We start from the raw sequence: 144,179 nt of genomic DNA, 5'->3' as shown, positions 1-144,179 counted from the left end.
GGCACATTGATGGCACAGAGGTAAAGAACATCATTGCAGTGGTCAGGTGTTGGCTAGGCTAGTTGCAGAGATACTGGAGGAGCCAGGGGGAGCCTCAGAGGTGTTTGTGGATGGAGCTGGATGGGCACAGACTGTGTCCACACCTTACCGAGCTCCCAGGAGATTAAAATCAAATGTGGCCACACGGCGAGCCCTCATCCACAGGACGGAGATGTGTGTGCAGACTCAGCTGCAGGCAGCTGGGGGGGCACAAGTTGCCTTCTACAAGCCAAAAGTGAAGTCCTCAGAAGAAATCAACACAGCCAACACCTCGACTTTGGTCTTCTGGGCTTGGAGAAGGGAGAAGACACACTTGAATGTTTTAGCTCCATGTGTGGCACTCTGCCACGTGGCCACGGAGAACTGTGTTCTGCTCTGTGCCTGCCTGTCTTTCAGTAGAAGCCCAGGGCCATCTTTGGCTATCCCTGCGTCTGATTTACGGCCTCTGTCTTTGGTATCTAGAGCAGCTACTTCCCAGCATTCTTTGCTGCTGTGAGTTTTGCCATTTTCCGCTAACTGCTGGACAAGTGAGCTGGGACGCCCCTTCCTCTCAGCCCTGCTGGGACTTCCTGGGAGCCAGCTGGCATTATTTATGGCCTGACCTTCTCTGTGTGGCTCTCAGGCCTCTGGTGTGCCTGTGAATGCGAGTGATCTACCGCCCCATCGCATAGGGTGTGAAGTTTTTACAGGGCTGTGTGGATTCCTCTCTGCAGCTTTGGACCCAGTGAGGGGTCTGGATTTGATAGGTGTGCAATCATTTTATTTTTGAAATAACGATGCGTGCTTATGAGGGAAAGGAGACTGACTCCCAAGAGAATTCTGTGTGCCACCCCAGCCTCGGGGACTTAGCAAGTTTGTCTTTTTCTTGAACATGGCAGGCACTCCAAAGTTTGTTCAATAAACATAAATAAGAGAAAACCTATCTTACTTAAGCAAAATAACGAGTTTCTAGTAATTGCCATCCACCACGTGGATCACTTGGTTGGGCAGTCTCAACTCCAGCACCCAGGGAATAGCGCAGTGGTGCTCAGGGCTAGCTCTCCTCTGCCAACAGGGCGGGGGCCGCCCCCTCTTTCTCATGTTGGAACTCTGTTTCCCTCTGGTGGCCAATCCCTGAACTGCAATGGACATTTCTGAGGCGCCAACAAACAGGTTGGATAGGGACATTTTAAAGCAGGAGGGATCTTAAGAGGCCTGTGATTATTTTTCCAGCTGACTACTGTAATAAATTTGGGAGAATCTGAATATTGTTTGAGGTTTGGTGGCCATCTAATAAACATAAGCAGATTGTGGACTGTGAAGGTGGCCAATTGCTAATCACAGATGAGACTCCGCGGTTCTGTTCACACATCTGTGTTTGTGTTCACAGCTACAGTGGTGCTAATTACTACAATTGAATCTCAGGAGACTCAGTAAAGTGGGGGTGTCCTGTACCGACAGGAGCCTGTGTTTGGAAGCCGCGCACAGCACTTCTGGGGTTAAGTGTGCCCTGTGTCGCATTAGACAGTGAGAGAGGATGGTTCCAGAGGCAGCCCCGCGCCCGCATATTAGTTTTGCCAACTGAATTCTGGTGACAGTGGTACAGAAGTGACCCCACCCAGAGGGATGCCAAGGCACCCCTCCACCCCATGTGCCTGAAGTCTCAGGCAGTCCCAACCCTATATATGTTAGGCTATTCTGATTCATATACATGTATGGTAAGATTAGTTCATAAACTAGACAGGTTAAGAGACTAACAACAATAAGCAATAATAAAATACAATAGTTTTAGTGATGTGCTGTGATAAAATGTATGTGACCATGGTCTCCCTCAAATACCCTGGTTCCCTGTTGTGCTTTAGGAATCCCTCCTTACTTCCCTCTCTCCCTCTCTCCTCCCTCCCTCTCCCCTCCCCTTCCCTTCCTCCCTCCCTCCCTTCTTCTCTTTCTTTACTTTTGAGACAGTGGCTTCACTTTGGCCCAGATTAATCTGGATTACACTATCTAGCCCAAGTTAGCCTCAAACTTGTAGCAATCCCCCCGCCTCATCCTCTCAAGTGTTTAATGACAAGCATGCGCTACCATGCCTGGATAACTTTTTAAAGACAGGATCTCAGGTGTTGCAGGCTGGCCTTGAACTTGCTTTATGGAAAATGGTGAGTTGGAATTTCTGATCTTTCTGCCTCCACCTCCATGGTGGTGGGATTGCAGGTATATCCCTCCATGCTTGCTTTACATTGCTGGGGATTGAACATGGGACGCTGTGCATCCTAGGCCAGCATTCTGCCAACTGAGCTACATCCCCAGCGCTATAATAATGTTTTGGTTCGCAAATATTACTATAGCTGGGTCTTCAGAGAAGGGCATCTTCTGCATTTCCTTGTGTTCTATAAGCCTACATTGTTTAACATTTATTTATATTATGTATTAAATTTTTCTAGAATTATATGGGTGTTTTATCTGTATGTATGTGTATCATGTGTGTGCCTGGTGCCCAATGAGGGCCTCTGATCCCCTGGAACTGGAATTATGGATAGTTGTGATTTCCCATGTGGGTGCTAGGAATCGACCCAGGTCCTCTGCTAAAACAAGTGCCCTTAATCCCTGAGCCAGCTCTTCAGCCCAATTGTATATTTTTAAGATTCGCTTATTTTTCTTTTTCTTTTTTTTTTATTTTACGCTCACAAGCAGCTTGCCTGTGTGTTAAGTACACTGCGGTTGCAGTGCCTGGGGTGGCCAGAAGATGGCACCAGTCGGGCACCTGGGAACTGGAGTTACAGATGATCACGAGCAGCCACGTGGCTAATGGGAACTGGATCCTCTGCAAGAGCAACACATGCTCTTAATCTCCAAGCCACCTCTCCAGTCCTTAATTATGCCTTATGTGTATTAGAGTAAAAATGAAATAATCCAGCATGTCAGTTCAAGTCCAACACCACTTTTCTCAACAGCATAAAACGGATAATGAGATCATGCCCGAGAAGAGCATATAATTACAAGTTAGGCCTTGCAAATGTTCTCATGCACGGAGCGGCAGCTAACAGTGAGCGTGGAAGGGGACTTCCCCCTCCCCTTTGAAGCTTTGGTAATTGAATTTGTCAAAATAAACTGACACTAGGCATGGGCGGAAAACAGACAAGTATATTAACATGCAGGTGCATGGCGGTCACACAAAGTAAGAAAACCCCAGGAAGGTTCAGATAGCCAGAGCCTAGGGATCCCCTTCCTAGGGGAGAAGGAGGCAAGGACTCCAACTGGAGAAGAAAGGGGAATGATTTTAGGGCTGGTGAACGGGCCTGTTAGCATGGAGAGGGCAGGTTCCCTGGGTGTGGGGATGCCATCATCCTGGTCATCTTCCCCAGAGCTGATGTTCTGAAGGACCGGTCTTTAGGTAGGAGGGGACACCTTAGGGGAGTCCTCCAGCGCAACGGTGCAGAAGTAGGAGCGCCATCTAGTGGCTGGAGGTAGAGAGACCCCAGGCGGATTATGTAGTTCAGCATGTCAAGACATCTATCACACACAGGGGGGTCTTTTCTTGAGCCCCAGGGACAGTGTGGCGTGGCAAGGCAAGGCACCAGACGATCTATATAGAGTGTCACCTTTTGTCACCATTTTTGTTGTATTCCAGAGTCCTGCAGGGAGACAAGCAGTTCCCAGTCTCTAGATTTGGGTCTACCCAGCTGTGGGCAGTGCCCCTGTCTTCCAGAAGTGGCCTGGCTGTTCTTCAAGTGAGTCTCAGGAGGAGGACATCTCATAAACACTCTGCCTAAGGACCCCAAGAAAACCTGTGCAGCCCAGTTTGCCCCTCTGAGTCTGCTTCCACAGTACCCGGCCAGGGTGCTCTGCCCTCACCAACAGGGCTTTCGAAGCCTGTACCTGCTCAGTCATGCCTGCAAGTGTGCACAGGTGTGTGCACACATGCACATGGGAGGCCCGTGCAGGGCAGTGGGGCAGCTTTGTGTCTAGTATGGGTTTTTCAGATCATGAGCAATACTTACCTGGGCTCTGTGGACAGGACTGGGTATTCCCGGCTCTGTTTGGACACTGAGACTTTAGGTGTCTCCTGCCCCACCTCCAAATGCAGGCCTCCGGTGTCTCTTAACTCGGGCTGGTCTATTCTGAATCTGGAGAGTGTCCTTTTGAAGTCAAATCTGGGCCTACAGAGGTAGACTTAAAGGGCTGATGACCTAAAAGCCCCAGGTGAGCTGAGAAATTTGGGACAGGAAAGTTGACGTGTTGATAACATCTTCTGCAGGCAGTTCGCATGAGCAGCTCCTGAGATCAACATACCAACCTCCGTTGGAATTTACAACTTTGAGGCTGCAGGGGACTGATCTGCAGATGGAATCCTTCACCCCCCAAAGTTCCATTTTCTGCCCTATAAAACCTTCACACACACACACACACACACACACACACACACACACACACACACACACACACCTCGGTGCACAGTCTCCACCCCCAAGAGAGATGGCTGCCTATACTGTTCTGATTAAAGGGCGCCTTGCATCTCTAGAGGTCTGTCTTCTCTTTCTTTTATTTTCATGTTGCCTCCATTAATCTTGACCTAACAGAGCCTACCTCTACGGCAAAAAGGAAATGCATGTGCAAAGACCACAGAGCCTCTGCTCCTGCACTGAAACCATGCACTTTCCCAGTCTGCGCCATCCGCTGATTCTCCCCATACCCCTAGGCACTGGGTTGCTGGTCTTGTCTCTGGTTCAGGATGGCTCCTCTAACTGTGTCCAGTGTTGTCTGGTGTCTGCTGGGGCACACGACCTGTTCTCTGGTACCCACCTGGGCTCCGTTACACTGCTTGAGCCCGGCTGCCTCAGCTACCATCTTTGCTGCGTCCCACTGGACCAGATACACAGGACCAAACCTGGTTTTGCAGTGACGGAAGGGGCTGGAGCTGGTGCCAAGTCACAGTGCAAAATGGCCAGGGTGAAGGATGTAGGGAGACCCTGAGAACCTGCTGTGAGTCCTAGAAAAGGTTAGGACATTGCTCCCTCTCACAGGACTCAGAGTCAGAGCTGGAGGCCAAGTGAGGATTAACAGTTCCCATGACCCAGTGTTGGAGCTGTCAACCCTCAGTGGGCCCTATTAGATGGCAAAGAATCCCAGACTGGGAGGTTCAGGGAAGATGGTTCCAAAGTCCCACCATAGAGGGAGTAGAGGGGGCACAGAGCAGGTGAGGTCTGTGGAGTGGAGGGAGGGGCCAGAATGCCGCCTGTGAACCTAGACCACCGCCACCACAGTGACTGTTGTTTATTGTTGTCTCACCTCCCCCCCAGGTCTCCTTCACTGTGGCCTCTCTCTTCTCGTCTCTTCTCCCATCTCCAGCCTCTCCTCCTCATTACTCCCCTCTTCTCTTCCTTTCTCCTCCTTCCTCTCTCTTTCCTGCTTCTCTCTCTTTTTCTTTCTTCCTTCTTTCCTCTCTCTTTTTCTCTCTTGCTCTCTCTCCCTCCCTCCCCTTCCTTCCTTCCTTCCTTCCTTCCTTCCTTCCTTCCTTCCTTCCTTCCTTCCTTCCTTCCTTCCTTCCTTTCTGTCTTCTCCCCTCCCCTCCCCTCCCCCCTTCCCTCCCCTCCTCTCCCCTCCCTCTCTTTTTGGCATGTATTACTGCCATTCCGGAGTGGAATGGAAAGTATGTGGTTGAATTTGGATCCCAAGTCTGAGGGTGATTTATTTATTTTATCCCTTTTCAATTTCAGACATATGTTGCTGTTTCCCTGGGAGATCCCCTGCACCATCCAAATTAGGTGGTCGCAGGGAAAAGTCCTTTGTAGCTGAGAGGACGGCTATTTTGGCTTTTCTGATTAAATTTGGCCCAAGGATTGCAGAAGTGTGAGGAGCTGCAAATTGTTGGCGATGTATTTATCGTGGCCTGCAGCCACTGCAGCAGAAATGGAATTTGGTTTGAGGCTGTAAAGAAACGGAAGAGGCCTGAGGACTTGTGGAAGCAGAATTTGGTGGATATCTCTGTAAAGGGTATTGAATATAATCCAGGTGAGGTGAGGCGGAGGTGGGCAGGACGTGGTCCTTGTAAGCCGGCCACCTCCCTCCCTACCCACCTCTGCCGGTCTACTGCCACCTCCCTCCCCACCCACCTCTGCCGGTCTACTGCCACCTCCCTCCCTACCCACCTCTGCCAGTCTACTGCCACCTCCCTCCCTACCCACCTCTGCCGGTCTACTGCCACCTCCCTCCCCACCCACCTCTGCCGGTCTACTGCCACCTCCCTCCCTACCCACCTCTGCCAGTCTACTGCCACCTCCCTCCCCACCCACCTCTGCCAGTCTACTGCCACCTCCCTCCCCACCCACCTCTGCCGGTCTCTTCTGCTTTCACCCCAAGCCTCAGTCTCTCCTTCAATTCCTTTTTCTCCTTTTCCCTTTCCTACCTTCCTTATTCTCCCTTCCTCCCCCTCCCTCCCCTTCCCTCCCCTTCCCTCCCTTCCTCCTTCCCCCCTCCTCCTCCCTCTCCCTCTCCCCCTGTTTGGCTGAGTTTTGCTATGTACCCCTGGCAAGTGCAGAACTTGTTGCAGCCCAGGCAGGTCTTCAATACAGGGTGATCCTAATGTTGCCACCTTCCAAGTGCTGGGATTTCAGACACATGGGACCGCAGCCAGTGCTTTTTCCTTTTCCTGGTTTCCCCCTGCCGTGTGGCGTTGGGGCTGGATCACTGCCACTGAGTTACAACCTCGGTCTCTTCTCTTTTACAAAGAGGAAGTGGCCAAGGTGTGCCCTATCCCAAATCCTGGTTATAACTTCTGAGTAGGATGGAGACATGACCTGCCTTGGGGCTCAGTGGGCATAGGGAAGATTACAGGATACTTTTCCACAGGGCCAGACACAAGTTTTCCTCGGGAGATGAGGAAAAATACAAGAATGTAGTTTAGAAACTGGAGAGTTATTTATTTACTCATTTTTAAGTCTATTATTATTTCCTTTTTGCAGAATCCTGTTTGTCTGGGGGCAAAGGGATGGGGAAGAAGTGGAATGTAAGTATAGGCAGTTTTTTTTTTTCAGAGAGAGAGAGAGAAAAGGATGAAGATGTCTTAGTGTTCTATTGCTGTGAAGAGATGCCATGACCAATGGCAAGTCTTATAAAAGAAAGCATTTAATTGAGGCTGGCCCACAGTTTCAGAGGTTTAGTCCATTATTGTTATGGCATGGCGGCATGCAGGCAGACATAGGGCTGGAGAAGAGCTGAGAGTTCTCCATCTGGATCGGCAGGCAGCAGGAAGAGACAGTGAGCCAGTAGGCCTGGCTTGAGCTTCTGAAACCTCAAAGCCCACCCCCAGTGACACACTTCCTCCAACAAGGCCACACCTACACCAACAAGGCGACACCTCCTAATAGTGCCACTCCCTGGTGACCAAGCATTCAAACCTATGAGTCTGTGGGGGCATTCCTATTTCACTGACTGGTTTTGTGTGTCGACTGGACACAAGCCAGAGTCGTCAGAGAGGAAAGGGCCTCAGTTGAGGAAATGTGTCCATGAGATCCAGCTGTAAGGCATTTTCTCTATTGGAGATCAATGGAGGAGGGCCCAGCCTGTGGCGGGTGGTGCCATTCCAGGGCTGGTGATCCTGGGTTCTATAAGAAAGCAGGCTGAGCACGCCAGTAAGCAATACTCCTCTATGGCCTCTGCATCAGCTCCTGCCTCCAGGATCCTGACATGTTTGAGTTCCTGTCCTGACTTCCTTCAGTGATGAACAGGAATGTGGAAGGGTAAGCCGAATAAACCCTTTCCTCCCCAGCTAGCTTTTTGGTCATGGTATTTCATCGAAGCAATGGAAACCCCGACTAAGACAAATTGGTGCCAGTGTGGTGGGGGTATTGCTGCAACAGACCTGACCGTATTTTGGGGAACATGGTGGAAGGACTTTGGAACTTTGGGCTAGAAGAGCCATTGAGTGTTGAGTGCTCAGTGGGATGTTCCTTAGGAGCCTGGGAGATAAGAATGTTGAGAGCAGTGCGGAGGATGGAGGCCTGGCTTGTGAAGTTTCAGAAGGGAGATTAATGACTCTGTTAGAGCCGCGTGTTACTTTGAATTAAGATTCTGTGGTTCTGGTTAGCTGGGGCTGCAGAATCAACTGTGATTAACAAGATGCCAGAACTACTAAAAGTAAAACTTTGCTTTGCTGGGACAATTGATGTTGGTTGGCTGGAGCTGAGAAATTAGTGGTGATTCTGAAGAGACCAGCATCGTTGAGGTAAAATCTTCTGGAAAGTGTTTCCTGAGAGCACAGAGAAGTTAAGTTCCAGAGGTGGCCAAGGTTGGACCTCATCCTGGCAGCCAGACTTGGTAATGTGTAAGTGTCACCCAGGGGGTACTGGTTTTGAAGACATGAAGGGGTTATGGAGAGCCGCTGAGGCTTGGCACTGTGAGAGGTCAGGAGAGGCCATTGGTGAAGGGGCAGCCTCAGTGGCAGTTGAAGGCCCAGTACTGAAAGGGTCATGCAAACAAGTTGAGGCTTGGCACCATGAAGAGAGCCTGTGAGAGGCTATTGGTGAAAGTGCAGCCTAGTTGCAGCAGAAGACACCAGAGTTTTGGAGATGCCAGAGCCATGGGATGACCACCATGAACAGCAGCAGTGATGGAGTGGAGCCAGCCGGAGCCTAGAGGACAAGCTGTGTGTGCTGCAGAGGACGGAGCCGGAGAAGGGACCCAAGGCCCTCGGAGGAGTCCAGAAGATGGTGAGTGGATCCCAGATAACTGGCCTTTGAGTTATTTATGCTGTTGGAGTTTGGTTTTGCTTGGTTCAGACTGTAACAGTGCCCTGGTTCTCCCTTTTGAAGAAGGTATTTAATTTAATTTTGATTTTTAAAGAAGAACACAGCTGAAAGACTTGAACTTTTGAAATTAAGAGATTGGATATTTTAAAGAGACTGAGATGTTAATGTGTTTGAATTTGTAGGGACTGTGAGACTTTTAAAATCATTTATGATTTTAATGTGAGATCTTGGGGGTGAATAAGGAAGGAAGAGTCACAACTTAATATAGTGATGTGTGTGTGTGTCAAGTTGACAAGGGTCAGTTGTCCTGGCTGGTTGTGTGTGTCAACCTGACACAAGCTAGAGCCATCAGAGACGAAGGAGCCTCCGTTGAGGAAATGCCTCCATGAGATCCAGCTGTAAGGCTTTTTCTCAGTTAGTGATCAATGGAGGAAGGCCTAGCCCATGGTGGGCGGTGGTCCTGGTCCTGGGTTCTATAAGAAGGCAGGCTGAGCAAGGCAGTAAGTAGCTCCCCTTTATGGCCTCTGCATCAGCTCCTGTCTCCAGGACCCTGCCCTGTTTGAGTTCCTGTCCTGACTTCCTTCAGTGAGGAACAGTGCCGTGGAAGTGTAAGCTGAACAAACCCCTTTCCTCCCCGACCTGCTTTTTGGTCCTGGTGTTTCATCGCAGTGATAGAAACCCTAACTAAGACCCATTCAATCCTCACTAAGACACTATTCAAGCCACCACAGAAGACAGAGGGGGCAAAAATCTTGCATTCCAGCCTGGCTCCCATGTGGAGCTTGGACTGTCCAATCTGGGCGTAAGATTAGCAAAGTAGCTACTCAACTAAGCACACAAAGGAGCTGGTACGAGGCTGGTCTTGCAGCCCCTTGTGTGGTGATGAAGGATTGGAAGTGTCCTAGGTAGTCAGCAAGAAGAGCAGTTGCCTTATTTTCTGTTGCTGTGAAGAGACACCACGACAAAGGCAATTTATAAAAGGAAGCATTTAATTCAAGTCTTGCTTACAGTTTCGAGGTTAGACCATGACTATCACGGCAGGGAGCATGGCAGCAGGCAGGCTGGCTGGCATGGTGCCGGGCCGTAGCTGAGAGCTTACATCTTATCCACAATGTAGAGGAAGGGAGAAGATGGAGGGGAGGGAGGGAACTGGGGAGAGGGACTGAGAGACTGGGCCTGGTGTGGGCTTTTGAAAAACCCACCCCAATGACACACCTCCTCCTCCTCCTCCTCCTCCTCCTCCTCCTCCTCCTCTTCCTCTTCCTCCTCTTCCTCCTCCTCTTCCTCCTCCTCCTCATCTTCCTCCTCCTCCTCCTCCTCCTCTTCCTCCTCCTCCTCTTCCTCCTCTTCCTCCTCTTCCTCCTCCTCCAAGGCCACGCCTCCTCCAACATGGCCACACCCCCTCCTCCAGCAAGGCCACACCCAATCCTCAATCAGCGCACCACCTGGTAATTAAACATTTGAACGCATGAGCCTATGGGGGCCGTTCTCATTCAAACCACCACGGCTTTTCTTCCAAAGGGACAGAAAATAACCTAAAATGGCAAGTAGAACAGGTAGTTGTCGATACTAAAACTCACTCACATCTGCTTTTTAGTTTAGCAAATCGGACACAATTCAGTCTCACCTGAAAAGAGACTCTTCAGTGAGGAGTTAACGTCTGTAGGGACTGTCTTGACTGTCAGTTGTTAGAAGGAGACCCAGCCCACTGTGGGTGGCATCATTCCTTTGGCAAGGGCTCCTGAACTGTGTAAGAACAGAGGAAGCTAGCCGAGAGCGAGTGGGTGAGTGTGTGTATTTCTTCCTCTCTGCTCTTGACTGGAGGTGTGAAGTGAGTTCCTGCCTTGACCTCCCTGTAATAACGGACTGCAACCTGGAAATGTGAGCTGTGGTGGGCCCCTTCTGCCCAAGTTGCTCTTTGTCAGGACTTTTTTTTTCTTTCCTTTTTATCACAGCAACACAATGAAACAGGACAAGGATCTTGCACAGCTTCACAGAACAGCACATTCAGTATGCACCCCTTTGGGTAGACACCAGGGATGGCTACGACCCATGCATGGATCAAGTCAGAAGTGATACACACTGATCATTAACTGTGATGGATTTTCCTGAATGATGGAAAATTGGAGGTCGCTTCTGATATCCTTTATACATTTCTTTCTCTGTGGGTGTTCTTAAAAACATCAGGGTTTACTTTTTGGAGCAGACGGAGGCTCACAGTAAAATAGAAATTGAGGATATGGAAATTTTGATCTCCTTCCTATACCTCAGACACAACCTCCGCTGTGGCCCACACCAAAGTGAGCAGCGCATTAACACAGGATGCGAAATTATCTAAGTGTGGCATGGCCACCCAGAGCCCATGGTTTGCGTCCAGGGTTACTCCTGGAGCTGCTGTGTTCGAGGAGTTTGGACAGATGGACATGTGGGTGGACCCATCACGGCAATATTGCCCTGAGTATCTTCATTACTCCAAAACCCTGTCCCTCGTCTGTTTTCCTAAGTCAATTTTTTCTAACAACTTTTGCTTAAACTTCAGCATGTTCGGGCATCCCCTGGGAGCTTTTGAAAATGTAGACTTCTGGGCCACACATCCCTTTTCTGATTCAGTCTGTCGGAGCAAGTCCTGAAAACTTGCATTTCTGACATGTGGCTGGGTGAGTCAGAGGCCGCTGCTCTGGAGCCTCGCTCAGCATGCTGAGAATCATAAAGGGCATTTCACACCAGAAATAATGATCTTTTTTTCCTGGCTTGTCTAGAAGCAGTGTTCCATTTATTTATTCATTTGTTTATTTATTTAATATGCAGTGTTCTAGCTGCACGCCAGAAGAAGGCATCGGATCTCATTATAGATGGTTGTAAGCCACCATGTGGTCGGGACCTCTGAAAGAAGAGGCAGTGCTCTTAACCTCTGAGCCATCTCTCCAACCCCTGCAGTGTTCCTTTTAAAACACACAAAACAATGGGAAAGAATTCCTAAATGTATGTCCATGTGTTCGTGTGTTTGTGTGTTCGTGTGTGTGTGTGTTCGTGTGTGTGTGTGTGTGTGTGTGTGTGTGTGTGTGTGTGTGTGTGTGTGTGTGTAGGTCGGAGATCCACACTGGGCGTCTACCTCTGTCCCTCTTATTTTGAGACGGGCTCTTCTATTGAACCTGGAGCCTGGAGATTGGCTACATTGATCTGCCAGCAAGTTCTGGTTTTCTATGTGGGTGTTAGGGATCTGAACTCAGGTCCCTGTGGTTATACTGCAGGCATGGTAACACCAAATGCAGGCATGGTTACACCAAACCACTGGGTTATACTGCAGGCATGGTTACATCAAACCGTCTCCCGGCCTCAAGCTCTTTATGAGATCCTTTCCCCCCTTAAAGTAGGTGACACACAGACAAGAATAAACATAAAATCCACAGGAGACTCCCGAACACCTATAAATTGAATTTCAGCTAAAATCCCTTCTCTTCCCCAAGTCCTGGTATGTGACAGCTGATGTTTGTGTCTACCCACAGTCACTCCTTACGCTGTGTGATGTTTTTACGTTTGATCCGTTCTTGGCCCGAAGCCATTGCTCATAAAGTCACACCATGATTGACATCACACCTTGAAGAATGTCAGTGAACCGGAAAATGTGCACACCTTGTTTGAAGTCTGTAGCAGCTTTCTTCTCTGAGCTCTGGTCTGCACGCATAGCCTCCATCCCCAACCCCCAGCCTTTGACTGCAAGCCCCTCCCTGCCTGCTTCAGAGTTTTTACACTTCATCTGCCCAGGCTGGTGGAGGGTGCTGGGCACACTTGTCAATGCCCAGGCTCTGCTTGGTGCCCCTGGGAACTCCTTCCCCCATTTCTTTATGACAAGGCTGCCCTCAGGGTGTGGGAGCAGCCTGTGGCCCAGATCCCCTGAGACAGCCGTGGGAACATCCTGTGGGGCACCCAGGGAATTCATAGACCCCACAGGGCTCCGTGGGTTTTTCAGGCTGGGTGCCTCTGTAGGGCTTTTCCTTGAGATTGACCTTGGCCTAGCCTGCTCTCTCTTTGCTTCCTTCCTGTTCATTCCAGGGAGTGCCATTCTCATAGCAATAATTTGCCTCCGCACAAATCTTCATTGTAGGATATGTTTCTGTGGAGTGTAATTTAAGATACAGTGAAACTATGGGGCATAGCATTCTGTGTATTCTGTGTGGGATTATTCCCAGCAATACCAAGATCCTGGAGAGGTCGACAGTGGTAAGTCACGGCCTTGCCTGGAAGATGTCAAAAACGGAGATGAAGCTGAATGTCACAGAGAACAGGACATTTTTTAAAGTCTATTAGTTCCTCTTTTCAACTCAGTTTTTCCTCCTGCCCTTTGCCCCAAACATTGTTCCAGCAGGCAGTAGGCGAGTTCTGAGCCTAGTACACCTGTAGGGCACTAAAACTACCAAATGGGCCCTGTGTCCTTGGGTTTGGCACAGAACTCATGGAAGACGCTGTCAAGTAGAAGGATGCTGTAGTTCACGAACATGGGGGACTTGGGAACAGAGGACATGAGGGCTACAAGTCCTCACCACTGTCTAGGTGTCCTAGAACTTAGAAATGCCTCCACGAGGCCAGGCAGTGGTGGCACACACCTTTAATCCCAGCATTCAGGAGGGGAGGCAGAGCCAGGCAGATCTCTGTGAGTTCAAGGCCAGCCTGGTCTACAGAGGGAGATCCAGGACAGGTACCAAAACTGCACAGAGAAACCCTGTCTCGAAAAACAAAACAACAAAAAACATGAAAAGAAATGTGTCCATGGTAAGGAGTGCGAGTGTGCCTCCCTCATCCTGTTAGGATGGAGTATCAAAACAGAAAACTAAGAGAGGTTCAGAAAATAAAGCTTTACTTTAGAGCTGCAACACCTGCCCCTAGATGCCCAGGACACATGGAAATAGTAATGCACCCTGTGGTGGGTGTCATAGAAAAGTTTATGGTTCAGGAAGGTGCCAGTGTGCATGTGTATTCTTGTATGAAAATCCTAATATCTTGGACCCTTAGGGAAGTTTAAAAAAAAAAAGAGTTGGTTAAGCCAATAAATAAGAAAAATCCTGTGCAAAAATCACACCCTCTTTCTGTGCTTTGGTTTGGCTTGCTTTACTTTAAGCTTGCCCTGAGGCCCCGTAATCCCCAACCCAAGGCTGGTTAGAGCTAATCAGAGCGGTTTCCTTAACAAAGCCAAGGCAGGTCAGTGGTTCAGAAGCGAAAGACTCAGGAGTCTATTTTTTATGAACACGAATGTGTCATATTTACAGAGTCCCCGATCTGTTCCCGACACTGAGGGGTCTCTTGAGCCCTGTGAGGACAAATAAGGGCAGCGGGCTTGGTTCCTAGCCAGTTGCTCCTTGTCTAACTCTCAGAATGAAGGATGGGTGTGCCAACCCTGGCTCCTTAGGGATTCCTGTTTTACTTCCTTATTTGTAGCTTGGGAAGGATTTCTCTACTAGTCATGAAAGCAAGGGAAAAGGGAAAACCATCTCACAGTGAGCCTGGCCTCAGACAGAGCTACAGAAGCATCGATTGATGTTGATAAAGATGTTGTCAATGTCAATGTTGGTAAGTGCCTACATCAGCCAGGATCCAGCAAAGCAGAATCACTGGGGAAATGATCTATCCTCTCTCTCTCTACTTATTATCTGTTTATCATCCATCTATATATTACCTATTAATCACCTACCTATCAGTTATCTATCCTCTGCCTATCAATCATGTTTATGTATATCTATCAATTATCTATCTATCTATCTTGCTATTGATCTACATATAGATTATCTATCTACCAATTACCAATTATCTAGCTATTATCATTTAACTGTATCTACCCACTATCTATCATTTATCTATCTTTACCTTATAATTATCTATAGATATCATAGGTATGGTAATATTTTATTTGTGCTGAAATGTAATTTTATTTGTATGCTAATAAAGTTGCCTGGGGATCAGAGCTAAGAGCAAGCCATTAAGCAGAAGTCTGGTAGTGGTAGCACGCGCCCTTAATCCAATCACATGGCAGGCAGAGTCTCTGTGTGTTCAAGGACACAGCCAAGCGGTGACACAAACCTTTAATCTCAGTACCAAACATAGAGACCTGGAGGTCTATATAGACAGGCAGTGTTGAGGAAGTCATGTGGTTGGGTTTACAGCCAATGAGAAGGCAGAACAGAAAGGCAATAAAAAGATACACAGGAAGCAGGTCTCTTTCTCAGGGGTAAGTGGTAAGATAAGGTGGTCTTAGCTCTTGGCTACTGCTCGATCTCTGGGCTTTTAACTCTTTATTTGACTCCGTATTTCTTATTTAATAAGACCGTTTAGAATTACATCTACACATAGATACAGTGACACACATACACACAAGTACTAAGGACTTGGTCGCAGAGATTTGAGGCTGCACAGTTTTGGGAGCTGGGCAAGGTGTGCCAATGGCAACCTGTAATGCTAACTCAGGCAGCCTGGTAGTCTACGCTCTTGCCCTGCGAAGGTCAACTTGCTTCTGCTTTAAAGCTGATTGTTTCTAGCTGATTGTTTCTAGGCTGCTACAGATACGCCATAGGGGCCAAAATAAAGACCCCAGCATAACTCCAACTCCGTAAGAATATTTTGCAGCTAGACTACAGTACTACATCTCTCCACAAAATCTTCATGGTTATCAATTCTTGAGATACTTTTAGTCTCCGAAGGCCCCTGAAGTCTATTATGATTAGATTGACTCAATTTATTGGCAGTTGAAAATGACAGCATTAAAATGGACGGTGTCAGCGTCCCAGCCTCCTCACCTAAACAATGGAAATCATGATGGAACCTCACAGAATTATCATGAAGAGTTAACACAGCAATGTGTTAACAGCTAGAGTAACTGCACAACCAGTTATTACCAGTTTCTGGTAGACAGTGGTCCTAACTAATGGCATGTCTAAAGTTAATATCTCCCCACAAATATCTCGTAGAACTTTAAAACGCCCCTCCCGTGCTAATTGGTGGTGTTAGAAGAGTGTTGGGTAGTTAACCACATCCACTCAGGTACCTGGGGAAAACGGGAACAGTAGATAATAGAGTCAGTTTAAAAGACACAAGACACCCAGTTAGGAAAGACAAATGGGCTGTAAAAGTTGGGGTTGAACTAGAAAAGCAGAAAAAAACAAGCCAGTGGAAGCACACATCTGATCAGCTGAAGGACATTTGTGAGCAGTGTATGACATTTGTGAGCGGTGTATGACATTTGCAAGGGGTGTATGACATTTGTGAGGGGTGATGTAGGACGTCAAATCTTATCCTAAAGTACAGAACGGCTGGAAGGTGAGAGGGGAGTTGGTGAGAAAGTGCTTGCCCCTGCCTAGGGATGATGGAGAGTCTGCTGAGGTGGGATTGAGAGGACTACAAAGAAAGATTCTGCCAGGGCTGAGTGGGCCGAGTGGAGGGTTGGCTAAGGAGGGCAAGATCGTGCCCAAGGTTCTGGGTCTGAGAGCCTTCTAGAGTGGAGACCACTGACAGAAGTAGGTAGAGTTAATGGTTGTAGGCAGGGTTTGGGAGATGACAGGAAATTATATAGGGTACCTTTCATTTGATGTTGATACTATAACAATATTCAAGTGGAAATATCCAGGAGGAAGTCAGGGAGGGGAGCGCTGTGCTAAGAGGCTGGGACACTCGCCCGTCTTTGCAAGGGCTGAAGAAGGAGGAGGATTCCCAGGAACTTGCCTTTAGTGTAAGTTTGTAGACACACCAGGCTAGGCCGGCCATCTTTTCTCTGATTGCACACTGTCAACCAGTGAAGCGCAGCAAACTCGCATTTTCCACGGTAATTACGACCAGTGAGTTTGCTGTGAACACTGCATGAGCAGGTCCTGAGGGGATTCTCCTGGGAGGAAACACGGGTTAGGTTCCCGTGAGTGTCGAGTCACGGCATTTTCATCAGCCCATCAATACGTGTGATGGTTCTTTCTCCTCTCTCGGGATAGTAGTGTGCAGTGTGTGTGTGTGTGTGTGTGTGTGTGTGTGTACATATGTACGTGGTCACGTATGTGTGTGTGTACATATGTATGTGGTCACGTATGTGTGTGTGTACATATGTACATGGTCGTGTGTGTGTGTGTGTGTACATATGTACGTGTTCACATATGTGTGTGTGTAGCTGAAGCTGATGACTAGGAGACTTCCACTATTGCCCTTCATCTTATCTTTTGAGACAGGGTCTTTCACTGAACCCAGAGCTCAGCAGTTGGCTAGCACTAGGCTTACAGAGACACAAGACTGTGCCCAGCTTTTACAGCGTGCTGGGGAACCAATTCTTACACAGCACACTTTATCAGTTGATAAAGTTACCTCCCTAGCCCTGAATGGTTTGCTTTACGTTGGGTGTTTCTGTTTAAAGACACTTTATTTAACATAGATTGTCCACTTACCACTATCGAGTTCGTGATGACCCACAGCATATCCTCTCTCTGCATGAACCATCTCTAACACATTTAGGAGAGTTGGCCTTCAGCACTATACCTGGGGACCATTAGAGACCTCATCAATGAGGGGCAGAGAAATGCGGACAGTGGTACATGTTTATCGAATGAGTGCTGGGGCAAAAAGGCTGATAGTTGATTTGTTGGCTCTCTACAGGAGCAGGCTAGGTGGGGGATTCAAAGTTTTCTCCACTCTACATGTCCACCCCCTGAGTGCTCCGAGCACTCAGACATTATAAGTAAGTGTCAGGAAATAGGTGGATCAGAAAAGTGGAATGGGGATAATGGGATCATTGTACTTGCCCGAGAACATGAGGTGAACATCAGCGGGCACTGTTTGCCTCTTAGTTCCAAAAGCCCAAGGCTTTGGAGCCCATCTGCAGATCAGCTTGTAAATATTTGTCATTGGGAAGTAAACTTGGACATGAACTGCCACAGAGCTGTTGGGTTAAGCTCCGCTGGAGCCCTCTCTTCTACATTGCTTCCCACGTAAGCAGAGTTGTGTCAGCCATGGTAGCTGCCCACTAGCTGTCCGGGTAAGTTGCTTGTCTCGTTGCTATGACCAAAAACCAGATCATAAGGAACTTTAGGGTGAATGGTTCACACTGGCTCACAGTTGGAGGGTATAGTCCAATGGCAGGGACCCGAGGCTGCTGCTCATGTGTGTACGGTTGGGAAGTAGGTGCTGGTGCTCAGCTCATGGTCCCCTTTCTATCCAGTCTAGTACCCCACCCCATGGGATGGTGCTGCCCACACTGAAGGGGTACCTTCCTTCCTCAGTTAAATCTCCCTGGAAACGCACCCACAGGTGTGTCTCCTAGATGATCTAGATACAGTCAAGTTGCCGATGGTGATTCGCCATCACACCACTTCAACAACCCCAGGATTTTAGCGACTCACTATACATAATAAGGTGCACTTCTCGTTCATAGCAGTGTGGGAAGCAGTCAGGTCAACAGTCATTTGGGGACTCGGGGTCCTTTCACCCATTGACTCAGCTGTTGGAAGGGCCCCGACTCTTCTTCTGGGCTTTCTACAGGTTGACCACCAGAGGGCGAGAAAGGCGTGGATGTTTTAGGGACCAGGGCTTGCCGATGGCACAGTACTTCGCTGGGCACTTTACTGGCCAGAATGCAGTCACTCTTCTCCTTACCTAGAGGGGACTGGAGAAATGCTGGAGACAGCACAGAGTGTGTGCTTACTCTTGGTGTTCCAAAAAGACCACACTCATTTATTGTCCAGACGCTCTGCGGGTCAGAGTCCAAACCGACTCTGATGGATCTTAATTCTAATTGGATGTCTACGTGGAGGAAATTCCTGGAGAAACAGCAGCGTGTCAACAGTCACCTGGAAAACAAAACCAGAAACATCTGGCCAACATTGTGTGAGGTGCTGTGAATCGTTTCCATCACAAGCTCTTCAAAGATGGGGTTTTATGATAGGGAGTCCAGCTTATGTCATTCCTGTGGGGCAGGAGCTCCCCCTCTGGGTCCCTCCCTCTGTCTCTTTGACCTTGACCCTGAAAGGTCAGAAACCATCGTGCTGGAAATGTCTATGGAAGAGAGGCTTCAACAGTTGAGCGCACCCCAGGGTGTTCTCTGTTGAGCGCACCCCAGAGTGTTTGTTCCCTGTTGAGCACACCCCAGAGTGTTCTCTGTTGAGTGCACCCCAGAGTGTTTGTTCCCTGTTGAGCGCACCCCAGGGTGTTCCCTGCGTGGTGCACCCCAGGGTGTTCCCTGTTGAGTGCACCCCAGGGTGTTCCTGCAAGGTGCACCCCTTTCCAACAGGTCACCTAGTAGTGTTAGGGGTCTTGGTGTCTCAGCTGGCTGTGTGTTCGTGGTCTCACTGCGACTTGACACACTGCTGTTGTTCACCAGCTCAGGATTCTGTAGCGGAGACGAACAACTTTTCTCCTCACTGATGGGCTACGGGCCACCTTGTCCATCAACTTTGTGACATGGATGAATGGTGTTCTCGATCTGAGAGTGAACAGAAATTGTTTGATCTCTGCCTCCCTGTTCCCCTCCTTCTGATAGCGGCATCCCCCTCCCCCAGTGGAGCTATAATAAGGAAGTCCTGCTGTCCTTGTTTTCTGCTCCTCTTAAACTATGACTATTGCTCCTGTTTCAGTCAGGGTTTCTATTGCTGTGATGAAACACCATGACTAAAGCAACTCGGGGAGGAAAGGGTTTATTTGTCTTACACTTCCACAGCACAGTTCATCATCAAAGGAAGTCAGGACAGGAACTCAAACAGGGCAGGAACCTGGAGGCAGGAGCTGATAAAGAGGCCATGGAATGGGTGCTGCTTACTGGCTTGCTCTCCATGGCTTGCTCAGCCTGCTTTCTTACAGAACCCAGGACCACCAGCCCAGTGATGGCACCCCCAGTAAAGGGCTGGGCCCTCCCCCATCAATCACTAAGAAAATGCCCTACAGGCTTGTCTACAGCCTAACCTTATGGAGGCATTTTCTGCATTTGAGCCTCCTTCCTCTTTGATGACTCTAGCTTATGTCAAATTGACATAAAACTAGCCAACACCCTCCACCCTATCCCTCATCCCTCTGAGGAAGAACGTTCTGCTTCCCACACTCTTGTGGAGCAAGGGAGTCATGTGATCCAATTATGCCTGTCATATATTCCTTCCTGGGAACATGAATTATGGAAAAGCTAATAGAAAAATGGGAAATGATTGGAGACGGTGTGCCCCAAAACAAGAGTCTAAGAGAAGCTGGCAGAGAACCTGCCCTAGGGCTTTCCTGAGTCCTGTTCCCAACCTGTGTGATTTAGCTTTTTTATTAACCCACTGGGTGATTTCTTATTCTTCTAACACTCTTTGAAAGCTTAGTTAATTTCTCAATTCTTGGCTAACAACATTAAGAGTTAATTTGTTAAGAATAATTAAGTTCATTTACTATTCCAACAAACCCTTATTGCCCCCCATTCTGAGGTAGTATGGAAACTTCTAGCAACAACTGGAAGAACCTGAGTTTTGTTTATTTTTATCTACTTTTTAACAATTCTATGGTGTTATAGAGAATCTTCTCTTACTCAGTTTTCCTACATAATACGACTATTATTTTCTTAATTATCTATTTTTACTTATGTGTATATGTGTGTGTTGTCTGGGAACATGTGTGTGAATGCCCAGAGGAGGCCCAGAGAGGGCATCACATCCCCTGGAGCTGGAGTTACAGGTGGTTATGAGCTGCCCAAGGTGAGTGCTGGGAAGTGAACTCAGGTGCAGAGCAACCGTTCTTAACCATGGGGCCATCTCTCCCGCCCCCTCCCTGATTTTGATTCCTTGAGAGTTGTTTTATCTTTTAGTACAATGATTATGGCTTTGGACTGGCCAACAAATAACTCATTTGTTGCCGCCACAGTACAACTGGTTTGAATTAACTTGCAAGAGGCACCATTGATGAAATGATCTAGTGTCCAATTAATTTTGCTGTTAGGTGGGGCGATTCTCGAGGATGTTAAGCCACAAAACTGGACACAGCATTCTTACACAATCACCTTAGAGACTATAAACAATGATATAATTCACAAATGCTGGCAAAAGGATAACCTAGCATGATATTAAGAATCTCTTCAATTAACATATTTGCCATTACTATATCCTTACTTTAAGTATATATCAGAAAAAAAAAACAGCATAAGAAAACAGTTCAGACTCACCAACAGGGCCAGACACATCATTACATTTATAGTTACATGCATGTAGAGTTTCCTGTGTTAGGTAAAGAAAAATTTCCAGGTGACTTACACAAAAAGTGAGTTCTACATAAAGATGAACCACAGTGGAGACTGAATCACTAAGAACTATGTGTCCTGGGAAGAGTGTGAAGAAATGAATCCATGCCCACAAACCCCTCAAAATATTTCATAAGAGGAGACATATGCCCGTTTTCCTAATTCTGCTTACTTTTGCCCAGACTTTAAACACAGTGGAAACTATCCAGAGGAGAGGGGTTCACAGAGCTGGAACCGGGGCATTGTCACGCTTCTCCTAAGAGCATTCACAAAATTTGAGACCCATCCTAATCATGTAAATGAACGCATCAAAGGAGATGAAATCAATACACAGCACGTGCTTTAGAGGATCCCCTGCAAGGAAGATTACTTAAGCAAATAGAGTCATGTTGTTCTGTTGCTAGGACATGTGGAAAGATTGGCTTTCGTGGGCCAAACCATGCAGCTGACTTCAGGAGAAACTTCCAAGTGCCTGGGAGAGATAATGGATTCTGTGCCAAAGCCTCTGGCGTAGCTCAGATAGGACTGATGAGCATGAACATCCCATACTTCCTGTGTTTCTTAATTAAGGACGGCTCGCAGGAAAGTCCTGGTTGAGACTATCCATCAGTCTATGGATCTCCCTTGGGTCCTAAGTTTAGTAAGAGTCATTTCACTTTTTTTTTTCAGCACAAGATGTGGAATCTTATCAAATACTTTTGAGTCAAAAGACCATTCTCCTAAAGGTGGTAAATTACATTTACTCTAATGTTAAATGTCCCCTGAGTTCCTAGGACAGAGGGAATTTGGATATGTTTTCGTTTTCTTAGTATTAACCTGGGTTTGATTTGTTAATTTTTAAAATGGTAGTTGTATCAAAGCTCATCAGCTAATCTTTAATTTCCTATGGTATCATCTTTGTCTAGTTTTGCTATCAAGTCTGATTATAGGATCATTTGGGACTTCCTTTTTCTGGGGTCGAATTTAGAAAATATCATTATTCTAGGAACTTTTTGTGTATATTGAGTGCCAGGGCCTGGTGAACTCTGGGTAAATGATCTCCATCAAGTCGCATCCCCAGCCATTGGTTTTTCCATATAGGATCTTGCTATGTAGCTTGGGCTGGTTTTGATATTCAGGCCTCAACCTACTGGGTGCCAGGATTGCAGACGTGCACCAGCAGACCCAGCTCAGGAGTTTTCTTGTTTTAAATAATGTTTCAAATTTACCAACATATTTGATGAAGTAATTTTAATCAGATAAAATGTCATGACAATTCAGAATTATTCTTTTTAGCATCTACTGCTTTAGTTGTTTGTTTTTAAAATCCTATTAGTCTTTACCTGTGTGTTCTCTAGATTTTTCTTGTTTCTTACATATTTAAATATAAGAATTTAAAGTTGCATATTTCTCTCATATTCAAACATTGAAGCTATACATTTTCTACTTTTTAAATTCCTGTATGCACATATGACATGATCTTCATGTCTATACTTTCAAAATCTTACAAGCTACCATGTACACAAAGTTTATTATTGTTCATTTATTTTAGCATCAATTGGTTCTATTATGACATTGTCTAATTTCTAAAAAATTATTTAAAATTTCAATTTTGACTTCCAATTTGCTCCTGTCTGATCCGATTTAAGGTCATATTTCCTAAAAAAGATCCTGTGTGTACTTGAGAACAATGTGCTTTGTGTATATGTCGGGCTTCTCAGTGCATGGTTCACGGTTTCCACCATGTTGGTATTTCATCTAGTTCACCCACTCACAGTGGAGGAGGGGACAGTGGAAGCCACTCACTCCTCTTGGTTTCGAAGTTGAATGTTTTATAAAAATCTAGTTCTCACCAGCTTTCCTCCTGAACAAAGCCAGTTCATTTGAACGCCTTTGCTCATGCTCACAAGGACTCCACTCTTTCCGGTGTGGGGCCAGAATTCCCACGATCTTTTTCTAGGTTCCTGATCAGATGTCCTTACGACATCCTACATTTGGTGTCTGACTGGATGCACCTGCACATTTTAAAATTTTTTTGTTCCCCCTTTCCTCCTGGCACCCTGGACCTTCCTTCCAAGTCTGCCTTTTCTTCCTGAAGCACCTTTAGAAGTTCCTCTAGGGAAAGGTCTGCAGGCAGTAATTTATTTCAAAGTTTATTTTTCCTAGTCCTTGAAAGACAGTTCTACCAAGCATACAGACCTGGGTTTGCAGTTACTTTTCTCCAAGTCTGAAGATATTGTTGCTCTGGCTTGCTGTTGAGAGCTCTGCTGCTGAGCGGTGCCTTTCCCAGGCATCCTGTACTGCTTTCTGGATGTTCTTCATCATCGGTTGAACCCTGATGTGTGCCGATGTGGGTTTTGCCAGACTCCTCTGGCTTTCTGTGTCTGTGGGTCCATCTCTTTCATCATTGCTCAGCCCCAATTCCACTGAGGGTTGCTGCTTCTCTTCCGGTCAGCCCTTGTCTTCCTGGACTTTGTCTGGAAAACACGCTAGACCTCCAAACGCCTTTCATCCTTTTACTTCTTTACATTCTCTATTTTCTTGTGTCTTTGTGCTGCAGTGTTGGTGATTTCTTTTCCGTTGTTGGTTTTGCTTTTGAGACAGGGTCTCTCTACATAGCCCTTGCTGTTCTTGAACTCCCGACATAGACCAAACTGGCATTGAACTCACAGAGCTCTGCCTGCCTCTGCCTCCAGTGTGCTGGAATTGAAATCATGTGCCACCATGCCTGGCAGCCATTTCTCGAGGAGCCTTTCACTTTCTTAATTTTCTCTTTTGCCATGTCTAGTCTATTATTTAGAATGTATTATACATAGTAATGCTTTTTAATGTTATGTTTGGCCATGCTTAAATCATCATTTATTTCATTCTATTTTTTATTTCCACAAGCACATAACATTATGTGTATTTTGAATTTCATAGTTTTAATATAGGAAGCACGTAGAAGCCTTGTCTTGCTTCTGTTGGGTCTCTCGTGGTATTTGTTTCTTTAAGGGTTCTATGTTGACTCGTTTGACTGATCTTAAATTGTGGAAGTCCCGAGGGCCTAATTTGGGATGTTTTACTCTGAAGAAGCTCTGTGTTTGTAAGAGGAGTCTCTGACCTAGGACACTCAAGTGTTTAGACTGATGGCGAGGTCGGAAGCTGCCAGAACCACACTCGGCCTGTGATTAGCCTGGACATTAATCACGGCGTCCCTTTAAGCCTCTTGACACACATATGTGATGTTCAGCCAGACTTTCCCTCACAGATGTTGTCTAGGGATTTGTTTCTCTGCTGATGTCCTCATCCGGGCCCTTACGATGTCTGACCTGAATTATTTTAATACTTTCCCAACTTCCTCGATCTCTTTCTTCTCTGCGCCCCCCTCCCCCGCCCCGCCCTGCCCCATCTCCAGCCAGCTGCCTCGTATTTCTAAACCATGACTCTGAAGTCTTTAGGTTCACATTGCTTGTTACCTTTTTGAAGGACTCCCCTGGGCTGTGTCCCCTACATCTACAACTGAGCATGAAGTTGAGAGGGGGTGCATCTGGGAGAAGTTTCGGGAGAGTAGGGGTGAATGTGATCAATACTGTGGGCATGTATGAAATTCTTAAAGAATTAATAGATTATATTAAAATAATGACTCTTCTAAGATGCCCTGGTGAGTGAATCCTGTTCCATCTCCCCTGTTTTCAGCTGTGTTCTGCACGCGCGTGTGCATGCGTGTGCGTGTGTGTGTGCGTGTGTGTGTGTGTGTGTGTGTACATACATGTACAGATGTCTTTGTCTTAGAAAGTAACATCATGTTCCTTTCTTCCTTTTTGTCCCCCCCCCACCCAACCCTCTCTTTCTTCCCGCAGTCTTGCCTTTGAAGTCAGGTTCTACTTCACCTTTGCAAACCAGTTTTCTCTTCTGTTCATTCCTGCCCCATCTTTAGTGATTTTGATCAGGAAGACAAATGCTTTTATGACATCCTAAATGTTTGTCTGGAGCACAGGCAGATGTGATGGAGAAAACCACAGTGTGCACAACTACTTGATTCCACCCAAGGCTCCCCAAGACTCTCTGGATGGAGCAGGGGATGTACAGGGATGTATTTAGAGGATGGTTTAGGGGCCAAATTGTTCTATCAGAAGTCAGGAACACCCCCACCCCGTGACTAGAAGAATTCCCATGAGACCGCATCTCTGAAAATTCTTACCAGCTCTCAACATTGGGCCACAGAAAAAACAAACTCCAACACAGGAATCCTCCAGCAACAAGCCACATCCACAACATAGCTGTCCTGAGATCCAAGATACCTTGTCTGCATACTCCAGGGTCATTCATAGCCAACTACTGACAGAAGGAAGCGAATAGGGTGAGCTGTTGGGCCCTGGCCCCCCGTTTTTGGGGAGCTGTTGCCTTGCTTGCTGACCTTGATCAGAAGTCCTCCTGATGCTGATTCCCTGTCGGTTTCCTTCCTCCTAAACAGCTTACTGGAGGTTCCTTGTTTGTGCATCCTGCATAACAGCTAGGATGCAAGAATGTAAAACATCAGTAGCGAACTTCTGCCCTCCAGGTTCTCCCACTGTGCTGTAAGCCTGTATGTAAGGCCTCTTCCCTCCTTCAATAAAGGGCATTCTACTGAGACGAATGACCCGCTGTCTTGTCTCTGTCTTTAATCCTCAGCCCTTTGCTTGGACATGGTGAACGGGTAGTAGCGTGGGCACTACAGTGAGTGTCACCATTGATGAAAAAAATTGAATCTGATGAATAAGCACCTGCCACTTGTACCCCCCACATTGGAAATAAATAAATAGCCTCTTGTAACTGGCTAGATGCATTGCAGTAGTGAATGAAAAAACTGAGTATTTCTAAGATGCAATTGCTGTACTGCCCCTCTGCCCCAAGTCCCCTATCTACAGGGTCACAGAATCATGCAAGGTGTTCACCATAGCCAGAGGATGGGATGGGGGTGGAATGACCAAATTACACTGACTTCTTGCAGAGGGCCAGTCTACCAAGTCTGCACCACCGAATAAAGAATGTGCCTACGTGAACCCACAAGCCTTTCCATGTATTTGCTATAAGGCAGGGCTTGCACCAGGTCCTAAGGTGTAAGATGTGTAATTGGATTGAAATGTCCCTTGAAAGTCTTTGTGCTAAAGCTTGGTCCCCACTTGGCACTGTTGGGAGGTGGTAGAACTTTGAGAGGTGGGGTCTAGTCGGGGGTGGGTGTCTTGAAGTCATTGGGTAGATGTCCTGGAAGCGGATGGTGGTACCCTGACCCTTTCCTTTTTCTCCAAACAAGAAGTTTCCTGTCGATGAGGTGAATGATTCGGATTTCCATGAGTTTCCACTGCGATGTGCTTTCCTGCTACAGGCCCATAGCAGTGGAGTCAAACGACCCTTTCCTCTAAACGAGCTGATTATCTCAACTGTTTGTTATAGTGAGGAAAAGCTGGCAGACATGGCACGTGTTCTCATGGAGTTTGTAGTCAAGCCAGAGTGGGAGACAAGGGTTAACCTCAAAGACAAGCATAATTCCTCAGCCAGGAGAGTGACTACAGAAGAGAGTTATGTGGCATAGAGAGTGGGGACAGGCAGATTTCCCTGACCAAGGGAGGTTTGTGGGTGCCTCTGGGGACAGCTGGACTTGAAAGTCTAAGAGAAGGCAGAAAGGGTCAGGGGTCAGTGCCAAGCCGTGAGGAGATCCAATGGCTGTGGCTTGAGCAGACAGGGTGTGGATGGGTCTCTTGTGGAGGGCAGAGAGGGCACAGGAAAAGGGCTTAGACTGCAGAGGGGATGCAGGAGTGACTGGGTTGTGTGTGAAGAGGAGCTGGCAGAGGTAGATGCTTCCAGACAAAGAAGATGCCTTGGGGATGAATGTGCTGAGGACTCATTAAGTCCAGACTGTTGTGCAATATTACTTTAACTAGGCAAAGATGTGTTATATTTGTTTACGCTGAATTTGTTTAACAACGTAAAGATGTGTTACATTTGTTTACGCTGCATTTAATTATGTGAAGATGTGTTGCTGTTTCACCTTGCCTGCCTAAGGCACCTGATTGGTCTAATAAAAAGCCGAATGGCCAATAGCTAGGCAGGAGAGGGATAGGAGGGGCTGGTGGGCGGAGAGAATAAGTAGGAGGAGGAATCTAGGCTTGAGAGAGAAGAGAAGGAGAGAACGAGAGAGAAAGAAAGGGAGACTCCAAGGACCAGCCAGCCAGCTGCCAGCCAGCTAGACCCCTCAGGTAAAACATAGATGAAGAGTAACAGGTTAAATTATAAGAGCTAGCAATAAATGAGCATAAGATAAGGCCGAGCAGTCATAGCTAATAATAAGTCTCCATAAAGAATAATAAGTCATGATTTGGGAGCTGGTTGGTGGCCCCAAAGGAAGCCTGTTACACATAATTGAAGAAAAGGCAGAGCCAACAGGTCCTTCACTGATGGAGGAGACCAGAGAGGAGCTCACGTGCCCCTTTCCTTCCCCAGAGCATCGTGTAAATAAGAACGAGGAATCTCCTGTGAGCTGCGTTAGAGAAGTGCCTTAATTCGGATGACACAAAAAACCACAGAATGGTGCTGATGAGACACCTCGGTGATAAACTGCTTGCTACCCAGGCATGAAGGTCTGAGTCAAGTCCTTAGCATCCATGTGAAACCTGGGCATGGCAGAGCATGTCTGTAATTCCAGTGCTGTGGAAGAGAGGATGCCTGGGGCTTGCTGACCAGCCAGTCTAGCTAATCACTGAGCTTCAGGTTTAGTGAGAGGCCCTGTCTCAAAAATAGTGTGGAGAACAGTAGAGGAAGGCAGCCTCCATGGCTAAGTGGGCTGGTTAAAACTCAGACGTGGAAAATGGCCCCTTTTCTGAGGTTAGACATTCCTTAAGGAGAAATAAAAGAGGCCTGGACCTGATGCCTCCCAGCCGACATTCTGTTCCTGTTAATGTCATGTTGGAGAATCTTTCTTTCAGTTCTGAGTCGGTGCGAAGACCACCAAGCTTGTCCACAGGAGATCAGGTTGACTCTCCTGGCTGTGCTGTTTGCTTGACTGAATAAACATGAGTGGGATACAAACCCTTCACTTCTACCTCTGCAAAATGTCTCCCCTGACAGTCCGTGAGCATGTTGGAGTGGGTGCTTCATGAGCTGCTAAGTACCACGTATGTATAGAGAACACTTGAAGGCTTCCTAGCCACTCACAACTCAGGCAGAAAAAGGGTGAGATTTTGGGGGGGGGGAAGGATTATTTATTCTACCAAGGTTTGAAGGGCTTGCTTGGCCTTTCATTAGCTTGCCACGGGGCAGCTCACTAAGGTGGTAACAGCCAAATTCCAGTCAACTGCCAGTTCTGATGTTATTCGCAGATGACCATGGGCCTGTGCCGTCCTTGTGGGCCAGGCACACAGTTAGGGCTCATCACAGGACTACTGAACCAACCATCAGTTTCCCCATCCTGAGAACAAGTGCCTGTCTGTCCTCACGCTGGCTGAGGCCTGCGGGACTTGCAGGACATGGGGCTTGGAGGACATGCTCTGGATGACCCAGCAGCTTCGGCTTGTGAGGACTGCTCTGTAGTGGTGTTTGCCTCATGGTTGTCCGCTGCCCTCGGCAAGGGGCTGGGAGTCAGTGAAGTGCAGCCTGGGAAGGCAGCCAGACATCTTTCCCTACTACGGTGCCTGGGCCAACTTTTAAAAAACTGTGACCAAAACATGAGGACTACACTTTAAGTCCTCCTTCTACCCAGACTTGCCAGTGTCTCGCACTCACACCATGCTCCCATTAACTCCTCAGATTCAAGTGAACGTGACTGTGTGTCCCTACAGCAACAGTTCTCAGCCTCTGGGTTGAGACCCCTTTGGCAGACCTCTATCTGCAAAAATGTTTACGCTATGATTCGGAACAGTAGCAAAATTATAGTTATAAAGAATCGATGAAAATAACTTTATGGTTGGGGGTCACCACAACATGAGGAACTGTGTTAAAAGGTCTCAGCATTAGGAAGGTTGAGAACCACTGATCTATAGGACACATATGTGGTATTGTACCTGGGGTCACACACCTCCTTGTGGGGGTCAATAGAGTGAAGGGAGGTAGGCAATGTGCGTAAAACACCCTTTGAGCTTCGTACGGCCCTCATTGCACTGGACTGCAGTTTGGTTTTGATTGACTGGTTGATGCACTGCATTTGACCTGGCACTCCTTGGTCAGATTTTATGCTCAGATCCCATCACCCTGCATGGAACAGGAGTAGATGCTGAATAGGGAGTATGCACCAGAGGTGATGGATGTAGAATCTCTCTTCATATAGTCCAAGCCGAGGGCCCATTGAGGAGTGTAGATTCAGAGCTGGGCTGTCAGCTTCTTTGAGATATGTGTGCCTAACTGACCTGGGACATTGAACAGAAGGGTAAAACCCAAGTCTGGGGCTTTCTGTAGATCTGTGGTCTCTCTCTCTCTCTCTCTCTCTCTCTCTCTCTCTCTCTCTCTCTCTTTCTCTCACTGTCTCTCTCCCTCTGTCTCTGTCTCTCTGTGGGTGTGTGGGGGGTGGGTAGGCATGTGAGCATTGTGAGCACACTCATAATGTGTACCTGGAAGGCAGAGATCAACGCCAGGTATTGTTCCTCTAGAGTCGTCCACCTTGCCTTTTGAGACAGTCCCTCATTGGCCCGGGGTTTGCCAGTTAGTCTATGCTGAATGGTGAGTCCTAGAGACCCACCTGTCTTCCCTTCCCAGTGCTGGGATTATAAAGTGGCTTTTTTCCCCCATAGGTTCTTGGGATCTTACCTGGTCTTCGTGATTGTACTGCAAACATTTTTTCAACAGAGCAGTCTATGGCCTTGTATTTTGCCAACAGAAGCAGTCTCAGCTAGAGCTCTTAAGGATGCACATGCTAGGCTGAGAATCTGATCCTAATCCTTCATGTTTCACCAACACATTGGTGCTAAGGGAGATAATTGCCTTGGCACTGCCTTGCAGTGGAAGCAAGTCAGAACTTCTGTGCTCAGGAACTGGGCAGTGACAGAACAGCAGGAGACTCCCCTAACCCAGACACTGTTTCTTTCCTGGCCCTTCCAAACCCTGAGAAGATGAATGATGTAGCACCCAGGTCTTGCATAAGTGCATGCTAAAGAGGGTTGGGTCCCATTTGGACGCTACCAGAGTGTTTCTCTCAAATCTATTGTGGTATTGGGGCATGTGAAATAGACTTTTATCTGCACCCCTCTGCCTTGATCACATTCCAAGTTGTCATTCATGGTGGATTCAAAGCTTGGCTGGGCTGTCATGCCCACTGGTTAGAGGACCCAGGGCATGCCAGACGCCCTGGATCACGGATCTCTCCATAAAAGCCTTTGAGTGACACTGATGAGACTCTTCCAAGGGCAGAATGAACACAGGTCAAGGAAAGGTTTGCAAAGCATCCTCTTAATGCCAGGTAGAGGCAAGTCCATCCGTCCCGCCCCCGCCCCTATAGCAATGGAATGAATGAGGCTCCTGTCAACTTCTATTTTTTTTTGCCCTTTTCCATTTGTTTACTGAGTCCTCGAGAAACACGCTTTCCTCCTGATTTGTCATGATGAAATTGTTTTCACTCCACCCCCCCAAGCATGTTGGGTATGTTCTCTTTTCCTGCAGAACCTGTAAAGACCGTGTGAGCACTACCATTGTGTAAGGGCATTTCACCGTATCTGTAGCTGCCATCATGAGATACATCTGCAAAGATGGTGTTTCCAGAGGAATTGAAGAGCCAAACCCAAGACTGAACAGGACTGGCTGACCTATGAAAGGGACTAGATGCATGCTTTCAAAGCGCGCGCTCTCATCTCTCCAGAGATGGCCATTTGGACTTGGTTCCCATTTATCCACGGGAAGTATGAGAACAACACTCTGAACCCCACCCTGCCACATAGGAATACCAGGACAATGTGTAGGGAGAGTGCTGAACTCTTTTGATGCATGGTTATTTAAAACATAACTAGAACCAGAGACAGTGTGTGTAGACACAGCCTGATGTGTAAAGCTGGGAATAAACCGTAGAATGGAGCTGGAGGCAGGCTGGCAGAGGACCAGATAACTGAGGATCTACACAACCACTGAGAGACGACTTTCCCTCTCTCTTTCCTTCCTTCCTTCTTTCCTTCCTTCCTCCCTCCCTCCCTTCCTCCCTCCCTCCCTTCCATTTTATATATTTATTTATCTTTGGAGACAGGATCTCATGTAGCCAAGGCTGGCCTCCAACTCTTGATCCTCTTGCCTCCAATTCCTAAGTGCTGAAATTTTAGTCATGTGCCACTAAGCCCAGGTTTTGTTTTATTTTGATGAGTGAAGTCAAAGCAACAATCAGGAGATTAAGAAAGTGTGTGAAAAGATAGTAAAATGTGTTAAGGCAGCATTGGTGGTTGAGTCCACACAAAGTAAAGCACAAGGGACACTGTGTGGGAGAGGGAACTAGCAGGACAATGGTGGAGGGGCCAAATTAGAACAAAGTGTGTGTGTGTGTGTGTGTGTGTGTGTGTGTGTGTGTGTGTGTGTGTGTATACACATACATACATATACATATATATGATATACATATATGAGCAAAATATATGTGTGTATATATATATATATATATATATATATATATATATGACACACACATAGGAAAATACCATGTTGAAAAACATTACTTTGAATGCTAACTAAAGAAATAATGATTTAAAAGAGGGCTGGGGATGTAGGTAGGTGGTAGAGCACATTTAAACACAAGAAGCCCTGTGTTTAAACCCTAGCACCACACAAGCCAGATGTGGTGACACACATCTGTAATCCCAGCACTTGGGAGCTGGTGGCAAGAAGAGCGAAGTTCAAGGTCATCCTCACCATGTGGCGAGTCTGAGGTCAGCCTGGAATAAATGAGACCCTGTCTCAAAAACAAACAAGGAAAGCGTCAGCCTGCCTATATTTCTGAGGCGGTCACAGGCAGGACAGACGGCAATGACTCGGGTCAGTTTAATGTCTCTCCTTGGGTGTTTTGAACCTAAAAGCTGGGATGGGGAGATGGCTCGGTTGCTAAAATGTTTCTGTGCAAACCTGAGGACCAGTTCAGATCTGCAGCACCCGTGAAAATGCCGGGTGACAAGAGCCTGTCATCCCGGCCCTGGGGAGGCAGAGACAGGAGAATTGCTGGGGCTCACTGGGCAGCAGGTCCAGCTAAAGTAGCCAGCTCTGGGTTCTGTGAGAGGCCCTGTCTCAAAAAAAATAATGTGGTAGTGAGTGACTGGGGAAGACACTGATGTCAACCTCTGGTACACACACACCCCTAAAAGTTATGATACCCTAGAAATCTCTTTTTGAACTTTAAAATTTCATATACATTGTCAATTTTTTTTTTTTTTTTTTTTTTTGGAGACAGGGTCTCACTACGTAGACCAAGCTAGACTCCAATTCGCAGTGATCCACCTGAATCTGTTTTCCAGGTGCTGGGATTAAGAGTGTGTACCATCACACCTGGGTCAAATTTGTATTTAATCTGAACCAGGCTTGTGTTGGTTACTTCACTGAGTGTCCACAGCCCTCACTGACTTTTAATCCGACTGTCAGAAGTCTAACACGAAGTTGATTTGGCCTGGGCTATCTGAAGAGTCCCTAGGAGAAAGTTACTCTCACAAGCCACCTTCTGGGGTGGGAAATAAATGCATGTGTGTCTCACACTAGAAGAAAGGGCACACCGTCTGCTGAGTCACTGCCCATGATATCTCATTGGATAATTTTAGTGAGTCTAAACTGAGGAGTGAAGTCTTGGGATCACAAAGGTCCCGAAGGGCGGGCTGAGGAGAGCAGGCTGAGGAGGGCAGGCTGAGGGCGGGTGGGCTGAGGAGGGTGTGCCTTTGGGCACTGTCAATCTCTCTTCTCCACAGCCGGTCAGTTATGGAGTCACCCTGGCCATCCTTTCAAGAGGATCCTGGGATGCCGCAGCTACATGCCCTGCTCTTTACTAACCCCACAGAGGGGAGGAGAAAGGCCACTGACCCAAATCATCATAGCCAAATGAATTAAAACAAGCAACTAATTCAAGCAAGCTTTTTAAATTCGTGTTCCCAGGCTGCCTCCCCCTAAGGCAGGGTTAGAGAGGGCAGCTTTGGATGTGAGAAAGACAAGGTTCTTACAGCTCAGGGGTAGGGGGTTTCCAAATGGGGGGAAATAGGCGGGGTTACAGGAGCAGAACAGGTGGTCCAAACAAGGTAGTCATAGGGGCCATCTAACCTTCTGAAACAAAGTTGGAGTTGCAAGATGATTATAGACAACTTTTGAAACAAACATGGTTGCCATTCCTGGAACAGGCAGTATAGAACCATTTGTAGTTGAGGTTACAGGTGGGGCACAGCCCAATCCTTGAGAAACAGAAGTTTAATCATAAACAGGAATGAACCTAGTTTGTCTTGACTGTAAGTTGGTTGGTTTTTAAGCCTAAGATGGAGGCAGGCTGGTTCATCAGTCTTCCCTGGGTTATGAGGGCCTATTCTGGTCTCTCTCCTGCTCAGAGTTCTGAGCCCAGCAGTCCCCCTACCCCCACTCCCCTACCCCCATTTGGTGGCGTTCTGTGGGAGGATCCCTTCTCTCAGGTTGCATCCCTTGGGCCAGAGCCATAGCTCATTTTGGCTTACTCCATTGGGCTTCTCTGGCCACTATCACAAAGTATCATACACTGGGTGGCATAAACTCTGGATGTTTCTTTTGTCCACGGTTCTAGAAGCAGAGGTCTGAAGCTGGGTCTGCTGCACTTACAGCCAGAGCTGGCAGGGCTGCGCACAGGCGCTGATGAGAATGGACCTTTGCATCTTCCTGCTCCTGGTAACTGCTAGTAACCTTTGGCTTTCGATTACCTCCCTCCCATGGTCATATCCATGGTCTGTGGTCACATGTCTTCCCCTTACATGTAGCTCAAGTCCCTCTCTCCTTTTTATAAACACGTTACACTCATAGCCTAAACTCTCTTCGATCTCAGAATGCTCAGTTCAGCCTACAATTCTTACCCTCATGCGAGGTGCCCAGTGATCACAGGCCCCAGTGATGAGAGACAGTTTGGGGACCGTGTTTCAGTAAACCATGGCTACTGCCCTTCACCATCCAGGGACCAAGGAGGAGGAGAAGAGTTCTCTCACCAGCTCCACCTAGAGAGATCCCCACCTCTGACAGACCAGCAAGAACCACAGGAGCCCTGGGCCAGCTGGCTTGGAGTGGAGAGAAGGGAGGAAACCTTGTGGGGGGCCTGCCCCCACTCCCTCCCCCCAGGGTACTCTTGAGTAGGGAGAAGTGATAAATATTTAGAACTATAGAGGGGAGAGAGACAGAAACACAGGATAGCCTCTGGAGGGCCTGGATCAAAACCCACCAGCCCCTTCCGTCTCTTCTGAAGGGCTTTTTTAAAGGAATGCCAAGGGGTGGAGCAAAAACCTCCCCCCAGCACAGCCAAGTGCAGACCCTTCCAAACACCTGGCTACCACGCAGGTGGTCAATCCATCCCCTTATGCAGCCCTGCTGGGTAAAGCAAGCTCAGCTCTCACTAGGAAACCTTTGTGGGCTCCCACAGAACCTGACACTTCTGGAAGAAGACCACGCTGGTGTGACAAGCGCCAGCGCGCCATTAACTGGCATGTGGAGAACCTAGAGCCCTAAGGGGTGAGGCAGGAGTGTCTGTTTACAGTAGAATGTTCCCAAACTCTAAAGAGGGGATCGATGGAGGGCCCTCCGTGGGGAACCTGGAGACCTGACTGTAGGCTGCAGTCAGGCAAGAGGTGCCAGCCTGGGCTCAGCGTGTGGATGTCTTGATTTTGTCTTGTTTCAGAACAGGATTCCGTGTTTTATTGCCCATCATTCCATACTTTGTTTAACGTGCTTTCCTTCCCGCGGGATGAAACAAGTCCGGTCAAGTTTGGGGTTGCCACGTGGGCGAGCCCATTCCATATTCTGTCGCTTTTCAGCCGCGTCGGGTTGGTTTGCAGAAAGCCACACTCTGCTTCCTAGCGCGCATCCTTGTTGCCTCCAGGGGCGCTCCGATTCCGCTTGCATCTCAGGCCGGGAGTGGACCAAAACCCAGGCTGTTATTCCGCACAGCGGGACCCCAAGGCAGTGTTTAAATTACAGAAAGGGAGGTCAAATAAGTTCTTGGCCGGGCTTGTGCGGCTTGCTTAAAGCCTGCTTCCGTTTCAGCTGGAATCACGCGCTCCAGGGAAATGACAGCCAGAAGCAGCCCGGTCTAGTACAGCTCATCACCCTTCCCCAAGCGCTCTGGCTGCGTGGGAAGGTCATGGCTTGCCCGCGGACCACTGCCATATGCAGAAAGGGTGAAGGGTCCTGGCATGGTCCCCGAAGTTGAAACCACAGAGAGGTTAAGGGGTTTAGGGGACAAGTTTACGTCCGGTCTTGGCACCAAGATCTTGGTTGCAACGGGCTGGAAAGTTGAAGAATTAGACAAAGAGAGGGACTTTCCTGTCACTTCTTTTTCTGGTCTAGATAAACCAAGTGGGGTTCCGGGACTCCTGGACTCCTGGGTCACTCACCCGGCGCCCCGCCCGCCTTGTGGAGCCCCCGTCGCGAGCGCACCGGCAGGGGGCGCCCGAGCGCGGCTAAAAGGCGCGGCGGGCAGCGGGTGGCCTCAGTGGCGGACCGCGGCGGCCGTGCGCGGCCAGGAGCGACCATCGAGGGGCTGCAGCGCCGCCCGCACAGGACCCAGCACGCCCGACGACGGGCACCCGACGGCGTTGCCTCTGCGCCCCCCTCACTCCGGCCCGCGCCCTGCCGGCCACCCGCGCTCGGTACCCCGCATCCCGGGCTCCCGATGGCCCCTGAGGCCGGGGCGTCCCCGCGCCCGCTGCCCTGGGCGGCGCTGCTGCTCCTGGCTGCGCTGCTCCCTGTGGCCTCCTCGGCGGGGCCCCCAGGTACGCGCTTGCGGGACTCCACGGTGGTCTTTTTCTCTGCCCGCCCGCTTGTCCCTCTGGGGACCGCTGCCCGCCTCTGACTCTGTGTTGCCTGCGTGCGTGTCTTTTCACTAACCTGTGCATCCTCGTGGGTCGAGTCAGGGCGCGCTGGGTGTGGGCACTGGACACTCTGCGTGTGGGAGATGGGCTTGGGGACACCTTCAGCACAAGAGAACTGGGGTGCTTTAAACCGCGTCCTAGAACGTCCGGGAATCGGGGGACTGGAACTTGCCTAAGTGTCCTGGAGATCCAGGCAAAGGAAGGGAAAAGTGACTTTGGGCATCGCGAGGGGGTGGGAGGTGGGTGGGTGGTGGGGGACGCTTTCTTTGGTCAGACTCTTGCTGGGGGTGTGGGTGGTCATCTTGTTCACCTGTCTTGAGGTAGGGTAGGGTCACTGGGGAGCCCAGAGGGAGGCAGAGAGGACTGTACTCCAGGACCAGCAACAGCCAAAGCCCTAAGCTTCAGGCTTGGGAACTTTGCAGCTGGAAGAAGACATTTGTCTTTGGAGGAGGGAGAGGGATCGGGACAGTCAGTGATTTCCGGAGAACCTCACCCTCTCCTAAGCTGGGGCTGCAGCCTGGACGGACACCACTTGCTTTGGAAGCAAAGAAGCTTGGCGGGCTCTCAGTTTTCCTGCGTGTTTCACCCAGGAAGAGAGAGAGAAAGAAACAAGCTTGTAGCGGGCTTTCATCCCTATGTCCTTGGTGTCTTGGTTCCCACCTCTGTGCATGTATTCCTACACTTGGAGCTGTGGCTTTTGTATGTCATCAGTTTTTAGGAACCCAAGAAGCAGACTTTTTTTTTTTTTTTTTTTTTTTTTATAATTTTCTTTCCCAATTAGGGCTACTGGCTTTGTATGCTGGTGACTGCATTATTCTCCCCACAAGGATAAAGGGAGACACTGCTCTGACCTCTTTGGTAGCTCTATCATGCATATTGCGTGGTGGCATTGTATGTCACATATTCTGATGCCAAATTCCTTTTCCATAAAGGGGTCATCTAAGGCAGTGAAGGGTCTTTTCTTTCCTGTTCACGATCTTAAGACAAGTTTTCATATTTTATACAATGCCTGACAGAATAAACCTATTCTAGTTTTCCAACTTCCCCACCTACACTCCCACGGCTTCTCTCTGTCTAATCTAAGCTCAAGTTTTCTGAGCGTTGAAAGAGTTTTTGTTACAGAAAGCGACTTGAAAGTGGAATCACTAGTAAGTGAGTTTTGTGGTGGCCCAGCCTCCCTTTCCGATTCCACGGTTGGTCGGTCACCCGGTGTGATCCCCGGGGGTTCTACAGCGCTGCTGCTGTCAGCCATTCTTTCTTAGGCGCGCTGCTCTGCAAATCTCTGCACTGTGGAATGTTGGAACTGGAAGGCTTGTTGGCACTTCTCTCCACTGCGTCGACGTGGGATTTGCAGTAAAATGATGACCAGACTAGAAACGGACAAAGAAGACAAGCACATTTCCAAGTGCCTATTTACCCTACTTAAGTTCAATTAGTGAAGGGAAGAAATGGGCATAGCAGCCCGCGGATGGCTCCCGTGCTGGGGAAGAAATCACGAAGCAGCATGTAATTTATTCCATGGGCTCCTCGAGGAGCCTTCCTGTCTGTCTTGCCGTTCACAGTGGCAGCAGCTGCTTGGATTTGTGTCTGATGGGGAAGGCCACGGGCAGACTTAATTCATGCTTCCTGCAGGCGAGCGGCTGCTGTCAGCCTCATCCCTCCTCTTTTGGGTCCAGCATTTCCGTAAGGCAAATTACCCAGAGCTGTGCTGACAGTAGCAGACCGTTACAGTGCTACAGAAGTTTTCTTTGCAGCACACCCCGAAGATCCCAAATGAGCCCCGAGACTCAGGATTGACTAAAACAAAACAAAGTAAGCAAGCCACGCCCCCTACCCCCACTGCATCCATAACTGCAATAGGTTACCACGCAAATATTAAAATAATAGGAGTGCTCCCTAGTCTGTAGGACACATTCTCCTAAGACCATACATTCATTTACAGTGGACATTCAGGGATGGCTTGCGGTGATTTTTATTTAAAGCTAAAGGTCTTTTCAATAAGTCCTCGAGTCCAACTTATTCTCAAAGCTCTTTGCCTCTTTTCTGCGTTGATGTTCACATGGATGGTGCAAAGGCTTCCCGAGTATAATAAATGGTGGCTAGTAATAAGGCCAGGCAGGGATACTGGAAACGCGAACAGTGTTGAATTTTTCAGGCCTTTGTGCAGAGGAGAGAGAGAGAGAGAGAGAGAGAGAGAGAGAGAGAGAGAGAGAGAGAGAGAGAGAGAGAGAGAGAATGAATATGTGGCAGTTTAAATGAAGAATATCTTTGATATTATTTTTTTAGTAGAAGTATTAACTCTAACCCCAGGGAGAAACACCTGTGTGACTCCATGTCAACAGTTGAGTAACTTGCTTTCTAAGTGGAATGCTGTATTTACTTAAAAGAAATGGCTACAGAGAAACTTTAGTTACTGACTTGGGTAGCTCTGGCACATTTTTTTTTCTTCAAAAATGAACAAAGTGAGCTTGCTGCCTCTAGTAAAGTAGTTGCAAATATTTCTTGTCAGTGATACAACTTGAGGTTTTTTTTTTTTTTAAAGTTAAAACTTAATGTTGCTAAGCTGTCTCTCCGGTAGGCAGGTGCTTCTCTGCATTAGAAACCTTACTCATGACAGTGGTGGTGTGAATGAATGTGGTTTTTATAGCAATGTGAGATGAATGTGATTTTAAAATGTGACATGATGAAACATGCTAAGTCCGAATGGCTACCATCCCCAATATTACCCAGGAGCCCGATGTGGCGGCACACATCTGTAATGCCAGCGCTCCTGTGGTGAGATGGGAGGTGGAGATGACAGGGAGAGTCACTGGAAATCCCTCACAGTTGTGAATCAGCTGGCCTGGAGTGCACAGCACAGCAACAGAACCGAGAGAGACTCTGTCCCAGTGAGGTACAAGGTGAGAACAGACTTCCAGAAGTCTTGTTCTGGCCTCCGTGTACAAATGTGTGCACATGCCAGAGCACATGTGAATACACAACACACATACACACACACAAACACACTCGATCTATTGTCTATCTTGAACTTCGAATCTTTTACCCATGTAACATTTTACTGTGTTGAGAACTGAACATGGGGCCTTGTGCTTGCCAGGCAAATGCTGTACCACCAAGTTATACCCCTGCTCTAGAGGGATGCTTTTTTAAAAAAAATGTGAAAATTCTTTCCATAGTTTCGGATTCTACAGTGCAACCAACCTTTAGAGAAGCTCCATGGAGAGTTTGGTGTAGTTGAGATAGTTTCCAAAGTTGTCCACAAAGGCTTTGGAAACACTTCCCCGCTGTACATCTATAGGAGGCCAGATTTTCCGCAGCCCCAAAACAACGTATCCCAGTGGATGGAATGAGTTAGCAAATAGAGGGCCAGCTACCTTCTGTGAAGGTGCTTTGCCAAAACACAACCAATGCCGCTGCCCCGCTTCCGTTGCCTTCTCAGTTTGGAAAACATAGTTATTTTTTTCAAAACTTTACTTTGTGTCAACATGTAGGGGCCTCATATAGTTGTTTAAACATTTTTAAATTAAAATGTTCTGTGTGTATGAGTGTCTGCATGTATGCATGTATAGGAGTGCGTGGTGCCTGTGGAAACCAGAAAAAAAAGCATTGGGTTCCCCTGGAACTAGAGTTACAGATGGTGTGAGCCACCATGTGGGTGCTGGGAATCAGACCAGGGTCCTCTGCAAGAGCAGTAATCTCTTAATAGGTGAGCCATCCTTCCAGCTCTATGGTTATAATTTTTAAATGAATCGGTAAGTGCGTATCTTACTATTTTTGTCTGTCACTGTGGATCAAACACAGGGCCTTATACATGCTAGGCAAACACTGGCACTGAGCTACACCCCTACTATAAACTAATTTTTAGATTAGTATAATTCCTAGCACAGTAGAGATGAATAGAGGCAATCCCAATCACGTACAAGTTTTATGGGAATTTTGTAAGTTTAAGGGTAGAAAGGAATCCAGAGGCCACAGAGCTTCAGAGCTCCTGGGATACACAGCTGAATGGAAGTTGGAAGACAGGGCGCTGGGTCAGAGTCAGCTCCGTCACAGCTTCTCTGCTGGCCTTCAGCAGTCCGTCTTTATTTGCAGATAGACCTGGTCGGTGAGATCCTCTCGCCCTTAGAAGTCTTGGAAACCTTCCCGTGACCCAGCCTGCTCCAGCTCCAGCTCCAGCTCTCTGTTCTATGCCATCTTTGCCAGCAGGAGACCCCCTTGTGTCTCAGCCTGTGCTTCCGAGGCTAGCAGATGGATGGCCCTTACCGCTGACTTTTCTGAGCACAGAATGCATTGTTGTGAAGTTAGAGGGTGTCGTGGGATTGCAGAATGACAATTCATGTCCCTAGAAAGCCATCAGAGAGGGTTTCCCAAGATACCAGCATGTCCTCTCTGCACTTAAGTCATGATGGCCCATCCCTTGACTACAGGAGAGAAGCGTAGCTGTGAGGATTGACCACCCCCTTCTGGCTTAAAGCAACAGGAATTTGTTGTCATGTAATATTGAGTCCAGGAGTCCAGAATGAGTCCTGTGGAGCTAAACCCAGGGCTGTGTTCCCTTGGGAGACCTATAGCATGGTCGGTTTACTTCCCTTTCAAGCCACAGAGTGCCCACCTTCCCTGGCTCTGGGGACTTCGGGGGAGATCTTTGGGAACCACTACTCTCCCAAGGGGTGTGAATAAAGAACCTGGACACAAATAGCCCCAGAGATGCTCTTGGAGGCTGACTGGGGATCGGACCTCTGCTTTGTTCCCTCTGGAATTCCAGGGCTGTCTTAGGTTGTAATTAAACTTCTGCTATCAGGAGCTTTTGTTTTAATTAGAAAATACGGGGCTGGGTATTTAAAGCTATAAAAGGAACAGGCCTGCTGTGTACTTGTGAATGCGCGGGATTCATCTGTCCATATACAGAGCAGACGGGAAACCCCGTCGGTGCTCTGGGGAGAGCAGGTAGTTGCGGGAGGCGGGAAACTGTGGCTGTTGTTGCCCGTACTTCTTCGCCAGCGTAAATAAGTGCCCACTCAAGTACCTGGAGCAATTGGTTAGTCACATAAATCAGCACCCTATTTGCCTTCCTGCTAGAAGCCCTTCCCCCTTAAGACTTGGTTTCATTCCTGGACCACGAGCTCGGCCGCGCTTCCCATCTATGGCCCATAGAGGGCGCTCCCGGCCTTTCCGAGGCGGTCCCATCTTCTGTGGGCTTCTTTAAAAGGGATTTATTTATTGGTGCCTGGGCCTCAGAGAGAGAAAATGAGCACAAACGTCCAGTTACCTGCTTTGTTCCCTTAATGCACTGTTTTCTTTCTGTTTGCCACTCGTTGGAGCTTCCTGCAAATATTAAGTTGGGAAGGTCAAATTACTCATTAATGGTCGACATTGCTGTACATTAACAATTGCTAATTAAATACTAATAAAGAAGGAATTTCAAGCCTAAGTCTAAAGATGGGGTTTGCAACCTTTTAGCTGTTGGGGTACTCTTGGTACCCTTGTAGGCCCAGGCCAAAGTTGAAGCAGCTAGACCACGGGGGAGAACATGGAACACGGGGTGGGTGTGGAGGGGGGTAGGGGGGCTCATGGTCTTGGTAAGCATGTTCTCTCCCCCTCCCCCTCTCCCCTCCCCAGCCTAAAGCTTCACTTTTGTACCTATGGAGAGTATTGCACACTACTATAATTATAATAATCAGACTATGTCATATGTCATGCTACACTAAAAAGGAAGTATAAGAACCTGTGGTGGTTTGAAAGAAAATGCCCCCCAAAGGGAGCGGCACTTTTAGGAGGTGTGGCCTTGTTGGAGGAAGTGTGTCATTGTGGAGGCGGGCTTTGAGGTCTCATATATGCTCAAGCCACACCCAGTGAGACCACGACTTCTTGTTTTCTGTACAAGATGTAGAACTCTCAGCCTCCCCTCTAGCACCATGTCTGCCTGTGTGCTACCATGTCCCAACATGATGATGATGGACTGAACCTCTGAACTATAAACCAGCCCAATTAAATGTTTTCCTTTATAAGAGTTACCACGTCATTGTAAGCATAGTGGCCCAGATTGAAAAGTATTCTGGCATTCGGGAGCCAAGGAATACCACAGGTCACAGTAAGCATAGCAGTTCACAGCCCTGCTCCAGGGAAAGGTTTCCCCAATGTTAACAGCTCTGCTCTGGCAGGGGAGGGTTTCCCAAGCGAAACTGTTAGATTTCTGCTCCAGTCCCCGGGGCAGAGTGTGTAACAACTCCACTCTGCTACGGGAAGATTTCCCCAGCGAAAGTGTTACAGCCTTGCTCAGCTCTGCTCAGGCTCTGTCTCTGCTCCTGCTAAAGAAGGTCTCACCCAAACCTCATTTAAGAGGTTTATTGGGAGGGAAGAATTCAGGAGAGGGGCTGCCTCTGCCAGGGTGGAAAAAGGGCAGCAGCAAACTGAACAGGCTCAGGGCGGAGTTTTTCCAGGGAGAAGATTTTCAGGGTGGGAATTGGTTAGATTTCAGTCCTTGAGCCCAGATTGGCTAGATCTCACGCTCAGGGATTGGTTGGTTTTCTGCTCAGGGATTGGTTGGTTTTTCCTGTTCAGGGATTGGTTGGTTTTCTGTTTAGTTGGTCAAGGGCAAATTTGGCTCTGGGTTCAGGACTAATGTGTGTTTCTTTCACTGGCCCATTTTAGCCTTTTGGCTCTAATTTCAGGGGCAGGGCATATTTCTTTCACTGGTTCTGATTCTAGGGCCAAAGTGTGTTTCTTTGGTTTCAGGGTCAGGGTGTGTTTCTTAGGTTCTGGGTTCAGGGCTAAAGTGTTTCTTTTACTGGCTCAGGTTTCAGGGTCAAGGTGGGTTTCTTTGGCTGGCCCCTTTACCCTATAGTCATGGTGTGTCTTCACAGCAACAGAAACCCTAAGACACAATCTAACTGGAGATCTGTAAATTCTGATTGAAAAGGATAGCACTGTAGTTTTCTACTGTGGCATCAAAACACCCAATAAAACACAAGCTGCAGGCATGAATTTCCCCCTCGTGGTGTAGGTAGACTTTTTTAATTCCTTTTCATAACTGACTCTTCCCAGTTGGTTCTTACACAGAGTTTCCATGGTCACCATGTGAACTTGGTGAAACTCATCTTCTTCCTGTGGAAGCTAGGTTCCAAGCTGTTAACGTGAACTGTTCTCCCAAAGGCATAATCTAGTGCATACTTGTCCTAGGATTTGGACTCAAATCTCAGAAATCCTACAATCCTCCCCTGCAGGCTACCTGAGGTTGCATGTCTTGGAATTAACTGTGTTACTCTGATTTTCTCCCTAGGCTACATGTAAGTGCTGGCGCCAGCATTTCTGACCTGCTCTCTCGGCTGGTTAGTTTTAACTGTCAACTAAATACAACACAGAATCATCACCTGGGAAGAGAGTCTGATGTGGAATTATTTAGACTGGGTTGGCCTGTGGATGGGTCTGTGGGGATTGTCTTGGTTGATTGATGAAGGAAGACCCAGTCCATTGTGAGTGGCACTATTCCCTAGTCAGTATGCCCTAAACAGTGTAAGAAAGCAGAAAGCTACCTGGGAGCAAGCCAACAAGCCTGCATTCATACATCCTTTTCTCTCCACTCTTGGCTGTGGATGTGATGTCTCCCCTAAATTCCTGCTGCCTTGACTTCCCTACGTGACAGACTGTCAACTGGAACTGTAAGCTGAAGAGATGAAACTAGAGCAGGACCCTTCCTGGGCCTCTTCTACTCTGGCTGGCTGCTAAGGAATGATCCCATCACACTGTGGTGTGCTGAGCTCAAGGAGGGCTTCCTTGAAGAAGCAGTTGTTGTGAACCTGGTCCCTATTACAAAAGGGACCAGGGGTGTGGCTATAAACAAGGTCCTTCCTGTAATAGGGCTTGATAAACTTGCCCCATCAGCAGCTTGAGACCTGAGCTTCTGTGTCTAATTCCACCCTTAATCCCATCCTGGTTTAACTCCACACATTCACAAACCCCACACATGTGTACCTCACACCCCACGCTTTCTACCTGTAGAAAATTTGAAAGCATGCGTTATGACTTCAGTCAGATAGGGGTTGGATCAGTGTCCCTGATGAGCTGTGCAGTGGGACTGGAGAGAAAATGGCTACCGCAGGTGACTGCATCTCTAGTCACCTCTGTATCCCAGTGCCTGCCTTAGGATACTGATAGCTAGTACTGTTGGATGAGTGAATGATGTGGCTGATGAAAGGTATCTGTTCAACCAATGCTCATTTCCTTTATTCTTTAAGGTTTTACACACACACACAAGCACACACACACACACACACACACACACACACACACTTTTGTTTATTATATGGTTTGTATTGCCCCTCTATTAATAGATCATTTGTCTATCCCCATTAATAACCACTCAGTGATTTAAAACTATTATTAGAAATCAGGACTGTCACTGGGTCTTGGTGGCTTCTAGTCACATCTGTCCCACTTGCCTTTTTTTTTTTAACCTACCCCCCCCCATACTTGTCTGGCTTCTCTTATTAGTGTTCTGTTTTGAGTCCCAGGATGGCCATAAACTCACCCTCTCACCAAAGGTGATTTTGAATTTCTGATCCTTTTGCCTCCACATGCTGGGATTGCAAGCATGTGCCACCATGCTTGGTTTCTGTTGTGCTGGGTAATGGACTCAAGGCTTCATGCACACCAGACAAGCACTCACCATCCAAGCCCTATCCCATGCCACTGCCTGGCATATTTTCTAAGGGAATTTTCCAGTGAGCTTTCAGGGCTAGCTGAGTGGTGACAGGGGACACAGGAATGCCTGAGTGTTTAACATAGTTAGACAATGACTTTCACATTTTGGGGAAAGCAATGCATTTTTAGAGGGTTGTGTGTGTGTGTGTGTGTGTGTGTGTGTGTGTGTGTGTGTGTGTGTTGGCTGGCATGTCAAGCAGTTGGTAGTGGGCTGAGTCTGAGTTGGACCAGCAAACAAAGGCAATTCTTTAAGAAGTCATTTCTTGGTTGCAAATTGAATTTGAAGAATGTGCAAAAGATCCCATAAAAGCCTGGAAAGTGCTGATGTCCCGTGAGTCCATGGCACTGTCATGGGCAGGCATGGCACTGTCAGTCATGGGCAGGCATGGCACTGTCATGGGCAGGCATGGCACTGTCAGTCATGGGCAGGCATGGCACTGTCAGTCATGGGCAGGCATGGCACTGTGATGCCTCCATAGCTCTCAGCACTTGCTCTTTGGCATATCTTCTCATGGTTGTTCCAAGGACAGTACCCACCAAATCCCTTTGATTTATCTTTCTAATCCATTCCAGACAGCTAATGGTGTAGATGGGAGGGGGGGGTCTTATTTCCCCCCAAACAGTAGCTTTTGTTTATGTTAGTTGCTAAACAAAGTGTCCAAGAGCTTTACGATTTTAGATACTAGTGACCACATCTTGCCAGTGGGATTGGTTAAATCCTCCCTCATTTCTGGCTTCATTGTTCTGGGGACAGATGTACTCAATGGCATTCTGACAAAAGGACTGACATCGTCAAAGTGATATTTCCAGAGTGAACCCCTGAGATCGACAGAAACAAGTTAAAGTGAAAGCAGTTCTCACTTACAAGTCAGAAGTGATTTGACATCATGAATCCGCAAGCAACAGTGTGGCTAACCCCAAACCCTTTGTGATATCAGCGGATAAACAACGAGGGGACTGTTTATTTCTTCCGTTGTAAACTTGAGTCCTGGACTGGTTCTGGGGTTCAGTGAGGCCATCCTTATTTAAGCAGGGTCATCCCATGTTTCCACTTTACCGTTGCTGACCATGTCATCATCTCCCATTTGTCACTTCCTGTTGCTACATGGTGGCTGCTGCCTGTCTGGGGATGATGTGTGAAGAAGAAGCTAAAAGAGGACCTGAGCACATTAGGGTCCCCTTTAGGTTGCTTTTCCACAAGCGACAGCACATTCTCTCACCTGTGTCATGGGCCAGACTCACTTGTAAGTGTATCCTAGCTGCAAGGGAAGCTGAGAGCGAGGGCTTTCATGGGTTTAGCATTCTAGCTTTCTGGCAGGTGAAAGCAAGGGACAGAGAAGTGGGGAATGGCCTTGGGGTGGGCCATAGGCAGTGTTTATCATGGCAGTTTCAGATTCTGTCAAGCTGCTAAACTGTTAAAATCACTTAGGAAACTTGAATAGGATTGATAAAAATCCAACAGAAAGCATCTTGGGAGATAAGACAGGCTTATTTCAAGCATATCCTTGGGCACCTAATCGGTCTCTATTGACTTATGTATTTCATTTTAATTTTGTCGTTTACTGCTTTAAAAAAATTCCTTAGTGATTTCTTAATTATTATTATTGTTGTTGTTATTATTTTAAATTTTTAAACAGGACATCCCAGGCTGGCCTTGAACTATGTAGTTGAGGATAACCTGAACTATTTTAAACCAGAGATTTATTTTATCTGGGTGTTTCTGCAAGCTGGTATGGGCACGAGTATGTGCAAGTGTGTATGCAGAGGCCAGAAGAAGGCACTGGCTACCCTTGGATACAAATCAGGGATAGTCTGTGTCATTGCTATCTTTAAAAAGTTGCTAACCCCAGGCAGTGCAAGCTGTTTGATGTGAAGACATCGTGAACCAGCATCTTCCTCAGGGCTCTTGCTCTGAACCACTCTCGACAGTAGTATGTGGCCAGTTTGAGTGCTGCCCCCATACAGATCTCCAGGCAAGATGGTGTTGGGTGCAGTTTCTCCAGCTGAGTGCGAACCCCCTGAGGTGGCCCACCTTCCACAGAGGTGAGTGCAGACTGGCGGTGCTCACAGAACAAGGAAAGCAGAGTGGGCTGTGGCAAATGCTATGTAAAGGTTAGCAAGCGAGATTTGGATAGTGTCACCATTTGGCTTCTTGGGGCCGATGAAGAAAAAAAAAAAACGCGATTCACAATTGTATTCAGAGTCTGCTTGGAGCTGTCATGAGCACTTTGGCATGCATGCAGGGGGATGAAGCCTTCTGTTCTGAATAAAGTGATGCTTTGTTATCAAAAGACTGGCTGGGGAAACAACCATGGGGAATCCAAGTTTAGCTGAAGTGGCAGTAGATGCGCTCCTGTGGGTCCAACCGGCTCCTGTAGGCATCAGGGAGTGCTGACGGCAGCTGGGGATGCTGCGGCCACTTGCCAGGAGCAGCCCAGGTCATTCGGCTCTCTCGAGCTGGCACTCACTTGTGTATGGTGCTTTTACTACCCAAACGCAGCTAAGCAAGTGATGCCTGGAAGCAGAATCCAGCTAGTGAACACTCTGTGGAAAACAATTGGCTTATGAGGACCATGAACCTGGATGAAATCCGGGCACCCAGGCTGTTGCCTTGGCTGTCCTTGTCCTTGTGGGGGACCCGGGATATCTGCTTGTCTTGACGCTTCTCTTTGCAAAAATACGCTATGGCTTCCCTGTGGTGGGGTCAGACTCTTTCTGAGCAAAGCTCTTTCAGCTCCTTGAGATATTTTATTATTTATTGTTCTATTTTGGGTTTTTTCAAGACTTTACTATGTAGACCTGGCTGGCCTTGAACGCACAGAGATCGACCTGCCTCTGTCCCCCGAGTGCTGGGCTTCAAGGAGCATACCATCATGACAGGCTCCCTGTGGTGTTGTAGAAGAACATAAGTCACAGACCCTGAGTCAGAGCCCCAGAGAACCAATGTCAACTGTGGAAAACCCTCTTACAGATCCTTGAGGTTGAGAAACTTCCAAAGAGGAACCAGGCCGTTGTTTTAATGTGCAGATTACTTCTACCTGATGGCCGCCTCTCAGGGAGGATCCAGTCGGCCATCTGGGGGTCGTACCGGTGCCTGTTCTATGTCACATAGCCTTTAATCAGCCTGCACCTTCAGTTCCCCCCCTTTGGGGAGACAGGGAGGGTCATAATTATTTGGCAAATACCTTTCCATTTGGAGACTGATTTAAATGTTAGCCAGTTAACTCAGAGATCTGGCCACGTGTGCCAGCCTTCCGGATGTTTCTGGATATTCCTATGCTGTCTGGTGTTTGGGGGAGATGGCTGAGTGATTCTGCTTCCCTGTCAAATAAATCTCAAGCTCACCTGTCACCTGATTCCCACTAGCGAGTTGGACAATGACCTAAGTGCATCCTACCCCTTTCCAGCTTATCTGCTGGGTTTTTGGTTAAGTACTTGCGGTTGAAGCTGAGGAGATGACTCAGTTGGTAAAGTACTTGCCTCATAAGCACGGGACCCCGAGCCTGACTTCTAGAACCCAGCTGAATGCCAGATGTCACGGTACAAGCTTGCAATCCCAGTGCCCGGAAGACAACGCCAGGTGCATCCCCGGGGGCTCACAGGGCAGCCAGTCTAATGCGTGAGCCGCGGGGCAGCGAGAGGCCTTACTTCAGGGAGGGTGGACAGTGTTCCAGAGGAGGACTCCTGAGGCTGTCCCTTAGCTCTTACACACACACACACACACACACACACACGAAAAGAGAGGGAGAGAGAGAGAGAGAGAGAGAGAGAGAGAGAGAGAGAGAGAGAGAGAGTGTCAGTCTAGTGGTTGCACTGAACTCAATGCTTTCTTCACTGGAGAATCTCCAAAACATTTAGATCAGTGATTCTCAACCTGTGAGTTGTGACCCCCCCAAAAAAAACCAGGGGAAAACACAGATATTTACGTTACAATTCATAACAGCAAAATTGCAGTTATGAAGTAGCTATGAAAATAATTCTATGGTTGAGGGTCAGCACAATGTGAGGAACTACCTCAAAGGGGCACAGGATTAGGAAGGTTGAGAGCCACTGGTTCAGATCTTTCCATCGGATGGTGAACCTTGATTTTCAAAGGGTGGAGGCTTCTGCCGACAGCCAGACCTCACACTGTTGGAGAATGGTAGCATCAGTGTGTTTGGGGTTAAGCGGCTTGCTTATTTCAAAGGCCTGAACATTCCTCTGGGGGCTTTCTTTGTAACCAAGCTTGTCCTCGCCTGCACCATAGACCCGCCTGCCTCTCCTGTCTATGGTGGGTGCTCACTGGGCACAGCAGCCTCTGTCTGCTGGTGCTGGCTTTCCTTGCTTTGGGTGGTTCATCTCTGGCAGCTTTGGTGACCGCATGTATTGGCTGCTGGGTTAGTGTTAAAAGTTGCTTTTGATTTTCCCAGAAGATCTTTATTAACGGTGTCCTAGTCCGCCAGTGTTTGAATACTAGTGGCAGCATCTCAATTTGGACTTATTTAAATTTCAGAATTCATTGTTTCTTGGAGCCAGATCATGGGAAGTCCAGGAACTGGCTTTAGGGACCCTTAGAACCCAGAACTCCTTATTAAGTCTATTTTAGTTGCTATAACTAAATATCCGAGGCTAGATGCTGTATAAAGAAAAGATGTGTGCTCAGATCATAACTTTAGATCTCTAGTCCCTTCTGTTTGTGACAGCTAGATCAGGCTTCCCGGAGTCCAGGATCTCCCTCCTCAGCCTCTTGGTGGTGTCCCCAGTTAGAATAAGTACAGAGAAGACTTCTGGACTTGTTGGGGGTCGCAGGGTCACAGGGTCACAGGTCCATTATAGAACTTAGGGGAGCCTTACTGGACATGCAGAAGAAGATGCAGCCATTTGAAGCTCTCCTGAGCCCACTGGAGTCCTCAGGGTCTCCACCGTGTAAGTCACTGGCGGACTCTGGACTCAGTTTCTCTTACTTTAGGGTGTCCTGAAGGTTTGTTACTGAGAAGATTGTCGCCTGAGGGAACCCTGTCCCCACCTGAGCATCGAATGAATCCTCTCTAATGGAGGCCAGATGGAGTAAGAAGCTGGGGAGGAAGGAGGTCTAGATTTTTATTTCTCTTGATAATAAGCTAGAAGACATTGAAGGCTTCACGTCTGCACTTTAACCATTCCTGGGGACTTTGGTGATGGGATGAATGTACCTGAACACTGGAGCATGTTTGCCTCGCTGGTGTCATCTAACCAGGACATTTTCAGGATGTCACAGCATCTCCTTACACTCTGCTGAGCTCTTTTGGATGTCGCACAATTTGAGATCAGGATAGGACAGGCTAGGAGGGGACTTTCAGCCTATAAGTCAACTTGGGTTTGGAATTGGGTGGTTTTTGCTCATTTCAGAGCCTTCCAGGGCTTAGGAAACACTATCTCCATTTCTGATCCTGGGAAGTCGTGTGCTGGATATCAGTGGGTATGGCAAGGGTCTCCTGAACATAGGGTGAGGTCATCTTGAACCTTGCCTGGAGGAGTTAATACAACCTGACCACAGAGTAATTGTCATGCCCAGTGTGGGCAAGAACAGCCCACCAGCTGGGGCTATTTATAAGGGCAGGCACTTCCTTTGTCCTCTTCTGTTTGGTTAGGGAGCGCATCACTAAAATGACTCTGGCTTCTATCCCATACTCCTCTGTACGGTGCTCAGAGGACTATATTGGGGGACGTTTTCTACTAGGCAGGATTACTGGCCTGGTGCCCTGATCCCCTGGGATCTGGCAGCCTCACAGCTCACCTGGGTTTGTCTGATGGTCCGGAGCTTGAGATGATGGACAGAGAAGCAGGTGGAGGCACACGAAAGCCACATTCTCTGACTCAGTGTCATCAGCAGTGAACTTGATGTTTTCATTTTTGACCCATTTTTTTCTCCATTTGGTGTTGAATTTAGGTGTTTCAAATAAATACATAGAGAAGTTACCTTATACACCTGTGAGACAAAATAAAGTTGATGCCTGGTTTGTTATTTATCGACATGGAGGAAACACGTGACTCTTTGCTCTTGCTCGCTCGCATGCAGATAGTGTTTGCTATTGAAGACTTGCAGATTGTTCTAAGAACCCATGACTGTCATAGCAGAGTATGACCAGATCTCTGGAAAACCAGTGAGTCACTTAAATCTACTTTTCAGATTTTTTTCAACCCAATCAAACTAACTTTTAGTTACATAAATTTCTTCAGTAAGTACTTGGGTGAGTATCAAGAAATTAGTGTTTCTTTTAAAATCACCAGTGTGCGGTTGCTTCAGCAAGTATCTGCTCCTTTCTCTCTGGTCAATATTTTCGTAGTGGTTTTCTCTACAGCTGTGGGGTTTAACTCTGGGATCTAGAATGATTCTGTCTGCAGTAGCTCTCTGGGGCAGACCCCGAGGTGGAGCATGGTTACATGGTTATCGGCTTTCCTTTCTTTCTAGATGGTAAGCTGCCTGTAAGTCAAACTTCAGTATGGACCTAATTCATCTAATGCTCCTTGAGTGCCAGCTTGAGCCAGTGCTTTCTGTGATCTAACAATTTGGGCTAAAATCATTCAGCGGCAAAAACTACATGTAGCAATTCAAAGTGAGCGGGCCAAACAGGAGGACATTCCTGCCTTGTTTCTTCTTGGGTTGGTATTCCCTGGAAACCGTTCTCTGGCCTGCCTCCTTCTCGTCTCCCTCCCATTCCTCCAGCTGTTTCTCCACACACACCTCCCTTTTTCTCTTTACCGGATGAAGCTACTATACTTTAAAAAAGAAAACAAAACCTGGAAGGAATCGGTTACAACTTTGAATCCATTTTTCTGAGCATGGCTTCTCCATAGATCCTGCCTGTATTGGGTCGTTTTACTGACCGTGCTTTGGACCTGGTTTCTGTCTTCTGAGACGTCGTTGCTCTCCACATGGCTCTCATTAGTGAAAACCTGTGTGTCCACCCAACATGGACTGGCCCGGGATGCAAGGATGGTTCTGAGCATCTGGCTCCAGTGCTCAGGCCAGGCTTATCTGGACCGAGACACTGAACAGTGAGATGGTGAGGTTGGACCGCAGCTCACACAGAGCTGAGGTGTACCTGGAGCCCTTAGGCCACACATGGATATGCAAGTCATGCAAGTCATTAGTTTTGCTAGTCACTAAGCCTGGGTAGCACCCCACACCCTCTCTACCTCCCCCCCCCCACCCCGGTCTCTGTTAACTCTTTATAGCCCAGGTCAAGCCATCTCCAGAGTCCTTGTGTTTCTCGGGAAGGGAGGGATGTCTGGAGGTGGAAGGTGATAACTGGACTGTTCTGTACATCCTCTATCACGCATGGGTAGGGAGTTCTGCCTCCTTCTCCATTTTAATCCTCATCCCTTGTAGTCTTTCCTCATGGACACATACTCACAGAGGCATCTCTGTACTGCAAAGGACCAAAGGATGCTGGAAGGTTGTCTGGGTCAGCAACTAGAAGATCTCACCTCCGGTCAAGGTAGAGGTTGCTGACTGGCCATCAGTGGACTTGGTCTGGCCTACTGATTGTGTGTGTATGTGTTCCCACACTGTTTTTAAAAGTGGAATTAATTGCTAATTAGCATAAGAATTGAGATATTTAGCCCCAAACTAAGATTGCTGTCTTGGAGCTGGTAAGACGGTTTAGTGGGTAAAGGTGTCTGCCAGGAAGCGTGACCACCGGAACTCAGTCCAATGTGGTGGAAAGGGGAGAATGGACTGCTGTGAACTGCCCTCTGACCTTGACACGTGCCCTACGGGGCATATGTGCCTCTCTTCCCCCGCAAAGTAAACGGAGTGCAGGAAGAGTTGAAATGACTTCTGTCTTCTTAGGAGAAGGATCTCTGCGCACCTGCCAGTCTGGAGCCTGAGGGCTGTGTTGTCAACAGGTGCCTGAAACTAGACTTTGACCCCAAATCCACAGGCATCCTTTGCTACACCTTCCTGGCTCTTGTGAGCAGTTGGTAGGAGAGCCCTGGGTTGATGTGGTTATCACACACCATTTCCTTCACTCATTGCCAGTGTGTGGTTAGTGCTGGGTGCCAGGACATATCAGAGCAGGAAGGCAGAGCTGGGGTCAGCCAAGGGTGGGACCTATCTACTCTGGAGTGGCCACTGTAGACCTTGGGCAGGCTGGCCCTAAGGACTTAGCTCTGGCTTGGGGTTAAGGTTGGGCCTTAATGCTGGAGGTCCTCTGAGGTCTGTTCTCAGAAGCTGAAGACTTCCCAAGGACAGTCATTGTAGAGGTGCTGGAATCTAGACTCTGTCTTGACTACTGACAGCTTGATCCTTTGACCTTGAACCATACTGGCTCCAGGAGCTGCACTTTGACTTTTGAAGCCAATAGCCCTCTTGGAGTCCTCTTGGGTTAGTCTTGAGGTTTGGAACTAGACTCACGCCTAAATGAGCAAGTAGACATCTTGTGGCAGCTGAGATACAGAAGTGTGGCAATGGGTGGCTACCTGAAATTTCACCAGAACAGCATTTTGCTATTTAGAAACTGGCAGAATATTCTCAAGTCTAGACAAAGTCTCCTGGCGTGAACTACTGGCATGATTTTGCCACAGTATGGAATTGCTGGAGCCCTAGCTGACCGGTGTTGGCTGCTGCCTCAGGATGAAGCACCTTCCTGTCTTCCTTCAAAGCCAGCCTGGGACGTGGGGGAGGGGCAGGTTGCAGCCAGAAAATTCTTCTAATCTAACCCTAAGCCCCTCCCTTCCGCCGTGGCTTAAGCACACTTCCTCACTTAGCACGCCTCGGAGATGAAAAGCAGCTTGCTGGGGTCCTATCTGCCCCCCCCTCCCGCCCCCATTACACTTCATAATACTGCAGCATTGACATTTGAGTTTGTCTGGTTCCTGAGAGACAGACAGAGCTCCTGGGACAGACAGCCGTCAAGCTGCATGCACCACTGTCCTCCCTGAGATGTGTATAGAAAACTATTTTTCAAAGGCTGTGTGCTCCAGCTGTCTACTGGGCACTTAAAAAGAGCCTGGGCCTGGTAGTCCAGGCCTGTAGCGCCAGCTACATGGGAGGCTGAGGCAGGAGAGTGGGATCAAGGCCTAGCTGAACTATAGAATGAGCTCAAAGGAAACTTAGGAAGAACCTGTCTGGAAATAACATGTTTTTGTTTGTTTGTTTGTGTGTGTGTGTGTGTGTGTGTGTGCTGCAAATATAACTCAATGGTAGAACACTTGCCTAGAAGTACAAGGCCCTAGATTTGATCCCTGGTGCCATAAACAAATGCATATTAAAATAAATAAACAAATAAATAAGGGCCTCTGTGTGGTAGTTCAACTTCACACTATCAGAATGCTCACTTCCCACCCAGAGCCTGGAACCCAGCCTGGAATTCCAGCAGCCTCTATCCCTTCATGACTTTATTTCATATTTAGAGATTAGAATCGCTAGCCCTTCAAAATGATCATCAGAAGTAAGACATGTTGTCATGTTTCTAGTCCAGACACCAGCCTACTGTAACCCGAATCTGCATAGTGGTGTGCACTTTCTGGAAGGACTGACCTCGCTCTGTACCGGGTGGTACCCAGTACCCAGGCACTGATAGAGGAGGCGATTATTGTGGGGCCTGCACAGCCCATGATGTTGTTCTTGTTTACCATCTCATCCTCTTGTCTTAGTTACCCATGTTTACTAGGAGATGCTGGAAATGATGTCAGTCTGAAATATCAAAGCCGATGGAAATCTAGGAAATGAGAACATGGAATCAGGTCAAAGGCTCCATTTCACCCGTGTGTATTTTGGGAGGAAGGGGAGGTGGTATGTCGACCTAGTGAGTTTTGAAAAACCTTAATTTCAGAATGATTCTAGGGCTGCCTCTGAGACATGACTTCAGGGTTCCCCCAAACCCTTTACGCTCAAAAGTGACTTCTACCAGTGGCACTCGAAGGCCTAGAAAGCTATTTCTCTGGTTCCGTTTTTGTCACGAGAATGCAAATGTCCCCAAGAAAGCACATGAAGGTTCAGTTCCTGCTTTCTTCCAAGAAGGCAGGCAGGGAGGAGGCCTTGGCCAACTTTGGTTTGGAAAAGGATTATTGTATGAAGTCTAAACAACAAGGCTGCTGTGGCTTAGATGAGTCTGCAGAGGTTCTCTGTTAAAGGCTTGCTCTCTAGCTCATGGAGGTGTTGGGAGGCTGTGGAGTCTGTGAGAGGTGGGACCTAACGGGAGATTTTAGGCCATTAGGTTTTGCCCTTGAGGGGGACAGTGGGACCCATCTCTTTTGCTTCCTGGCCACTAAGAGGTAGGCCGCGTTATCATACCATACGATTCCACCACTGTGGCTGCCTCCTCACAGATCCAAGGGCCACAGGAACAATCCATCATGGACAGACACTTCCCACACCATGACCAAGAGAAGGTTCTCCTGTTTCTAAGTCGACTCTCTCTGGTATTGTATGTGAGCGACAGGAAGCGGGTTAGCACAGAGGCACAGCAGAGAAGTAAAGCGAATGTTTGTAGATGGCTCTTCTTTCTAGATGGCAACGATGAGGTGCTTTCTGACTTGGGAAAAGCAAGTATGGCTCATTTCTCATGCCCAGGAAGCATTGGCATTCTGTCTCTATGGCTTGAAGATGGTTTACCTGTGAATTCTCCTTCATGGCACTGCAGAGCTTCATATCCGGAGTTGGGAGGGGTCCTCTGTGGATTGTGGTCAATGAACATCACCTAACATCTTGTTTTTTGTCCCCAGACTGAACATCCTTCCTCTAACGCTTCCAAAGGCATCAAATCCATCCTCTTTATGCATTTTGTGAATACTCCCAACACGCTTTCCTCCAGAGGCGGTGGGGCAATGTTCAGAGAGGGAATGTGTGGCGAATGTTACGGTCACCTGTGTTCTTCTGTTCAGCGGGTTCATTGGTGTCAAAATCACATGCTAACCCGTGTATGTGTGTGTCCTCATGAAAACGTTGGTTTCTACTTCCTCTATGAGAGTCCAAGTGCATTTTTCTTAATGCTGTTAAAATTAAGGGTTTCTCCCTGCTGCCCCGCCCCCCACCACTTTGGTTACATGTTTTGGAGTTTTTTTTCTGAAAGTTCCTCGTGTTACTGAATAGTCAGTCATCTTATTGCCCAAATGAGCTGAAAATCTGTTTAGCTGTTGCAGTTGCTTTATGAATATCTAGCACACATTACCACCATCTTGCACTACAGTTCCAGTAACACAGTGAACTGAGAGACGTTGTTAGGTAAAATGTTATGTGTTATCGTGGCCATTTTGAAAACAAAGACAACTTTAAGACCTCATAATTGAAGATACAATGGTACTTCTAAAAATTATTTCATGTGTGGAACTATTTTGTTTGCATTTCTGCAAGTGCATCACCATGCTCGTGCAGTGCAGTGCCTACGGAGGCCGTTAGTGGGTGTTGGATCCTTTGGAACTGGGGCTACAGATGATCCTGTACCATGTGGGTGCTGGGGACCTGCATGTGTCCTCTGCAAGAGCAGCCTGTGTTCAGAAGCACTGAGCTGACATTCCCTCTTCACAATGGTCCTACTTAATGGTCTATTTTTTTTCTTTCTGGGAAATATGGAACAATTTAAAAATAAAGTATATATACAGATAAAAGCAGAGTTTTAAGTCCCCTTTAACCTTGTGATGGCCTTGGTTTGTTTTCTTCATGGAAATCAGCACTTTTGTCTCCTCACTTTGAGTATGGTGGATATTCTTCCTAACCCTGGTCATACTGCTGCCTTCAAGGTGTTCCAAAGCTGTCCAACTAAACGTACATGACCCCGGGAACAGATGTAGTGAACAACTGCTCCTGGAGAATCTGTGAAATTACTCCTTTGTTTCGCTTGCCCTGACATGTCCGCATAATCAAGGCAAGGAACACCAAGGGTTTATTTTGACTTTCCCCCCGTTTGGTTTAAATTTACCACCCACAGTTATCCAAAATACAGAGCCCCATGTGGGATTGGCATGTTTGTTTCGCTGTCACGCTGTGATGATGTGCAAACATGATTGCACTCAAGTCTTTAGGATCAGACAGATCAAATGTCATTTACATTCTTACTAACAATGTCAGGGAACATCAAAAACTTCTTCCCCCGGTCTGCCCTCGCTGTGAAGTTGATAGTTGCACTGTTTGTGTAGTTGACCACCCACTGAAGCCAAGGCATGTGAAACTGCTGTCCACTAAAATGGGCCTGAAGGTCACATGGGACCCACCCAAAGATGCTGCCAGTAGACCCGTGGAGCATTACAACATTGCCTATGGGAAGGCACTGAAAAGTCTTAAGTACATCAAGGTGAATGCGGAGACAAACTCCTTCCTTATTGAGGATGTGGGTAAGTGACTTGCTCTTCTTCCCGCTCGCAACTAACTTCCCGCTCGCATCAACATTTGTAGCTATTTTCTTAGGATACCTGTCTGCAAGACAGAGTGTGGCTGGTCCAGGCTGCCCAGGAGTCTCTGGAAACAGGAAGCCGAGTTCTGAGACACAGCAGGTTATTCTTTGAGGCTTCACTGTAAGGCCGTTTGGTTTTACCTCAGGCTTCTTGCCCATACACTTAACCCAAGCATTTCTAACCTCAAAATGAAATAGAAAGCTTTAGTTTTTGAATGTGCTTTGGAAAACGTACTGCTCCTTTATTTTTTGGTCTTACAGAAACTTGACTATTAGATGGTTTAATAGCCTCATATGAACATTTTCCCATTCACCAGCCATTTACTAATTAAGTACAGCTGACCCTTGAACAACTTTGGTTTAAACTATGTGGGTCTGCTCATATGTGGAATTTTTTTTGGGGGGGGTGGAGACTTGTGACAATTGGAAAAAAAGCTTGCTGAAGAACTGCAAAGCCTCATGATATCATGAAAAGGTTGGTTGTGTCAAAATGCAGAAAATACATAAATAACTCTGCATTATCATCTACTACTATAATGTAATATACAAATCTGTTTAAAGCTAGCATTTATCAATTATATACGCAAACACTTAGATCCACACATAGCACCTGTCTCAATTAGTCTTAATCGTCAACACGACACAGGCTGGAGGCATCTGAGAAGAGAGCCTCAGCTGAGAAGTCACCAAGTCATGTTGGCCTGTGGGCATGCCTATGGGAGACTGTCTTGAGTATTAATTGATATAAGAGGAGCCAGCCCACTGTGGGCAGCAACATCCCTAGGCAGGTGGTCCTGAGCCATGTAAAAAAGCTAAGTAAGTCCAAGGTGAACCAGAGAGCGAACCACCAAGCAGCCTTTCCCCAGGGTTTCTGCGTTGAGCCCTTGCTTGAGTTCCTGTCCTGATTTCCCTCAGTGATGGAGTGTGACCTGGAAATGTAAGAGAGGTTGCTTTGGGTCAGAGTGTATTATCACAGCAACAGAGAAGATGTTAGAGCAGCACCCCTTGTCTTCAAGAGATGTATAAACAAAGGCTGAGGTACTAAATCATGACTGCAGAAAATGAACCCTCGCAATGTCGGCCACCTCTCTCTGTGCGCAGTCCACCTCCACGGTAAATCACACATATCAGTAAAAAAAATTATATCTTGCCGCTCTGATTTACCTGTCATTCAATGTGGTACATATGAAATGGGAATAGGTATCACTTGACTCCTGTGGTCCACGAGGCTTCCAGTCAGCAGCAAGCTCTTTGTAGCTAAGATTTTTGGGAAGGTCAAAGTTATTATATGCAGGCTTTCCCCTGCATGGGGACTGGCGCCCCTAACTCCTGAATTGCCCAAAGTCTAATGTATCATGTCACTATGAAGGGATGCAAAAGATCAGGCATGTGGACAGGATAACCTTTTCTGAAACTGAAACTTTATTTTCAGTTAATTCTGGAAATTGGGAACATTTTAAGTCTTGCCTCAGTGTGCCTTATCTTAAAGGTAGAGCTTTGGGGGTCTGGACTCTGGCTTTGAGATGCTTCCTTTATACCCTCTTTTCTTCTGCTGCTGAAATTCCTACCATCATGTTAGGTTACAACTCTGAGACTGGGCGTGAGGATGCCACAGAGCCAGCTGCAGAAAACCAGGCATTCCTCATGCCATGTCAGTGTTCTGAGCCTGGCATGGATTCTAGTCGACCCCTTAGCATCAATGCCCTGGCTGAGTCTCTGGACTTACTCCTTCTCCACCTTCTGCTGGGTACCACTGTATTCTTTGGGTAACTGAAGAGAAAATGTAGAAAGCAGACATAGAGGTGTCCAGCTTCCCTTCTTCCTGCCTCCAGCTAAACACACAGTCCTCTGAAGCACTGTGGCTCCCACCCCCAGTCCAGCTGGGAGGTTAAGTGTGGATGCCATCAGGCCAAAGGCATGAGTGGGGCCATATTTGCTTACATGCTGGGTTGTTGTGTTTGCTGTGGAGAAGAAAAACACGTGACAAAGATCTGTATCACCCACTAAACAACGCCTCCCAAGTAAACGATGAGTTAACTGGATGGGAGTCAGAGACATGTGGACTCCATTGCTGGGGAATTCAAAAGAGTCCAGAGTGAATAAAGCCTGGCAAAGCACAATTCTGCATTCTGGTGGGACCTGGAACATTTCCCCATTAGCTCAGCAGCTTGTGCCAGACCCTAAATGCCACCAGCTCCTGCCATAGAGAGACATAAGTCAGACTTGAGCATAGCAGGTGTCCCAGATGGTCTTGAACTTCTGGCTCAAAGATGAATGAGGTTTTGTTTTTAAAAAATGCCTCTGACTTTGAGAAATGCCATCATCACTTGGGTTTTCAACAGGGCAAACACCCATCTCTCCAACCCTTCATCTCTCCCCATGAAGACTTTAATCTCTTTAAGGAACGACTCCCCGCCCACCTGTCAAAAGACAGTCTTTCATTTTGAGGGAAATTGGTGTTGTTTAGTTTTGGTTTTGAAAACTCTAAGTCCGGGGTGTGTCCTCTTTGGGCTGTGGTCCTATTGGTTTCCTTTTGAATCCCAGCAGCTTCAGGGGTTCAGCCAAGGAGACCTCTGCTGCTTGCCTTGACCCTGAGACCAAAGTGAAAACGCAAAGCCTAATTATTTCAAGATTAGCATTTTCAGAATTCCAGGAAATATTTTTCTAGCTTTTTTTTTTCTTTTTTCGTTGAAGTAGTCAAAAACCACATGCAGACATAGCCTGGGGAACATTTTACTGTGAAAAAGAAAAATTCCACGGAGCTTTATGTAGAGCAATAAAGGTTTTATGAGTTGCATTGATATTTATTTATTTATTTATTTTCTAGATCTTTCCATTTGGAGCTTCCATGTTCAGTGTTAGTAGCTTGTGACACTGTGTTCAGATACTATGTGGTTAGTGAGTTCTAATCCCTCAGCTGGGCTCATGTTAAAAACCCTGAGTCTGTTATCAGTGGCGTAGGAATCCAGGTTTGTTACACTTGCCTGCACTTTGTACTAACTGCAGCTGGTGCTCTTAGGGTCAGCCATGGCGAGAATGTTAGCGATTTTCGTAAAGCCAAAGAGAAAGCTACTGTTGGACTTGCTACTGTATTTGGGCTTTTATACTTGGTTATAACTGGTGTAAGTGAGACGGTTAATGAATGAGGTGTGTGTTTCTGGAGGCTTGGGACGGTGGTTTGATGGGAACCGTGTGTTGCAGAGCCTGGGGTGGTGTACTTTGTGCTGGTTACCGCAGAGAACCACAGCGGAGTGAGCCGCCCGGTTTACAGAGCTGAGAGCCCACCCGGTAAGTCTGACCTGGAACGGGAGGCTGTGCTGCGCTGATTAGACTGGAGAGCACTCTCTCCTTGCTTCTTCGTGCCAATAAAAACACCGAATTAATGGGCTGGTGAGATGGCTCTGTGGGTAAAGGCACATGCCACCAAGACTGATGACCTGGGTTTGATCCCTGGAGCCCACACAGTGGAAGGAGAGAACTGACTTCTGTACCTTATCCTCTGATCCACACATGCACAGTGTGGAATGCACACACCCCAATAAATAAGTATAACTTAAAAATTAGAATTAGAATAACCAAACGATTCCCAAACAATCCACATGGTAGGCTTGTAATGGCAAGACCAAAGATGAAAATTAGGAGAGAGTTTTTTTTTCCGTGTGTGTGTATGTGTGTGTGTGTGTGTGTGTGTGTGTGTGTGTGTGTGTGTGTGTGTGTGTATTTTCCAATTTGGGGAGTAGTTTTGGTGCAGTTTATAAACATTTTGTCTGATGTTTTTCAACATGGCTCAACTAGCTACAACTAAAGCTTAGGTGTGGAGTTGTTCCCAGCCTGAGCCCAGCCTTCTGAAAGACCATTTGACTAGTCACTAAGACGTACAGAACTTCTGAGAATCCCGCAGACCTTGTTTCTAACTATCCAGTTGCATTTCCCCGATTTAGGAGGTGAATGGATCCAGAGTGATGGTTTTCCCATTAAGGGTCCGGGACCATTTAATGAGACCGCCACAGGTACTTCTTGCTCACTTGGTTCATGTCTTCACCGAAGCCACATGTCCCAAGAGGGCTGTGGTTCTGTCACACACATGTGCTCACAAGCCTTCATCTTGTTCCCATCGCTAAACTAATGCACATGCTGGTGGCCCAGACTGCAGCTGGTGGTGTTTGTGGCTTCCTGTTCCTTCCCATCCCCATGTGGGCAGCGTCTGTGTTTACATCTGGAGACCGTCACCTGCTAACAAGCAAATATGGTGGCCGAGATGGTAGAACTGGCCCCGTTAGGAATTTCATAGCCTTTTATCTGGCAACAGACCCTTAAAAACAATGGCTCCCATGGGCCACTGTGTGTCCTCAAGTCTTGCACTTTTCTTGGAATACTCTGGAATATTTTGTGATATACGAGATCCCTGCCTTCCATCTCTGCTCCATATTTGCCTACGTGTGTGTTGCTGTGTGGACATTGATGTTGTCTGGTCATATTGTTTTACTTATTTAAAGAAGAGCAGCTGTTTCTTATGAGCTGTTGCTTGAGTAATTTATGGTTAAAAAAAATAATGCCCAAGAATGCAGTTATTTCAGAAAGTGGTTGGGCGGTAGCCCAAATGTAACAGGGCAAAGAGCTGTGCTTTATTTTTGTATACCATGTGTTGAAACACATTGACCTGGTGGTATTTCTCAGAGAACGGTGAGTATATGTTGAAGCTAATGACCATGATAGGTTTTTCCAATCAGTATTTCTGGTGCAGACAGTTGACAGTGTTTTATACCAGAAAAGGGGGTGGAAGAACAAACAATGAGCTAACGAAGCTGGCTGCGGGGGGGGGGTGGGTGGGGGGGGAGGCAATATGCTCTTCCTCAGGTATGCTGGGCTCAGGGCAACTGTGCGGTGTTGCAATGGAAACATTTTGTAGGTGAGTAGAGATGAGGGGCTGAAAGCTGGAAGAGGGAACAGGAGTTAGATATGATTTGGGGAGTCATTCTACAGAGTGAGAATTGAATTCTAGAAAGTATAGTAGGAGAAGATTGGGAGAGAGAAGAAGAGGGGACCAAGGATCAAACTTGGCACACACTGGTAGTATAGAAAGTCCCTTTATCTGCAGGGAGCATGTTCCAAGAGCCAAGCAGAACCTGAAATCACAGATGGTACCAGATTCTATACACATCGTGCTTTTCCCTCTATTTAGATACCTATGACCATTTAGAACTCATAGGTTAGGTACAATAAGACTTTAGCACTAACTATAATAAATAGAAAAGTTTTAACAATGCATGATGATAGTAATGTGAATGTGACTGCTCTCTCCTACCTCTCAGAATAACTTGTACTGTATTTACTCTTCTTCTTAGGGTAAGACTAGGAGCTGATACAATGTGCAGGTGATTAGCTAAAGTAACACAAATTAGGCATTCTGATCCTAGTAGGAGGATACTATGTGTTAGAAGATGTTACTAGAACAAAAGTACCTAGATACTTGCAAGAGCCAATTGGATGACTGAAAAAGTTACTAGGTAATTAACAAGTGGATAGCGTATAGATACACTATACACAATACATACAATTGCGGCTACAATAGATACACTGAATGAAGGTATCATTTCTATCTTGGGCAGGATGGAGTGGGATAATGGGAGAGTTCATTACACTTTACAGGACAATGCACATTTTCACTATGAATTGTTTATTTCTGGAATTTTCTACTTAACTTTTTGGAGGATACTGTCGCTTACAGGTAATTGAACCTGGGAAAGTTAAGCTTTGGATGGGGCGGGGGACTACTGCACATGTACAATAAGGGCAATGTAGGAAAGGATATTTATTTCAGACGTGTTTACTCCTGAAGATATACATATAATCAGTCAGACACATGTCTGGTGTACATGTCTTGTATTTGAATTTCATATTTTTATTTTATACTCTTGATCTGACATTAGTTTTAAAACTAGGAATTTTCTTACCTTTTCATAGATAATCACTTTCTTCTTCCACCTTTAATGGGAGTGTATGAGTGTGTTTGAAAGTGTTGATGTGTACATATCTGTACATGTGTGATGTGGCCTCCCATCAAGTGTTACAGATTAGGGCTTGGGAATCAAAGAAATCCATGCTCTAACTCATTGTTGGTTTTAGACACCGTGACATTATTTGGTTTCTTTCTGGAGGAGTTTTTGGATCCGTGACTGTCAAAGCTCTCTGTTACAATACATGATCTCCATTTACCATTCATAATGAATAAAAGATACTCGAAGAGGTCCCTAGCTGAACTTTCGGCATATGATGTAGGCCATACCTCAAAACACTAACTATATAATGCCTGATATCCAGGGAGCATAGACTCAGAAAATGCTATATTTCATTGTCAATGAAAATAATAAGAATTTGTGGGAAATTATCCATGAGTGATTGATTGTCGTGTTTTCTCTATCTTTTGCTTTTGAGACTTAAAAAAAATAGCCATTTCTTGTTCAGGGCAATGGTTAAATGGATAATTTGGTCGAACAAAAGGGGCATTCAGAATGGTGCAGGTCCTCATTCACAGGAAAGCATTTGCCTTTAAAAACAGAAATAAGTAACACAACCTCAGCATCAGGGTTTGGCAAGAGGCCTTGCAGGAGCTGTTTGGTGCTTCGGCCGACAGTGTCCGGTATTCCACCAGTGCTGTTTGAAATCAAGGGAGAATCCATTCTTTCTTCTGCTGAAAACAAGGATTTCAACCCAAATTCCAGAAGGCCTCCTTTGCTGGCTTAGACTTCTCAGATCCAAATACTCTTTACCTAAAAATAGAACTCAATAGTTGTTAATCTATTCCTCCAGTGCCTGTGGTTTTGCAGGCATAGGACCCAAAGGTCTCTAGCACGGGGGGGCAAGATGGACAAGGAGGATCGTTGGCATGAAATGTGCACACTAGTGGGAAATTAAACCAGGAAGCGGCTAAATGGACCACAATGCATCTGACTAGTGTTGGCTAGGGCGGGCACCAACAGGGGTGGGGAGGGCTTGCACAACAAAAGCGTTTCCAATGGTTCTGGAGTGTGGCGGTCTAGGAGTAAAGTGTGAGCAGGTTTGAACCCTGAGAATCCTCTGTGTTTGCAGATGGTCTGCTCTTCTGTCTTCACCCAGACTTCCCTCTGTCTCACACCAGAAAGGGGCAGCAAGCATCTGTGGGTCCACACTCCTTCCTTCTGAAAGGACACCAGTTGGGTTGGATGAGGGCACACCCTGATAGCCTCATTTAAACTTGATTATCTCTTTAAGGACCCTATACCCCAACATAGCCCCATTCTGAGGGTCTGGGGTTAAGACATCAATATATGAATTTTGAGAGGACAGAATGAGATAATCACAAATTATTAAAAGATAAACTGTATAGTAATCTTAAATAAGCAGATGGGGAAACCTGGTGATAAGACAGCATCGTCAAGCTGAAATGGTGAAGTAACAGGAGGAGGAGGAACATTCTAGAGAGTCCTGGAGGTTGGACAGGACCTAAGCGCTCTGAGTATAGTTACTCAACCAAATAGGAAAAGTTTGGACTCAGAAACACTAGACTAAGCAAAAACTCAGTTCCTGGGCAGTGGCCTTGGCTTCTTCCCACCCATCTGAGTGTCTCCTCTGATCTTCATGCAGAATCCACTTTCTGGGACGTCAGTCTGTCTCCCCCTCTTCTCATCCCAGGGAAGCGACGTCACGAGTCTGTTCATTTTCTAGAACACTGGTCTATTGTTTATTTCAGAATTCTTCACTGCTGTCTTAGCTTTTCTAGCAGCTGGCTCCAGAGTAACCTGGTCATATGGAGGCAGGCCCCTGGGGTCAGGACTGTGCATGTCCGAGCTTTGATAGTGAGCAGCCCACAGGTACAGCTGGGCCAGTCAGTCTTCATTTGCTAAAAATTTGTCTTGGAAACCATGTTGCATCCTAGTTAACTTTAGTGCAGACTAGGCTCATATCTATTTTAGTAATTTTTATGACTTTCTACAAATCCAGTCCCCTGTGCTTTCCCCTCAAGTTGTGGGGCTGAAATGGATCCAAAATTGAACCAAGGTCTGAGTTTTGCTTTATGACGTCTTTGCATTGTATTTTAGTTATGAAGGTTGTTTATGGGCTCAGTAGCTCAACGATAGCTTGATCTAAGTTGGGTGCCGTGTGCACCATTGCCACCAGCACTGTGGTGCAGACATTCCCTTTGGTTATAGCCACGGGCCTTTCAGCTGCTCCCCCAGTCCAGGAACATGAGTGCACATATCTAGTAGTTTATCTTACACACCAGGCATCCTGGGCCACATCAATCTCCATGGTGATGGCCCATTTGCTAACTCTACCTCCTTGTCTCTAACTGCTAGGTCTTATCACAGCTCTAGAGTTAGGCTAAAGCTGGACCTTGCTCAAGCTGGAGTTCTGAACTCCTCCGTCTGTTGGCAGGATATCCTGTTTCTTCTATCCCTCACACCGTAAACCTGCTTCCAGACCTTGTCAGGCCCCAGGTCTGCAGGCCTTTCCCCTCGGCAGAGGCCCGAGGCCGCCCTTGGCTTGTTTCTTCTCTGCTTCAACCCAGACATGCACTCACACTATCTCCCCTCTCTGAACTTCCTTCACTGGTTCCACTAGGACCACCCAGCTGCGTACAGCTCCTTCTCTGGCCTCTAATTAGCTGGACCAGGGGAGAGAAAGAGCCAAGCCACCCTGTGTTTGTCTCAACATTCACAGCTGTGTTTCTCAGCCTGGGCCCTCAGTGCTGCTTCAACAAATCTGTAGCACGAATTGTTAGAAGGTCTCATTAATAAAAACAAACCCAGTGCCAGGTATTGGGGTGAATGCTGGAAGATCAGAGAAACAGAACAAGTCACAGCTTCCTCACCTTGCCAATTCCTCAGCTGATCCTGTTTCCTCAGACTGGAAGCTTCTGTGTCCTCATCCAAATGAATCTCAGCTGAACTGCTGCTCAAAAGCCTAAAAGCTTAACCAGGCTCTAGTTCCTGGTCCTCATGCCTTATATACCTTTCTGCCTCTTGCTGTCACTTCCTGGGATTAAAGGCGTGAGTCACCATGCCTGGCTGTTTCCAGTGTGGCTTTGAACTCACAGAGATCCGGGTGGATCTCTGCCTCCCAAGTGATAGGATTAAAGGTGTGTGTGCCACCATTTTCTGGCCTCTATGTCTATCTAGCAGCCATTCTGTCCTCTGACCCCAGATAAGTTTACTAGGATGCACAATATATTGGGGGACACAATATCACCACACGAATCAGTCTGTCCTTACACAGTTACCTTTTTCTCTTCCAAGATGGCGGCTGCAAAAGGTGACCACTTCCACCAGCTTCTCTCCTGGCCTGTGTCCTCCTCCCCTGTGCCAGGTGCTCTTGCTTCCTGCTCCCCTGGGGGTAAAGGTGATTAGGTGACATGCCTTGTTTTCCTTAGGTGACTTCCATCTCCCCTTCTCCCCGCTTTGGGAAAAGGTGAGTCACCCCTTCTCTTGAAGGCTGGCTTCACTCACAGAGTGTCTTTAAATCACAGTGAGACCGCGGGGCAAATTTGGGGTTGGATTCCTCTTTGGAGCCTTCCTTCCAGTAGCCTGCAGTAGCCTCCCCAGTGCCTGGTTCAAAAGGCTGAGACGTACTGTTGCACAAATAATTTAACACTGAAACAACTTAACCATGAAATCCTAAAAAACCGGCTCAACCTCTTCTTTCTGTCTTGCTTAGCTGGTTGTTTCTTTTGTGGTTAAAGCGGAATGTCTGAGGCTAGATAGGTTATGAAGAAAAGAGGTCTGTTTTGGCTTGTGGTTCTTGCCATGTGACTGGCTGCTCCTAAGTCAGGGCCAGCATGCCTGAAAGCTGGAGAGACCGAGCTGGGATTGCTCATGCAGCCTTGAACGTGTTCTAGAAGGACCTCCATAGTTTAATAAAAGCCAACATTTGTTCAGAGGTCAACATTTGTAGGGCCATGTGCTGTGGTCTGATCCTGTGTCTACCAAAGGCTCTTCTTTTAAAGTTTAAAAATAAAAAAATCCCTGCAAGTTTGGGACAGTTGTGTTCCCGTGAGGGTAGCCTGAAATATATTATCTAGGATCCCTGAAAAAAATGCGTTAGTCTGGAAAGATACACCTCCTTCTTATCAAGCCATTCATAAACTGCAGTTGGATTTTATTACAAATGGGGGACTAGCTAAAAGCAACAGGCTGAAGGAAACAAGCAACCATTCAACAAGACCAGGCCTCTCATTCTCAGAAAACACATGCTTTGCTCTCCATTCAAGCCCTCGATGAGGCAAATGCAGGAAGACTTCTGTTAAAACCATCCCAGAGAAAATTAAACCTTTGAATGGAGACATGGCTTTCCCTAGAATATTTCATGCAGGTCCTTCTTAGACTCCACAGTCTAGGAGGCTGCCCCTGCGCTGTCCTGAGGGGCCCAGAAACATCAGCTATTAAAGTCAGAAAAGAATTACTGTTCTCTTTGCTTTTGGTGGCCCCTGTGAACTGTCAGGAAGTATGGCTGGAAACTAACATGATACCGGATGGGTCCATGGCAGCTGTGGGATCTGACTCACCCATTAGGAGCATCGGGAGCCTTCACAGCTGGCTACCCTGAGAATCTGGATGATTCCTTCATATGTGTTGGGGGAATCGGGCCAGAAATGGGATCCAGTAGGCTGGACTTGGCAAGGGCTAACTCTGAGCTCCTTAGACAAGTGAGATGGTGATGTTGCCATCAGAATCACATCAGAATCTGACATTGGTTTCCTGGGTGTATGGATAAGTCCCTATCAGCCTTGTCTACTTAGTGAGAGTCCCAGGGAAGGTCTGTGACTCATGAAAGCGCAGACACGTCCACACAGGCAGTTGTAGCGCCTCCTGATTCTTGCACTACTGTCAAGGGCCTCTTCACTGACCCCTGCAGAATCCCCTGCTGCCAACAAATTGCAATTTGTGGGTGACTTGGCCTCTTGCAGCCCAGCAGGGCTTCGGCCCCATGTGGTGAAATAGATGTTGGCATTGATGGATCCTCTGATGGTCAACTCTGGTGGGGTCAATAACAAAGCCGCCTGCTGACTGACAGAATGCCATCCTGACTGTGATTTATGGAGTTACTCAAGCAGGCCTCCAGAACCCGAATCCATAGGATCTGATCAGGAACCAGCAAAGGCATGAAAAAACTGGCCACCTCCAGTGGGAGTCTCCTCTCAATGATCAGACATTAAAAAATGTTATTTTTAAGTGTAGAGCGAACACCAACATTTGGTGGTGTGGTTTACAACATTCAAATGCAATCTTGAGAATTTCGAGATAAAGACAGATTGTAAATAAGCAGTAGCACTCCAGGTTTTGGGTGCGGGGACTGAGATAACTATCTTTGCTGTCCTGTGAAAACCTTGAGGAAAAAAAATTTAAGTGGTCTAGTGCTGCACCCTGAGTGGCCCAGGGTAGTGCAAGGTGTTTGCCTCGATTCTGGTTGGTGGTTTACTGGATTTCAAGGGCCAGTTGTAGGGTATAGATGCTGGCAGCATGGTGGTTGCCTGGGGTCACTTCTGACTACAGCAAAGCTTTCTGTCCTTGTGATGGGCAGGCTTCTGGTGGAAGCAGGAAGGCAGGGTCTCTGACATACTCCACAGGCCCAGTGAGCTGGAACTGAAGGGCCCTGTGGAGGATGTTTGAAGTTAGTTTTATGTCCTTCATGAAGGCTCTTTGACTTCTGTCACCTACAATGTTTTACCTGGCATTAACAAGCCTGGGGAACGTCAAGGTACTTCTCTCTCCCTTTTCTCCTTTTCATCCTGTTTTCCTTTTTAGACTGTTATCTTCCTTCACCTCCTGCAAATGCTTTCCTGATTCCAGGAACTGGCCAAGAGGCACTATTCCGGTGTCTCTGAGGGTACCAGGATGTCTGTGTGCTGTCTTTCTCTACTTCAGGTTCTGAGCAATTCCTTGGACATGTCAGCCAATGGATCTATTGACATGGTTGCCTAGGAACTTGGCTTTTCATCCTATGATCCTTCCTTGGAGCACTGGGTATACCTCTAAATTTGAAAGAAACAGGGTAATGAGTAGACTGCAGTGGGACAGGCTGTCACTGGCTTATTTCCTGATAGGGAGCCAGACCGAACCTTTTGAATCTCACCAATAGTTTGTGTAAGCAGGTGTGTGTGTGTGTGTGTGTGTGTGTGTGTGCGTGTGTGTGTATGAACGAAATGGACAGGGACTCCCACTGCACCTGAAACATTCAGGAGGCACCATGGTCTTCTCCAAGAGTAGCTGCTGTGTTTATACCAGTGTGGCTACAGGGATGCTCCCAATGCAGCCACCAGGAGCTTCTGAGTAAGTGCTACAGCGCAGTGAGCTGGGACTACAGACCCAACAGCAGGGCTCTAATTCCTGCTCAGTGCCTGTTGCCATCCAGCTCCAAAATGTTCCCCCTACCTTTGCCTCTCAGCTTCTTTGTCTGTTATTGGTAGGATATATTTCTGGTGCATGATAGTCTCATAGATCCATTCCAAAAATAAGGAAATTAAGAGTCCTTCTTTGTGATTATTAGATAGTTAATTTTATTTAATTATTACCCCAAAACTCATTTAGTAAAGAATTAAAAGTATTGAGGTTGTTCATTGGAGAGGACACTGGCATTAAAGAGACTTTCAAGTGTGTATAGTCAGGTGCTGCATCACAGTGGGCTGTGTAAACAACTAAGGCCCTGGAGATCATGTCACTTAGTGATGTCATAGTCATCTTAGCAACCACATAACATGTACAATGCATTTCCCAGGGTGTGTTTCTGCTGTTGATGACACAGGACTGTACTGTAAATAATGGATGTGTTCAAGAGTTCTGTGACTCCATTCAGAGATAGTTCAGGAGTTTGTGTATCAGAATATGCCCAGAAAGAATGGCTTCATGATGGACATAGGCTGGTGAGGCAATTGCTGTAGCCAAAGCTATCCCAGGACCCATTATATACCCCAGGCTGGCCTTCAGTTCACTTCAGCCTCCCAAGTGCTGGGCTTATAGGCATAAGCTCTATACCCTACTGTTATATACAGTCTCACAGAACAAGAAACTGATGTGGTCAGGGAGTGTTCTTGGAGTCCCCCGTAAGTAGTAGATTTGAGGTAGACTCAATCTACAGGCAGATTTAAAATCTGCCACATTTAACTAGCATAGAATTATACCCGGGCAAAGCATCGAGTGGAATTTTTTTCCTCTTTCTTCTTCTTCTTCTTCTTCTTCTTCTTCTTCTTCTTCTTCTTCTTCTTCTTCTTCTTCTTCTTCTTTTTTTCATGGTGAAAAGAAAAGTTTGATTCCCCACAGCTTCAGAAATGTGCTGACTTGCAAAGCCAGTGACACAAACCTGGAGGAGACAACCCAGTCCTGCCTGGCCTCCTGGTCTACAGTCAGGTGGCATTTGTTTCGTTCTGAGCCTGGCAGGGGGACAGTGTGTAGCTGTCACAGGTCTTCTGTGACTTACCTGGTTCTGTTGCGTTAAGACCGATGGGGGGGAGTATGCCCTGCCAACTGTGAAATTAATATGCTCTGCCCTGGTGGGTGTGAGCCTGATTGCTGTTGGCAGTTATGACTTCCTGCTTTCAAGATAAAAGATCTACAGAGTGTATTAGAAAATATCGGAGGGCTTTTGTGAGTCTATTGCACACAGCTTAGAGAAAATAACTTAAGTCATTTAATTGCAAATGAATTCTAACCATATGGAATATTTTCTGGATGCACGCATCTGCTTTAAGACGGGCTCCCTGGATGATCTGGAAAAGATAGTTGACAGATTCCAGAATACAAGGAAAAGAAAGTTTCAAAGTGCTTGAAAATCAAACCCTTGAAAGAGAAGTTTAGGGGGTGGGCCCTTGCTTTGTGACTTTTACCCACACTCCTGTTGTCCTGGGAGGAATAGCCTCTGGCCAAAGTCCTTCTCTTCTCCCTAGAGGGACTGCAGTGTGATTTGTGTAGAGTCTTCTGGGCGGGACAGAGTGTGCCCACTCCTCAGGGAGCCTGTCTAGACCCAAATTCCTGTTTCACACTTGTGAATAGTAGAGATGGGGTGACTAGTGGGAAGGTGTGTGGAGCGAGTCATGGGTTTGAACAGATAGAACACTCAGGATCAGAAAGGGTGGCTTCATATCCCTGGTTGACACTAAATGGCCCTGTGACTTTATTTGCTTTTTTCCTGGATATGAATGTCTTCCTCTTCGCCCCGAGGCACTATGTGGACAACCAGGATGCAGATGGGTGGGGTTGTTGCTGACTTTCATTAAAGTTCTATCTAACATAGGTCCCTGGGTTGGGTTAGCAGCTGTTCTGTGGGCCCGGCCACATTCTAGGGCCCCTGCAGGAAGATTGACAACCACTAGTGGCAGAAGCCACACAGTCCACAGGACAGCTGTTGTCTCTGCCATACGGTTGTGTGGTTAATGCTTGATAGGCACTACCATGCATCGGAGTTCCAGGATGCACACCACAGCCAACAAACGTGTGTGGTCTTGACGAAGCCCCCTGCTCTGGGAACTTCATCCTTTCCTCTTTGTCCATCCCATCACCACAGAATTCAAAGGTCTTCTCACTACTCAGTGTTCTGCTCACGAGTGCAGGGCTTTCCGAATGAGAATCTGTTCAGAGACGAGACCTGCAGCTATCCTCAAGGACAGAATAGTCCAGGGGACACCAGGTCTCCTTCAAGTTGCTTGACTAGAGACGACTCAGGGATGAAAAGCAAGCGCAGGCTGAGAGTGTTGGACCTCTGCATCCGCGAGTGTCTCTCCTGGATTCACACACAGAGAGGTCCGCTGCTCATTACATTCTGCTGGACCATTCTGTTGAATTTCAAAAAGTTTACACTTTTGTATATGGGGGGAAAACATTTGTTACAACTTGTATACTGTTCTCAGATGACTTTAAGGAGAGGTGGCTCATTAAGCAACTCCAGGCACCCCACAAAAGCGTGGTCCTTTGCTTAGATGGACAACATTGAAGATGGTCATTTCAGAGTAACTGTCTGAAGTGGCTGTTCGTGTGTGCTGGTGAAGCCCACGCTAATCATGGCGTTAGTTTTCAGATCTTATCTGAGCTTGGAGTTTCTAGTCTAATAGAATTAGTCAGAATTGGTGCTGGAGCTAAGGTAGCTATGTAGAGCTTTGCCACGTAGATGGTAAAGAAAGGATGCTTGGAAGCAATACCTTATACGATTAGAGAGATGCTCTTCTGCTCAGCAGCATCCACGAATGAAGGCCAGAAGGTGATTCACTGTTAGAAATGGGCAAACATGGTGGTCACATGATCCGTAAACCCTTGTTCCTCAACACGTCAGCTCTTACTCGATGCAGATACAAAACTGTAACTAGTGTCCCCCAGGACACATTACTTTGAGAAAGTTAACAATGGGGACATTTCAAGTCAGTTCAAGATTTTTGGAAACTGGCTAATTCGTTAGTAAGAAAGCCAGAGACCCTGATGATAGCGGCAATGGTGGGGGCATAGTTAAAATTTGTTGTGGGGCGGGACTTACAGAGGGCTGGGAATAGAGACTCCAGGTCGAAATTGGTTGGTCTAGCTCATTAAAGCAAGGGAAGCTATCTTTTCAATATGACAGAGCAGAAGCCTTCTGGAGGCCAGTTATAAATAGCCCCTATTGACTCTCTGCTGTATTTTAATATCTACTGTTAGCCCTCATCAGAGAGTATAAAGCCTGTCTGGCCTAAAGGGGGTGAAAGGAAATGGATGAAAAGTGATATTATAAAGCCTCCAAGATCTGTGGTTGGCAGCCCCACCACATGGAACATTTTCATTTTAAGTTCAGGAGACCTCTTGGCAAGAAATAGAAGACCGTGTAGAGAGAATACACCCTTGAACTTAACAGAACAGGCTACCCAAAAAGAGTGTTTTAAGCCCCACAGTTAAATTGATGAGACTCAAGGTGTGAAGAGATTTCACATACATTGATGTAAGCTCCATGTGGTGCATCATTTAATCGTTTCTATGTCATGTCCTTTTTAAGAAAAGGAAGTGCCCAACAAGCCCGTGCGCATGCGTGTCCGAGCCTCCGAGGACAGGCTCTCCGTTGCATGGAAGGCGCCACGCCTGTCTGGAGCCAAGAGTCCACGCCGATCTCGGGGTTTTCTTCTGGGCTATGGGGAAAGTGGCCGGAAGATGAATTATGTCCCGCTGACCAGAGATGAGCGATCACATGAAATTAAAAAGCTCGGTGAGTCTGAAATCCCAATGCTTCCATGCAGTATTGAGACGCTCACTCAAGACAGAACGCTGTCTTAGTGGTTGAGGTGTGTCTCCTGGCTGTGATGATTATCCAAGGCTATGCTCTGTGCTAGTTACTTTTCCCCTTGCTGTGGTGAGATGCCTGACTAAGGGAATTTTAGGCAGGAAGGGGCTATTTTGGCTCATAGTCGAGGGCATGGAACCCAACACAGAGGAGAAGGTGGCAGATCACTCTCTGGCAGCAGGAGAGTGCAGCTGACACTTCTCACATCTCGGCAGAACAAAAAGCAGAGTGAACAGGAAGTAGGGACCAGCTACAAGACTTACAAGACTTGCCTCTGGTGACGCACTTCCTCCAGCAACCCTCACCCTGTGAAGGTTCCACCACCTGCTGAAACAGTGCCCCAAGCTTGGGGCCAAGTGCTGAAACTCATAAGCCCATGGGGACATTTCTCATTCAAACTACATCTCTTTGCCCCACCCTGTCTTGGCCTCCATCACATTAACCTTTGTTCGGTGGCAGGACCACACTTCTTCTAAGTTGTTTCTGCACACAGATGCCTTGAGCCAGGACACTTTGCTCGAGGTGAGGTGTGGTGAGGAGGGAAAATATGGCCCTATTCTCATCACTTGGTTCTTTGCAGTTTTTTCTTCAAATCCTGAGACCCTGAACCCTGAGTCCCATTGAGATTGAACACTAGGAGAGCTGAGTGAGGCCTGCCAGGATGGCTTCTCTCCTTTCCTTTGGGCAAAGGTAGCAATAGCTATGGAGTGCTGGTGGGCACGTTTGCTGGGGTCAGGAGATACTGTGTGGTCCATCTTAATGGGTCGTTGCCTTTATTGGCAAGCTAGAGGGGGACACAGACAATGCTCTGAGAAGATGCTGTAGCCCCCAAGGCTCTTGCATGTGGAGGAAGTGCCAATGGCCCATCACTCTTGCCCCTTATCTACCTGATGACCTGGTACATATCTGGGACCCTTTATGTACTCTCCTGGGGGAAGCCAGGCTATAGAAACTCAAGGGTCCAGGGTGGCCCTGGCAGCACATCTGTCTTGTGCCAGCACTCAAGTTGGAAAGCCCCTTGTCTCGTTGTCTCCCAATTGCTCTTTTACCAGTGATAAGTATTTTGGTCCCCATGGTTCATGCTTCTTTTATTTCCAAAGGGATCAAGATCCAGGCAAGGGAGAGGCTATGGTTTACTGGGGGCCACTGAGAAGATCCTAGTAAAACATCTGGTCTCTTCCACCCACGTGCAGTCTGGTGCCTCTCAGGCTCTTGCTAACCTGGTGGTGTGGACAGTGGAGGTGGAGGCTCACATCACCCAGGGGCATGGAGGCCGGAGGTGGAGACGGGCATCATTGGGGACAGAGGCTGGGGTGGGAAGGAGCAAAAGAGGCACCCACAGGCCCGTGGGAGTGTAAGAGTGGAGCACAGGGAAGGGAGTATGGTGCCCCTTGCTTGGCACCTCTGCCGTGAAAGGTAAGTTCTTCTCCAAGATAGGTGAGGAGCAGGAAGATGATAGCATGTGGGAGTGGAGTCAGAGCATGTAGAAGGGAGACTCACAGCCAGGCCGTGCATGGTGCATGGATTTGAGCTCAGGGAACAGCCCTGGGTGAGAGCAGCTTCCTGGAGACAGAGTTCTAGGAAGAAAGCCTATGGCCTGCACTGCTGATTTGCTCTGAGAGCTCATCTGCTAAGGGTGAAAGTGTAGATCCTTAGAGAGCCTAGGCAGACACTCTGATAGCCCAGTCCTGGCTCCCTGGGTTATGCTGCAGTGTGAGTGGCTCAGATTTGAACTGGGGAAGACCTTGAGCAGATAGCCATGCTCCTCTTTCTGAAACATCCCAGAAGTCTCTGTTTTATCAGATGCTGTGTTCAGCTACCTGGTGGACACTCCAGGAGAGTGTCTATCAATCCCCTTGATTGAGTGTTCCCAGCATGAGAGAACTGTGTGGCATTCTTTGTGTCTGCATGGTCCCCACAAGGAGGTACAAGCCCTTCTGAGCCACACAGAACCTCTGAGCCATCTCAAAGCCTAGACTCCAGCAAAAAGGCACCAGCCAGCTCTCTTCTCCAATGCCACAAGAAATGCCGAGAGAGCCAAGGAAGCGAAAGGAGGCTCCAGGCTGGGTGTGCTTGCAAAGAGCAGATGTGGAAAAAGAGACTTGGTGTGAAACCACAGAACGATCTGGCGTCACTCCAGTCCTTCATTCTTGAACTGTCCCTTTGCCGCTGGATGGCTTCATTATGCATGTTGTTCAGCTCTGGTTTGGTGACATGGACCAGACTCCACCCAGCTCTCCAGCCAAAGAATAGAGACACTCTTTGTGGGTCCAGTACCATGGGAAAGTGTTGTTTACATGGAGTGTTTCATGTGAACGCCCGTAGGAGTTTCATAGGAGTCTCACTCATATCAAGTACTAAAACATAATTTGGCAGCATCCTGTCCTTCGTGGCTGGCCCAGTTAGTTTTTCTTCTCTTCAGTACGACGCCTCTGCTCACCTGAAGATGATACAAACTTGCTCTTATGCTGCCCAAACGTGAGCAAATTTGGACCTTAAGGTATACGTGAGCTCACATCACCATCGCACAGGGTGGCCCCTCTCGGGCTTCTTCTACAGTATGTTACCTTTTGAATTGTCATCTCATCAACAGCTTGGGCTTCTCATGGTGGGTTCCTGTGAAAAGGAGGCCTGAACAGATGCCTGCTTCAGGACAGGGTGGGATGAGAGTAAAGTGAATTCCCTTGGATCTGCTGTTGCCTGGAAAGCCTGTCTTTGTGATTTATCCCGTACTACACTTTAACACTGTTCAGCCCAGAGGTGCCGCAGCCATGGTCACGGCAGGAAGTGGACACACACTGAGGAATCTTGGAGGCTGGCTTGAAGTCACGTCAGCAACACATCTTATCCCTAGACAATCATTAAACACATTTTATCGGTGGTCTTCTGTGTCAGTGAAATCCCTGGGAGATGTAGCAGTTCCCAAGTGATTGTCAAAGGAGACCCCACACATGGAGTATGCCCTGGAGTGGAGGGGCCTCAGAACTACAGAAGGGAGAGGAGATGATGAGATCAGGCCCTACGGAGGAGTGGTAAACGACGGGAGACAAGCAAATCTGAAGACCTTCAGGAAGATGCCAGATGGGAGACACTTGGGAAGTGAAACACAATATTCTGCTCTCCTACACCAGAGGCTGAGAAATGAACCAGCCAAGAATTGCGTTGATGAGGTGTATGTGGGATGCCCTGGGGTCACTGGGTGATGATGCTGGTGTCAGTTTGGAGGTTGTATTTCCATCCAGTATTCAATAACCAAGGTACAAAGAGAAGTGTATGCCTAGTGTTGGATACTTTCTGCTGTATCTGTGACAGCTGCTTAGGGCTTGCTCCTTCCTCAGCTGAAGTCAATAGGAGCCGGGGCCCCATCCACTCAATGACTTCAGCAGTCACCTCACCCCTCTGAGCCTGCCCTTACCTGTGAAACAAAGACAATGATGGGGCCTCTGGAAAGCATAATGAGGACTAAATGAAGACTAATTGAAGTGTTTAGCATAGTTGGGGCAGGGCAGAGGAGGGGCTATGGGCTGTTAGGTAGATAGGCTCCTGAGAAATGAGGACACCGTCCCATGTCCTTCTCTTTGGTCCACAGCCTCTGAGTCGGTGTATGTGGTCTCCCTGCAGTCCACCAACTCCCAGGGGCCGAGTCAGCCCGTCTATAGGGCTGCCCTCACAAAGCGCAAGAATTCAGGTATGTTTCCAGGGATGCAGTCGGGGAAACCGTGGTCTGGTGTGAATGCTGTTTCCCACCTGATGCTTGCTGTGATGGGGTGATGCGATCGGTGAATTTCAAGGGGAATGAAGGGGTCCATGGGGCAGAGTGTCAAGGGTATGAACATGTTTCTTTCATGTGTAAAGACAGGGGAGTTTCTTTGATAAAACCCCTTTAACTGAGGGTTATGGACAGCTACATAGTACAGTTGCTTTGCTGTGCCAGGGGGAGCGAGGCATCATTCCACGGAAAGACACAGTCTAGTTCGTCTGTTAACTGACCCCAGTGAGACACAGAACAAAGCAGGAGAAAGGGATAGGTGTGTTGGGGCGGCACGGAGGCACACACACACACACACCGCTGTGCTTCACTTGATGCAGAAGTGCAGACCTTGAGAGTAGTATGAAAACACTTAACTGTGGTTCGCTAAGAGCCCAATCCTTGTGCACTTATTTAAGTGTATTTTGTCTCACATCCATTGATGGGTATTTGTTACATCACTCATAATACTAGCAAATTACACAGATATTTTCTGGCCATGAATCTCTATTTAAGGTGGCCTAGTTTTGTCCTGTTGCTGTGATAAACACCACGACCAAAAGCAGCTTAGGAGAGGAAAGGGTTAATGCACTATTACCCTTTGGGTGACAGTCATTCCTTGAGGGAAGCCAGGGCAAACACTGAAGCAGAAGCCGTGGAGGAATACTGCCCCAGGCTCACCCACTGGCTCACACTCCACTAGCTTTCTTAGACAGCCTAAGCCCACCTCCCAAGGGCTGGGTCCTGGCTGGTCCTCCCACGTCAATCAAGGTCATCTCTTATAGACATGGCCACAGGCCGATCTGATCAGGACAGCTCTTCAGTTGAGGCTCTCTCTTCCAAGGTGACTCTAGCTTGTGACAGGTTGAAAGTAAAAACTAGGCAGGATAGGAGGGAACCCCAGCACGATCCTTTAATGGAGTCACAGTGTAAACTGGAACTTACTGTGTTTTTCCACATTGCATAGAGATGTCCCACCTAGATCCTGACCCATTTGTATCCTTCACTGATTACTACCATAGAGAACGGACAGCTTTTCTAACAGTCTATTCCAACTTCCCCCTTTTAGGTAAAATCTGTATTCTTTTGAAAAAAAAAAAGTATAAAGAAAACCAAAACAAGAGGAAGAGAGTTACTAGCAAAGTTGAAGATACCTTGTGAGTCTTAATTAGTCAGAGACCGAAGTCAGTGAGCCCTGTGACTGTATTTTTTGATTATAAAAATAAACCCCAGTAAGAAACTGGCAAACTCAACTTTATCTTATATCGGAATATAACATTTAATCTGCCTTGCAACCACATACTCTAAAATGTGAGTCTAACATCGGCTCCCATGAAATTCATAATCATTGTTTAAAGCAGAATTTTTACTTCATGTCACGATCTCCAAGGAATAACACAGTAAACTTCTCTTCCCCCCACACATATGCTCTCATGAAAGTTTTATTATTTCTGAGAAACTTACAGCATGTAATGAGCAAACATTGAGTTTCTTGCAGCGTTTTCTACCAAGGCGTAGATGCCCCTTTACACTCTTCCACATACCAACGGGCTCAGGCAGCTTTTACACTGAACTACGTGCTTCTCAGATAATGGTTAAGAAAAGCAAGAGTGGAGATTTCTCTGTCTCAGTCAGGGTTTCTACTGCTGTGAAGAGACACCATGACCACGGCAACTCTTATCAAGGAAAACATTTAACTGAGGTGGTGGCTTACAGTTCAGAGTCTCAGTCCATTATTATTATGGTGTGACATGGTGCTGGAGAAGTAGCAGAGAGTCCTACCTCTTGCAGGTAACAGGAAGTAGACTGTGTGAGTGTCACACTGAGTGAAGCTTGAGCAAAAGAGACCTCACAGCCTGTCCCCAAAGTGACACACTTCCTCCAACAAGGCCACACCTACTTCAACAAGGCTATACTTCCTAATAGTGCCTCTCTCTTTGGGGGGCATTTTCTTTCAAACCACCACACCCCCCTTATACTGACACTTAGCTTTCTATTCATCTCATTTTACCTAAATTAAGCATGAGCAACTAAAAGTTAGGCAGGGCTTGATCAGAGGAAGTCAGTATAGAGCCTATGGTAAGAGGAGCCTTTCTGTGTGCCCACTGTCATTTCAGAAGACAGTGAGCTGGATGTACCTGAAGACATCAGTGTCCGGGTCATGTCATCTCAGTCCGTACTCGTGGCCTGGGTGGATCCTCTTGTGGAAAAACAGAAGAGAGTTGTCGCATCAAGGTACACATGCTTATTTCTTATCTTTTTGTATGAGAAATACAGCTTCTCTGGCCTTTAAATGAATTCAGTAATTTTCTTTTTAATTTTGTGAAGATTTATTTATTTTACTGTTTGTGCATGAATGTTTGGATTGCATGTATGTATGTGTACCATGTGCATGTACTGGTGCCCACAGAGGTAGAAGAAGGCACCAGATATTCTGGAACTGGAATTATAGATGGTTGTGAGCTGCCATTTGGATGCTGGGAACCAAACCTGGATCCTGTGGAAGAGACCAGTGCTCTTAACCACTAACCCATCTCTTCAGCCTGACTTTCTTTTCTTTTCTGTGTGGGAACCAACTGACCCCTCTTTTGCTGTTGAATGGTGCAGTACCCTGTGACAATCTATTTCCTGCAAATCAAATCAGGCCTGGGAGTGTAATTCACAGGATAGGAAATCACATCTCATGGGCTCCTTTTTATCTTATGTGTGGAAATGTCCTACATTTGTTGTTCTCTGACTCACTTTCCCTCTGTGCAGTGTTCACTGTGAGAGTAGTCTTCTTGAAGAGTCAAGGCAGGATGGATTTTTATGTAGAGTGGTAGATGTTGGTCTGATGCTGTACACATGGCCCCTCAGTAGATATTTACTGATCTCCGAAGTTTGTCATGTCCTGCTTGGTTGTGTGTAACCAAGAGCCCCTTTTCTCTTATCTCATGATGTTGTGCTGTTCTGCCTTTTATACCCATTTGTAGTAGCAACAGCCCAAAACAATCTTACCAAATTACAATCATCTTTATGTGGGCTTTATGATTTTCCACATTGCAGAGAAACCCAGTGAATATGGGTAAAAAAAGTTTCTATGTTTCAAGACTTGATAGTCTATAACAACCAAGAAGAAGCCAAATATTTGTGGCCTGGTTATTAGGTGCTAAGTTTTGAACCTATCTACAGCAAGAAAGTGGGACATACTTTGAAATAAGAGAAATACAATGCTCAGATTATAAATGTATATACACTGTGATCCACAGTAGGTGCAGGATGGCCTTGACTGTCTGCTGGTAGACTGACTCCTGCTTCTATTGAGGGACCCAGAAGAGTCACTGTGTTTCTCAAGCCGTATACTCTCCCCCAACAGGAAGTGCTCGTGTTTACCCTGGGCTTTGGTGTCCAACATATTGCTGGAAACCAGAGGAAGCTAGACTCTCCTGAGAAAGACTGCTCTGTCCATTGTTGTGCTGAGTCCTCAGCTGATGCCTCCTCCTGCCTTCCACATATAACCAACAACACTTGTGTGTGTGTGTGTGTGTACACATGTACATGTGCATGCAGAAGCCAGAGGTCCACCTTGGGTGTTGTTCCTCAGGTGTCCTCTGCCTTTTTCTACTTATGGTCTTGAGAGAGGGCCGAACACTGGCCTGAAGCTTGCCTAGGAGGCTAGGTTGGCTGGCCAGCAAGCCCCAGGGTTCCCTTGTCTGGTATTACAACCATGTACCACCATGCCTGTGGTGATATATTGTGCATACTAATAAACTTATCTGGGGTCAGAGGACAGAACAGCCACTAGACATAGAGGCCAGAAAATGGTGGCACTCACACGCCTTTAACCCTAGCATTCTGGAGGCAGAGATCCATCTGGATCTCTGTGAGTTCAAAGCCACACTGGAAACAGCCTGGCATGGTGACTCACGTCTTTAATCCCAGGAAGTGATGGCAGGAAGCAGAAAGGTATATAAGGTGTGAGGAACAGGAACTAGAGCTGGTTAAGCTTTTAGGCTTTTAGCAGCAGATCAGCTGAGATTCATTTGGATGAGGACTCAGAGGCTTCCAGTCTGAGGAAAGAGGATTGGCTGAGAAGTTGGCGAGGTGAGGTTAGCTATGGCCTGTTCTGTCTCTCTGATCTTTCAGTGTTCACCCCAATACCTGGCTCCAGGTTTGTTTTTATTAATAAGACCTTTTAAGGTTCATGTTACACATGCCCGGCTTTTTTACATGGGTTTTGTGAATCAGACTCTGGTCTTGACACTTGCCTTGCAAGCGCTTTATTAACTGAATTATCTCTCCTGATCCCTGGATAGAACATTTTTCATGCCTGAAAAGCTTTCTATTGAGAAGTAGCCATGAAGAAATGCTCGATTAAAAGTGCATGTGCGTGTGTGTGTGTGTGTGTGTGTGTGTGTGTGTGTGTGTGTGTGTACCTGGCTACCTGGAGTCAGTTCTGGTTCTTGGAATTGTCACATTCTTCAGCCCGTGTGCTCCTACATCACTGAAAAATTAGCTGCTCATAAATTCTGTCTGCCTCCTTTTATCGCTTCCTTTTGTCTTCTCTGTTTGGTCTTTGGAACACTGGGATATTGGGAGTCTTGGACAGCAACGCACTCTGTATTTCTTGGTCTGTCTTCCACACCTTTCCAGGGACCCTGTCTGCAGATTCTTAGAGCCAATGACATGGTCAAAAGTTTAGATTTTTCTCCTCACATCTCCCTACTTACTTTCAGAAGTCACCAGGGATAAACAAACATCAAGGACTCTGGAATCCCACTTCAAAGACTCTGGTCCACAGGATGATTATTATGTGGTTTTCTTATAGACAGTACACCGTGCGCTACCGTGAGAAGGGAGAGTCGGCCAGGTGGGATTACAAGCAAGTCTCTAACAGGCGTGTCCTGGTGGACAACCTGATCCCTGACACAGTGTATGAGTTCGCAGTCCGGATTTCACAAGGTGAACGGGACGGCAAGTGGAGCGCATCCATCTTCCAGAGAACGCCAGAATCCGGTTTGTGTCTGAAACGGCCTTGGGGTTTCTATGGAGGGTCACTCCTCCATTGGAACTTAGCACAATCTAAGAAGTCAGTGGCGACACAGGGCAGCACTGGCAGTTTTAAAACTCTAACTAACTATAAATCTCACTAGGAGAGTTTGTATGTTTAGTTAGAATTAAAGTTGGAGTTTGGGTTTAGAACTATTAAATTAAAAGAAAGAGAGAGAGAGGGAGAGAGGGAGAAATGAAAGGGGTTGAGGAGCAGTTTTGTTGGGTCCATGCTTTGTACTCCGATAGCCCATTTCTGCCAAAATGTTCTTCTGGCATGTCAAACCTACCAAACTCCAGTGTGCAGCACACACAGGTTGTTGTTGTGGCCACAGATGTTCCTGGGTGGCCCAGCTTTTGTTGCATGATCTTTCTGAGGCTGGGGTTAATATTTGAGTTTGGGTAAAATCTTTTCTGTAGCCCAGGCTATCATCAATAACAACTGGAACTACATCTTTAAAAGCTATCCTGGGATGGATAGGAAGCATGGCTTTTATCCCAGCACTTGGGATGCAGAAGCAGGTGGATCTATGAGAATCCAAGGGTAACCTGGTCTACAAATCAAGTTGCAGGCTAGCCAGGGCAACATAGTAAGAGCCTGTCAGAAAAGCAAAAGTTGTACTAAAAGGATGTTGCAGATTTTGAACGTCTAATGTTGTAATATTGAGCCAGAAGGGAAACTTGGAATTCCGAAAAGCCTGTTTCTAGATGTGTCTAGACTCACTGCGTGAGTTGGTTGAAGTGACATGAAGTCATTTCACGAAAAGCTGGTGTACTGCCATCTCTTGTGTGTTATCAATGTGAGCACATCATCTCTTTAGTAAATAGTGGGTGAGGGGCCTGTCTCTCTTTGCAATGGGAGGTCCATGAGAGCCTTGTAAAATGTTTGATTTCTTGTCATCTTCTAGCTCCCACCACAGCACCCGAGAACCTGAATGTCTGGCCAGTCAGCGGCAAGCCCACGGTTGTCACGGTATCCTGGGACGCACTGCCAGAGACAGAGGGGAAAGTGAAAGGTAGGCATCTCCTCCTTTCCCTCTGAGTAGCCTTTCCGAGCAATGCTACTTTGGTGACCCTGACAAAAGCGTGATGCTCTAGACAAGCAATGTGTACAGTGAGGTGCTAACTCGGGGACACGGAGGCTTTGTTCGGATGTACATTATCTGAGAGCCAGGCAGGTACCTGCCAGTTATTCTTGTTGTCTCTCTGTAGGCAGGATCTTCAGCATAGCCTCCCTGGAGATATTTGTAACTATACTATGTGCTACCATAACATTTACACCATGTGCTAATTCTAGAGCTTTCCATTGTGCCTGAGAGATCCTCAAAGGAGAAGCTGGAAGGGGCCTGCCGGGACCATAAAGATCTTTAATGAGACCATAAATACTTCTAATGGGGCTGAACACCTTAAGTCATAACTTCCAGAAAGTGGATTTGTTCCATAAATTTCAGCCTGTATTGATTTATTTGGGTCAAGAAAAGGATAAAAAAAATAGAGATAAAGATTATCAGAGCTTTAAAAGAATAAAAATAGAATGGGATATGTACAGCAAGTGAAGCTGAAAAGTAGTCTGTTGGGAAGCCCAGAAATATTTTCATTTCAATGTAAAAGTTTCAGAAATCTGAAGACATTTTAAAGATTCACATTGGGTTTTGCCTGGCTTTGCTGACAAGTGTGCCCTCACGGTAGGAAAGATGGAATCCTTGTTTAGAGACAGGAATCTTTCTATTGTTACTAGGTAGCTTAGTTAGGGTTTCTGTTGCTGTGAAGAGACACCATGACCACGGCAACTTTTAGAAAGGAAAACTCACTTACAGTTCTGAAGTTCAGTCCATTATCATCATGGTGGGACATGGTAGCGTGTAGGCAGACATGGTGCTGGAGAGGGAGCTGAGTTTCTACATCTTGCACAGGCATCAGGAAGTGAACTGAGACACTGGACGGTATCTTGAGCATAGAAGACCTCAAAGTCCACCCCCACAGTGACACACTTCTTCCAACAAGGCCATACCTATTCCAACAAAGCCATATCTCCTAATAGTGCCACTCCTTATGAGATTATTGGGGCCAATTACATTCAAACTACCATGTTAGGTTTGGGAGAGGCAAATTTAAGTCTGATATACCCAAAAGCTCTAGGCAGTTTGTTTAGGCTTACAGAAACACAGAAAACCATGACCAGTCTCCTTTGAGAATTTCCTGATGGAAACTATTGAATGGTTCATTTTTTTTTCATTCAACTGTAAGATGACTTGGCTCACATGTAGTGTGCCTTTTCATAGGAAAACGGGTCTCCAGGAGGATGATTGGTGTGATATTTTCTATACGTATTTTCTTTTCACTTTTTAGAAAGAATGGATTTTTATTATTCTCTTAGCTTGTCCCCATCGCCCACAGGAACAAATGAAGAGAATATATATTTAACTGGCCCCTTTAACTTGTGATTGTTCTGAAAACATACGCACTGACCCCGTGTATAAGGACCGCAATGCTGGAAAGGCCTCTGAAAAGGAGTAAAGACACCTTTTCGGCAGATTAGATTTTCAGCTTTTGACAACAGCAGCCACTGCCCATCTAGTGGGTTTATTTTCACAATACTGACTCATTCTTTTTCTAGCTCACATCTTAGTGCCTATCACAAATAATGCCGAAGGAAGCCGCATGTTACCAGCTAAATATTGCCAGAAGTAATGATAGCTACTGAGTTCTTATAGATGGAAGATTTGTGTATCTTAACCCTGTTGAGTTTCCATATGGGTATAATTGTGAGATTAAAATTCATAATTAACTGGGGGCATAGTAAGAGAGCACACTTTTTGACACGGTTTAGCATTTTTCTAGATGTGCTTAATCCTCTAAGGAATCATAAATATGTGATTTTATAGCATGAGGGTTCTCTCACTTCTCTACAATGACTAGTTCTACGAGAAAAGGATGCTGGGTCTCCCCAGACAGATGCAAAGACATTTCTAGTTGGAATTTTTTAGTGTACTTTTTAGAGAAAGGGGAAGACTTCCCCATACTCATTTAATTGCTTGTTCTGAGGCCATTCTCATATTAACTTGGAATGTTATTTGAATCTTAAATTCATTGAGAGAATAGGCAAGGACAGTTCTTTGTTGACCATTAAAATTACACTGTGAAATATGCCTTTGGCTTTCATTGTTTCATATATATATGTACATATTTCTAAATATATACATAAAACCTACTCAGCCCATCTAATATTATTTATATGTACGTGATTACAGGGCTGACCACTTGGGAGAGGTAAGAGTGGGAGAGAGAAAATGATGTAACTATATTTTAATTTCAAAAAATATATAAAGAACAAGTTTAAAAATATAAATAAATATAAACAAAATTCACATGTAATAAAAGAAACAGTCCTTATACTGGATTGCGCATGGTTTTCAGACTCCAAGGGCATTATGTGCTTGTAGACAAGCCAATAAAAATGGAAGCATTAGGAACCAACCGTACAGCCCTATTAGTGGCTTTTCCTCACAGTTTTGAATATTCTGAAATATTCTCAGCAGCACAGAGTGAATAAAAACTTTTACAATTCTTACAAGAGTGAAGATTTATGACAAATATGGCATTTTTCTGAGTTAATATTCTAAAAGTCACTTCACTTGGTAAATGAAATGTGATGTGAGCAATTATTCAGAACCAGTTCTTGGGAGTCAGCACTTTTGGGGTCCCTTGGTTTCTTGCATTGGCATACATAATGCCACTATAGAAAGTCCGTAAATTAATGGAACCCCCCAAACTAGTGTATATATATTTGATCAGGTGTATAAAGATAACTGCCCCCACCCTGTGTGTTTCATGTGCTAAAAATAGCAAGCTGCCTGCTTGTAACTTCCGAGGGCTCTAATGAGTGTGAGCTGGCCTTGCACCCCATTCTTCTGCTGCAGCTGTTGGCCAGGTGTGCATCACCAGGGTGTGAGCTTCAGCAATGTGTGTTCTAATTCCTGCCCATACTGTCTGTCTGCCGGATACAGGACTGTGTTCATTTTCTTCCTTCCAACCGTCTGCCAAATCATTTCAGAATACATTCTTTCATATGCCCCGGCTCTCAAACCATTTGGAGCAAAGTCCCTCACCTTCTCTGGACACACTACTTCTGCCCTGGTGGACGGTCTGCAGCCTGGGGAACGCTATCTGTTCAAAATCCGGGCCACAAACAGGAGAGGCCAGGGGCCACACTCCAAGGCCTTCATTGTCACTATACCAACAAGTAAGCATTGCGTATTTGTGCTTTTCCCTCTTTCATTCCTGCTATTTGTTTTGTGTTACTTTGAATCATGCTTTTGGGTTTAGAAACGCTCAGTTGATGGGTTTTCAGGGCTGAGTTTGCTCAGCTATTTCCAAAGTATTTTGCAATCCCGTTTGAAATCAATCTTTCCAAAAACTAAAATGTTACTACTGATATTAATAACTTATTTACAGCATTATCAACATACTAGTTACATGATTACTTTAGTTTAGTATTTAGTTTGGGGCTTATATTGGGAGGGAAAGAACACGTTTCCAAGCTTAATATGGCATTTTAATTGTTAGCCTTCTGCTGCAAGCATTAAAACGTTCACTTTGTCTTCTATTATTTTGGAGTGTAACATTTCTCAGAAGACTTTCAATTGTTTGGTTTGTCTGATCAGTATTAAAGCCAGCAAGTTCACAAAGATCTGGAGATGGGGGAGGGGACTGTTTGTGGACCGTGCTTCCTTTGTTACGTCTCAACATTTATTCTGGATATGCACAGCTCTCCCCTTCACTGTGTGCTGTGAAGACCCACAGTTTCGTGCAGGAAGACACTGAAAAAGATGTTTCTTCCTTCTAGGTCCCCCTGTTGCTATATAAATTCCTTTCCAATACAGCCTCCCTCCCCTCTGTCCTCTCAAGACAGAATGAATCACAGGATATGTTCAAGATATTATTTTGCCAACTTGGGGCTCTATTTTAAGCCTTATTTTGAAGATACAAATGCATCCATTATGAAAGAAACTTGAAGTCAGAGAGGAAGCAAGTGAAAGTATGCTGAGAGGAAGCAGGGATCCCTGTGGTGCTTCAGAGTGTATGAGCTTGGTGCTCACTCCCGTCCCTTACAAGTTCCATCCGTCATTCCACTGTAACTTGGAATGCAGGTCACTTGACATTAAGAACAGCCATACTACATTTCTAACACACTGATGATTAGCTTAAGAAAGTCCTACATAAGATCTTGCACTTACAAAACCAGTGACTCATAGTCATCCCTCAGTATTTTGGAGTTGGTTCCAACACCCCCAATGATACCAGCTCTGCAGACGTTAAAGTCCTTTTTCTGAAATAGGAGTGTTTGCACAGGACCCGCACACATATTTCCCCATACACTTCAACTTACTTACACAACAATATAGTGGAAATGCTGTGTGAATGCTATGTTATTTCAGGGGGAAAATGAATCTATACATGGTCAGTACAGACACATTTTTTTTCCCTCAAACATTTCTGAAGCAAGATTGGCTGAATCTGAGGCTGCAGACTCCCTAGATGCGGAGGGCACTCATTCCAGAATTTCTTCAAATGATAAACTGTGGCGTCCCTTGATTCAATCCACACATACATTCTAGAACTCTGCTATCTAAAGTAAAAATAAAACAACAACAAAAAGAATGTTATAATTGGGAATGTGCCTGTTTGGTGTTCTAAGGAATTGTAAGTGAGCAGTTATAATGAGAAATTCAGAACACCTCCACACTGGATGGTGGTTACTACTGAACCTCCTCTGACACCCATCCTTTAAAAATCTGTTCCAGCCAGTTCCCCGGAGGCCAGCCCACACCAGGATGGGAGGAACAAACCTCAGCCTTCTTCCCCTGCTCCCAAAGCTGCAGCTTCTTCAGAACACACTCCCCCAGCCAAAAATGTCAAGGATGTTCTCCTTGACTTAAAGAACAAAATCCTGGCTAACGGTGGGCTGCCCAGGAAAACCCAGCTTCGCTCTAAACCAGGAGAGCTGGATCCCCAGGCCACAGAAGTCACTGGTGAAGAGGAACTGGATTCCCTTGAAGATCCTCATCCATCACGGTTGGAGACCCTAGACCAGAGGCGACCCCTGAGGGTACCAAGTAGATCTGGTCCTTGGGTTCCAGCTCCTGGCAGGACTCCATCAAGGGCTGGCCCGCCAGTGCCTCCCCGCAAGGAAGGGATGGACAGGCGTGGCCCCTCACTGGTTCCCCACCCTCGTCCAGGAGTTGAACCTTCAGTGACAGCCTCTTCTGCCTACTCCCGGCTCAGCTCTACAGACAATGATTCTGTGAACCAAAATGAGGATGATCAAGATGTCTCCCCTGACCCTAAAGCTGCTTCTTCCCAGTCACCTAAGGATCCAGTCAGGTCCCAGCCAACCTCGACGCCTAGCCGCCATGTGGCTTCTCATATGCTCAGGGACAAAAGTCGGGTGCTCCCAGGGGCAAAAGCAGAGTCCTCTGCATCGACACATTCTCATTCTTCCACCAGTGAGGAAGATTCCAGGGCTGCAGCCCAACCCTCGGGACTTTTCCCACTGCACAGAGGGTCCACCAGACCACACTCCAGATCTCAGCTTTCCAGGGGCTGGAAAGACCGCCAGGATGCCCCTGCCTCCAGTTCCCACACACCTTCCCGGACTGCCGTGTCACCCTCCGGCTCTTCGCACCCCTTGGCCTTGACAGAAGGCTCCGAGGAAGAGGACCCTTCTGATGGCGGAGGAGCCGGTGACAGACACGCCGGGGACACCAGAAGGCAGGCTGAGGCCACTGCACAGACCCAACAGACCCGGCCTGCCTTGGCGCACTTCAGTTTGACACGGAATAAACCCTTCACTGCCCACGGCAGAAATCCGAACAGATTCTCCAGATTCCGGGGACTAAGGCTGCAGCCGTCTGAGTCCCCTCAGTCTACCTCAGCTCCGAAAGTCCTCACCAGGGCTCCTTCACAGCCTGCATCCCACACCAGGCCTGGCTCTGATGTCTATGGAGATGGCGAGGATGAAGAGCCACTTTCAGGTACTGTGGTCAACGATCGTACACCTTCCTCCTCCTCCAGGCACCCAGCCTCTGGGGGATGGGACACCCTAAGAAGAGGTCCCCAGAGAGGGGCCAGCTTGTACAGGAAGGACCCCACCCCAGAAAACCCCAAAGCTGCTGGAGCAGGTGTACATCCTGAGGGCAAATCCCCTCTGTCCTCCAAGGTACAAGACTTTCAACAGAGCACCAACGAAGATGCTCACCAAATATCCCCAGGGCCTACCAGCCGCCAGTTGTCCCCTGATCGGCTTCCAGCATCAAGATCACAGCCCTTCCCCGGGTCCACTGTTCCCCGAAGAATGGCCCCTGGCCGCAGCTCAGAGGTTTCCAGTTCTCAGAGCAAGGATGACGACAGGTCACTTTCCCAACCCAAGCTGTTGCGTGACCGCCTACGCACAGTGAACTCCCGTCGGATGCTCCCCGCGGCTCCCCAGAGTGGGGATGAGGATTCCCAGAGCAGCTATGAGGATAACAGCACAGAAGTGGAGGCCCCAGATCCCCGGGCTCCCACTCACTCGGCTCGTGCCAAGGATGCCAACCTATCCACTCTCAGACATCGGCAGGGGGGCTCCCAGCCGGGGAACGGTGATAGCAGCCCTCAGCCCAGCCATGCGGGAGCCTCTGTGAGGCCCAGTCGGCCTGGTAGCTCCCATCCCCGGACCCAGGTTTCCAGCAGGGCTGGGGGCCAGGCCACACCAGTGAAGAAGATCTCACCTTCCAAGGGTCCCCTGCCACCTGAATCTCAGCAGTCAGTATTCGCTGAGGAGGAGGAGGAAGAGGAAAACGAAGGAGTTTTAAAAGGCAAGGAAGACTCTCTGTCTACCTCTGTTTCAAAGTGGCCTGCTTCCTCCTCTCGTAGGGGCGACAAGTATGGGGACAGAAACTTTGACAAGGACAGGGCTGCCATTGCTTTGGCTCCCCAGGGAGGGAGCCTTGTGCAGGAAGAGAACACCATCCCTGGAAGGCGACCACCAGGTAGCCCTTCAATAGTCTCACACCCATCTCCCCGGTACCAGCCTCGAAACCCTGCTACGGCAAGCCCCACCTCCAGCACCCACTCTTGGCCAAGGTATACCACCCGCGCCCCTCCCAGCTACGCCTCCACAACCCCCATGCTCTCCTTGCGCCAGCGGATGCAGCGGAGATTCCGGACCCCAGTCTCGCGCCAGCCCCCGAGACCCGTGCTTACACAAGGTAACTGGTCCTCACCTAGGGCCACCCAACCTGTTCTGTTTCTTTCTAGAAAGGGCTCAGTGGTTCAAACTGGTTTTTTGTTTGTTCATTTTAAAGCTTATTTTATGTGACTAAGCTTCCCCAATAACCCAAGCAGGCATCATTCCCACTTGTTTGTTTAGCTGCGTGTTGGGGGCGGGGATGGGTTTGCCCTGTGGCCTCTCTGCTTTTAGATGGGTTTGACCCTCAGAGTCCAGAACTGCCGACTTCAAGTCACATCAACCGGAGATGTCTGAGCTGCATTGGGGCTCCTAACATGAAGCCCAGTATCCTGTCACCCTCCAAACTGTCCCTTCAGCTGTGAAGATGTGTCATAGCCAGATGTTATTTTCAATTATTCACTTGGCAGAACATATTTAAGGAACCAACACTAATAACACATATTGTGTGTGTGTGTGTGTGTATGTATATATGTATATATATTTGTGTGTATATATGTGTATGTGTATGTTTATATATATGTGTATGTGTGTATACGTGTGTGTATGTATGTACATGTGTGTGTGTGTGTGTACGCGCGTGTGCACGCACGCGCGCGCGCGCGTGTGTGTGTGTGTGTGTGTGTGTGTGTGTGTATACTGGCTTGTCTTCTGCTTGGTTCATCCTTATCTTTTGCATATAAAACTCAACCAAATAAACCCTAGTTCAATTTCAAATGCCTTCTGTAGGAATTGCTTAGACATTTCATTCACCAAATGGTGTCTATAACCTGCAGAAAGCATGTGGTACAGTTGTCATAGAGTTGGGTCAGGCTAGGCCCTGAATTCTGTAACAGACAATGGAACATAGACAGCTATGAACTAGGGTCCAAGTAAACCTGCAGGGCAGGGTCGAAGGCATTTGTGATACCTTTGCGTTCAGTCGAACCTTGCACTTCTTTCCCATGTAACTGGAGTTTCTTAGAACATCTTCAACAAGTGTGTTAGAATCTGGTGGTATTCTTTACTGATTCGTTAACTCATTCGAGACAGTGCCTCACTCTGTAGTCCAGACTGGCCTGGCACTTACTGTATAGCCAAGTGGCCTTCCAAGGTAAGGAAATTCTCTTGTTTTAGCCCCTGAGAGCTGAGGTCGCATGAATTGCCACACCTGACAGCATTTGCTAATTTGCTTGATGCATTGGCCCATGTTGGGATAGTTTTTCTACTATGACTTTTTAAAGTGACAGCCACATTAACAGATGTAGAGTTTACCAATGTCCTGCATGTACTAGAACCCAATACATGCTTGCTCTACAAGGGAAGGCATGAACTAAGTCTGACAAGCAGTGGTGTCAGAAGCCCTGACACTTCTCCTGAAGGCAGGCAGGGCCACAGAGTCTCCCAGTTGAGAATAAATGCCGCTGTCCCCCAGAAGAGCTGGTCCAACTCAACTCAGTCAATACTTCTCAAGCTGTACTGCAGAGCCCAGCATCCTGGGACAACACCACGTGACTACAGAGACCTGGGACAGGGGTCAGCTGGAAATAGCTGTCCTGTTTGATGGCCTTTCAAACTCCTTAGAGATCATCTCCATTGTTCCGACGCCTTCCCGTTCTTCAGGTGAAAATGAGGCTAGAGCTACTAAGGTCTTACACTTCATGTACAAAGGTACTTAGGAGGCCCAGTTTCTGTCCCCCAGCACTGTCCGGCTGTCACTTGAGTGTCCCCTTCTGTAGAAGTCACAGTAGGAGCTCATGATCTCATACGTAGACGCTATTGGTGGAAATGCTGTTTTGTGTTCGTTGGAAATGAAGTGCGCACTTACAGTCTGATGAAGTCAATGGTCTAGGAAGATTGAATTTACTTGGAACTTTTTTTTCCCTTTTCCCTGCTGTGTAGGTTATAATGGAAGACCAAAAGTAGAAGAGAACATACCTCCTGGTAGTATTGGAAAACCGAACGGACAAAGAATTATCAATGGTCCTCAAGGAACAAAGTGGGTAAGGTAAACTTCTTTACATGCTCAAGGTGTTCTTATGCTGTTGGGAAGAGAAAATCATAGATGCCGTGTGCCAGGAAATCAAGTAGTCTGCCCCTCCCCTCCCTTCTCCTCCCTTCTCCGCTTCTCTCCCACTCCTCTCTTCCCCTCTCCTCCTCTCCCCTCCCCTCTCCTCCCCTCCTTTTCTTCTCCCCTCCTCTCTCCTCTCCCCTTTCTCCCTCCCCTTCTTCTCCTCTCTCTCTTCTTCCCTCCCCTCCCTTCCCCTCTCTTATTGATAAATTTTCTGTGTACTCCAGCTGGCCTCAAACTTGAGATCCTCCTGCTTCATAACCTCTCTGGCACTGGGATTATACGTGCCCCATCCTGTCTACCTAAGATTTTAACAGCTTAAGAAAGAGGAAAAGTCAAATGTTTCTACTTGGTAAACTGAGGATATCTGTCATGTTCAGCCAGTGTGATAGCCACTCCACAATAGAAACTTTCTCTTTTTTCATCTTTAGTTTTAACTGCCTTAAATATAATTGCTTTCAATGTCTAGAAAGTCTTTGGTGATCAGTGAGGCTTGGCCTTGGAAAACCTCACTGTGGAATGATTTGTCCTGATTAACCGGAAGATAAGAGAAATTCGTGGTCCCACCACAGCAGTTACCCAGAGCCTAAGAATGGCTTTTCCTATGTCCCTCCCTGTATTTAATTTTTATTTTTAGCTTAGTGTATAATTTGATGTTGCATGTATTTTCTGTTAGTTGTCTCAAATCCTTTGTAAAAGAGACAGTTAATCCAAAGGAAAAACTCTACACCAAGTAGACAGTTTGATCAGCTAATCCCTAGAATCCGATTATTGTCTGACTGAATTGAAAATATGTCATAGTGCTTTTTTGTTTACACAACAAATATGCTAAACTCCTTCCTGGGGCTACGACAAATGTTTAGGAGAGTTTTGTGGGTTGACTGTAGTGAATATCAAACAATATGCAGGACTTGAAAATATTCTTTGAAAGAACAAAAAAAATCTCACTGTGGAATTGCTGGTCAAGCTTTCTACTTAAAATGAAAAGGTTTAAAAAAATATACTGAGGGTCACGGAAAATTTTCATCACAGGTGACCTAAAGATGAGAGCCATGCCAATCAAAACAGAATAGTTTTATAAATGGTTCTGAATTGAAAAAGGTCTTGACACTACACACTATCCTAGCCAAAGGCTGAGAGGTGGCCAGAGATAATTTTGAAAGTAGGATCTACAATAAATGTCTCGGGATGATTTTTGCATCATGGGTATGTAGAGAGGGGTTCCGGGTGTTTCTCAGCATGAGTTCATTGGGGCCCTGTCAGGCCATTGTGTATCTGAAGTCACTAATAGATGAGGATGCTGCTGGTCCAGGACCACCACACTTAAGGGACTATCAGGGAAAAGCATGAGATTCTTCCTCAGAGGGAAAATGAGAAATTTTTAAGTTTTATAATTTCTCAGAATAAGAAATTTCTGTATGTATTTTATATTTTATAATATTTCAATAAATTAAAATTTTTTAATTCAATAATCAAAATTTTATTTTTAACATAAGTAGCACAATGAAAACATTTCATATTTTTAAAGCAATTGGTGATATCTGTTCATTCGATCATTAAAGATAAGGAATACTAGAAAAGGAAACAAACATTCTATACTCCAAACTGCTTTTCAGAAGTGACCCCTTGGTGACAACTTGGTGAATACCCTTCCAGAACCTGTGTCTTTGACATTTTCAAGCTTATGTATAAAGTGCATTGTTTTTTTTTTTTCAAAATAATCAGTCCTGTTACCTGGGTATGCATGAAATTAGGTCACTATATACAAGATTCACACATTCCTCTCCTGGATGCCGATGGCCCATTATTTATTTAAGCTCGTCTATCAGTTGAGGGATCCTTAGATTGGTTCCTGTTTACGATGTACTAACTGGTTGACGCAAAATACCTGGGATGTCTTTTGCATATTTCAGAAGCAAAACAGTTCATATAGGTGAGCAGCTGTGTTACAATGCAAGCAATACAATACAAGATACAATTGCACCTAATTTTGCAAACCTTGCAAGTGAAAGTGACAAGCTTGCTTCCGTCTTGTGTCCTTTTCTTTTCCCCCCTGTGGATGCTCACATGTCTGGACACATAGCTGGGGATGTGAACATTTGGGGCTCCCCAGTACTTCCTTCCATCTGTGTTGTCTTGGTTAGGTTGTGGACCTGGATCGTGGATTGGTCTTCAATGCTGAGGGGAGATACCTCCAAGACTCACATGGCAATCCTCTCCGGGTGAGACTCGGGGGAGATGGTCGCACCATCGTGGGTGAGTGAGACTGATTCCTAGGAACAAAAGCTGAGTGAGCTGTGGAATAGCTTTGGTCTTCACCACACACACCCCTTGTTTCTAACGGTTGCCCAGGGTCTTGTCACTCTTACCCATGTGGGAAGAAGGTCCCTAAATGGGGAGAGAACACAGCATTTTCCTCATGGCCTTAGTCACCCTATTTCTTCAGACCCCACCCTCTGGAAATGTCCTCTAGTTTGTTCTTGAGCTTGGCCATTTAGAGCTCAGGTCAGAAAAGCAGAGCACACAGGCCAACCTCTGTACGGCCTGATTTGGAAGACTGTGAGCCCAGAATATTTCTTACATTTTTAAAACAATTCTTCCTCTGTGCCCCAAAAGAAGAATGTCTTGTGACATAGCAAAACTATATGAAATTCACATTTCAGTGTCCATATGCAAAAGCTTCGTTGGAATACAGGAACATTTATTTATGTATCCTCTAGCTCATGGCTTGTGCGTTGTTTATGCATTGTCGCTTGTGTGTTTTGCCCTGCAAGGGCTGGGTTGAGTAGCTCCATCTGGCCTGAAAAACTTAAAATTCTTACTCTCTGGACTTTTGTGGAAATGTTTGTGGGCCCTGGCCCAGCCTAGCATGTTTTCTCCCCTAGGAGCAGAAACAAAGGGCAAAGAACTGCTTCCCTTAACAGACAGTGTTCTCTGGGAATGGCACACACTGACTTGAGAGTTTATATAGTTCTATAGTGGGAATGATGGACAGACCCCCAAGCCCACCTCTCTGGATAGCAGCAAATACCACCACTGCAGATGCACAAGCAGCTACTCCTCCGCCTTTCACTGATTAAAGCATAGGCACACATAAGCTTCGAGAAGACACTCTCTTGTGTTTTCTGGCCCCCGATTGTTTCACCTTGTTGCATATCTCTTGCTTAATGTTATTTCAGATCTGGGAGGAACTCCCATGGTGAGTCCCGACGGCCTCCCCCTCTTTGGGCAGGGGGAGACATGGCAAACCTCTGGCCAGTGCCCAGGATAAACCCATCTTGAGTCTTGGAGGGAAGCCCTTGGTGGGTTTGGAGGTCATCAAAACAACTACTCATCCTCCCACCACAACCATACCACCAACCACGACGATGACCACCACGGTGCCTACCACCACAACCCTTCAACCCACCACCACCCGCCGGACCACCACCACCACCACCCGCCGGACCACCACCACCACCACACGCCGCACAACCACCACCAGGCGTCCCACAGCTACAGTCCGAGCTACCCGGAGGACAACTACCACTACCACCACTCCAGAACCTACCACCCCTTCTCCTACCTGTCCCCCTGGGACCCTGGAACAACAGGACGAAGCTGGCAACCTTATAATGGGCTCAAATGGGATCCCGGAGTGCTACCCTGAGGAAGGTAACCAGCTTTGTTCTCGTCTAGACAACTTACTTGACTAGTATACCGCAAGTCAGAGGTGGGTCTCAGAGCCTGCCAGAAACGGGGGAGTACTAGGCAAAGGAGAATGACAGCCAGTCAGAGGCGTCTTGAATCCCAGGGACTTTGTTTTGCAACACTGTGATCCAGTCAGTGTTGTCAGATTCAGCAACTAAGAAATACAGTGTGAGATGCACCACATCACATATGTGTGTGTGTATATATATATATGTATATATATATACATATACATATACATATATATGGTGTATATATGGTGTATACCTATATACATTTATTGTTCATCTAAAAATTCAGGGTGTCTTTTGTTTGTCTAACAATTGAAACTTAGTATTATTGGTTTGGGCTATGTTTCCCTAGGTGCTTTCTACTGTGAATTGGTGTGTGTGTGTGTGTGTGTGTGTGTGTGTGTGTGTGTGTGTGTGTGTGCATGCGCGCGTGCGCACATGTGTGTATGAGAGAGAGAGGAAGAAATATTGGTAGTTGGTTCTGTGATCATGTGATTTATCAGGTCTGTTGGGTTCTGACTGAGTGGCCCATCAGATAACAGTCTCCCTGTGAGCTCCAGGAAAGCCAGCAGTGTGCTGGGCAGCAACGCTTCCGGTGTTCAGCCTTCCCTTTGACGAATGCCAGCCTCAGGTGGTGAGGCTTCTCCCGAGAGTACCGGGTTTCCATCAGAAGAACACACCACTTCTGCTTTGCCGTGGCTGATTTGAGCTTTCCAGTCACTCCTGATATCTGCCTGTCTTCCCACCGAGGAACCGGAGCCGCGAAGGTCCAGGTCATGGTAGAAGAATACATCATCATCCTCCCTTCTCATTCTTCTGTTCAGATTTCCCAGACAAAGCTTTCCTCTGACACAGAGGGGGCAGACATGTGCTCTTCCCTTGGGTCGGAATGACATGGAGACTGGAAAGCCTGGATCTTTTTTCAGTCTAATGCAGGGAAGACCCTTCCTCTTAGCACGGATTTACAAGCCAGGAATTCTCACAGAGCGTTGCTACCTGTGATGAGCCCTGATGAATCTGAGCATGAACACTTTGCTCAGAGTGAGGATCCACTTTCAAGGCAGAGTGTGCATGGAAAGGTGCAAAATTAACTGGACAGATCTTAAAAGTCCACAGCAGAAAGCCAAGAAATAAATGCAAACCAAGGGAGAGAGTGTTGGGGAGAGAATCCTTATAATCTTCATTTGGTGAGTACAAATCTGAATTTCCCATTTTTTTTTTTTTTACATTTATGTGTTTATGGGGAGGGTGCTGGGTACACATGTACCAGAGCATGTGTGTGGAGGTCAGAGGACAACTTGTGAGAGTCAGTTCTCTCTTTCCACCCCGTGGATCCCAGGGATGGGACTCAGGTCATCAGGCTTGGTGGCACGTCCCTTCACCTGCCGAGCTTCCCCTCTGGCCCTTGGATTTACCTTTAACTTTTTAGTATGAAAGTGACTTTTTCCTTCTGCATGCATTAATATGTTTGTTTCTGAAAGTAGAAATATAATGGTAGACAATTGCTTAGTAATTGGTTGTAAACAGAAGAATGATTGCCTAGGATTTGATTTCACCACTGCTGTTGGGCATTTTACTTTGTCTGCATTTTAAAGGCCCTGGAGCATGTTATTTCATTCACATTGTTCTACTCCAGACTTTAATTTGGCATGAAACCCAATAGGTCTCCTTAGCATTAGTGTCAACGCTTTTCTTTGCCAATCACAATGCATCCAACTCTTTTCCCTTGTAACCCCTCTTCGACCTCCTTGGTCCAGCACAGAGACTAATGTACCTCTAGGCAGCATTTTGAAATCAAGTACAAATAAACACAAAGTCCTGTGGGAAAAAATTAAATTTGGTGAGAGTGGCACATCTCCCTGCCATTTTTAATGGACTATGCGTTATTTTTAAAATCCTTCAGTGAGATCTGTATTCTATTTTAGCTGTTTCTAAAACTTGAATGTTCTCTTCCTTGTTTTTATTCTAATCGTAGTTATTTAATATTTTGATTAAAAACCTTCTCACTGAGGTGTGGTTGATGTATAAAGAGCCGTGCATGTTAACACAGTCTGAGGCGTTTGGGGTGAGAAGGCTTGTGTACACATCCAGTCATCAAGACCATAGATCTGTCCATCACCCCTCAGAGTCCTCTCCCTTGTTGTTAGATTTATCCTCTTTATTTTTTCCTACATTTCATGCCTTGGAGTTGCTCCTGTTCTCTGTGTCACTAATTTGGTCCACTGACCTAGCACTCTCAGATTCTTACTTCCTGTGTTTCTCAGAGTGGGCCCCAGTGGCTTTCTGTCCACTCGTTTCCAGTTTAACGTGTCCTTATCAAATATGACCCTGAGCCAGGCACAGTGCTTAATGGCCTCTCGGGTAGGAACTTAGTTCCAAAGATGGCTGGAGATTTGAAAACAGCAGAGTCCGATTGCTCTAGAAAAACCTGCTCGCCAACTCTATCACACACACCTCCCTTGTCGACGGAGTGCCTCTGTAATGGCCTCAGCTGCGGATGCTCTGTCATCACTACGATGGCATTCGGAGCAGAGGTGGTCCCCGTCAGGCCCCAGCATTAGAGGAAGGAAGCCTGTTCCTTGGCTCCCCTACAGAACCCACAGAAGCACCCGGGTCTCGCCCATGCTCTAGCTTTCCCTTTCACGGTCCTTCCGCATCACCTTCTTCGTTGCTAAGTAGAGTTCTGTCAGGAACGCACACTCACCATGCCTACACTGTGGCTCCCTCTGCACACAGCTAAAATCAGCCAGACACCAGCCTGTCTGCCACACTCCCCAGCCTGGGAACCTGAGTGTTTGTTGTTACCACGGTGATGATTTAGAGCCTGTACTGGTGGTCCTGAAGAGTACCAACGGGGGGCTATTCCAAACCCCTCTACTCACCCTGCTTCAGCTGGACATTCCATTCCGTTTGTAAAGTCCTGGTGTTTTGTTTCAGCTCTGCAGCTTTTAAAGCATCTTTTCAAACATCCAAGTCTTGGCTCCCTTGCTTAAATCATGCCTCCTCCTCTTTTCCTTTGAAAACTGCTTTCAAGAAATGTTCTAGGAATAACCCTGAGCTGTTCAGTCATGCCAGCAACTCTGTTATTTATGGATATTTCCTCATTTGTTATGGATGCTGTGCTTCCCTGTGGCCATAGATGTACATGACATGCTTGTTTCCTGTATATTATTGCATTTATCCCTCCCTTTTTACACACACACACACACACACACACACACACACACACACACACACACACACAAAATGGTTTTCCTTTGTATTTTTTAGCTAGAATTGACTTCTCTGTTCAATAGTGAACCCCAGAGCTGAGATAATAGGCTCTGTCATGTATCTAATTTCTCTGGGTACCATGTTATCATCTTGAGGCATCTAAATATCTTAAGATGCAAGCATTCTGGGTTTTCTAGCTGGGAAATAAAAGCCAGTGATCTTTGTTTTCCAGGCTCTTTCTACAGTAGATTGGGTGAAATTACACATATTTGGAAGTACTTTGAGCCAACTGAACATTCAAGAATTTGTAGCGTGACCTCGTTACATGTTGGAGAGACACATCCATCATTATAGAAAACAGTTCCAGCCTGCCACGCTCACCCTCTTGACAGAAAATACAAAGAACTGAGTAATCAGGATGTGCTTGCAGTGGACCCACCATACCATGTGGGAATGTGCCCAAGTTCCCATGACTGGTATCTCGTTCCTCTCTCTAAATTTCTACGGAGAACAAACTTTTAAAAAAACTATGTCAATGTCTCTGGAGCTGAGGTCCTAATTCCTTGGAGACATCATGCATTTGTTGTTTTGCGTGACCACGGGTGAGGTACTGAAAAGACTCGGCTGCACCAACATGCCAATGACTGGAAGCCACTTTTATATGAAGATCAAACTTTTGACAAGTGCTCTGGGTTAGATTACAGGATACCCAGTTCTACAGAGTTCCAGATGGTCTTGTGTGGTAGAATCAAGTGGTCATCAGTTCTAACAAAATGTGGATGTACAGTCATTACACAGAGAAGACACATTTACTCAGAGAGAAGATGGTAGACAACACAGAAATAAACTAAGTGATTTTTATTTGACTTGAGAAATGCATTAAATGACTTGGTGGGATGTTCACTTATGCCAGAGGCCTTGTGTTGGTTATCACCTGTAAGGTAGCACATGTGACTTCCTCCGAAGCACCAGTCATCTCAGCAGTTCAAGGAGTTGCCATGGACACGGGGTCCACAAAGAGAGCTCTGCTTCACCTGTTCCTGTTTGTCCTGAGATAGGCAAAAAAAAAAAAAAAAAAAAAAAACCATACATGTTCGTCCATTTTTTTAAAACCTGGAGACATAATGAAAATGGAATGGAAATGATCAATAGAAAAGCCACACTATGCTCCTCAAAGCTAAATTCACAGAGGAAAGATAATGGTGGTTAGGCGACAGCAAGATAAACCCAAACCATGAACCTGAAAACAGATTTGACTTGGCTCAGAAGTAATTTTATCTTGGATGCAAGCATGTTGATGTTGCCCTGGCCTGTGGATAATAATAATATATTTTGTTATATATAATATATATATGTAATATATATATAATATAATATATATAGTAATGACCATGCTTGTGATTTTTTTCACAAGATGACCATCCTGCCCTTGAAGGGTGGATGGTCTGGAACTGGCCTGATTAACATTCACTGTCAGCACATCACGCTAAGGTGATGTTCCAGGATGCTGGAGCCTGTCTTGAGCAGCTGAGGGTAGCTGTGAGTTTCCTGCTGCAATGTTCGGAAGATGCCAGGCAGGCAACAGCAGAGTGCCCCCGCCCTCCACTGTAGCTCACTTTGGCACTGTAATACTCACCATGGGATACACTGAAACATCACTATGTAAATTAGATCTCATGGCAAAAAAAATATGCCAGATTGTGCATATGGTTTCCTGGAAATGGGAATTTATATACTGTTCCCCTTTCATTTCACAGTGAAATGTTGAGTCAACAACACAGGTTTACAGATAGTTGGATCAGCTTGTTTAGTGTCTAGAAGGTAGAGGCAGTTTGATGGAGTAGGAAAGCACATGGTCTCTGAGCCACAGAGGCTGATGCTCAAGGTCTGTGTTCCGCCCTGTGTAGCTTCAGGTCACTGTACGTCCTCTCAGAGCCTCGGTGTGGAGCCTGAGAAGTGAGTGTGACAATTATCCCAAGCATGTGCTGTGACGATGAACTTACACAGCACACACTGAGAGCACCTAGAGTCTGCAAGGCATCTGGTAGCCACCACCCCTTCCTTCTGTCAGCCCATCATCCCTTTCAAGAGGGCATTGTGTCCAGAGAGTTCTGTACCATGGCTGTGGACTTCAGATCATAAGAGGGGAGAGGGGTTTCTTTGAGTTGTTTGGATAGGAAATTCTTTGGATCCAAGACTTTTCCACCATAGCGATCACTCTGTACAGCCAGGTGGGGATAACACCATCGCAGAGCATCTAAGCGATTTCAGACTGAACTGCCCAGATAATGCAAAAAAAAAAAAAAAAAGTCCTTCTATTTCCTTAAATCAGTCACCTGTCTTGACTGCCCCACCCCCACCCACACCCACATGCTTGTTTACCAGCCCAGTCATTACTTCACTATTGGCTTTCTAATACTAGTTTTCATGATTAAATGGACGACATTAAAGAAAACTCGTTTATAATTCTATAAATCACATCGAAGTACGATTCTGTCCTCCTAAGGAGTCTAGGGGTTAGTAATGTCGTAATGAGAAATTTAGCCATTGACATAACATATTCAAAGTTCATATGCAAGTTCAGGAATCCAATCAGTGTCAGTTTCCTGGGTTGGTGGTAAAAGGTCAGCAGGCAGGAAAGACGGATGAGAAAGAATGACTTAAGACAATACGGGCTTTAAACTGGGAATTGAGGCTGCAGAGAGGGGTCTCTGTAAAACCCTGAGCCTGCCATCTGCTTACAAGTGGGGGTGGTTTTAGGGCACCAAGGGAGCAGGGAAGGAGGCTGAGGCATGTCCCTCTGGCTCTCAGTCAGCCGTTGCTAGTGGTAACCACCGAGCCTCAGTCAATGTCAGATGATTGACAAATATTTCTCCTAGCAATTACTAGGGTCCCTCATGGCAAGAAGGGCAGGGGCTAGAGAAGCATGTCACTTAACTTCTACAATCAAATGACTGCAGTTGCAGGGAATGTCACATTTCAACCAAAATGGAAGAGCCTTACAGCAGGGCAAGGCCCTGGACAACAGAGAGAAGTGCAGTACACTCTGGGAGAGCAGTCTGTCAAGCCAGAGGCAAGAAGAGGCAGGGAATCACCTGGTTCTAGAATATTCTAATGGCAGCATAGAAGCAGGGGGACAATATAGGCAGATAACTAGAGCTCACCAGGGAAGGGATTTTCATCGCCTTGCAGAGCCTCCCTGTCCTGTCTAATCTCTGAGCATAGGTGTCCAGGCTTGTGGCAGGGGCATGGCGGCCCTCCCTCCAGGGCTAGAGCACTTTCAGACAGGTGGGAGGGTAGCCGAGGGTGCTAGGAACACAGAGCTGGGTGCTTGCTCCTGCGCAAAGGGTATTGATTGGGTTGCCTTTCTCTGATCTAAAAGAGAGGAAGCCTGGCTTCCATTTTGGGGTTCTGATGATCTTCCTTCTGCGAAAGTGAGGTGACACTGGTCTTGGTGCCTGATTTCTGGGAGGATTCTGAGAATCCTGGGAAGAGCCACGGGCCCGTGATGATCTGTCCTGTTCCCTCTTCCTCCCTAGATGACTTCTCGGGCCTGGAGACTGACACGGCCCCACCCACGGAAGAGGACTATGTTGTGTATGATGACGGTATGGAGCTGATCCCAAAGTACACGCTTCGTTTTTTGATCACCGCAAGGTCTTATTGTAGTTAGAAGTGTTTGATCCTTATTGCATTTTCTTCTCTGGGACGGTGGTGGTAACTACCCCCTCTCCTGAGTCACTCTCAAATTCGTGTTGGATCTAAAGGAAAACAGCCAGCTTGCAGAGCTGGTGCCGCTTCCAAACCAGTCCCTTCGCACCCCGTTGCTGCCACCGCTAGACTTGCCCTTCAGCAGCAGCTCTATTGGCAAAGCCATGTGGTTTAGTTCGGCATGGAGCCTCTTAGTTCTTCCTCAAGCTTTCTTTTTCCAATTAAATAACACAGATGAAGCTACAGATGCATTGATTTCTTATCACAGAAATCAATGGTTTTCAAGTGGTTAAATTCCATATCCCAAAATGCCCCTGACCCAGCTACACCAGCCCCCTTAAGAAATGGCAGCTGCCCTTGGTTGTTACAGGGCCCTGGGGTTGTCTGGTCTCTTCTGTAATTACCTCTACAGTTGAGAAGCTCCCCTGGGAGACTTGCCCACCTTGTGTGGACCTTTGCTGTCCAAGCTTAGGACAGGCTTCCATTCATCTGCTGGTGTCAGGCGTCCTGAGCCACGATCCCGTGAATGATGTTGCCTTTGATGGTTTGTTCATTCATAATTAAGTTGGGAGACTCTGTGGCTGAACCTATTGCAGTTTCCAGATAAGGATTGACCTGAAAGAAAAACGTCAGGTGTTAGGAAAGATTCCCCAGCACCTTGGAAAACACTGCCTTTCTTACTATCTTTGAGCAGCTGGAGGGGATCAGTTTTATTTTCTCTTTTAAATATTAAAAGATTAGTTATTTTTAGAGCTTTAGTCCCAGTCTTCTCCCCCAAAAAAGTCTGTACCTACATTTAAAAAAAGTATTCATTTGTTAAATTTTGTGTGTGTGTGTGTGTGTTATATCTAAGTGTATGTATATACACCACTTGAGTGCAGTGACTCTGGAGGCCAGAAGAGGGCGCTGGATCCCCTGGAGCTGGAGTTACAGGCAGTTGTGAGCTGCCTGATATGGGTGCTGGGAACCAAACCTGAGTCCTCTGTAAGAGCAGCAAGTGCTCTTAATTGTTAAGCCATCTTTCCAGTCCCAAGGTTTTTTAAATATAAATTTATTTTCTGATGTGATTTTTTAAAAGATTTATTTATATTATACTTATTCATTAATTATGTATGTGTACATATGTGTGTTGTGTGAGTTTATATGCATCACATGCATGCAAGTGCCTATGGAGGCCAAAGGTGCCAGGTCCCCTGGAACTGAAGGTGTAGAAGGTTGTGAGTGACCTGCCATGGGTGCTGGGAACTGAATCCAGGTCCTTTGCTTGAGCAGTAAATGCTTTAAACCACTGAGACATGAGAGACATCTCTCTCACCCTGATGTAATCTTTTTTTGTTTGTTTGTTTGTTTTTTGAGACAGGGTTTCTCTGTGTAGTTTTTGGTGCCTGTCCTGGATCTCGCTCTGTAGACCAGGCTGGCTTCGAACTCACAGAGATCCACCTCCCTCTGCCTCCCAAGTGCTGGGATTAAAGGCATGCGCCACCACCACCTGGCCTCTGATGTGGTCTTTTATAGCTTTAAAAGGAAAAGAAATTCAGGTAAGGACTAGCTTTGGGCACGCACATGGTCTGGAAATTTCTGAAGGACTCCCATTTTCTGTTCCCTAAACTTCATTTTTGTGGGTATATGTATTTCTTTGTTCTTTTTCTCTCTTTATTAATATGCAGCTGTATATAGCAGTTGGTGAGTGTGTGTGTGTGTGTGTGTGTGTGTGTGTGTGTGTGTGTGTGTGTGTATGTCTTTGTGTGTGGTATGTGTGATATATGGTACAGTTGTGTGGATGCCTGTATGTAACATCTGTATATTTGCATGTGGTATGTGTATATCTATGTATGTGAGTATGGTATACATGGTATCTAGGTGATGTGTGGTGTCTGTGTATGTAGTATAGTTGTATGTGTGGTGTAGTATGTGATATATATATGCATATGTAAGTGTATGTGAATTGGTGTATATTGTAGGGGGTAGGTCTGGTGTGGTGTGTGGGGTGTGTCTGTGTTTGTGTGTATTTGTGTGTGTCTACAGTTGAATCTTAAGTATCCTTAGATTGCAATCAGTGCCTCTTTTGGTAGCACCCAATTACAAAGACTTCATATCTTTTCAGATTATGGACTTAAGACCACAAGGCCACTGACCACCATCATGCCCTCGACCACCGCTGCCACACTGAAGGTCATCCCAGAGCAAGGCACCGTCAGCTCCTTCCCAGAGGAAGAATTCGATCTGGCTGGAAAGAAACGATTTGTCGGTGAGTGTTACGTCCTTAATCGGAGTTGATTTTAACTTTTGCCTTTGAAGGCAGCGTAACTAAGCCTTGGCCTGGCTAAGGTGGTGCATTTTAAGAAAACACTTCCCTGGGTGAAATTTCCATTTGGAGTAATTTAGTGAGTCCACTTTATTTAGATACATATTAATTTTCAAAAGTTCACACTAACCAGAGATCTGTTAGTGCTCAACAGAGGACTTCAGCAAGTGTGTACACACGAGTGTGCCAACGTCCACACGTGTGCTCACAGAGGCCAGAGGACAGCTAGTGTCTTCCTCCATCACCTCTCCTTTGTTCCCCGAGGCAGCATCTCTTTCTGAATCAGAAGCTCACTATTTCAGTTAGACTGGCTGGCCAGTGAGAATGTAGATCTGTCTGTCTCCAGCCCCAAATACCTGGGTCACAATATGTACAGCCACGCCCAGCTTTTTATGTGGGTATTGGGGCTCCAAACTCAGGTCCTCATGCTTGTACAGCAAGAATTCTTACCCACTGAGCCATGTTCCCAGCCCTGTGGCCAGTCTTTTGAAGACATTGGGTGGTTGGACCTTAACGTGCATAGTTTCCTAAATTCTGAACGGCCCAGCTTGGTGAATGCTGTCACTAGCCGTGACAAAGTTGCAGAACCAAAGCTGTCTGTCTACAGTTATCTTCTCCAACTTCATTAGCCTCAAAGAATTGGGATCTAGAAATTGGTTTCTCCCCTCTTCTTTCTCAGCAATCAAAACAATTTCAACTGAAAATTCTGTGCAGCTGAAGTATGCGCTATTCCCTTCCTGAGCCATCTTTTCCCATGCCCTTAATGAACTGCATTAACGAGACAGTTGGATTAATATGTTACTGAGTGGAGACAAGCAACAGCTTAAATTAACATCACACTTTTCAGTTTCCAAAACAAATGTCTTGCCATGAGCAGAGAAGAAGTCTTGCCAGCCAAGAGGCAGTGACTGGGCGTCTCACCATACAAGTTAAAGAGCAAAGCCATTAGTCTGAAGCAGCAATTTCTGGGGCTAATGCCAGTGTTTGCCTGGTGTTCCGCAGCCTGGAGAGTCCACCAAACTTACACTACCCCACTGCTGTACTAAAAGGGAAAGAGGCATTTAGTGGTATCATTAGCCCTTCCACAGATTGCTTCTAAAGACTAAGAGGCCTTCAGAAATTTCTAGTCATTTCAGTTGAGAGCACTTGAGGTCTTGGTTATATAAAGCCTTAACTTCAATTCCTTGGCATTCTTAAATTCTCTTAGAGTGGAATACAGTCAAAAGACATGTGGGCTGGTAGCGGAGAGCCTATTGCTTGTCCCTGGCACATTCTCATATTAGGAGGCTCAGTTGTAATGGGTTACCAGGCTGTGACCTGCCTAGTCCCAGTCTCCTGTAGCCCCTGAAATCATGTGGATGGGCTTCAACACGTCCTAAATAAGAGAATGAGAAATTAAGCAACAATGTTGCAGAGGGTTGCTTGGACCTTGGCTTTATGTCCAAACTTCCAAGAGGGTTGTAAAGTTCCCAAAGCTCTACAGGAAGTCACTAGGGAAAAAGCTTGAGGCTGCCATGTGTTTCTCTGGTCTTAAGATGGCTAGGGGAATGAAATGTGATGAGGGGATGCTAGTTAACTGACTCACAGTTTTCCAAATTTGAGGGCATAGGAACGGAAAAATACTGGAGGCTTCTATTACATCAAACTCGTCAGAGGACCTTGCTAAAGCACTTTGAGGTTCTAGCCATCGGCGTTGATGGGGCAATGAGACCTTTTGCAGTCATCAGATTTCAAGCTATGTGTCCATGGATCCATTAATGAGAGGCGGGGATTGCTCTTTGATTTTACTTATGTGTATGTGTGTAGTGTGCGTGTATGCATGTGTATTTGCATGTGTGGAGGCACACTTGTGTGTAGAGGCCAGAGATTGGTGTTGGGTATCATTCTTGCTCACTCTTCACTATATGTACTAAGACAGTGTTGTTTGCTGAGCCTGGCAATTATTATAGTCTGGCTAGCCAGCTTACCACAGGGATCCCTTGTGTAAGCCTCTCGAGTGTTGGGATTACGGGTGGCTACCACTGCTGCTCTATTGTCACATGGGTGCTAGGGGTTGAAATTAGGCCCTTACTCTGGTGTGGCATGTGCTTTACTCACAGAACCATCTCCCCAGCCCAAGGATGTGCCCTTGAATTAGCATCAGGTGTCTCCGGAGTCTTGGCAGGGAGAGGCTGAATTGTGGATCTGATTCCTCTGTTCTTTCCAGCTCCTTATGTGACATACCTCAGTAAAGACCCGTCGGCCCCATGCTCCCTGACTGATGCTCTGGATCACTTCCAAGTGGACAGCCTGGATGAACTCATTCCAAACGACCTGACGAAGAACGACCTGCCTCCTCAGCATGCTCCCCGCAACATCACCGTGGTCGCCATGGAAGGCTGCCACTCATTTGTCATTGTGGACTGGAACAAAGCCATCCCCGGAGATGTGGTAACAGGTGTGTCCTATGAGGATGCTCAGCATTCTCACTTAGACAGAGGAGCAGTCAATGGGTGGATGCACAAACAGACAAGTAAGGTGGAGAAGGCAGACATCATTTTCAGTGGCATGGGGAACACGGGTAAGTGCAGGAGCCCTGTGAGTAGTTAAAGAACACTGGATGGAAGCCAGAGTCCTCAGTTATAATTCCAGATTGGTTTGTATGACCTTAAGCTAGTAATACGTCATCTTGCTGGGAGTTTTTTCCTCATAGGAAAAATAAATTTCATTTTATCTTTAACCTTGTATCATCCTGAAAATAGCCAGCCAACCAATTGTCAGCTGAAATCCTGTAGGAGAGGGTGGTGAACATGTTTCTACTGAACTGTTACTGTGTGGCTCCTTCTGTGCCTGCTGGCTGCTCCCATGGCAGCCTGGGTGCTTCCCAATTCCTTACGTGGGCATTAGGAAAAATGGAAGAACCCTAAGGGTCTTGAGCCTCTCCACTGGGCCTTTGGCCTATGAGATGCTTGTGAGTTTCTGTGACTGCACCAAGACGACAACAGAGAATGAGTTAAAGTGAGTTCTTACAGAAAGAGAATCGAAGCGTTCTGTGAAGAGTCTCTTCCTCTGCCAATGATTTTTTTCCAGGCCTGTGAGCTGTGTAGAGGAAGTAGTGCATGCTGGCTGTGAATTTGTCTTTCAGTGGCAAGGGTAGTGTTGGAGGTTAGAGATCAGCATTATCCATCCCAAGTGTCACACGTGTAACTCCACACTTCTGGTGCTCTTGCTGTAGGACCCCAGCATTGTCTTTTAAGGAGAGAAAAGTGTTGAAGAATACTCGAAGTGCAGCTTCTCTTATGGAGCTTGTACAGTGGCCCCAGAGCCAGGGTAAGGGACTAGGAAATACAGTCCCCATGCATCCTGCTAGGTACGGCTGAAGGCTTAAAGGGCACAGGGCAAGTGTGGGTGAGGGATCTGAGTCTTTGGCGTAACTGACAGCTGCTCATTTCATGGCGTGTGCTGAGTGAGACCAATCTCTGAAACGTATAACACACTTCTAAAAAAAAAAAAAAGCAGAGATCAGTGGAGGAAGGCCTGTACCCAAATCCTGGAGAATCTTCTTTTTGATTGAATGTGGTTTTATGAATGGCCTCTCCCTACCTCCCTTTCTCTCTCTCTCTCTTCCTCTCTCTCTCTTTTTCCTCTCTCTGTCTCTCTGTCTCTCTGTCTCTCTCTCTCTCCCCCCTTCCTTCCCTCCCCCCTCTCACGTGTGTGAGGTGTTTGTGCACATGTGTCTATGCATGCAGGGAAGCCAGAGGAGGATGCTAAGGGCCTGAATCTATCACTCTCCACCTTATTCTCTTGAGACAGGAACTGAACGTGGAGTAGGTTGGTGGCCTCAATTCCTCCATCTTCCTGTCTGTGCCCTGCCCAGCAATGGGGTTGTAGGAAGGCAATTGCCCACACTTGGCTCTTTACGTGCATCTGAGGATTTGAACTCAGTTTCTCATGCTTGCACAACAAATGCTCTCTTCTGCTGAGCCATCACCCCACTGCCATAACTGGCAAATGGGTGAGCACACAGGACAAAGTGTATATATATATATAATTTTAGGCTGTCTGGCTTCAGATCCCTCATATAACCACTGTCCTTGAACAAGGTCAAGGTCAGCAACTGAAAATCATAGGTGAGTTATGACAATGAGTGAGGGTCACTGTGGGTCTGTCAGTCACCCCTGCATGCCTGGGAGTCACTGCCAGCATTCTTCATTTCATAGAGGACAACCGTCTGTCTCTACCAGGGAACTGGGGTTTTGACCATCCTTTGACTTCTTATTTCTGTATTCACTGTACAGTGGTGGTTTTCAGAGTCACATTTCCCTTCCAGTGTGTCATGTGCTTTGACCATATTCACCCTTCTCCCTTCCCCCTTCAACCTCCCTTTCTGTTACTTCCACGGCATATATATGTGATCTATCCATCTCCATCTATCTATCTATCTATCTATCTATCTATCTATCTATCTATCTATCTATCTCTTTCTTTCTTTCTCTTACCATTCTATCTCTCTATATCTATCTATCTGTCTCTCTAAATCTGTATCTACCTACCTATCTGTCTGTCTGTCTATATTCCACATATAATAGGGAAACAAAACATTTGTCTGAGTTTGGCTTAGTTATACTAAGTGCAGAGCATTGTTCTTTTATCTCCCACTTCTCTCTTCTCTGTGCAGTCATGATGAGATGGAATTGGCCCCATGAGCTGAGTGAGGCCAGGGAATGAGGGTGCAGAGAAGGAAGCGAAGCAGGGAAGCAGTGAGATGCCAGAAAGCGCTTGACTTTTCTGTCCCTCCCTGAATTCACCAGAAGTAACTGAAGTGTACCATCCCATCTCACAGTGAAACTTGCTCTCCTTGAGGTTCTCACAGAGCTGTATGCATGCGTTACCCGCTCCCTAGCACGGCTCAGTGTGACCTGGTTCGCTCTTAGTTAGCTTCAGCTGTCAACTTGACGCAGCCAGGAATTATCTGAAGGAGTCTCACCTGGGGCACTGCCTCTAGCAGATTGGCCCATTGAGACAGCTGTGGGGCATTTTCTTGATTGGTAATTGATATGGGTGAGCCCAGTCCACTGTGAGTGGTACAATTCCTAGGCAGGTGGGCGTGGGCTCTATATGAAAGGTAGCAGAGCAAGCCAGAGGAGGAAGCAAGCCACTAAGCAGCATTCCTCGATGGTTTCTGCTTCAAGTCCCTACTTGAGTTTCCTCCCTCACTTCTCTGCATGTTGGAACATGACCTGGAAGTGCACAGGGAAATAAGACCTTTCCTCTCCCGAGTTCCTGTTGGTCATGGAGTTGATTGAAGCATCAGGAAAACAAACTAGGAGAAGTTCTTCTATGCTCACCAGGTTCCTCCCCCTCCGTTTCCAGGATACTTGGTCTACAGTGCCTCTTACGAGGACTTCATCAGGAACAAATGGTCAACTCAGACGTCGTCAGTGACCCATCTGCCCATTGAGAACCTAAAGCCGAACACAAGGTATGACCCAGCAGTCACTTACAAACATACATACAGCTTGGTCACAGAATTGTTTGCTTGGGAAGAAGGGATTAATCAGTCTCACTATTTCCTTGAATTCTTGATTTAGCTCATGGGATAGCAATGAAGGCTTACCATGTGCCGTGTCTTTTGCTTAAGAGAAATTACGGCATGTATTGTAGCTGTTACTTAACAACTGGGTTTGTTCCTTGTTTTCCTAAACATTACCTCCCATAAGGGAAGGGAGGTTGTTCTATAAGTTGGAATAGAATTGGTTCACTTTTTAATACAACCTTGCTGTGTGATGTTAGTGGGGTGGTATTTTGTCAAACATATTAATTAACTGACACTTAAGCTTTGTGATGCAGATGTTCAGAAAATTCTAGAAAGGTGTGCTGCATTCATTGGTAAAGGTTACAAGTGTGTCTTCATCACTGAGCAGCGGCTGGCTGACAGGGCACTGTTCTGGAAACCAAAGTTTATGGCACTCAGTGAGAAATCGGCAAAACTTCTTCACATGGGAGTGACTGGCTGTCTGTTCTTCAGTTGTATTGCCTGGTTTGGGAGGTATGACTAACAGAAAGTGACCTGGTGGACGAATATGAGTGAGCCGCTGAGCATGCCTTGGCCAGGCAGTGGCATGCTGGTAAACTGACCATCTGGGCAGCTGGGCATGGGGAAGGGGGGAATCCCTGGTTTACAGCATTTTCAATGTCTGTGGTTCAGGTACCTCTGCTATGGTCAATCATACAACATCAGTAGGCCTGTAGGATCCCCGAGTAGCTCATGACCGGCTCCTGCAGGTTGTCCAGGTAGTCACAGTACCACACTGATGGACAGAGCCGGCAGGCTTGCCGTGAAGAGCTCAAAGTAGCTTCCACAGGCAGAGAGGCAGGAAAAAGCCGGAACAAATGACTCAATAAACAGAGGGGACAGAATCTGGCCAGAGCCCTGCTACCAGGAGACGTCCCCAAAGCTGGGAACAATCCCTGTGACATTTTAACGTGCCACTTAGGCTCCCGGGAACCAAGCTTCCATAAACTGTTATGAATTGCAGGATTTGGCAAATGAAACGAAGCAATAAGTCAGGGAGAGGAGAAAGTACTCCATTCCTTCCTAATGAGATGAATGTTGACCAGAGGTGAAAGTTAACCAGAGGAAATAAAAGCAGCAGAATCAGACGAAACAGGGTCAGCATCCTTTTCCTCTACATGCAGGGATTGCTTACTTCTAGAGCACAGCCACCATGCATATCAAAAAGCTGGAAGATGCTTTCCAGTGGGCAAAAGTTGAGCCTTAGTCTCCTGGCCTCTCCCTGTTCCCCCTCCCCTGTCTGTGTCCAATGTTCTTTCCACAACTTTTGCTGCCATATTGGATTTCGGCCATTTTGACTGTCAGGTGATGGTGGCGTAAAGTGGAGGTGTCCTTGTTCTGACCGTGGTTCTGGGTCCAAACTTCATTTAAGCGATTCTTCCTCCTGTTTATTTTGGGCCAGGGTTTGGGGCATGGGGTGAGCTGAATGCAGCTCTCATAGAGTGTACAGTACTGTCCTCATGGGGTTTACTGTGTGGAGGAACAGATGTTAAAAAGGAAAAACAGTACAAACAGAGACTTCCATAGTCAGTGTCTCGAGGAAGTTTAGGGAGAGTACATAATAGGGAAATTCTCAGTCAGGTGAGACTGAGAAAGTTAGATCTAAAGCATATGGAGCAGTTAAACCAGAGAAAAGGTAGGCAAGGTGAGGTGAGGTGTGAGGCGGGGTGAGGCAAAATTGCTCCAGGAAGAGGAAGCCTTGACGTTTGAAATGTTCTGGGGAGATGGAAAGTCTCAAAAGAGAAGAAGAATGAGGGAAGATGGACAGTACCAGGCTCCATCTGCCTGTGCGCCCAGCCTCTTCTTCTGCTTCCTATGACTAAGCACAGGCTGTTGGCTCTTCAGGTGGAAAATGCAGCTGGGATGTAGCCTGGGAGTTTCTCTGATCAAATCCTCTCAGGACCCATGTGAACAGCAACTACAAACAACTATGGGAGGGGGGGGGTTGCCATAAATTACTCCACAGCCACTGATTAAGAGTATGAATACAGTGTGGATACAATGAGAAGAAACTCATTTCTTTTTCCCCTGCACATGGAGCAGCTTCCTGTGTTGCCATGGAAACTCAGATACCCATGTGCTGAGTCAACTTCGTTAGGAGGTCACTCCAGTTTTCAGGGTCTTTGACAACTAGCCTTCGAGTTATCAGCAGAGACAAGAAATCACTCCACTCAAAGGAGGAGCTAGAGTCTAAGCATGAGCATTGGTGGTGTAGGTCATAACCTGTTTTTTACTGAACAAGGGCCCTACCATCATTCCTTGGGTCTTCATATTTTGAAATCCTATTTTATAGCAGAAAGATTGGATCAGAGTTTTAGAGCAGGGATGTGAGGAACTATGCAGCACAAGTGTCCCATGTGGCTTCTGAACACAAATATCACTCCTGATTTTTAAATGGCTTCTCTTTAAAGAAAAAAGTGTTTGCAAAATTCAACTAGAATCTGTTGAAACTGCCTTTGGGGGTTTTGCCATAAATTACTCCACAGCCACTGATTAAGTGTGAATAATCAAGAAACATGCACTGCTGGGTCAATTGATATTTAGAACCATGTTCTTAATTGTGCATATCTTTAAAAAAATAATTTGAAATGAAAAAAATCAATATGTGGATGACTTCAGATTTTACCAAGTGGCTTTTCTTTTCTTTAGTCAAACCACAGGAGAATGCCTCTGTGTGCTGTGAGGCCAGAGGTGGCCTTGGTGATGTCATTACCTGTAGTCAGGAGTCAGTGGCACCAACAAAATGTAAATAGTCTGTAGCTAGAGTTTTCTTGCCTGGCCCACAGTCAGGACAAATCTCTGTCACTCGCCAGTCCCACAGCCACTCAGACCCAACCAAGTAAACACAGAGATTTATATTGCTTACAAACCGTATGGCTGTGCCAGGCTTCTAGCTATCTAGTTCTTATATCTTAAATTAGTCCATTTTTATGAATCTATACCTTGCCACGTGACTCGTGGCTTACCGGTGTCTTCACATGCTGCTTGTCATGGCAGCGGCTGGCAGTGTCTCCCTCCGCCTTCCTGTTCTCCCTCTCTAAAACTTTGTATTACCTTTTTTTTTTTTTTATCAGCACATGCATCTGTGTACCTGACTTAACCAGATAAAGAATTTTTTGAAATAGTTAGGTGAGACATTCCTTCTGGCCAAAAGCTAGAAGAAAATACTACTTGTAAGGTTCAAAGAGTCACCATTCATGGGGCCTATGATAGCCTTGTGCTATGTGGAACCCCAGGAAGAGGAAGTCACAAAAGTTAGCAATAGTGGTTCCAACCGATGTACTGATCCCCAGTTCTTCTTTGAGCATTAGTATTGGCAAAGAAAGATGCCTGTAGATTCCGTTTCCTTCTTGATGAGCTAGCTGACTCAAACTGTGCTTTCCAGAACATTCTCTGTTCCAAGACAAAGTATGGCCCTGCAGTAAAGCCTCTCTCCTCAGGTTTTCCTCACCTCCTCTTCCTGGTCATGCTTCTCTTTTCTGGAGGTTACAAAGCTCAAGGCATGGCTTTCATGTTAGTTCCACTAGAAAGGTCACCCCTTAGCCACTGTTTCCTGCTAGTCACAAGTCACGTTAGTGTTGAATCCACCATGGAGTCTGAGATGTTGATTAACATTTGAGTTCTACTCTGTGTTTTGTTGTACCAGCTCCTCTCTCTTGGAACTTATACTGGCATCCGAGTCTTAGTCAGGTCTTTAAAGGATGGACTGAGAGAGTTACCAGGTGCCTGCCCACCTGTGTGCTCCAGAAAAGCACTCTGGGCAGCTGACAGCCTACTTTCTGTTCCATTCCCATCAGCCATGTGCCCATGCTGTATTAATTGTACCATTTCAAGAAATCATCAAAAATGAGAAAGTTCGGGGGAAAAAATATGAGGATGACTAGGTGTATGTGTGTGTGTGTGTGTGTGTGTGTGTGTGTGTGTGTGTGTGTGCATGTGCGTGTGCATGTGCATGGGTGTGTGTAAAAACTGACAAACACGACTCCAGAGTTACAACAGAGGCATGCTTGGAAGGTTGGGAATCTGTCTCATTCCTCAGAGGTCAAATCAATTTCTCTTTTAAAAGATGTTTTCTTTCGATTTCAGGTATTACTTCAAAGTTCAAGCCAAGAACCCTCATGGCTATGGACCTGTCAGCCCTTCGGTCTCGTTTGTTACAGAATCAGGTATGGGCACATTCATCTTTGTTTTGGTTTTTTGAACAGTAAATAAAGGATCAGAATGGCAGCCATTGGCATAGTGAAAATTAAGGCAAGAAAATGTCTTCTTTTCTGTTGGGTGAGTTCGGGTTTCTGTTTATAAAACAAGCATCCCCCGTCCCTGACCCCTGCTTGCTAGGTGAGGAGAAAACTAAGGTCAAATTCTAGTGAAAGGAAAAATAAATTTAATTTTCAACCTAAAGATAGCTTTGACTCGTTAGCATAAAATAGCTTCAGAACTTCCTTTATTGCTGGATTTTTATTGATTGTTTGCTTTTGGTTTTATTGAGACTGAGTAGCCCAAGCTAACCTGGAACTGTCTAACTAGTCCAGGGTGGCCTCAGGCAACTGAGTACTGGAATTATAGGCATGAGCAACCATACCTGGTCTTAGTTTTAAAGTTTAAAAACAATACTTTTGTTCCAAATAGCTGGAAAACATCCACCTTAGATGACATGGGAGGCAGCTGTCTCTCCAGGTTTCAAGTCTCCATCTAAGATGACCTTTATGAAGAGGAAGAGATATCTGTACTGAGTATTTAGAGTTGAACTTTTATTCTGTCTTAATACACTATCCCATATATGGCCTTGCATTTTGGAGTGCTGTGGGGCAAAGCTCTCACCATGTTCCTGCATGGACCCCAGGAACATGGGGCAGATGGCTGGCCCAGCATACCAGAAGGCATGGGTTTGTGACCCAACACCACCTAAAAATGATCTTTTTCTGAAGCAAGATGTCTTTAAAAGCAAATTTCATACTCTCTGCAGTGGTTTTTGCAGCTAAAGCATAGATAGTTTTAAAATACTGAATGTCATAGATTTTAGTTATATTTAGTCCTGGCCAGTATCCAGACAGTGAGCATGTCTGTCATCACCAACAACTTCCTCCTGCTGTCCTGCACCCCTCTGCTCTCTCCACGGAGTTCACATCATCTAGGATTTGACATTAGTGCCCTAGAGTGTAGACCCTTTGGCCGGATTCTCTCAGAATCATCCACACACTGTGTTGGTTAGCCCTTCACTTCTCTTTTATCACTGGTCTGTATTTCATTGTACAGCTGTGCCACAATCTGTTCGTTCAACCCAATCAACTGCATTTTAAGTCATTTCTACTGTTTGATAATTACAACAATGCTATAAGTGTCTATATGCAAATGCTTGGGTTTGAATTTTATCTTCTCCTGGGTGTGATATTATAGCATACAGAACCTTCTGAGAAATCACTGGACTTCCCCAAATATGAAGTTTAAAAACAAGAGCATTGATTGTTTATGAAGTTTTTATATGATTTGTTTATATTATTTTGAATGTGCATGTGTGTCTGTGTGTGAGAGTGTGTGTGTGTGTGCGTGTGCGCATTCCACAGTGTGCATGTGAGAGTGTGTGTGTTTACATGCCATAGTGTGCATGTGAGAGAGAGTGTGTGTGCATGCCACAGTGTGCATGTGAGTGTGTGTGTGTGTGTGTGTGTGTGTGTGTGTGTGTGTGTGTGCCACAGTGGAGGTCAGAGGACAACCTTCAAGGGTTGGTTCTCTTCCTCCACCGCACAGGTCCTAGCAGTGAAGCCCAGGTTGCCAGGTTGGGCATACTTACTGAACCTTCTTACCTGCCTGAAGTACCGCATTACTTTTGTAGCACACAATTTCAAAACTTTATCTCGCCCAGAAACTCACAGCTTCTGTGTCAACAACAAGGCAGTTGACCAGAGAGTATTTCTCAAAAGATAATGCTTACAGAACGAAACCCTTGGGAAACTTTGGTATCTGATAAACAAACCTTATTTTTTTCTCTCTGTTCCAACTGGGTTAGCTCTTTTAATTCCAGTCAGCATTTCAGCATTTTACAACTGCTCCACATGTTATTTATTTATTTTTTTGTCCACAGACAATCCTCTGCTTGTTGTGAGGCCACCAGGTGAGTTTTCCGTCTTGAGGATTCCGATGCTCTGGTTGACATGAATGTAAGCTGTGTGGTCATTATGGTGGCCCACAAGTAGAAATGGCGGAACATTTTACATCTGCATGGTCTTTTCTGACAACGTTGATTCACCCACCCTCCACTCTCTTTGCGGAAGAGAATGACTTGAAAATGCTTTAGTAGGACTATAGCTGTTGGTATCTATGAAAAACTATGATGGGGATTGCTAATGCCTATAAAATAGGTACATTGTTTACATGTTTATGAGCATTTGAATGTGATAAAGAGATGACACAATGCAGCAAGTATACAAGGGTATCTTACACCCCCCCCCAACCAATGAACAAAACAAACCCTGTGTTTTAAGTTCAAGACAGAAATAAAGAGTGACCAAAAGAGCAGGGCTGTAGCTGTAGGGACTTAGAGTACTGCGGTGAAAATATGCCAATACAGCTGCTGTTCATTGAGGCTTACATCTTTCATTAGCTTTGAGAATCCTTTGTGGAAACACCAAGATCTTAAATGCTCTGGAGTAAAAGGCACCGTGCCCTTCAAATGTGGTAGTTAGCTTTTTGGTTGTCATGACAAAAACCAGGGATAACCAGGGAGAAGGGTCTAGCTTGGTGTATGGTTTTGGAGATTTCAGAGCACGGTCACTCGGCTCCCTCAATCCTAGGCGTAAGGTGAGGTATAACATTAGAGAGTAAGGACATGAGCAGTAAAGCTGTTCTTCACGGCAGGCAGGTGGGAGGGAGAAGGGGGAATCCCTTCAAAGCCTGCCATAGTTACCTGTTTCCTTCCCCAGCTCCCTTCTTCACTCAGGGATGAGTCTATCAGTGGGTTAACCCATGATGGTGTTGGAACCTCTTGAACCAGTAATCTCTCCACAGCCCATGAGAAGCTGACCAAGCCTCTAACACATGAGCCTCTGGGGGACATTTTTAGATCCAACTCATAACACCTCAGTTGTACTCTAGTAATGAAAGAGAAAGGGGAATACAAAATGCATGCACATGTGCTCAGAGAAGCCCCAAGAGGAACACAGTCCCAATGAAAATACCCAGCTTTCTGATAATTTGTGTAGACAGTGACCCCTGTAACCATCGTACCTTAGAGCCTGTGTTGTGTGTTGTCAAGGTGGTGAGCCCATCTGGATCCCATTTGCTTTCAAGCATGACCCTGGCTACACTGACTGCCACGGTCGGCAGTATGTGAAGCGGACATGGTACAAAAAATTTGTGGGAGTCGTTCTTTGTAACTCACTGAGGTACAAGATCTACCTCAGTGACAACCTCAAAGGTAGGTCCTATGCTTGGGTGGCTGCAGGAAACTTCTGCCGGGCACTGACTGGGAGAGCAGGGCCTTAGGATGTATCTGAGAGCTGGAACTGTGGGGAATTTAGTGCAAACCAGTTTTGTAGACTCTGCTCTGAGATTACTGGCTTCCTATGTGTGTATCCACTGTATTTTAGGAATGAAATCTACAATCAACTGGACTGATCGGTTTTAAATTTATTCATATTTCTTTCTAGGAAGGATAAGCTTGTCAAAACTAAGTCTTCCCTCCCATCCCCAACTCTGGAGATTGATCTGTCACACCTCATCACTAGATAATTAGCACCCCACCCCCACCATGTGTGTGTATGTGTGTGTGTGTGTGTGTGTGTGTGTGTGTGTGTGTGTGTGTGTGTGTGTGTGTCCATTCTCTTTCCATCTCTTCCACCTGTTTTCTTTCCCTTCAAAATCTCTGGGAGAGATTGCACAGTCTTCAGGATCCCAGTGTGGGAACGCAATAGTGTCCAACCTTAGCATTGTGATTCAGCACCACGGACAGCACCTCAGGCTGAAGCTATGTGTGGAAATAGTTTCTTCTAGTTATACAGACATGCCTGACTTCTAATCTCTATTTTGTTTTCCTTCATTCTCTCTTGAAAGCTGAGGATTAAAAGGTCCATCATTTGCAGGATTCAGCTGACTGTATTGTTCAAAGCCCCACCCCCCCAACTGAACAGGTGTTAAGTATTTAATGTACAAGGTCTTGCTGGCTTCTTACAACACTTAATGACATTTGTGCCATTTCAAACATTTTTCAGACATGGAAACTATGGAACACATGATTTAAATAATGTCCCCAATTCAAACAGTCTCCAACGCTTGTTCTAACTTGTAAGCCAGTTGTGACACTCGCCGGTAGCCACTGACCTGTGATATGTCCTTATGCAGACACGTTCTACAGCATTGGAGACAGCTGGGGAAGAGGTGAAGATCATTGTCAGTTTGTGGATTCACACTTGGATGGAAGAACAGGGCCTCAGTCTTATGTAGAAGCCCTCCCCACCATTCAAGGTAAGAAGGACAGAGCTGCTATTTTATGGTATGGGTGGGTGGGAGAGGAAAATTGTTATAATGAGAAAAGGCATGGTAGCTCTGCCTTTGACCTAAAATTTAGAGATTAACATTGGGAGCACTTTGGATTATAAAGAGTAAAATTAAGGAACTGATGAATTAAAGTACTACCACCATATGCTGGCATTGAGAAGCTGGGAATACAAAAGAGTGTATAAGAGCCAATCCCTGTTCTCAGAAACAAGCTCTGCTATCAGGAAGACAAAACAACTGTGTGAAAGGTGAATAACAGTGGACACTATGATGTGTAAATGACAACAGATTATGCCACCTGGTTGTCCTCTTGTCAAGGAATTGTGTTCTTGGTGATCATATGAATTCAAGGTCAGGAGAGGCAGTATGAGTTTAATCTTATGATATGGATGAACATGAAGAGTGCACAGTGGAGTCCTTCCAGAGGACCCAGCTAGAGTGAAGAGCAAGCGTGAAATCACCAGGAGAGGCTTCAGGGCCAGGGTGCTAGTTCTCTGATGATGCATTATGAGGTGGGAACCCAAAAGCCACCAGCTGTGGTATGTCACAGGTGAGCCCAGCCTTCCTTTCAAACCAGCAGCAGCTGGAAGTGGTCCAGCATCTTCCCATTGTACACTCAGCTCTCAGTGATGTGGTACATTCAGGGTACAGCGTGTGCTGATTTATCTATGCGGACTTTACATGAGTGTCCTGGTTTAGTCTCTATGGCTGCGATAAAACACCATGACCAAGAGCAATGTGGAGATAAAAGGGTTTATTTGGCTTGCACATCCTGATCATAGACTATCGCTGAGGAAAGCCAAGGCAGGAACTCAAGCAGGGCAGGAGCCCGGAGGCAGGAATGGAAGCAGCAGCTTGCTTTCTTACATACCCAGGGCCTGCCCAGGAATAGCACCTCCTGCAGTGAGCTGGGCCCGCCCACATCAATCATTAATAAAGAAAATGCCCACAGGCTCCCCTACAGGCCAGTCTGATGGAGAAATTTTCTCAATCGAAGTTCCTTCCTCTCAGATGACCCTAGCATGTGTCAAGTTGACGAAAATACTAACACAATGAGTTACCCATTTTCAAATAATTAAATAAACAGGCAGTAAAATAAGCATATTTAGAATCTTTCATCTGGAGTAAAGAACCAATGGTATTTCTCTACTATTTAGATTTATTATAGAGAAGTGCTTCAGGTGACTGTAGATTTGGGTGGAGGGGACATTTCTAACCTTCAGTGGATGGAGCAAAACCTAAGACACAGAGACAATTTCATGCCATTCTTCGAGTCTGACTGAGGCTGTGAGGCATAATTCCCTCCACTTCCTCTCTAGTCTTTCTATTAGGACTTAATGGTCATTTTGGTTGAGAATCTTAGCTGCTTAGGTGGGCCACAGTGTAGAGATAATCTACTTAGTCTGCTAATTTAAATTGTAACCTCATCTAACGATGCTTCAGTGGGAACATCTAGAGTACTGCTGAGTCAAATATGTAAGCCAGCCCAGTTCATCACAATAAATATACAACATCTATCCAATCCATATCTTTTCAGTGCTTGCTATGCCTCAGCTTCTGTTACAGTCCTGTGTTGCCTGTATTCCTCTGTGTCTATGTGCTAAGGTTGTGGTATTGACCATGACTGGTTAATATGCTCACTGGTAGAGTGGCAGCTAACCAGCTAACCATTATTTGACAAGAGTAAAGTAAATAAGGCTAAATGTGGGGGCAATTAAGTCCCCCAAAACATGTTGAGGCTACTGGAGCATCCTTCTACATCAAGAGGTCAGCAATGTGCAGTTTTTTTTTTCTGGAAAGATCTACAAGTCTGCTCTAGGTTCTCAGGCTTAAGTCTTGGAGCTGAGCAACTCCGGGAAGCTGGGAGCTCTGAACACAGAGAACAGGATGGGAGTGGGTGCTGTGCAGTTTCCCCAGATCTCGGTACACTCCTCTGTGAGTGCTCACTAGTGATTGGCTAAGATCACATTCTTTGGTGGTGAGCGAGAGGAGGCCTGGACTATCCCCCTGTAAACATTTGGGGTAGACCTCTTGTTATTCTGAGGACACATAAAACTGGCTCAGTGTATTCACAAATAACACCTAGGAAGCGTTTGCCGGAACATACTGTCTGAAAGTAGACGATGGTAGGATGAGATGTTTTCCTGCTAGTGACTTTGACCCATCTTTTTTCCCTCTCTTTTCCATTGCTGTTCCAGGCTACCATCGCCAGTACCGCCAGGAGCCGGTCAGCTTTGGCAACATCGGTTTTGGAACCCCCTACTACTATGTGGGCTGGTACGAGTGTGGAGTCTCCATCCCAGGAAAGTGGTGACCAAGGATCAGCTTCCTGCAAGTTCACTCTCCCGGCCTGCTTGGCTAACTTGCACTAGGGACTGTGGGCAAGAGAAAGACAGTGTTCCAAGCCCGCCTCCCCAGGGTATCAGGAGGCCACAGGGTGGACACAGGGCATTTGGTCCTCTTCAGTTGGGATTTGGCCACATTTCTTGGTCTGGACTATAAATAGAATCCAGTTTTGCTGAAATTTCACTTCTCCATGCTTTGTTTATTCATAATCACACATTCCAGAGATGTCAACTTAGCAGCAGTGTGACCTCCAGACCCTTCCGGCACAAAATTTGGACAGTCTGGGATCTCCAGGGAACAGCACTGTCATGCTGTGTTAGCTTTACAAAATGCTTTCCGCTTTTCCCATCTTTGAATCAGCTGAGTTTAAGCTTCACACCTGTTTGAATGAAGTAGAATTGAATTGCTGAAATTACCAAAGGAAATACACTCTCTTTGGAATTTATACTAAAGACTTATCCACCACTGGGCTAAGGGCATAAATCTTATTTGTAAATTCTCAATTTTGATACGTATGTTGTGTATATATGCATATACATATCTACACTCATCAAGAATATTGATTAAACTTGATAAATTTATATTTGTTCTTTAGATGAATGTGTGTAAGACTTTGTGGACAAAGGTTCTGTTTGTTAATGTCTTTCTGAGGAGTCCAAGAGATAGGTTCTCAGCAGAATATAGGTTCTGGGAAAAGGTATGCGTGCTTCTAGTAGTTGCTGTTGAACTCAGGCCACGGTGGAGGCATTGATGAGCCACACCATTACCTGCAAACCAAGTGCTTTTCTCCAGGCTTTTAATATCACAGAGCAGATGACTTTATTACCTTTGTTGAAGTGTGTGTGTGTGTGTGTGTGTGTGTGTGTGTGTGTGTGTGTGTGTAGGCTTGTGTGCATGGTTTTTTTTTGTGTCGGCTTGTGTGCATGTTTGTGTGTGTGCACTTGGATGTGTGCGCAGAGGCCAGAGATCAGCTCAGACATCCCCTCCCCAGGAGCTATCCCCCTTGTTTGTTGATACAAGGTTTCTCACTGAGAGTTGGAGTCTACGGATTGTTCTAGACTGACTGGCCAGTGAGACCTAGGGATATGCCTGTCTCTGACCTCCCCCCACCTTCCCACCTCCCCCCACTCCCGACCTCAAGCCTCAAGTGCTAGGATTGCGAGAATGTGCCACCACACCCATTGTGTGTGTGTGTGTGTGTGTGTGTGTGTGTGTGTGTGTGTGTGTGTGTATACTGGGTGTTTTACTCAGTTTACTCAGCAAGTGCTTTCCTGACTGGGTTCTCACCAGCCTCTTTATCTAATGTGTTTCCAGATGAATGAACACGTTAGGTTCAATGTGATTTTAAAGTCATGTCTTTAAAAATTCCGCTTTCCTTTCTTTCCGTCTCTACATCTGTTCCTGAAATGGAAGCATCTTCCTCCCTGGACTGTAACACAGAGGGTTCATTCGGACCCTTTGTTCCTACTGTTGTAAACGTGCTCATCCTTCCTATGGACCCCAGCTAGCCCTGTGAATGAAGGGCTTCTCTTCTCACACTGTGTCAGCGTCAGAGGAGCTGAGAAGGAGATGGGTTGGGAGAAAGTGCTGCCGGGTCTCAGGGCCATTCCTGACACAGACCACGGGCAGAGCGCAGTGCAGGAGTGCGGGGGCTGGTGGTTTTCAGACCCTGCACTGTGCTGAGGTAAAACCTGTGTATCTGGCAGTTCTGATGGTAAGACTTACAAGGACACAGCTGTCTTTTCACAACTTGGAGACCAGCCTGTGATGTCGGGTACCTTCCTGGCATTTCACCATGACTGCTGCACAGTGGCAACAGCAAAGAAAACAGCCTGAGAAAAATGCTAGAATTTCTTCAAATAGCCTGCAGCCCCTGGGATGCATGTTGCCAAGGAGCTATGACTGGGGCCCACCCCACCCCTCAAAAATTGTGCATTTAGATATAACATTGTGAGAGTTTTTGCATTTTCTGTAGGTCCAGTGTACAGTTCTCAAGTGTGAACTTTGTGGATAACAAAATCACACTGCAGTGTCAAAGGTCATACACATCTGCTTTAGAGAGACAAATATGTTTATCCACATTCAGTTTACAAACTACACAGGATTCTTTAAGTAGTTTTGGGAGGTTCTCACACATAATAGGGAGATGGTTGAAGAAGATGCTTTAGTTTCCACACTGGCCAGCATCCAAATGTGCTTCATGGTGCCAGATTGAGGGTAACCCACAAAACATTTTCAGAAAGTATATAATCTGCAGTGCTCGCCCCACGGAGGCTGCGATCCGGCATCTTTCTCTGCTGTCAGTAGAAGGCTAGTGACTTGAGAACCAGAGACTGAAGCATAGGCAGCAAATCAGGAGCGATCTCCAGGTTTATCTAACCAGTAAGACAGACAGATAGACAGACAGGCAGGCAGACAGACAGACAGAGGTGCTAGAGAGATGGCTCAGCAGTTACAAGCACTTGCTGTTCTTGCAAAGGACTCAAGTTTGGTTCCCAGCACCCACATATGGTGGCTCATAGCCTCTTACAATTCCAGATCCAGGGAATCTGACACCCTCTCCTGGCCTCCACAGGACCAGCACACACATGAACACATACACACAAAGACACACACACACATAAAAATTTTTTAAAAGAAAGATAGGTAGATAAATTGATAGATAGATAATAAATGATAGATGATAGATAGATAGATAGATAGATAGATAGATAGATAGATAGATAGGTAGGTAGATAGATAGATAGATAGATAGATAGATAGATAGATAGATACTATCAAAGGTCTTGACTGGGGCAATTGACTCACATGGTTATGGAAGATGACAAGTTCCACAGCAGCCTGTCTGAAAGCTGGACTGTCTGGAATGCTGGCAGTACACCTGGGTTTAGAGCTGAAGGACCTAGATCCAAGGACAGCAAGGGTGTTACTGTCAGGCCAAGAACAAAGGCCTGAGAACCTGGCTGGGCCAATGGCATCCAGAGCTAGTGATCCTGGAGTTCTCTTTGCAGAAGAGCTTGCCCGGCTCCAGGAGAATGAAAGCGTGCTATCTTTCCTCTATCTCTGTTTTCCGGGCCCCAGCTGACTGAACAGTGTCCACTCACATAGAGGGTGGGTCTTCCCCACCAGTCCGCTGACTAACTGCCAGCTTCCATGGAGAACACCATCACAGACAATTCCTCTAGCATGTCATTGGTTCTCTAGGCATTCCTTGATCCAGTCAAGTCGATACCAAAAATGAACCATCCTGAGGAGTGCTATCAACAACACTCCATTCCAATTAAATTATAGAACACATCAAATCAGTCTCTGGTGGTCATTTTGAATTTTTAAAAGTGCAAATTCTGGATGTGACACTTTAGAAAGTCCATTGAAAGCAAGGTGACATTGAAGACAGAGGAAGGTATAAAAACACGAGACCGCTGGGCGGTGGTGGCGCACACCTTTAATCCCAGCACTCGGGAGGCAGAGGCAGGAGGATCTCTGTGAGTTCAAGGCCAGCCTGGTCTACAAAGTGAGTTCCAGGAAAGGCGCAAAGCTACACAGAGAAACCCTGTCTCAAAAACCAAAAAAAAAAAAAAAAACAAAACCAAAAACACAAGACCATATTGCAATGACTTCTATGAGATGCTTTGTCAGAAGCCTGTGATGAAAGAGAGAGCTTGTCAACTCCAGATGTTAGAGCAGAAACCCATGGGGTCACAGGAAAAAGGAATTTCTCAGAGTGACAACGAATTTTAGAAGAGTCCTACCATGAGTGAGTGAGTGTCTCTGTAAAATGGCGAGCTACACTTCCACAGAGGAAACTTTAAACACAACCAAGGATGATGATCCCTGGGCTCGATGGCCACACTGTTGTATGTGGCCTGTGAATCCACAATGGTCTGTACACATCTGAAGTGCTATAAATGATGCAAAAGAGGTAAACAAACCACAAAAATAGCCTGGACAGAGACCACAAACAGTGTGTGAGGCCTGAAAAATTTATGATCTGATCCTTTTAGGAAAAGTCTGTATAGTCATGAATTTGAGTTTTCAAGGCTTAAAGTCTTAATTTAAAAGTAATGTATACTAGTCTGGGAAGAGATCTTAATAAAGTGTTTGCTGTGGTTTGAGTTGGACCCCACATAGAACAAAAAACAAAAACAAACAAACAACAAAAAAAACATTTTAAAAAGCCTGTGTATCATGGCATATGCTTTTAATCCCAAACAGAGGCAAGTGGAACCTGGGAACTCACTGGCCAGTCAGCCTCACTGGTGTGTTTCAGATGAGTTGAAAGGCCCTGTCTCAAAGATAGGTTCCAAGCTCAGTTGATAAAGTGCCTGCTACTTAAGTGTAAAGACTGGGGTTAGAATCCTAAGCACCATTATGAAAAACTGGGCATATGAAAAGCTGTAACCCCAGCTCTGAGGTCAACCAGACTACCTGAATCAACAAGCTTTTAAAGGAGAGGTCATGCACACCAGTGTTCACATTCACACAAAGAAGAATACCATACATGAACAGCACACACACACACACACACACACACACACACACACACACACACACACACACCCCAACATGGATGGCTCCTGAGGAACAATACCCAAGGTTTACATCTGGCCTCCATACATGCACACATACTTATACACACACTTGCATGTATATTAACATGCACACACTAGTATGTTCTTTTGTCTTAAAATATGTTTATTTTTCTGACCACCACCTCCCTGTGCCCTGAGGTCTGTGTTTTGTGGCTGTGTCCTGGGTTCCCATGCTTCTGGCTTGGAAAACCCTTTGCTTGTGCTGTGATCTTGGAACTATTAAGCCCTTTAGGCAGCTTCATGCACGCACATTTAACATATCCATTTACTTAAGACGTAGTGTGTAGCATTTTCCAAATGAGTGTTGACTTATTTTTTCCCTTTTGACCTATTCAAGCCACAGATCTGGGTTAGTTGGTGGTAGGGCAGGGAATTTGAGAATGTGAAGAGAATGGCATTAGGGTGGGTTGGCTTCTCTCAGCATGGAAAACTGCTCTTAGTCATTGTGAGTAATCACAGAACAAGTCCACTGAAAGCATCAGGCCCTGACCTGTAACTTCTTCTCATTTTTTTTATTACTACAATTATTTTACCTTATGTGAATGGGTGTTTTGCTTGAATATAGGTCTGTGTCTTTGGCAGGTACTGGATCCTCTGGAACTGGAGTTATAGACAGTTGTAAGCTGTCGTGTAGGTGTGGGAATCAAACCTGGGTCCTCTTCAAGAGCAGCAGATATGCTTAACCAATGAGCATCACTCCGGCTCCCAGACCTATAACTTCTTATACAGTGCCTCCAACCATCTCCTTAAGGTGTAACTATTGCTGAGTGGTGGTGGCAGATGCCTTTAACCCCAATGCTTGGGAGGCAGAGACAGATGGATCTCTGAGTTTGAGGCCAGCCTGATCTACAGAGCAAGTTCCTGGACAGTCAGGGCTGTGCAGAGAAACTCTGTCTCGGAAAGAAAAAAAAAAGTAACTATTTAGCAGAGGACTGGGTTCAGTTCCCAGCACCCACATCCGTCAGCTCATGACTGCCTGTAACTCCAGTTCTAGAGGCTCTGACTCCCTCTTCTGGTCTCTGCAGGCACCTGCACATATTTGGTGCACATAAACTCACACAGGCATACACTCATACACATAAATAAATAAAAAGGTATCTTTGTTGGTAAGGTGTCATGCTTGGATGATTTACTCTTTAAAATAATGTAAAGTACTTTTCCAAACCCTTCACTCAGATCCTAGATCATGCCCCAGTCTCAGATTAGGCTGAGCTCAGGGATGCTGTGGAAAAACAGAGCTCACAGTCACAGAGGGTGAGTACATGCCTATGTAAGAGCGAAGCCACAGTCTCGGGACGGAAGATGCTGTGTGACATGCTGCTGGGTCTCTGGGGGACTGTTCTGGGTCCCTTTCTTGGATAACTCTTGCTCTTGTTCTGTTGTGTGAATGTCAATTTTCTCCTAGCGACCAGCTTCTGCTGAGTGCTTATGACGTGAAAGAACACTATTTCCATTTACCCTCAGCCACACTGTGCCCTCCCCTGACTCCGTGCCTGTAAGCCCTCAGGAAACTCAGCTGTTCTCAGCTGCCTGCCCAGGTCTCTCAGATCCAGACTCAAAGGGGTAGACCGAGGCTCTGGCTGGCTGGCTGATCCTTACATGCCCCTGTGTGAGGACTGTCACTCGGTAAAAACTGGCAGCCACAGTCCGACTAGAGAACAGAAGACAAGGTCTCTCTAGAACAGATAATCAGGAGAATGAAAGTGAAATAAAGTGAGTTGCCTTATTAGGACAGTGCTCAATTGTAAAAGGACTTCACTTTGGATGTGTTGAGACTTCTCTAAAAGACTCCAATATTTCTACTTCATAGAGAAGTCCGAGAAGGAAGTCTGAGAAACATCCCCTAACCCACGATGAAAGGACAGGCTAGCTTCATCGATGTAGTGGGTAGCCATTCTATCACTGCACTTGTGTTTTCAAGAAGTTCTGCCTTTCTCTGTATCGAGATGCTCCCAAAACGATGTCTCCCGACAGTGAGGTGACAGGTCTGGTCTTTCTACGATATTCTGTTAGGCAAACAAACAAGATAGGCTAGGGTAGAACAGAATGGAATGGAATGGAATTCCGAGAAAGCACAGGATGGGTTAGGCAGAGATAGACAATTATTAAAAGTACCAACTAGTCACTTTGTACCGAGTCTGGGGTGCTCAGTTGGTAAGATGGGGTGCCTCTCATCTCTGTGGTACTTGTGTTACACAGGCAAGGACTCCCTGGGGTGCCAGAGAGTTACTCTTCCACCTAGTCTTCCATGAGAGCTGCTTTGTTAAGGAGCAAAAGCAGGTGGCCCCACGGTGGCTCTGGAGAAGATGATGCCAGGACTAGATGCCCACTGTAGGGACACTCTAGATGGGTCTATTAGGTCACCTCTACAGAGTGATACAAAGAGAGGGAAAGGAAGAGAATCATTGTGTAGTTTACCATCTATCCATCCATCCTTCCACCCATCTATCTGTAGCTGGAAGTTTCAAGGTCCCACCTAGCCCTACGAATCTCTCCCATCTATAGTCCAGCAGCTGCTTATAAAATAATTACTCAGAATCTTATATTAATTACAAAGTATTTGGTCTATGGCTCAGGATTCTTGCTAGCTAGCTCTTTCATCTTAAATTATCCCATTTCTATTAGTCTATATTTTGCCATGTGGCCATGGCATTACCGGTCTGCTGGCATCTTGTTCCTCCTTGGGTGGCTAGATCATGTCTCCCTGACTCTGCCCACTTCTTCCTTTATCTCTCTTGGATTTCCCACCTGGTGATTATCCTGCCTTACCATAGACCAAAACAGCTTCTTTACTAACCAATAGTAGCAACACATATTCACAGTATACAGAAAGACCATCCCACAGCATCTATCCATCCACCCACCCACCCATCCACCCACCCACCCATCCATCCATCCATCCATCCATCCATCCATCCATCCATCCATCCATCAATTTATGGAATAATAATGATAACCACCAGGATTTCCACAATGACTCCAAGACGCAGGCTCTGATAGCAGTGGAGATTCTAACAAGGAAATTTGGACTGTAAGTGTCCATCCCCATTTGATCCAGGGATGTTTACTATCCTATGGAAGCCTCAGGTTTTGCTCGACTCTTTCCTGACCTTGCTCTCCACAACCTTGATCAGGCTCCTGCAAAGATTCTGGGACCATATTAAGCTAACAGACACAGATCATGTGTGCATTTCATGGATCAGGCAAACACTCATTTCATACAGCATGTAATAGTGAATCCACATCCCGAGAGTTAACACACATCACATTCCAAAGAGGCTGACTGAAGGAGACTTAACAGAGGGACCACTTGTATAGATGTGGGTGAGTATCACATCAGTGAGCTGCTACTATTCAAAGCCAAAAGGGCCAGAGGAAGGAGTGGTGGGAAGAATCTAGAAGAGTCTTGGAGATACATTTTAGAGAATCAACGATGTTGCTCAAGAAACTGTGCCAGCAAGGAGCATCCTGCAGGGTGGACACCTGGGCTGCCTCATCCCTGCTCTTTTCCCTCCCTTCTCTTCTGTACACACCCCTGCTTCCTGCTAATGTTTCCCATTGGCCAAGACTATCTGGAAGACAGATGGCCAGGAAAGAGTCTTTTTTTGGAGAGGAGTAGAGACTTTTAGAAGGCATTTCACTGGCTCCATCATTCATAGCTAAGGAGACCAGGCAGGTGAATAGTTGGTGACGTTGTGTCTCTGGCTGGGATGAAAACTTTGAATCTCTGCCTTTTCCATCAGCACATGGGTCTCCACTCATCTTTTCCTAACCTGGGACAGACATCACTAATCAATCAAGCCTGTTCTTCCTCTGAATCTGCATTTGGCTTCATCCTCCTCGCCAACCCTGACTGCAGAGCAGCTATCTCAGGTAGTACCAGAAGCCAAGTTTGAGCTCATTTACATCTTTGCTTAGTCAAGGCAAATGGCTCTGTTCTGATGTTTGACAGAAATGAACCTTCCACTCCCAGGTCCCCATGGTCAGGATGGAAGATAAAGGATGCTGTGAGTAAAAGAGGTAAAAGACAATGTGAATCCAATCAGCACTTTCCACACGAGGGACTCTTGGTTTTGATTTAGGTTGACCTTTTTTTTACTTCCTGCAGAACCCAGTTCTTAGTTACATGTATCAATATTTGTTCAGCCTACATTGTCTGTCAGTATCAATCATGTCTAACTGTGTGTTGGTTTCCCTTAAAAAGTTTAACCAAGTGTAAGGGGAAAGCCACCCACGTCCACGTGGCTGAGGAAAAGTCCCTCCTGAAATCTTTTGCACATTCAGAGCTGGTTATTAGTGAAGCTGCAGAGCCCTGCAGTCACAGGAAGGGATTCGAGGCTGTCCCTTTAGTACACAGCAGAGGAAGGCCCAGGTGTGTCCACCCAACATCTCGATTTCTGCCCTGGGAACACTCTGCCTGCAAGAGGAAGAGACAAAGGATCGGACGCTAACCCAGACAGAAGTGGCCACAGTGGCTGTTGTTCGGGAGACAGTCTGCACCCCAAGACTGCACCTTCCCCTTCACGTATCACTTCTCTCAGAAACGGGCCTCTTTCTGAGCCATTGTCCCCTCTCCGCCTCAGACCAAAGGCGTGCGGCTCCTGTACTTAAGCGCACAATGAAACCTGCATATCCCTTTTCCTGTTGTCTGCATATTGACTGACTAAAATCATCAAGCCCTCGGAGGGAAAGAATAAACTTCAAGCTCCCTTCACAGTTCCTCCCCGTCTGAGAGAGCAAGCTGACTACAACTTAGTCATCCTCTGTAGCCACCTCCTCCTTCCTCCTTGCCCCAGAGTGGATGCCAAAGCATGTCCCCTAACCCCACCTGGGCTGCCCACTTGGCCCTAAGCATGTCTGGCTTGCGTCCTATCCATCTACTCTAACAAGACCACCCACTATCACCTCTTGGGAGGTTTGAAAAGGCTAAAATCTAGGGGGATCAGGTAGGGGGATCAGATGGGAGGATCCGACGCCGAATGGCCAAAGGTCCTCTGGAAGAGCAGCCTGTGCTTTTAACAACTGTTCCATTATGGTGATATTTTATTTGTGCTGAAATGTGATTTTATTTGTATGTTAATAAATAAAGTCGCCTGGGGATCAGAGCTAAAAGTGAGCCAGTTAGCAGAAGTCTGGTGGTGGTGGCACATGTCCTTAATCCGATCACATGGCAGCCAGAGTCTCTGTGTGTTCAAGGACACAGCCAAGAAGTGACACAAACTTTTAATCCCAGTACCAACCATAGAGACCTGGAGGTCTGTAAGACAGGCAGTGACGAGGAAGTCATGTGGTTGGGTTTAGAGCCAATGAGAAGGCAGAACAGAAAGGCAATAAAAAGGTAGTCACACAGGAAGATGGTCTCTCTCTCTGGGGAATTGACGGCAGCCAGGGAGTGGGAAGCTAAAGGCTATTCGCTAGTGCTCTGATCTCTTGGGCTTTTAACTCTGAATTTGGCTCTGTGTTTCTTATTTAATAAGACCATTTAGAATTTTGTCTACATTCCATGTCTCTAGGCGCTAAAATATTTTCAAAAAGACATTTCACTAATGATATTTGGATGGACACTAAGCATGTGAGCAGACAGAGGATAAAGTTTCTTATTGTAACATTTACTGTTTATTTTTACACGTCTGAGCATTTGCCTGCGTAAATGCCCTGGTTAACCAAGATGCACTTTGTTGTATCATGGCTTTGGTCTGTCATCAGTTCTCTGTTTGGGGTGAGTAGGTTTGTTCACATCCCCCCAGGAGTAGCGCCATGCAACAGGGGCCCAGGCTCACCACCAAGCTTTACTTGCACAAGACAGAATCAGAGCAGCAGAGCAAAGATTTGGGAGACTTAGTGTAAGAGCTGAGCCATTGCCTGTGGACAAGGGAGAGGTCAGACTCAACCTTAGCCTAACTAGGCTAACCCACACTGTGCAAAAACATGAGCATCCTCAAGAGGACGACAGCAGGACAGGGTGGAAGTGGCCAGGGGAGGCAGCAGGTAGAAAGCTCTAATGCACGCTGCATGGCTGTCCTCCAAGCTCCCACAAGGACAGCTTGTAGTGTCCAGTGGCTTTTCCAGCCCAACGTTCCAAATTCTTCCACATAAGAGTCCAAAAAGCCTAAAAGCCAGGCCGAGTTCATCATAGCAATGGCTCTACTTCCTTGATATCCATTTCTGCCCTGATTTCATTGCAATTATTGTGATAAAATACTTTGATCAAAAGCAACTTAGAAAGGGTTTAGTTAGCACCCAGTTCCACAGTCCAGTCTGTAGCAGTCAAGGCAGCAGGAGCTTGATACAGCTGCTCACGTCACATCCGCAGTGAAGAGCAGAGAGAAATACACGCATACCTGTTTATCTGCTGGCTTGCTGCCCTCTGCTGGGTTTCTCCACTCTCAAAGAGTTTAGAGGGGCTGGAAAGATGGCTAAGTGGTTAAGAGGACTAGATGTTCTTCTAAAGGGCCAGGGTTTGATTTCTAGCACCCACATGGCAGCTCACAATCATCTGTAACTCCAGGCATCAGAAGAGGCTAAGCAACTTTCTTAAACTTCTGCTGCACCATGGACTCATGATGGCTGCCTGTGAGACCATCACGTCAGCTGAAGAAGAACCCCGCAGAGTGGTTAGGAGTATGTTTTGTATATGGAAAGCCTTCCGTTAGTTGCAGAGATCTTTGTTTGATGAACAGCTTGCTCTTTGGTTTTCCAGGCTCTAACATCCACTCCCACATTCACTTGTGAATGCATTTTGCCCCTCTACGTCTTGGGCATCATGGTAGCAGACATCCCAACACTGTCATGGGCTCATTAATTACACAGAAACTTTGCTCCTATGTTTGGGTATAACTAAACCCAATGCATCTGTGCTGCCCCTGTTCCTCCAAATTGGATACTAGGTAAACAGCCATCTGCAATTTAACTTAGGTCCTATTCAGTCAACCTTATTCATTTCAGCCATTTCTTGGCAGGGGGAGACAGCTGGATGGATGGGATGACTCATATTTGTCATTCCAGAATTTGGGAATCAGAGGCAGGAGGCTTGCCATGAATTTGAGGCCAACTGGATCTGCATAGTGAGTCCAAGGCTAACCAGGGTTACACACAGAGAGACTGTGTCTCAACGAAACAAAATGGCCAAAGTCATATTTTTTTTATATATATAATGTGGAAATAACAAGAATCTTAATTCAGTCTGAAATTCTAACCTCACTAATTTTTGGTCAGTTTGGCCAATGGGAGTGGTCCTCAGCTGTGAGTGGTCCATATTTAGAGTTCTTTGTCTCTAGCTTCTGCTACAATAACCTATACGAACAAATACGTCTCCCCTGAAAGGCCGCCTGTGCCCTCTAAGATTTCCAAACAGATGTCACTCATACAAAAATCTTGAAACTCCCTTAATTCTTGCTATATAATTTCCTAAAAATTTGACCTATTTGCCGAAATTAAACATATGTATTTAAGATAGAAATTACAAACCTTTCTCGGTGACTCTGTGGAAAAGACCTTTTAACACAATGAACAGGCATGTCCATGCAGTGGTGCTTGCTTGTGGGTATTGGTAAAAGCTGTTGAAACCCATGTAGACTGAGCCACCATGGTTATTCATGTAACACTGTGCACAGTGTCCATGGCGAGCGACAATGTAGAGGCCTGTTTTAAAAAGGAATTTTGAAGAGATAAGTCTCTGGTTCATGTTAATTTATTTCTGTTTGAAGTCATCAAAACCCATTACCAAACTTGAAATGTAACTGAAGTGTCTATTTTTCATATTTATCAGGAGAGAAGAAGTACACTCATTAAGTAGACACCAACTTACACAAATGTCCTCACATCATCTACTGCATGACCACTCGGCTGATCAGGTGCCAAGACCTATTCAAGCAGCATGTGGGCCCCTCCAGACCCAGGCATCATGAGGAAAACCATAACTACCATCAGCTCTTGGCTCCTTTTCTTTTTTGAAAGGAGGAAAAATTCAGATATGACAATCCTGAGAATCTTTTTAGAGACATCGGAGGCTGCATGTGGTAAGAGAGAAAAAATAGGGGTCCCTGCCTCTGAGATGGTGCCATCCCCTTTGGGTTGGGTTTACAGCTATAAAAGATGACCTGTGTCTGCCCACAGGATGAGGATGGCCCATGTGACCTTTGCAGGAAGGTCCGTGGTGTCCAGAGTTCTCCCCTGTGGCAAACGTTGCCATCTTCATCAATGAATGGACATAATAGTAGCATTCCCAATGTTCCGATTCTCTTTGTCATCAGAAGCCAAGTGTGCTATCGCCAGGCATGATCAGCTGGTGTCCACTGAAGCATCCTTTCCTGCTGTGGGGATTGTGGGTAAGTGTTGTGATAGGCCCTTCCCCATCCCGGCATCTGGATGAGCTCAAAGAACAGATCTACCTGTCAGCTGTATGTGTCCCACTGAGGCAGAGGAGTGTGGTCTGCTGTGGTCCTCTTGTTACTTAGTGACTCTTGGGTACGGATGCTTTAGTTCCTCCAGAATCCATTTCCCTCCCTCAGGTAAACCTCCCCAAAGAGAACCATCAGCATCCTCCACCATGTATCTGATGTGGATGAAGGTAACCTCTCCTCCAGCTTCAGGAGTGGAGTGGACATGTGACAAGAGCCAGGCATGTGAGAGAATCTGTCCTTTTAGGGTTTGGGATGCTAATAATTGCAGGGAAGCCAATGAGTACCACTCTCTCTGCCACAATGTATAAAGAAGTGCCATCTCCCCAGCCAGGCTAGGCTGGGAGGATACGTATCTGATGTTCCTTCTAGTCATCTCCCAGTAGCCGTAAAATACCAAAACTAACACATAATTAGACATAGCCCATTAGATGAAGAGAAGCAGGTTCCAGAAAGCATAAGCTGAGCCTCTGGTTTTAGCCTACCCTGGAACAGAACACCACATAACATCACAATTAGCTGAGTACACAGTAGCTATTGGGTCTAAGTCAGTTGTAATGGGGCTTCTGAAACTTAAACCTGAAATAACCCTGATAAATTCTTAGAGAAAACATGAGTGGTGGGAGAATTCACAGCCTTCCCATCTCTTAGATGCTGCTAATGACAGCTGTGTGAGAGGTGAGGTAGGTGGGAACTGGTGAGTGACTCGGGAAGGAGGTGGGCATGGCCAGGAGCCAGTGGCTAGTGGATTGAGCACCAGGGTCAGGATGCTGAAGGGGTGGACTGGGTGGGCAGAGGGTTTTAGTAAATGATTCTAAGAGTGTGGGGCCCTGGGTTTAGGTCTTCTCACTGTCCCTCAAGAAAAGCCAGACAAGGATGAATGTCTTTCTAATTATAGTTGGCTTTCAGGCTGCATCCCTAAGTTAACAGTGTTCTGTCCCTGGGTCACAGGAGTCTCTAGATTTACACATTTTATATTTCTGTTTGTAGAGCCTGGTTTTCACGGATGCTTTAAGTGGAATACTTTCTTCCTCCTCAGTTTTAATTCTTCTGTTTATAACTTTTCTTTTGACTTGAGAAGGCTTCAAACCTGGCCAACAACATTGTATTCTATCCAGTATTAATATTACTAGGAAAACACTGAAATGCTCCTAGGACGTGACTCATATGAGACTAAACTGTCCAAGTTTTGAGTATAATTTTGTTCTTAACAAACTGTACAACAAACAATTTTATTTTATGCAGAAACTGCCTTCAGAAAGCACGAAAGTTGTATTTCATATGAAGTCTGTGCTGAACAAAGTACCATAGGCAACCCTGTGGGAGCATTTTCTTGATGTTTGTGAGGGGCCAGGCCACTGTTGGCAGTGCCACCCCAGGACTGGTGGTTCTGAGCTGTATGAGAAAGCAGGCTGAGCATACCATGGTGAGCAAGGCAGTGGACAGCATCCTCCATGGTCTCCGCTTCAGTGCCTGTTTCCAAGTTCCTGCCCCAACTTCCCTCCATGATGGATTATAACCTGGGGGTTGCAAGATTAAACCAACCCTTTCTTTCCCTCACAAGTTGCTTCTGGTTATGGTGTCCATCACAGTGACAGGAAGCAAACCAGGACTCTGGGTTGACATCTCAGCAGACAGGTCAAGTGCTGTTCCAGAGAGACCGTCGCGGTTTTAGAAGTGTAACTCCAACATTGCAGTGTTGCTTTTGAGCTCCTTAGGATTCAGGTCAAAGTTCACACGGTGAAAAAATGCTGACTGACAGCACAGGTGTGGGATGGGATGGACAGGTCAGGCACATGTTCACCTGGACAGGCCACACTGAGGCTCCGGTGTCCCCAGTCTCCCTCCCATATATGCATGATGGACCGGGACAGGGGACACCCATGTAGATAGAATCTTGCTACAGCTCCGGAGACAGAGAGGAAGAGTCCAAATATCCGAGGCTCCCTTGTACCCCAGTGGGACAGAGATGTGGTGTTAGAAGTTAGGTCTGTTTTCCTTCGTATCGGGGAATGAGAGTGACAAGCACCGTACGAATAATTCTTCCCAGAGATCTGTGCTTGCTGTCACGCTGGAGAAGAGGAGAACAGACACAATGTACTTAGAAGTAAATGTCCCGAAGGCCTAGCTTCTCACTGATACACAGCAGGTGACCAGGGAAAGGTCCCTTAGCCTCTGGGTGCCGATCTGGCCAAAACAAGGAGAATGGTGTCGCCCCTCAGCCTCAGGATCCCTTCCCATCAGTGGCCTCTCCTCGTCCCCTCTTCCAGAGTGTTGGGGAAGGGCTGGTTCTTCAGCCAGCCAGCCAGCCAGGCATGCCCAGTTCTCTTCTCACACCCTGCCCACTCTGGCCTTCTCCACCTGTGCTGAGAACAGGAAGCTAGAAGCAGAGCTATGAGCAAAATTCTAAAAATAGGAAGGCTAATTAAAAAACAAACAAACAAAAACAAAACAAACAAACAAAAAACTGGTACCATAAACGTGACTGGAGAGGTGGCTCAGAAGTCAAGAGCTCATACTGCTCTTACAGAGGACCCTTCTTCAGTTCCCAGCATCCACATTGAAAGGCTCACAACTGCTGGTAAGGTCAGGTCCTTGGGATCAGTCACCCTCTGCTGGCTTCTGCAGGCACTGCATATACATGCAAACATGCACGCATGCACACACACATACAATTAAATATCTCAAGTACAATTATAAAATATAGCATTATAGGTTAATGTCACCCAGTCCCCCAAGCCTTTTGAATCTCTGTGGATCTTCTTTCTGTCAGTAATTCTGTCCATTCTCAGTTCTAATCTCCTTTTAGAAATCTCAGAACACCACTTTCCCCGCCATCTTCGTTCCCACTCTTCCTGATGTTTGATAAGTCAGCTGCTAACAATAACACAAGAGTCAACTGCATTTAATCTGTTTAGATTTCATTTTGATCTATGCTGCATGCTTCGATATTCTACAGACAAAAAAATCTGTTTTGGAAACTGTGTGTTAAATCTAAAAGTACACTTTTGGGAAATAGTCTCAGATGCAATCTGGAATAAATTTTATTTAAAATATTGATGAAAACATTTTTGGCTTCTGAGCAGGCATGCATTCTCTGCTGAGTATTTACTTGAATGTTCTTGCTTAAGTCAACATAATTACATTATTTGGTTTGCTTCAACTCAGCTATAAGCTATTATGCTATTAATAGTTGTTAGAGCCTAGATTTATGTATAGTAATCTGCTAGCTAGACATTTCAGGCATGATCTCTAACTTTGAAAACTAGCAGTCTGATTAGGAAAAAAATAGAGCAATTCTAAGGTAATTTGTAAGCCAAATGAAGCACTTAGGAAAAGCCAGGGATGAGAAAAATCACACCATACTCCCCTCCCACACCATGACAGACATTACTAATCATTGCTGTATGATCTCTGTGGCCAGGGTGGTCCTGGGATCTTTTTCATCAGTCACTACCAATCTATTAGAGTCAGCATGCTAACTATGCCTCATATCCACTTCTGGGATAGATTGCATAACTGCTCAGAGGACTTCCAACTTGAATAATTCTGTTTGGGTCTGTGCCTGCAGGCTTTGTGCTTGAGAAGTAGCTGTGTAATTATGAGATCTATTAGTTGAGAATGAATCCATGGCCCATGAATCTTTAGTGAATTTTTCCACCAATCAACTCACATCATGAATTCATGTAGTACTGTGAAGAAGCATTTGGAAGATTAATCAGAAAGTCTGAAATCTGAAATTTAGATAAATCTGTAAACTGAAGAGACCCAGAAGAGTAAGATTCCACTGTGTTCTGCCACTAACTAATGATGTGATCTTGGGCAATAACCAACTTCTTTGGGATTTGAACTTTATCATGAGGACACACACACACAGAGAAACATTTTAATAACATTTTTCCCTTAATGATCCAAACCAGTAAACTAATATCAATATTGGATGAAAACACAATGGTTCTGCTCGAATCTGATGATTAGAGTCTTACCCTGGGCCCCTATATGAGTCTTGTGGAAACTCCTGGAGTACATGCAAGTAGCCTTTGTGACCCAAGGGACCAAATCTGGAAACTCCCTAGATAAGAGACTCATTGACTCTCTCCCAGCTGAGCAAACACAAGTGAATGAATGTGAATCAGCTGTACCTGACTCAGTGTGGTTGTGCTGGGCTTTGCTAAAACAAGACCCTGGGGCTGGGGCGCAACTCAGTGTTGGATCTTATCATGGAGGAGGTATTGGGTTCCATGCCCCGTGCTGCTGAAATAAAATAAAATAATAACAGTACATACTGGAAATGACTTCTCTCGGGGGAATTTCGAAGCAGAGAAAGCAAGGGTGCCTTGTTATGTTTCAGACTGCTCACTTCCCACTCTCTCATGACATCCTGTTTTGGGAACTTCTGTGTAGCCACATGATTATTTTCACATTACTTCACTCTCACTAGCACAGGACAGTGTGAGGTCGCTTCTGTATATATACAACGAGGAATGCGTAAACTCCTGATGGGTTCAGAGGCCAGATTTCTAACTTCAGTCTGTTTGTAGTATTTTGACATTTTCTTCCCGACACTGGCTTGGCAACACATTACAAGCTTTTTATTTTGTTTTGTTTTTGTTTTTTGTTTTTTCGAGACAGGGTTTCTCTGTGTAGCTTTGTGCCTTTCCTGGATCTCACTCTATAGACCAGGCTGGCCTCGAACTCACAAAGATCCATCTGCCTCTGCCTCCCGAGTGCTGGGATTAAAGGCGTGTGCCACCATTGCCCGGCTCGTTACAAGCTTTTTAAGGCCCGAGTTTATTGTTGCTGCCTTGAGAATGGTTGGCAGGGACCTGTGCTTTGGTGAGACATCCAGCCCATGAAGCTCCCCGTTTGGCTAACACATATTTCAAGCTAGTGCCTGTGACGGTGAAGCAGTTTTTGATCATGGAGAAGCACAGGGAATACAGCAGGTGTCTGTCAGCAGGACGTTGCATTTGATCTGGAGTCACGTGTGCTGGTCCGTGTTGGGGAAGCCTGGGAGTTCTTTACATGGCCCTCACCCAGACAGCTCAGGGATTCAGGCCTGCTGGAGTTGTGCAAAGACAAAAGGCAAGTGAAATCACTTAACACATCCTGCTTTGCGATGGCTCACTCCCGAGGAACTAAATAGAACTCTGGAGAGTCCATTCTGTGATCAGTTTTCATAATGAGTTTCCTGAGCTCGAGGGTGTTGAAGATGCTGGATCAGCTGTGGGTGATCCAGGCTTTATCATAGTCCTGCTAAGAAGCAGAAAAACATCTTAAAGATAAATAGACCTGGCCAAGATCCAGCAACACTGGAAGCCAGTATTGCTAACTCTAACCCAAGCTACAGCAGGTGAGCAGACATATTAACATTTCTTTATGGTAGGAGAATCTTTAAATTGGGAAAAGCAAAAGAGAACCAGAACCTGTAGATCCCTGGCTCCAGAGGGCGAGTTCTGAAGCATTGGCATTTTCTTGTCTGATTCCACAGTGACACATCACATCTGCCTGGCTTGTGGATCTGTGTCCTAAATGACTGTATTCACCCACTAGGCATGAAGGGGCTGGCCCTTCCTGAGTCTTGTACAATGGAAGACAGTTCTAGAGCCTGCATATAGGAAATATGCCTTCCTGAGCCACCCCAGACCTGCACTAGAGTGACTGTAAGAGGGTCCTGGAGACCAGCATGTGTTCCTTGCTGCTCCTGCTCCTGGGCTCCTCCTTGTCCCGAAGAGTCAAGTCACATCAACCCTGCCTCCTCTGTGAGTCTTTTTCTGTCCTTATGGTATCAGGTGCATTGCTGACTCCATGTGTTCCCATGATTATTTATCTGCCTTGCCTTCAGAACCTAAGCTGAGAACTGGGACAGTGGTATTCTCAATCGCCATCAATTGCCAGGTCTTTGCACAGATGTTCACCACGACAGAACTGAGTAGTACATGTTGAACGAGCATCCGAATGGACAGGTAGGTGACTGGGTGGATAAATGGTTAACCGGTCATCACCATGCTTAGAAGATGGTGCTGGAGGTTGAACTCCTTATTTGCTGCCAACAGCATAGTCCTTACTGTGTGCTCTAGTTACTTTTCTGTTGCTGTGATGAACAGCATGATCAAAAACAACTTGGGGAGGAAATGGTTTATTTGACCCATGGGTTACAGTCCATCAGTCCAGTACAGGCCCTCAAAGCAGGAACCTGGAGGGGAGAACTGCTGCAGAGACCATGGGAGATGGCCGCTTGCTGTCTTGCTCCCAGGCTCAGGTTTAGCTAACTTTCTTATAGATAGCCCAAGACCACCTGCCTGGGGTTGGCACCATCCACCATCCACCATCCAGTACGCTGGACCTCCATATCAATCAGTAGCTGAGAAAATGTCACACCCACAGGGCAATCTGATGGAGGCAATGCCTCAATTCCTCTTCCCAAGTTAGCCACTAAGATTGGCATTCATATTATGGGAAGCACATCATAGGGTGACTAAAGAGAGTGGGAACGAGCGTTGCGATGTGCAAAAGGTGATCAACTACAGGGAGGCTGGCCACGGCTCCTTGTCCTTAGCAGGGATCATTTTGTCAGTCCAACTGGGCCACTGATGTCATTAGGAGGTGAACATTACCCGTTTGAGATCCAAGATTGATTTTTGTCTATTACCACAGATCTCAAAAGAGACAATGGCTACTGAAGAATCTGTGGGGTGATAACAATCTTATAAACATGGCCATGGCCCACTAAGTCACCACTTACGATGGCATGTTACTAAAGCCTGTCCTGAACTGAGTCCACACAACACCAAAGCACTTGGGTGCTTAAGTGAGACTGGTGATTGTATGTAGTTTAGAGTCCCAGGCTCAGTCATTGGTCAGAACAGGTCCTTTCAGCTCACGTCTTGGCTATGCTGTCTACAAATAACGTAATCACGAGGCTCAGGAAATGACACAGTGAGCATCCCTGGGACAAGAGCTAACCGGAATGAGAAGGAACAGGAAGTGGTTGAGGTGTGTGATGGGGAAAGAGCCCCCGTTTCTTTTAGAATATCTGAGAGATCACGGGGCTGAGACACAGCTAGACTTGCAGCTAAAAGTTGGAAGCAAGCCTCAGTAAATAAAGTCGGCACATGAGCTTCGAGACCATGAAGAGCTTCTCTATTAGGACAAACCTGTCTCCCCGGGGACATCTGACAATCATTTCAGCTGTCATCTGAGGAGGGACAAGCAAAGGGCATGTATCAGGCAGAGGTCTGGAGTGCTGCCAAATACCTTGCAAGCCTAGGACAACTTCCCCAGCAAAGATATATCTAGCCCAGTCTATCAAGAGTATAGAGATTGAGAAATGGAATCCACATGAGAACATGTAAGTACAATCAAGTGTTGGGAGTTACAGGATCAGACTTCCCAAGATGCTGTGGTGTTCCTGTGGGACAAACAGTTCTGTGGAGGTGGAGTCCAGAGGGTACAGGGAAGGAAAGGAACCCAGCCTTGAAGGGAGAGAAGGTGTTGCCCTGGCCCATGAGACGACAATGGGAATAACAATGTCCTCCCCAAAGGGGCAGCCATGGGAGCCAAGGCCAGGGCACGGAATGCCGCAGCCTCCGAGGCGTGGGGAGGTTGTCTAGTCTTTAGTGCATGGTTCTACTCAGTTACAAAACCCATCCTTTGACATAACCACATAAGAAGATAATTAGTCATCAGTTTTGCCCACAAAGAGGTCACATTGTAGAAGATCAAAACAATCTCTCTGGCCAGGGTCCTGCTTGAGGATGTAATTGAGAAGTCAATTAGAGTTATTCTCGGTGTCAACTCTAAAGTGTATTCTAGATTCACCTTGAAGGGCTAAGACCAAGTATAGGAAATGAGAGCTCCAAGGTTCGACGTCAGAAGAACAGCGAGGTTAAAATCCTACATATCATGTCTTCAAGAGAGGCCTGGGGCGATCAAGAGCCTGTGAGACTCTGCTCAGGGGATTCAGCAGAACACCTTGCCCTTTTACACAGGCCTGTCACCTGACTCCTAACATCTCTCTCAGATCCTGTCACTTAGGGGTGAGCTCAGCCAGCCAGGGATTCAATGTTAACAGAGGGTCAGTGTTTGAGAATGTAGAATAAAATGCACTAAGAGTTGCTTAAAATTCTGGTCGATGTGGCAAACAGATTTTCCTGAAACCCTGGTGTTCTAACCTCCTTCCATGGCATGAGATAAGGTTACAAGGACATAATGTGCTTGGTCAATGATCAAACCCTTAAAAACAACACCAGAGCTTAGAGCCTCCGACGGGCCCGGGTTCTTGTCAGAGCACAGCTCGATTCACAGAAGTGCTGATGTGCAGCTTTGCAAAGTCCTATAAAACTGTGGTGAGAAAAGGGAAATTTATATTGGAAGTCTTCCACTCGTCAGCTGAGTTTCCATTGCTCTGCTTGCTGGACTCTCTGGCGATTTGCTGGATGGCTGTGGCAAGGCAAGAAGCAAGCCTGGAGCTCATAGCCAAGCACAGATGGTTGCCTCGCCACTGGCTGTCAGGAAGGTGAACTAGGGAAGGACACGGGGCTGTGAAAAAGACATCCGTGTGGCATGCCAGGCCTTGACAGCCCCCGAGCACTGGATGCACCTGCAGAAGAAATGGCAGATATTGAGTGAAAGAGCAGAGCTACTCCCGTCCCGTCTGTTGAAGAGAAAACAAATCCATCTAAGGGCAGGAATGGCCACTCAGGACCACATACAGTGCTCCCAGAGGCTTCCTTTAGAGAGGAAACACTTATCTCCTGATGTAGTGATGTTCCTGCCCCTGGAGCCTGCTCACAGCCCTGAGATGAGAGGATGCTTACGTAAGACTGGTGTCCCATGATTAGGAAACACGGGGCTGTTATCTTTTAAACCATTGCCTCAGTATTGTTTACCAGTCAGCATCACTTTTAGTTTATTACCCATGTTCTGGGAAGGGAAGGAGAGGGAGAGGGTGAGGGAGAGGGAGAGAGAAAGGGAGAGAGGGAGAGAGAGAGAGAGAGAGAGAGAGAGAGAGAGAGAGAGAGAGAGAGAGAGAGAGAGAGAGAGTCCGTAGTGTCTTGGGCTGCTCTGCCAGCCTGCCGATGACCCAGGAAGATGAGCCTGTAGACTGGATCTACATAATGCTTCAGAGTTCCAGTCCCAGGATTGAACTGTCAGAAAGCCTTTTTCTTGCTCACCCATGTACATGTGACACTCCTGTAATCTGCATGGAGATACCTTTCTGTCATTTCCATGGGGAGACTGCATGTACTAGCAAGGCCCTTGTCCGAGATCCTTCTCTGGTTGAATTCTTGAATCCTTGAGTCCCTAAAGTTGCTAGAAACACTGTCTGAAATGCATTTTGAGCATTCAGGGAGAGGGCAGGAGTTGTTGATGTGACAGGTGAATCAAGAGTCATCCAGGGGCTGTGCCTGGTTGCTGTCAGCCTTGTGCACACGAGTGATTGTGTGCCTCTGTGTTTGTTTGCGTGTAAGTGGTGTGGTGTCTAGGTGGAGTCTGGGCAAGACCAATAGCCATTATGTCACAGTCAGCTGAGGATCAAGTCATAG

The 144,179-nt window shown here is 46.4% G+C and overlaps 1 protein-coding gene across 1 annotated transcript; it reads left to right on the top strand.

The window, feature by feature from the left end:
* Window positions 1-60,903: 60,903 nt before the first annotated feature.
* Fndc1 (fibronectin type III domain containing 1) lies at window positions 60,904-122,234 on the top strand. Its single transcript, XM_052750868.1, is given in 21 exon segments — window positions 60,904-61,011; window positions 72,983-73,189; window positions 76,854-76,952; window positions 79,130-79,247; window positions 81,820-82,007; window positions 82,949-83,056; window positions 86,095-86,283; window positions 87,845-90,289; window positions 92,149-92,249; window positions 94,462-94,573; window positions 95,497-95,549; window positions 95,551-95,971; window positions 102,771-102,839; window positions 105,047-105,190; window positions 107,454-107,684; window positions 110,600-110,708; window positions 114,888-114,967; window positions 116,884-116,913; window positions 118,054-118,215; window positions 119,139-119,261; window positions 121,493-122,234. Coding segments are annotated over 20 exon segments (5,076 nt in total). The 5' UTR covers window positions 60,904-61,011; window positions 72,983-73,011; the 3' UTR covers window positions 121,609-122,234.
* Window positions 122,235-144,179: the final 21,945 nt, after the last annotated feature.

The sequence above is a fragment of the Peromyscus californicus genome, unplaced genomic scaffold, assembly GCF_007827085.1.
Source record: "Peromyscus californicus insignis strain IS unplaced genomic scaffold, ASM782708v3 Scaffold_22__1_contigs__length_63687245, whole genome shotgun sequence".
In the NCBI taxonomy this organism is placed as follows: domain Eukaryota; kingdom Metazoa; phylum Chordata; class Mammalia; order Rodentia; family Cricetidae; genus Peromyscus; species Peromyscus californicus.
This window is presented reverse-complemented; position numbering and strand designations above follow the sequence as displayed.